The sequence below is a fragment of the Acinonyx jubatus genome, chromosome E2 (assembly GCF_027475565.1).
Source record: "Acinonyx jubatus isolate Ajub_Pintada_27869175 chromosome E2, VMU_Ajub_asm_v1.0, whole genome shotgun sequence".
In the NCBI taxonomy this organism is placed as follows: domain Eukaryota; kingdom Metazoa; phylum Chordata; class Mammalia; order Carnivora; family Felidae; genus Acinonyx; species Acinonyx jubatus.
Genome location: NC_069396.1, coordinates 26,583,526 through 26,723,754, shown reverse-complemented (window position 1 = coordinate 26,723,754; position 140,229 = coordinate 26,583,526). Strand labels below are relative to the sequence as shown.

General features: G+C 48.4%; 3 protein-coding genes and 3 long non-coding RNA genes across 12 annotated transcripts; 3 read left to right on the top strand and 3 right to left on the bottom strand.

The window, feature by feature from the left end:
- Window positions 1-2,379: 2,379 nt before the first annotated feature.
- On the top strand, window positions 2,380-23,600 carry MMP15 (matrix metallopeptidase 15). The gene is made up of 10 exons (XM_027075873.2): window positions 2,380-3,076; window positions 14,162-14,310; window positions 14,986-15,114; window positions 16,419-16,726; window positions 17,084-17,245; window positions 18,196-18,449; window positions 18,829-18,967; window positions 19,879-20,029; window positions 20,113-20,228; window positions 21,583-23,600. The coding sequence occupies exons 1-10, from the start codon at window positions 2,915-2,917 to the stop codon at window positions 22,047-22,049; spliced, it is 2,037 nt and encodes a 678-aa protein (XP_026931674.1). The 5' UTR covers window positions 2,380-2,914; the 3' UTR covers window positions 22,050-23,600.
- A 10,153-nt stretch (window positions 23,601-33,753) lies between these two features.
- LOC128313205 (uncharacterized) lies at window positions 33,754-44,043 on the top strand. Its single transcript, XR_008293570.1, has 3 exons — window positions 33,754-34,050; window positions 36,335-36,448; window positions 39,521-44,043. It is a non-coding gene; the product is annotated as an uncharacterized LOC128313205 (long non-coding RNA).
- Window positions 44,044-52,189: 8,146 nt separating this feature from the next.
- On the bottom strand, window positions 52,190-62,381 carry LOC128313204 (uncharacterized). Of its 3 annotated transcripts, none has more exons than XR_008293568.1 (3): window positions 59,811-62,381; window positions 55,730-58,935; window positions 52,190-53,579 (listed from the first exon to the last, which is right to left on the bottom strand). It is a non-coding gene; the product is annotated as an uncharacterized LOC128313204 (long non-coding RNA). The 3 variants fall into 3 exon arrangements; XR_008293569.1 differs by lacking the exon at window positions 52,190-53,579 and having other exon boundaries at window positions 55,226-56,128; window positions 58,674-58,935; XR_008293567.1 differs by lacking the exon at window positions 52,190-53,579 and having other exon boundaries at window positions 58,650-58,935; window positions 59,811-60,146; window positions 61,777-62,381.
- An 862-nt stretch (window positions 62,382-63,243) lies between these two features.
- On the bottom strand, window positions 63,244-75,971 carry CFAP20 (cilia and flagella associated protein 20). 2 transcript variants are annotated; one of them, XM_015074530.3, is made up of 7 exons: window positions 75,830-75,971; window positions 75,596-75,715; window positions 66,677-66,756; window positions 65,857-65,968; window positions 64,630-64,818; window positions 64,171-64,281; window positions 63,356-63,689 (listed from the first exon to the last, which is right to left on the bottom strand). In XM_015074530.3, the coding sequence occupies exons 2-7, from the start codon at window positions 75,677-75,679 to the stop codon at window positions 63,684-63,686; spliced, it is 582 nt and encodes a 193-aa protein (XP_014930016.1). In that variant the 5' UTR covers window positions 75,680-75,715; window positions 75,830-75,971; the 3' UTR covers window positions 63,356-63,683. The 2 variants fall into 2 exon arrangements, with proteins under 2 accessions (XP_014930015.1, XP_014930016.1); XM_015074529.3 differs by having other exon boundaries at window positions 63,244-63,689; window positions 75,596-75,940.
- A 79-nt stretch (window positions 75,972-76,050) lies between these two features.
- Window positions 76,051-86,489, top strand: LOC128313315 (uncharacterized). The gene is made up of 4 exons (XR_008293837.1): window positions 76,051-76,343; window positions 78,465-78,526; window positions 80,969-81,083; window positions 81,999-86,489. It is a non-coding gene; the product is annotated as an uncharacterized LOC128313315 (long non-coding RNA).
- On the bottom strand, window positions 80,489-122,537 carry CSNK2A2 (casein kinase 2 alpha 2). Of its 4 annotated transcripts, XR_008293836.1 has the most exons (13): window positions 122,378-122,537; window positions 121,455-121,566; window positions 112,576-112,677; window positions 109,736-109,786; window positions 100,323-100,382; window positions 95,162-95,245; window positions 94,255-94,365; window positions 93,890-93,991; window positions 93,273-93,373; window positions 92,321-92,469; window positions 90,583-90,676; window positions 84,635-84,885; window positions 80,489-83,562 (listed from the first exon to the last, which is right to left on the bottom strand). XR_008293836.1 is itself a non-coding variant. In XM_053211178.1 (12 exons), the coding sequence occupies exons 1-11, from the start codon at window positions 122,479-122,481 to the stop codon at window positions 90,600-90,602; spliced, it is 1,053 nt and encodes a 350-aa protein (XP_053067153.1). In that variant the 5' UTR covers window positions 122,482-122,537; the 3' UTR covers window positions 84,433-84,885; window positions 90,583-90,599. The 4 variants fall into 4 exon arrangements, 3 of the variants coding, with proteins under 3 accessions (XP_053067153.1, XP_053067155.1, XP_053067154.1); XM_053211178.1 differs by lacking the exon at window positions 80,489-83,562 and having other exon boundaries at window positions 84,433-84,885; XM_053211179.1 differs by lacking the exons at window positions 80,489-83,562; window positions 84,635-84,885 and adding an exon at window positions 86,187-86,317.
- Window positions 122,538-140,229: the final 17,692 nt, after the last annotated feature.

The window sequence follows — 140,229 nt, the reverse complement described above, 5'->3', positions numbered from 1 at the left end:
TTACCAATCTCATCTTACTCTATTTCCTACAATCTCCTTGCATTCTTAAATTATCTCTAAAACAATCACCCCCTCCCTCAGGGTCACCTCACTCTTACTGTAAGAACAAGAGGTATTCACAAAATTGCAGATCCCCCCCATAGGTGAGCTCAGTTCCAGGGAAGGTGAGGTCACAAAAACAACTACAGAACTGGGCCTATGTTCCATCCAGGACCTCACGACTTTTTGGGGAGACGTTTGCCACTTTTGGGGTACCATCCCCAGAAATCTATCACCTGGCTCAAGAGGTTAGATTCAACAACAGAATCACCTATTCGTTGCTACTGAAGCCATTCACCTCGTCCCTGGATAATCTCAGCATGGGCTTCCGGATCAGTGACTAGCCAACTACAAGAAACCCAAGTGGGCTGTTCTCAACTTCAGTGCCCTCGATGTGACCCTGGCTACAGAAGGCGACACTTGTACAGTGGTCAGACACAACTACTATGCCTTCATCCCCAGCAATCTGCTTGACACCTTTGCCACAAGCAGGAAGGGCCGAGAGGTGAATGAAGAAATGTTTCACTGTCATTGCACTCACACTGCCAAGGACAACAGGCACTGGGGCTTCTGGTAGATCTCTGAAGGTCTGTGAAGTTGGGTACACATACTGGTCCCGTCTCTAATCTTCATCTATTTGTCTTCAAGGTATCCCTCTCATTAAATGTCTTGTGGGTCATACAGGACAGCAGTTATCTATTGTCAGCAAGGCTCTAAACAAATAAAGGTGACCACATGAGGAAAGAAGAATTTCTAAGATTCTTTCCTTGACCAAACTTTTGTCAGGATCCCATGAACCCTCTTTCCAGCCAGGCCCTTCTGTGTACTTCCTTCTAAAATCCAGTTTTAGCAAGAATTCCGCTAAGTTAGTTTATCTAGAACTTTCCACCCTTGAGATCTTATCACACTCCCATCCCTACTACTCCCCAGGTAATATCTGATCACCCTGGCTGCCTTCAGCCAAACCCCCCAGACTCCATGTCTCCTTTTAGTCATCTCCCATCCACCAATCCCCACCCCTTCCCATTCCACTTGCTCCTGGGCTATAAACTACCCCCTTGTTCTGGTTGTATTTGGAACTGAGTCCAGCTCTATACTGGAATCTCTCTTCTCCTATTGCAATAATTTTTTGAATAAAATCTATCTTTGCTAGTTTAACTTCTGTTTTCCTTCCCAGTGGTCTTTTTCTTCACCCGCAAGGTCTCTGAACAGGCCATTTGTAAGCTCAGACAGATCTCTGTCTGATCTGGGATCTGATCTGATCTGTCTGGTTCCTGGAGGTGAGGCCTGCTGGACCACCCTGGGGCTTACTCTAGAGAAACCTGCCCTCAGGTAAGGAAGGTTCCCATTTCCAGGGTGAGGAAGTGGCAGAGAGGGAAGGTCTCAGTCCCTGGGGCCAGTTTTAGGACCAAGACTGCCCTTGGTCTGGATTCGCAGCCTCTGGGGACTTTAGACCTCCAAGGCCCCCGCACCACCTCAGGCCTTCTGCAACCAAGCAGATCTCAAGCTGCTCCTCAAATAGAATGAAATGTAGCACTTTCAGCTCTGTGCTGTAGAAGTTTTGCCCACTGGCCCATCACCTTGAGAAACCACACTGTTACATTTCACTTGCACAAAACAGTGTCCTGTACTTGGACAGTTAATGTGTGGAAACAGCCCAAACATACCAACCCTCAGCCGCCCTTTGCCCCACATTCCAGATAAGGACATGGAGGCAGCAGGTAAATGGCAATGGTGAAAAGGGCAACTGCCTCCCTCTGAAACCTGTGTTCTGTTGACCACACTGCCCAGGCTGCCCACCTGGTAACTTGAGGAGAGTCACTCAAGGGCCAAAGACATCTTGAGGATTTGAAGAGAACTGGGGCCAACAAACCATTAGATTTTTATCTCCCCCCTCCACTTCCACCCCAAGACAGCACTCTTGGGTCCCTCTTGCCTCCTTCCTGACCACCACAGCCTTATAGCCCCACACACCCGCCAGGTGGAAGAAAGAAGAGTCGTCCTTCCTCTTAGCTCCCTCTCTCTCTCTATGGGGTCGCTGGGGAGGAGGGGAGTGTCAAACCTGCTCTGCTCTCCAAAAGCAAGGGTGGGAGTGACAGGGGCGGGCAGGCAAGGATCCCTTCCTTCCTGGAAGAGTAAAAGGGCCGCTGGTCGGACTCCACCTTCGGCACCTGCTGCAGAGAAGCCCCGGGCTGAGGTACCGCCCCCGGCCCCCGCCCGGGTCCGCGCGCAGAGAGAGCACTGGCCCTTTAAGAGCGGCGGCGGCCGCGGCGCGCGGGGAGGAGGGCTGGGAGCGCCCGGAGCTGCGCCGAACTCGCCGGGGACGTCGGGCGCCGGCTCCCTGGCTCGCTCACTCGCTCCGACCGGCTCCCTGCGCCTCCTCCCGGGACTGAGCGGGGACCCCGGCCCGGGCGGGCGCGGGGCGAGCAGAGTCCCCGGGCGGGAGGCGCGCGCTCCGGGCAGCACCCGGCCCCGGGCATGGACAGAGGGAGCTGGGCGCGCAGGGGGCGCCGCGGGACCGGGCGGCCGGAGCGCTGAGCCAGACAAAGGCTCAGGAGTTGCGCTTGCTTTCGGGAGCCGGGCCCCCGGCGCCGAGGCAGCGGGACTCCGCGGCGGGCGGCTCCGGCCGGCCACCTCCCCCGCGGGCCGGCTCCGCGCGCCCGGACCTGCCCTGCTCGCCTCTCCTCGGGCGTGGGAATTTGCCGAGGGGACCTAAGCGGCTCCGGCGGGGACCCGGACCAGGAGGTCTGCCGCGCGCCCGCCGGGCGGGGAGCCAGGGAGCGTCGCAAGTTTCCGAGCCGCGTGCGGGGCCCCGGCGCCGGCCAGCGGGCGAGCCCTGCGTGCAGCGCTCCCGGCCGGGCTAGGCACCGAGAGCATGAGCAGCGACCGGAGCGCGCCCGGACGGCCGGGCTGGGCGGGCAGTCTCCTTGGCGGCCGGGAGGCGGCGGCGCGGCCGCGACTGCTGCCGCTGCTCCTGGTGCTTCTGGGCTGCCTGGGCCGCGGCGCAGCGGCGGAGGACGCAGAAGTCAATGCCGAGGTAAGGACCCCCGCCCGGCCCCTCTGCGGCGGGCTGGGGGCTCGGGGGCTGGGAGGGAGGGAGCCACGCCCGCAGCCTGGGGAGAGGGGTGGAGGGCGCGCAGACAGAGCCCCCGTCCGGGAGATGGGGGGCGGGGAAGAATGGGGCCCGGCAAACTGCCTCTCCCCAGCTCGCCCTCTGCGGCGCACCTCATCCCAAATCCTGGAGGGCGTAGGGCTCGTGCCCACTCTCTACCCCTACCCCGGACACTGATCCGCCCCAGCCCGCGTCCCAGGAGTCGCTTCTGCTGCCCCCAGCCCTCGCTCTCCTCCTCTCCTCTCTCCGGGCGGCCGATTCCTCGAGAGCCTGGCGGGCGCGCTGTGACGTCCTCTGCGAGTGGGGAGGGGGCTGCCCTGGGGGGACCACGGCGGAGCAGGCAGCGCTCCCGCCTCGGTAGCCCTTGGTCTGGGTGACAGCGAGCCGTGCGCGCAGCGGGCCCGGAGGGGGCGAAGGGGTGAGAACCTCCGAGACAGCAGTCTCCGCTTGCGGGGGCGCTTTGGCGACTCACTTGGGCTCTTAACGCGGAAACCGCTCCATGACCAGGTGGGTCCAAGAGAGACCCTGTCTCCCCCGGGGCTTCCTCCCACTAGTGCCCCTACGTCGGAGAGGGCAGACTCCGCACGTGTTTTTACCAGGAGCCCGCCTGATAAAACCGTCTCCGGATCGGTCCGGCAGGTGACCAGGCACGGCCTCCTGGCGTAGAGCGAGGTCCAACCTGCATCCCCCCGCAATACCCCACGCGGGCTCTGTGGGTCGCCCAGCGCCGTCCTCCTGAGCATAGACAGTGAAGGCACCAGCTCCGTTGCCCCGGCAAAAGCGGGGTCTGTTCTGTCCCGACCTGTAAGACCCACTCCCAGTCCGGGACTAGGAGAGGGTAGATAGGACAGGAATGAGACGGTAGGAGGAGAGACCCGCCTCGGTGCTGGCTCCGGTAGGCTGGGGCCTCGGTGCCCTTGGGCTGGCCTGGAGCCTCGCAGCCAGAGCTGCTGCGTGCCTTCTATTTGCAGCCGGGCCGGTGCTCCCTCCCAGCCTCCCGGCGGCTTCCCCACCTCCCCCCCGGCAGCCTGGGAGATTTTTCCGATGGAAGCCTGCCCTTCCCCGCCCTACTTTAATAAAAGCATGGAGGAAGGGCAGGGAATTCCTCCCGGCTCAAGTTACACCTCCAGCCAGTTCCCCACCTGCTCTGCCCTCCCTCCCTGGCCTGGCCTGGCCAAGCCACAGGGAGCCAGGCCTTTGGCAGGAGGTGGAGTGGGAGCCCAGACCCGGCTGGTCCAGCTGCCCCTCATTTTACACAGGCGGGCAGGCAGGGGCTTATATGCAGCTTCTGCTGGTGAGGACCCCCATCCAGGTACTGGGTGGAGAGTGCTTATTGGACCCACCTACTACTCTGTGGAGCTGAGGACCAGAGGATTGCAAGTCATAGACCCACCCTTGAGGAGTTTACAGTCTATTTAAGAATGGCATCTCTGCAGGGCACCTGGGTGGCTCAGTTCATTAAACTTCCGACTTTGGCTCAGGTCATGATCTGAAGGTTCCTGAGTTTGAGCCCTGTGTAGGGCTCTATGCTGACAGCTCAGAGCCTGGAGCCTGCTTTGGATTCTGTGTCTCCCACTCTCTGCCCCTCCCCTGCTCTCATTCTCTCTCTCTCTCAAATAAATAAAACATTTTTAAAAATTAAAAGAATGGCTTCTCTGCACAGGAAGCAGTTATGGATCAAGCTGGAATTTGGTGGCCATGTCTGTGAATTGGCATCCTGGTTGGCCAGGAGCTGGGGCGCTGGGACCTGTGGTTTGAAGGGCCTTTCTTTGCTTCTACTCCTCCATCACACCCTCCTGTCCCAGCTGAGGGAGTCCCCATACCCCAGGACCTGCACTGTCAGGCCTGAGTGCCCACAGACCATGGCCCTAAGCCTGTGGTGGCACTGGCTAGAGATTTGTGACTGGCCTGCAGCCCCTCCCCTGGGGGAAAAACTTGGGTCAGGTCATTGCTGGAAGAGACTCTGGAGAGTGGAAGGACCCTCGATGTTGGAAGCCAAAGTAGACGGAGGACTGGAGACAGGTGGGCTGTCCCAACAACTAGAGGTGGCTTTGGGGTACAAGGTTGTTCTCTGGAGTCTGTGAAGTCTGTCCAGATCTGGGCCCAAAAAGTCAAATGACTTAAGCAATCAGCCCATTTGCCAGGAAGCCGTGGGAGAACTGTCCCCAGGCCCATGCTATCAGAACACCAGCATGGGGGAGACTCCTGGGCCTGGCCCACACCCTGCGTACAGAGAGCCTCCTTCCCTTGAAGAAGGGCTCTTGGTCCTCACCCCAGAACCCCCATAGCTCCAGACTTCAGGTCGGGTCATGGCTGGACCTTTCTTTGAGCAGCCTGGCAACTGAGTCAAGGCCAGCCTCTCTCCCCTCCCCTCCCTCTCCCAGGACAGAAACCACAGGAGTTTCACCAGACTAAGGAATCAGGGAGCCTGGCATGTGCTAGGAGCTGGCAGCCACCGGCCACCTGCCACCTGCCAGGCCTCAGCCTGGAGAAGGCTGTCTTTCTTGGAGAAGCCACCACTGATTTACTCTGCCCTGTCCCACTCACTCCCTTGGATGTCAAGTCCCAGGCTCCAGCCCAGAATGGCTGTATAGACCCAGGCCCTGCATAGACCCCGGCCCTGCCTGAGTGGGGTGCCCGCTGCGCTCCTGGACTCCCTCCCCGAGAGTCTAGCCCCCACCTATGGATTTCAGTCCCACCGTTTCTGGCTGTGGCACCTAGCCTGCTTAAGTGCCTTTGGTTTTCACCAGAGAATCTCTGGTTCCCCCCATCCCCCGACTGCTTCCTTTTAGGCACAACTTCAGGCTCTCAGCCCCGCCCCATGGGAGTGACTCAGCTGCCAGAGTTCACAGGTGTGCTGCCACTGCCACTAAAACCTGGACACACCCAGGTAAACAGAGGTGGACTCCCGCAGATTTTCCTTGCCCCTGAATGGGGGCTGAGCAGATGAGCAAAAGGAGGGGTGCAGGTCACCTCGAATTCTGTTTTTGACCTTCAGGTCTGACTGGCAAGCCAAAGCCCCAGGCTCCTTGTGTTCCAATCTCTGCCTGCACTTCCATGCTGGCCCCTGGGGGCCCTACTGGTGCTCTCTTTTTAGTACCCTCTCTTAAATGTGGAACAGAAACTGCAGAGGGTCCCTGTGCCCACCCTCAAGCAAAGGGGTTCACGTGAGGGCCTTGTCATCGGGAACCTGCAGAAGCTGAATCTTTTCTCCTCCCTCCCATCTCTGCTTTTCAGTCTCTTCTCTGACTACTAACAGACCACTCCTCTCCCATACTCTGTTCCAAAACCCAGAGAGAACTGGGCTGATTGGTGCAGCCAGGGACCTGGCATCCAATTGGGCCATGCCCTTCACCTCCAGCCCTTTTGTCAGGTCCCCCGTGTTTGGGCCGCCCCAGGGTCCAGTCAGTCAGCTGCCTCCATGCAGAGAACAGCCTGGCATGTGCTTGTCTGAGCAGTGTATCTGCCTGGCCTGGCCTCTCTGAGCCCTGGACAAGAAGGCCTTCCTTTGCCCCACCCCAAGGAGCAGAAGAAACAGCATAGAAACACAGCCAGATCCCCCAAAGAATTGCAGCCCTCACGGCTTATACTCTCTGATGCCAACTCAGGATGGCTACACTGCCAGGCATGGAAAAGCCCCTCCCTTCCAAGCTTTTGGTTCTGGCCCCTTTTGTTCCTGGACCACACGTTCCCTGCCATCATCACCTCTGCCCAGCTGGGATTTTGACTTCTGCCCGAGGCCAGCTGTAGTGGCTGCTGTGGGTCACCACTGATTACAGTTGGTGCTCTAGACTGAACGTTTGCATACTTTCCACCACCCCCCCCCCCATTCATTATGTTGAAACCCGACTCCTAAGGTGATGGTATTAGGAGGTGGGACTCTGGTGATTAGGTCATGAGGATGGGGCCCTCATGAGTGAGATTGCTGCCCAGGAAAGTTCCTTTGCCCCTTCTGCCATGTGAGGACACAGCAAGCCGTCGGCAGTCTGCAACCCAGAAGAGAGCCCTCACCGGAACCCATCGGGGCTGCCCCCCTGATCTTAGACTGCCAGCCTCCAGGACTGTGCGAGATAAATGTTGTAGGCTTTCCAGTTTATGGTATTTTTGTTACAGCAGTCTGGGTAGACTAAGACGTTTGGCATCTTCCGTATCCTCTCAAGATTTATGTGACTCGCATAGCTGGCCACGGAGGCGGGGGCCAAGCTCCATGGCCAGCTTATGCTTTTGGACATGGAGATGTGTTCTCTGAGTCAGCAGAAGCAGAGAGGGGTCAGGGGCTCTCTGCTTGGGTCCTCTGCACTACAAAGGGTCCTGGGAGGACTCCACAGGTGAACGTGGGGCCCTGGGGTCCTGAAGGTGGCGTCATGAACACTTATCTAAGCCTGCAGCACACCATACACACCTTCTAGCTGGATGAGCCTCCCTGAGTCAGGGTGCAAATGAGGCCGGCCGCTCCTCAGAAGGACACTGGTTCCGGGGATGCCTGGAGACCAGTGGCTGTGGGCTGGGCCCTTTGGGGGAGGCAGCACAGATTTTGCACCCCCAGGCAAGAACAGCATAGGTATGCAAGCTGGGCTTGGATCAGAGAGACAGAAAATGATGCCTTTTACCAGATCCCATTTCCTTTGTGGGAACAGCAAGAAGTGAGCAAAAGACCCAACCCAATCTCTGATATCTGGACAGACAGATAAGGACCTGGGTAGCAGCCATTAGCCAGCCTTCAAAGATGCTTCTCATCCTACTGCCATCTCATGCTCCAGCTTCCAGAGCCTGGAAACCAGGGTGTGGGTCAGCTTTCCAAGGCTGGCTCTTAGCCCCGAGAACTACCTTGTCCTCCCAGGAGTGACTGCCACCATGAGCAGTGAGAGCCCAGCTTCACGTTGAGCATTTATGAGCATGGCACTGGGCATAAAAGAAGCACTTGCAAAGTGGTAGCCAAACACAGCAACGATGAGAAACAAGTGGCATTTGCTGTTGTGCGAGTCACAAAACCTCTCTGAGCCTCAGTTTGTCTACAGAATGAGAATATTAATAGCATCTACTGGATGGAGTTCCTGGGGAGATTCGGTGCATTTGTGTGTAAAATGCTGAACGCTGTGCCCACTGGTCCTCACATGAGGCCCGGTGAGGATCAGGTGTTATTTTTGAGCACCTTCAACCTACTTGGTTACATCCTAGGCATGGCCTATGAATGTTCTGTAAGCATTTTCACATTTAATCCTGCTGTTACTCTGCAAATGTGGGACTATCATTACCCCACTGTATAGAAGAGGAAACTGAGACTAGGGGGTAAGAGAAGTTGCCCCAGATTCCCCATCCAGGGGGTGGCAGAGCTGGGCTTTGAACCTAGTTGGTCTGACTTGGAGCTGAGCTCCCAGCACGCATGCTGGGTTAAAGGCTGCAAGGTGCCATGCCATGGGGAGCCCGCTGGGCTGGAGCCAGGTGGGAAGGACAGGGTGGAGATGGGGCCACACATGCCTTTACCCCTCCCCACCCCTGCCAATCCAGCCACCCAGGCTTTACCCCATGAACAGCCCTATCTACATGGACGACATCTACAGGAGAGTTTCCAGGTGAGGCCCTAAGAACTGGCTCACAGCCAGCCCCGAAACCACTAGCAAACAGGGATTTTTCACCCCGCCCACTGGTCAAAGGACCATCTGGTTTTTCCTCCAGGTTAAGGATTGCAGGAGCAGGCTGGGAAGGAGCAGGGTGAGGGAGCACAGGAACTCAGGTGGCCACCTCCTTCCTGCTTGCCTCGCTGGACAATCCCCAGCCCTCCTACTCTCCCAGCCACCCAGAGCCCCTTCCCCAACTGCAACTTTCACATAGTGGTGGAGGGGGTCAGCTTGAGCCCCAAATAAGCAAGTATGTTCTTCTGGAACTGCTTAGGTATGAATCGTGCTACCTTGAAGGGTAAAGGACACACCAAGGACAGGGGGGCTGGCGGAGTGCCCCCTCTCTTCACCGGCCTTGGGTCTGCGTCATCTGTGCTGTCATCCCTGTGTGGCAGTGAGGAGTGATGATATCGACCCCATTTTGCAAAGAAGGAGCAGAACGGGAGCTTAGAGAAGCTTAATAAGCCCCCCTCCATCATTCAAAGGCCTGTTATGTGGACAAGCAGTCAGGACCAAGGAACAGGTGTCCCTGGGAGGCAGATTTCTGCTCAGCCTGAGGAGGAGCTTTCCAACAGTCACTGATGCCCAAAGACAGAATGGGCTACCTCAGTGGTGGTGGGCACCCCATCTCTGCCGGGGTGCAGGCTGGATGAGTCATGGGCCCAGCTATAGGCCTTAGAGGCTTCAGGGAGGTAGCTGGACTTGATGGCCTGAGGTCCCCTCCAGCCTAAGGCTGGATGAGTCTCGGGTTTGTTTGGGTCACCTTGCCGGTGAATGGGTTCCCAGCTCGGATCCCCTAGAGGGTGGGCCCGATGGGCCCAGGGTGCATGCTCTGCGTCTGCAGGGTCTGTGGCTCCCCAGGACCACAAGTCTCTTTCAGCACCGGCTCCGTGCCCAAGACTGGGAGTGCAGAGCCAAGCAAGGCCTTGGCCTGCTCCCAAGAGCCCACAGCCTGGGATACGGGGTAAGGGAGACGGGCACGATGAGGACCTCACACCGTGGAAGGTCTGGGTCTGTCCTTGGCAGCCCTGACAAGACGCCTTTTGTGCCTGGCTGGCGACCCTGCCAGGGTCAGCCTGGACTACAGAGAGAGCTGTGGCTGACAGAAACGGAGCGGAGCCCAGCGGAGACTGGCTTTTATCGCACAGAGGCCGATAAGGCTGAGTGGGAGGGGCCCCAGCCGTCTGAGCCCGGGGAGGTGGCTGTGGGGGTAACAGAGCAGGGGAGCTCACCCCACCCCTATGGCGGCTTAATGCACAGTATTGATCCGCGGCTCCTTCGCAGATGTACCCTCCCTGAAGGCCTGGCTTGGCATTGTCTCAGCAATCCTGGTGGGCAGCCCTGCTGACATGGCCCAGCGCCCAGCCCCAGCCAGAGATGTGGGGTGTGGGGAGGATTAGATGCCCTCCCCCAGTGCTATCCTGGGCACTGCTCCTCGGCCGAGAGGAGCTGGTGCTACTTCACAGGCAGTGGGCCAGTTGCACTGCTTATGGACTCCAGTTCTAGCCAGGCCAGCTGTGTGACCCTGGGTGGGCCACTCACCGTCTCCGAACCTCACTGTCTGTATAATGGGATGGGGGACTTGTGAGCTTTGAATGGGCTGATAAGAGCAGGCTGCCTGGCCCACAGAAGGGTCTCAACCTTCTGCTACTGTGTTTACGGCCTCACCTGGGAGCCAGGGGCCTAAGAATCTCCCCCTTCCGACTCCTGATGGCCCCACGTTTCCGCACCTGGGGCTAGACATGCACCTGAAGCATCTATACGTATTCATGGGGTGGGGTCTGGAGCTTAAGAAAGAAATGGCTGTGAAAGAACTGGAGTAGGTGGGGTCTCTCTGTGTGGACCCTAGAGCTCTCTTCAGAACCTTCCCGGCCTCCCACTGGACAGTGGCTCTCATGGAGGAGTTCCCCCTACTTTGCCGCTCCCTGACCCATCTGAGCCTCGGTTTCCCCACCTGAGAAACAAAGTTTCACCTGCTTGGCTAACCCCACCTATGAGAATCTAGGTAACAAGGAAAGAAAGGCGGCAACTTGTGTAAAGGACAGTCTTTACGGTTGCCAGTCGGGGCGGCAGGGGCTTGAACACAGCCTCTCCCCAGCTTTGAGACTGGGAGGCCAGTCACGACCCTGGGAATTGCTACCCACTTTTGGCCCGTGGCAGCAGAGCCTGTCAGCAAGCTGGGACTTCAGGGCACAAGCAGCCCCTGCCACCCACCTGTGCACCCCTGCCCCATGCCCCCTTCCCTCTGCATCTGCATCTTCCCCTCCTGGACTTGTCACACTGAGTCCAGCAGTAGGAGTAGGGTGGAGAGAAACATCCTCCCAGACGCAGGGGAGAGGAGAAGCCTACAGCCCTACGGGGGGTGTAGACTGATTGGCACTTGGCAGTCAGCCCCGAACACAAGTTTGCCACAGTCAGGCAGCCTCCGTCAGCTTCTTCGCCTTGTCATCTGGGGCTCAGCTGCTCTGGGCCCAGGCCACGTATCTGCTCACCCTCCCTCACAGGCCGCTGGTTCTCAGCCTGGCTTCTCATCCTGGCAGGGGCCGAGGGCATTGAGGGTTCAAGGCTTGGCCCATATTGAAATGGGAGCTCTTGGCTTCCTTAAGACCCAGAGGGTGCTTGTCTGTGCGGAGGAGGGTCCGCAGGCACCCGTGGGACCTTCCCATCACCCCCTGAGCTGCCTCCAGGATTGAAGGGCCCCTCAGCCCCATCGGCTGTGCTGGGCCCTGGAGCTGTTCACTGCAGACAGGCCCAGCTCCCCTCCCGTTCCCTCCCCAGGGCCCCAGCCTGAGCCTCCCCTGCCTGCCCTCCCTCTGTCACTCTGCAGACACCACTAATCAGCCCCTTGGTGGCCTGTGATTGCGCTCCAGTGAGATATTTTTACCTTATGCAAATAGGTGATGTAGAGGCGACCTCATCTGTCAGCGGGCAGCTCCACCTCTCCCCCCACCTCCTCTGGCTGCTGGAGCTGGGCTAGCGGCCTGGCCTTGCCTTCCAGGTCTCCCCATGCCTCTTCAGGGAAACTGTCCATTACGGGTGGGGACCTCCCGCCCTGCCCCTCACACACACAGCTTCAGGAAAGGCTTCCCGTGCTTGGGAAGAACAGGGAGGGTGCCCACGGCACCACCAGTGTCCGGTGGAGCTGAGGGAAGGAGCCCTGGGCCAGAGGGGTGAGTGAGGAGGGCTGGTGGGGGAGGCCGCTGCTGTGCCCTCACCTGAGGCTGCCCGGCACTTAGGCCCCCCTTGGAGCCTGGACCCTCCAGCTCTGTTGGTGGAGGCAAAAGGCTGCAGCTCCATGGACAACCAGACAGGCCTCTGTCATTAATATTACATTTATTGAGCACTTTCCCCAACCCAGCACATTGCCAGGCAGTAGTGTGGACTCCCAGCTTAACCCTCACAGAAACCCAGGAGATGAGGCAGGTCCTAGCCCAGCACCCCGCTTTCACTGACCACGGACTGAAGCCCGGGAGGCACGTGGCCACACCTCAGAAGTGGCAGGGCCACGATTTGTCCCCAGATCTGTTCCCAGAGCGGACGGTTGTTTCCCACCTCCATGTCTCTGCCTTATTCTGTGGCAGTTCCCCAGGGCCCGGGAGGCCTGGAAGCTGGGGCCAGGCGTCTGTCTGCCACCCTCGTTGACTCAGCAGCCATTCCCTCCAGCTGTAACCTGGGCACTGCTGAGCTGACTATGTGGGCAGCCCAGCCGTGCCAGGGTCCGGTGGGGGGCACTGAGGGAGCAAGTGCTTGAGGAGTTGGATGTGATACTGGTGGCAGACAGATAAGGGCGTGGCCCTGGCCAGCTGACACATGGCTGTTGGTCCACAGCAACCACCATATCGGGCCATCATCCTGCCTTATGGGACTTTGATATGGGGTCTTAACCTTCCAGAGCCTCCCAGAGAGCAGGCCTCAGGTGCCCTCACTCAGGGGAGGGGGAGGCCCCAGAGGCCCCAGGGTGGGCCAGGAAAGGTGTAAAGGACACTTCCGTGTGGCCAAGGCCCACAGAAGTCCCTGGCCTCTGTGCCCACCAGCCTCCCATGGTGGTCACTATGCTCTCATGGCCAAGGTGAATTCTTACCCCAGTTCAGCTTGGCTCATCGGGGATCCCATCCTCCGGCTGCGACTGTGACGGTCCTATCTGCTCACAGGCCTGCAGGTGTGAAACCCTCCCTCTCTGGGTACAGTGGGTCTCCCCAGGGAGCTTGTGAACCCCTGGAGGTCAGCACCCCTCTGCCGTGGTCCTCCACAGCCCCCAGCTGGCATGGTACCTGGCACAGAGAGGGTACTCAGAAAGACTTGGCAGGAGGGGTGCGGTGGGTGAATGGATGGACAGATGGATAGATGGAGGAGAAGACAAGGCCTGCCCAGCAGACTCTGGAAGGGGACGGGTACCCCCATTGCGTGCCAGCCGCACTTCCCAGGGCTGTCTCTCTCAAATCTCCCAACCCCAATAACCCCATTGTCCCCTGAGAAAACTCAGGCCCAGAAAGAGCAAAGCGTTTGTGGCAAAGCAGGGACTGGACTTCAGGCCTCCTGGCCCACCCTGTTGGCCCCGGGTGGGCTGCCCCAATCCATCTGCTCTGCTTCCAGGAGGCCTAGGATTTGTCAGGGAGTAGCCCAAGGGGCTGGTTTTCCTGCTTGGTGAGGCCTCAAGAGGTTCTGAACCTCTGAAACCCCAGCGGTCTGTCAGGAGTGGTAGGGGGCCCACCCTGGTGTGCCCAGTCCGACAATAAGGACAGCAACTGTGGACTGCCCTCCCGGACAAACAGTGGGGGAAGACAAACAATAAATACCTAAGGGAAATATATAATGTGTCATATGGTCACAAGTACAGGGAAGGAGAAGGGATGCAGGGTGTAGTGGATGGCGGCCTTCTTTTAACATTATGTTGTCAGGAAACACCCCTCCAGTAAGGCGAGGTTGAAGCACAGACTGAAGAAAATGGGGGTGTGAGCCTTACAGAGCACTTGGGCAGCAGGAACAGCAAGTGCAAAGGCCCTGAGACAGGAGCATGACTGCCTGTGGGGGGTGGGAGGAGTGAGGTCTAAGAGCTGAGGCAGGGGCAGGTAGTGAGGGGCCTGGCAGCTCCTGTAAGAACTGGCTTTGACTCTGAGCTGGGAAGTTTCGGGAGGATTCTGAGCAGAACCAGAAGGTTGACCAGACCTGACTTGTAAAGGCCTTTTGATTGTGTCTCTTGTGTGAGGACAGACCATAGGAGGTGGAAGCAGGCAGAGCAGCACAGAAGCTCATGTGGTCACTTTAGCAGGAGGCGGCGGTGGCTCCAACAGAGCGATGGCGGAGGTGGTGGGCGGTGGGCGGCTGCAGGCTGTGCATGTTTGGGACTAGCAGTGCCAGACGTGCCGACCGAGTTGTGGCCTGTCCTTTGCAGAACTGGCTGAGGCTCTACGGCTACCTGCCCCAGCCTAGCCGCCACATGTCCACCATGCGCTCTGCCCAGATCCTGGCCTCAGCCCTCGCCGAGATGCAGCGCTTCTATGGGATTCCGGTCACAGGCGTGCTTGACGAAGAAACCAAGGCGTGAGTCCCTCCATGGGGCCCTTCCCAGACCCCACTGGCACCTGCCCTCCCAGCTTGCCCTGAAAAGGGGTTGGCAGGTGGAGTTTCCGGGATAGAGTGACCTAGACAAGAGATGGCAAGTGGTTTGATCTTAGTTCGGACTGCTTGGGATTGGCTACCTGAAAACTCGTGTTGAGAAAGCTCCTGAGGTGAATCTGGCTGGGCAGCAAGGAGGATGGGATTGATTAGTGATGTCTGCCACAGGCACAGGAATGGGGAGGACCAGCAGCATGTGCCTTGGATGGGACATCCTCACTAGGCCACAGCTCTGCTCTGAATCTGACAGGGGTGATGGGACCCAAAGCCACATCCCTGGGCATACGTGAGCGTAACGTAGCAAGGACAGAGGGCCTCAGGGGTAACTCTCCCACTCCTGGGTGATACTGGTGATACTCCACAAAGGTGAGCCTCTGTCGGGCACTCAGTCTTCCAGGCTGAGGTCAGTGTGCCTGTTTTTCTGATGAGGAAATCGAAACGCAGAGAGTCTCCCACTGCCACCACACCCATGCAAAGGGTGGCTGGGGGCCCAAGGCAAAAGGGTGGAAGAAGGGTGGACTGCCTGGAAGAGGCAGAGCCGAAGCAGGAAGGCGTGTGGAGGAGAGGCTCTGGGCTTACCCCTCCGTGCCCATGACCCAGGTGGATGAAGCGACCCCGCTGCGGGGTGCCAGACCAGTTCGGGGTGCGCGTGAAAGCCAATCTGCGGCGACGACGGAAACGTTATGCCCTCACTGGGAGGAAGTGGAATAACCACCACCTGACCTTCAGGTAGGGACCATGGCTGTCCGTGGTAGCGTCCCTCCCACGGCATTGCCCAGAGACCGCTCTTTCCTCTCCTCTCCCAGGCTGAGGCCTCAGGCTTCCCAGTGGGCTTGTCTGGAAAGCTTCCTTTCCCAGAAGCCCACCCCAGAGTGTCCAACATAGACAAGCTGACCCTGCTCCCACGCTGACAAGATCGGCCGCACACCCTGGCCGGTCTTCCCCCAGTGAAGGTCAGGACCCTTGGAGCTGTTTCCGCTCTATCCTCCTTCCCTCCCTGCTCCCCACCCGCCAGCAGCCCGGGGCTGGCCTCACAGCTCAGCTCCTGTACCAGTACAAACTGGGGGCCTCCACAGTGTAGGGCACAGGGCTTTAGGTATCTGAGGGGTTGGGGGGGAGGGTGGAAAGGGCTGGAATCCGGGCATCTGTCAGGTGTGCAGGCAGCAAGTCCCCTGCAAAAACCCTGGTTCAGGCACCTTCCTCCTTTCTGCTGAGTCCTTTGGCAAGAAAGCCTCCTGAGCCTTGAGCCATGTGGCAGTCCCTGAGGGCTCCCCTTCTTGTTTTAGTCCCTCCACAGTCCTACCCGCAGCTCTATCTCCTGAGGAAGAGCGGCTCCCGCGGCCACTTAGACCCTAGGCCCCCAGAGTGACTTCATGGCTCCAACAGCTTTTAAGGGAGGAGATCTGTCCAGCACACAGAAGCTTAATCTGATTTATGTGGGTAATAACAGGCCTCATCATGCTTTTATCACGTGCAGACTCCAGACCCATGTTCTACATGAGCTAATTCATTTAATCCTCCCAGGGCCCCCAAGATGAGAGCGCTACTCTCCTTTTCCCCATTTTACAGATGAAGAAACTCAAATTCAGAAACACTTAAGTCACTTGCCCAAGGTCACATAGATTATGTTAGAGCCCGGCCTTGAACTTAGGACAGCCTGACCCTGCAATCATCAGAGCCATTTGGCCTGTGTTTCCTAAACCTCAGCCATTTGTATCAAACTGTCTAGTTCTTTCTCTTAGCTTCATAGCACTTTTATTAGTGGTTTTCTTATTTAAGCTAACTGAATACAATGCAACCTTATTTAGCCATATCCTAATGAACTCCTGGGTTTGACATGTTAGTTGTCTTTTTCAAATTCACATCAGAATAAACTAGTAGTTGATATTGATGGGCACCGTCCACGAACCAGCTCAGATCTTACACATGTTCCTTGTGACCATGTGTCTTCGCCCCCACCCAGTGGGTGCTAGCAGTGGACAGTGGACCCAGTAGGCCCTGGGTTCACTCCCCGGTCTCCCTGCCCACTGCAGCATCCAGAACTACACAGAGAAGCTGGGATGGTACCACTCACTGGAGGCAGTGCGAAGGGCCTTCCGTGTGTGGGAGCAGGCCACGCCCCTGGTCTTCCAGGAGGTGCCCTATGAAGACATCCGGCTGCGGAGGCAGAAGGAGGCTGACATCATGGTACTCTTTGCCTCTGGCTTCCACGGCGACAGCTCACCATTTGATGGCACAGGGGGCTTTCTGGCCCACGCCTATTTCCCTGGCCCTGGTCTGGGCGGGGATACCCATTTCGATGCAGATGAGCCCTGGACCTTCTCCAGCACCGACCTGCATGGTGAGAACCTGGCCGGGGCAGGGGAGGGGAGGCAGAGCCAGAGCTGGGCATTGCCCTCTGACCCAGTTGAGCAGAGACAGGGTTGGGAGGGGAGAGCTTCATCCAGTGCAGTTTTCCAGAGCACTGACCCTCAGTATCTCAGTCTGTCCCATGACCTCCAAGGGGTGGTAGGGAAAGGGAGGGATCATTTTACCCACCTCTCAGATGGGGAAGTTTGAGGCCTAGCAGTCAGAGCAGCTCAGCCTCTTCTGAGAATGGCAGAAGGGCCAGCTCTCTGATGGCCTCAGCCCGCAGGGCCTGGGCCAGAGCAAAGCTGACTGTGCCACCCCCCCACCCCCCGGCCGATCCCCACTGCAGGGAACAGCCTCTTCCTAGTGGCCGTGCATGAGCTGGGCCACGCGCTGGGGCTGGAGCACTCCAGCAACCCCAGTGCCATCATGGCGCCCTTCTACCAGTGGATGGACACCGACACCTTCCAGCTGCCCGAGGACGACCTCCGGGGCATCCAGCAGCTCTACGGTGAGCGGGCAGCGTGGGCACGGCCAGCGGGCTCTGCACGTCAGCTCTCAACTCCCAGCCCTACGAGGCATAGGTGCCACTGCTCTCCCTGTTGTGTCGATGAGGAAACAGGCCCAGAGAGGATTAGTGATTTGTCCACATTGCTCAGGGAGTGAGTGATGGTGCTGGAAGTCACACGCAGGACTGGCCGACTCTAGGGCCCTCATGGTGGCTCCAGACTGGGGTCTCCAAGGCCCCTCACAGACCGCTCCTCTCCTCCTCAGTGTCATTGATACTCTTATTAGACAGAAGATGCCCTGGCCCCAGATCTCGTTCCTCCTACTCTCGCTCCCAACCCAAGCCTGTCCCAAGCTCGCCAGCGAGTGTTGTTGGCTTATCACTTCCCGGTGGCTTTGAGGCAGGTGGCACCCCCCTCAGTCCAGGCCCCACCCAAGAAGGCCTCCAGTGGTAAGGGCTCCTGAGGACTGATTCTGTGGGCCCGGCTTGCACTCGGCACCACCCCGAGCCCCTTGTTAGGGCTGGCGGTACCTGCCTTGCTGGGCACGTGACAGATACTTCCTCACTCTGTCCCCGGCAACCTGGTAAGAAGATGGGCCCCTGGCAGAGGTCACAGAACCATGTTCTTTCCTCTGCATGTGTCCACCAAAGCAGGCTGGTGTCCTGAGGGCAATGTCCCCAAGGGGAAGTGGAGGAAAGGGCAGCCTCAGGGGCACAGTGACCCACGTCCAGTGTGGGGAGGTGAATGAGAGAGCTGTATGGAGGACAGAGGTCCTCCTGAGCGTGATGGCAGGTGTGGGGGAGGGGTCGGCTGTGGACAGACAGGGGGGCGCGTCACCTAGGTTGACCCCACCGCCGAAGCACATGTCTCTCCGGGCTGGGTGCCCCAGGGTCCCCTGGTTCTGAGTAGGGGCTACCTTCTGACTTCCCACTCACCCCACCCCACTTTGCAGGCACCCCGGATGGTCAGCCACAGCCCACCCGGCCTCTCCCCACTGTGACTCCCCGGCGACCGGGCCGGCCAGACCATCGGCCTCCCAGACCCCCTCAGCCACCACCCCCAGGCGGGAAGCCGGAGCGGCCCCCAAAGCCAGGCCCCCCAGCCCAGCCCCGAGCCACGGAACGGCCTGACCAGTATGGCCCTAACATCTGCGACGGGGACTTTGACACAGTAGCCATGCTGCGTGGGGAGATGTTCGTGTTCAAGGTCTGGCCCCTGCCTGTGTCTCCCCTGATCCCTTGGCTCGGTCTCAGAGCAGGAGAGCAGCCCCCACATCCCACCCCTGCATCTTTGCCCCACCTGACTGCCCGAGCACACCCACCCCTCCCTCACTGAGCAGCCCCTGGGGAGCCCTCAGACCCTAGACCAAGAAGAAACCAGCCTGAGGGACACGGGACTTGCTCAGGGTCACACAGCGAGTGCAGGGGTCCACACCCCGCCCAGGGCTCACTTATGGGTGCTGCCCTGGCTTTCCAAGCCACCCCTCCGGATCTCCCTGACCTAGGAAGGGGCAGCTGGACGAGGGGCCTCTCCCGGTATGAGGGAGCGAGCTTGCCCTGCCCACTCACACCCACGCCCTCCCCAGGGCCGCTGGTTCTGGCGGGTCCGGCACAACCGCGTCCTGGACAACTATCCCATGCCCATTGGGCACTTCTGGCGTGGCCTGCCCAGTGACATCAGTGCTGCCTACGAGCGCCAAGATGGACGCTTTGTCTTTTTTAAAGGTAAGCTGGGGTAGGTGGGAGGGCAGGGCGGCCTCCCTTCCCTGACCTCTGGCCTGGCCTCTGACCCAGCGGGCCTGAAGGAGGGGGAGAGCGAAGGGCTACATGGCATGTCCACAGTGTGGGGAGCCGAGTCAAGGCAGGGGTGGGGCAGGAGGAGACAGAAACCTGGGGACAGGGGGACAGGGGGACCTGGGCCCCTGGGGGCCAGCGGCTGCTCTGACTGGAGGTGAGCGTCCATCTGTAGCACAGGGGCTCCGCATGTGACTCCTCCTTCCTTGCGTCTTGTGCCTCCTGCAGCCCCTCCTCATAAGGCAAGAGCCCCCCCCCCCCCCACCATCCCCTCCTTCCCGGGCAGGATTTCTGTGGTCTGTCTGCAGGGACAGTGGAGCTCCCTGCCACCGGCCCTCCCTGTGCGGCCTGCCTCTCAGGGGAGGGCCTCAAGGGCGGCACCCCCGGTGGATCAGCTGTGTCCCCAGCCCAGCTGGCCTGAGCCCACGCTTAAAGCCCCTGGGCCCAGAGTCCAGGCAGGGCTCCCCCTCTTTCCTCCCTCTGTACAAGAACTGTGTATGGGGGGGGGGGGCACAGATGTTCACATGGGAGTGCAGGCCATTTATAGTGTGACCGTGTGCTGTGGGTACAGGTGTGAGTGAGTGACTTGTACGTGTGTAAATGAGTATGTCACAGGTGCCCGTGAGTGCTGAGTGTGTGTGACGTGCAAGTGAGTTGTCTTGTGTGTGTGTAGGGGTCAGTGCCTACACTGTCCTGTGTACAAGGTCGTGGGGGGGGGGGCGGTAAGTGCGGCAGCGGATGTGTGTGGATGTGTAAGCCCAGGACAGCATTCCCCGTGTCCCCTCCATCCCACGCCCCTCTGCCCCAGGCCTGTCCTCACCCACCCGCCCCTCCTCCTGCAGGTGACCGCTACTGGCTCTTCCGAGAAGCCAACCTAGAGCCCGGCTACCCGCAACCACTGACCAGCTACGGCCTGGGCATCCCCTACGACCGCATCGACACGGCCATCTGGTGGGAACCCACAGGTCACACCTTCTTCTTCCAAGAGGACAGGTGAGCACCGCCTTCCTCAAAGGCAGAAGGCCCCAGCCGAACGCCCCTACCCAGAGAACCACAGCCGGTGCTTCTGCTCACAGGTACTGGCGCTTTAATGAGGATACACAGCGTGGAGACCCTGGCTACCCTAAGCCCATCAGCGTGTGGCAGGGGATCCCTACCTCCCCCAAAGGGGCCTTCCTGAGCAACGATGCAGGTACTGGGCCAACCCCCTGCAGCCCGCCCAGCACTCACCATCCCCTCCTCCACACACAGGTTTCGCCCAGCCTTTCGATGGCAGGTGTGAGGGACGCAGCCATGGCAGGCCCTGGGCCGGGGGCTTCCAGAGCATGACTGTCCTGGTCCCTCCTGCACTGTCTCCATCCCCTCTTTACAGACAGTCACACTAAACCAGAGAGCTTGAGTAAATGGGCCCCAAACCCCACAGAAAGAAAGTTGCAGGGAACCAAGAGTCCAACCCAGGTCCGCCTGTGTCCAGAGCAGGAACTCAGAACTACCCTGTTCCCTTCGGGGCAACCCACAGGGAGCCTGAAGCCTGAGGGGGGTTAGCTTGGCTCAAAGCAATGGCGGGCAAGAGTCCTACCAAGGTGCCCGCTTACCTGCCTGGAAAGGAAGCTTGACCTTTGTCATTATAACTAAGCACCAGGGAGCCCTGGCTTTTATTTCTCCAGCAGGGTCTCTGGCAAACTTACGAAAAACCATTAGTCTTGGTTCTCAGGTTCCAGGTTCTTAGGCTCAGGGGAGACCCCACTGACTTTGCCAGTGCTTAGGCAGGTCACGTGGCATCTGTGTGTGACGGCATCGCCATGCAACTACTCTCATCTCATTGTGATCAGCAGAGTATAGACTCACTCATAGTTCAGACTTGGCCCTTCGTGGGGCTGATGGGACATGGGCAGAGCACCCAAAGCCACAGAGCCCATCCAAGGCAATGTTAGGCTCTGCTGCAGGTCTGCTGCAGGCTGGCCGTGTGCAAGGCTGGCCTTGAGCAAGACATTGACCTCTCTGGTGTGGGGTGAGCCAGTCCTGGGACAAGGTAGCAGGGCCCCCTGACCGTAGCCCTTATGCGGCAGGCTGCAAGACCCTTCTGCGTGCTGCCCCAGCCAGGAAGCACAGGCAGCACCGTCAGGTCCTTTCCCCAAACCCTGCCCCTCTCCGAGCCAGGTCTGGCTCCCATAAGTTGAGAGGGGCCAGATCTGAAAATGCTCAGGCAAGCGAGTGAGAAGGTGGGTGTTTTATTTTAAGTTTTTATCCTGAGAGAGACAGAGAGAGTGTGCAAGCAGGGCAGAGGGGGCGAGGGGCGGGGGGGCCAGGATCCCAAGGAGGCTCTGTGCTGACAGCAGAGAACCCGATGCGGGGCTCAAACTCACCAACCGTGAGATCATGACCTGAGTGGAAGTCAGACGCTTAACTGACTGAGCCACCCAGGCGCCCCCGGGGTGGGTGTTTTCAAGCTGGGGCTCCTTCAGCATGTCCTGGTCTTCTTTGAGGGTCACCGGCCGGTGGCTGGGGCACAGCCTGACACCACTCATCCCCGCTTGCCCCTGCAGCCTACACGTACTTCTACAAGGGCACCAAGTACTGGAAGTTTGACAACGAGCGCCTGCGAATGGAGCCGGGCTACCCCAAATCCATCCTGCGGGACTTCATGGGCTGCCAAGAGCACGTGGACACGGGACCCCGATGGCCCGATGTGGCCCGTCCGCCCTTCAACCCCGATGGGGGTGCAGAGCCCGGGGCGGGCGGTGACAGTGAAGAGGGCGATGAGGGCCGCGAGGCCGGCGCGGGTGGCGGAGAGGGGGACTTCGGGGAGGGGACAGGTGAGGACGGGGGCAGCCGAGTGGTGGTGCAGATGGAGGAGGTCACGCGGACAGTGAACATGGTGATGGTGCTGGTGCCACCGCTGCTGCTGCTCCTCTGCATCCTGGGCCTCACCTACGCCCTGGTGCAGATGCAGCGCAAGGGCGCCCCGCGCATGCTCCTCTACTGCAAGCGCTCGCTGCAGGAGTGGGTCTGACCCCGCCCCGCGCCCGGCCCTCCCGCTCCTCACGGTGCTAAGGGGCCGGGGCTGGCGGTGCCCGTGGTTTTGAGACGGCTCCTGGGGGCACCCAGCAAGGGCCTTCCATGGCTCCCTCAGCCCCTGGGTGGGGGCTCCTCCAGGCCCCTCCAACATCCCTGCCAGCCCTGCCCCATTGTTTATTTATGCCCAGGGTTTTCTTTTCTTTTCTTTTCTTTCTTTTTTCTTTTTCTTTCTTTTTTTTTTTTTTTTTTTTTTGCACACTAATTGAGTATTTGTTTCTACTTTCCTGACTAGGAGCAGCAGTCCATCAGGGCAGGGGTTAGAGTTTTCTAAATGTAGTTCTGCTCTGGACAGGGGGTTACCTCCCCGACCCCACCCCTTCCCACCCCGTACTGCCTCTGGCTCGGGCACAGCCAGAGGACCAGAGGGTCAGAAGGCCCAGTTGGAAAGTAGCTGAAGGGTTTTGGAGGGGCCCTCCTCAACCTGAGCGAGCTCTGGAGACTGGGGGGACCTGACTAGTCTCCACCCACCTGAATCTCTGACTTAGGAAGAGCTTACTCCCCGGGGGCAGGCCAGGCCACAGGGGACAGACGGAAGGGTGAAGTAGCCTACTGGCCATGAGTCATGTTGAGTTTTGGTTGCTTCCCAGCCCACCTCCCTCAACCCCAGTAACTGAGGCTTCTCGTGTCTTAAGACGCCCACCCCACCCCCGACCAGCCAAGGGGCCCACAGCCCCAGCTCCCACATACCGCTTGAGCCCACACCTCCTGGCCTGCCTTACCAAGGACCAAAGGGGGTCTGCCACGGCCCCTCCACCCAGGAGCCTCATCGCCCCCCCCAGCCCAAGGCTGGGCTTCTAGCCCCCGTCCACTCCTCTCTGAGCTATGACCCACTTGGGCTCCTTCCTTGGGCCTCTTCCCACCCACCCTCATCCACACCACTGTCCTCAGGGGTCTCAGAACCCCACCGGTCTCAGGAGCCAGCTGCCAAGGTCCCAGTGGCCCCAGGGAGACAGGGGGCTGATGGGTGCCCACAGCCCACCATGCACCAGGCTTGGGGTTTCCTCCCCTCCACTCCCTGTCCCCCAGGGCACTGCGGGGGGGGGGGGGGACACTGTGGAGAGGGGCCAGCAGCTCATCCCCTCACGCAGACTGGGATGTGGCTGTGGAGCCCCCAGAGGAGCCCATTGTGGCCTCGGAGACTCCCCTTCTCCTTGGCTCAGCCCTAAGGGCAGAGACACTTCCTCCTTCTTTTCCTTCCCGAAGTAAGCAGGCGGCAAGGCTGCTGTGGAAATGGTACTGTACAGCCGGCTCCGTCCCCTCTGCTTCCCCTCAGCCCGGGGCAAGCGCGCCTGCCACCCAGATCCCCGAGGCCCCTGGAGGGTGGGGTTCTCATGGGCTGACCTGGATCACAGGTCCAACGGCTTGCTCCCCCCTCCATCCTCAGAACCGGAGAGCCAGCCAAGGGATGGGGGGTGGAGGTCAGTGTCCACCCTCATACGTTTCTTTCTGTAAATAATCTGCACTGATTAAATTGTACAGCCGGCAAGTGTGGCCTCCTTTGTAAGAGGCCCAGGGCAGGACCGTACAGCTGGAGGGGCTGCGGGTGACAGGAGTGAGTCCGGGCTGGGATTAGGGAACTTGCCCTCATGCTGAAGGGACCTTGTTCCCAGGTCTATGGTGGCTCCTTCCCAGTGGCCCTGGGAGGGGCAGCGCTCAGAGGAAGGGGTGGTTGCCTTGCATAGACCCGAGAAAGGTGAGGCAGGGGACCGGGATTGGCCCTGCCGGGGTGGGAAAGAGAAGGAGTACAGCATTTACTTGACATTCATTCATGGTGAGAAAGGGCACCCCAGCTTCCCACAGGCTCTGGGTGTCCAGGAGGGGTGGGAAAACCAGGCCAGGCCACCCAGTCCTTCCACCCATCCAGACTGGGTTCTGGGCCACCTGAAGACTCAGCTCGGAGGCAAGAGACGGGACGCGGTACCATTTTGCACTTGAAAAGCTCCCCTCATCACCTGCTCTGCTCAGAGGGTGAGGGGGCACCTGAGATCTGCCCCTGTCATAGTTGAAGAAGCAGAAAATCTCACGCTGGGCAGGCTGCAGACAATGCCCAGGACAGCAGGAGACTGAGTGTCACTGCCCCTCACGTCTGGGTGTGGCTGGCAAGCCTTGCACCCAAGTCCATCCTCTGGGCCAAGCTATCAGGTACCGGCCTGCACCCCCAGAAAGGCAATGGTCAGCTCTAGTGGGGTTCCACCCCGACCAGGGAGCGGGCCGGCCTCCACTACAGCGGGACAGGGTCTTTCAACCTGCTGCAGGCCCCACCCTCCCCCCAGCCCCCTTGATCCCACCCTTTCCTCCCTTTGTGTTGAAAACTGGCTGAGGAGAGTAGGAAATTCTGGCCCTCAGAAGCCCCAAAGGCCTCTTGGGCTTAGCTAGGAAATGGCCTGTGAGCTCCCCCACCACAGGGGCCTTGGCAGTCAGCATGGAGGGCCAAGGCAGAAGCCATCCCGTCAGCTTTTCTGTGGCAGAAGCCACAGGGCCCCACCCAGGTCTGCCCGAAGCCTGCAGCCTTAGGGTCACCCAGAAGCCCAGAGGTCACCAGGCGGGTGGAGGGCGGTGTGGAGGCACAGGGGCAAAAAAGGAGAGGATGTGAGACCTCTCACCGAGCTCTTCCTCAGGGCGCAGGCCAGGGAAGACTTGGCAGACGAGGCCTCAGCTCCTCAGGAAATTGCCTGAGGAGACTTGCACCCCTGAGCTCTCTGGTAAAATCTCAGAGAAACCCAATGGCTGAAGGAACAGCTCATCTGGGGAGCCCCGTTTATTGTCCCGCGGGCTGAGGAGTGTGAAGGTCTCCGAGGTGACTTCAGAGAGACCAGCGGTGCAATTTGACACCCCTCCAGGTGTCAGGAACGTGCATCTTTACATTGGTTTTGTTTAATGTGGCTCTACCTAAACTCACCATGGGCCCCACGGTCCCCGTTTTACTAATTCCCAAGTAAGATAATTACGATGTAACAGATACACAAAAAGAAGCAAAATATAAGCCACCCAATTCCCCAGGCCAGTGTTGACAGTGTGGCATGTTCCTTCCAGGCTTCTTGCCTCTGCATTTGCACAGCTTGGAGTTTGAGAGTCTCCAAACATCCTGGGCTTCAGCCTGAGGCTGAGGGTACTTACACCTCAATGGAGGGGGTGACATGACCTGCCGGGGGTCGCTGGGAGAGTGAAAGGAGGATGGATGGCTGCACAGGGCTGGTGATGGTCCCCGGCACTCAGCAACTGCTCAGTGTGCAATCGCGACCCCAGTGGCCGTGCATACTCCTCCACTTACAGTTTACTCATGAGAAAAGCAGGGCTCAGAGAAGTTGAGTGACTTGGCTAAAGTCACACAGCTAGGAAATGGCCATGCTGGGAGAAGAACCCAGACAGATTGTCTTGCACAGCAGCTCAGGCCCAGCTCACCCTGGTGCTGCTGGAGAACAGAGATAAGGATGAGGAGGCCTCTGCCCACCCTGGCCTTCCCTCCCCATACATTCTAGGCATCGAAGACCCCAGGGCCACCAACAGAGCCCCCTTTCAGGCTGGGGCAGGGGCCAACTGGCCTCTTCCTCCCCCTCCAACTTGGCAGAAAAGCCTTTTTGTTGTGGCTCACACAGAGGCCATTCTCTGGCTCACGGAAGGAATGGCCGGCTTCCTGTCCATCCACAGCCTCCCAGACTGCAGCGGACTCCTCCACGTAGGCCCAAGGGGAGCAAGGCTTTCTGTGCCTCCGCATCCTCCAGTCCTGGCTCTGGGACCCAAGGCTTTCCCCCCTTGCCCCCTTGTGTGGTTTCACGGGTTGAAACTACCCGCGGTTTGGGGAGAGCCATCCCGCAGCCGTCCCCCCAAATGCTGGCAATTCCAGGCCTCAAGGCCCTTTCAGGGTGCAGTAGTACCACCCTCATCCCACTGCTCAAGTGGCTTTGTGACCCAAAAGCACTGGGGGAGACCCTGCCAGGCTGCTTGTCCTGTCCCAAATGTCCCCTGCACCTGCTTGCCTCTATGCCTTTGTTTATGCTGTTCCCTCCCACTGGAAAACTCTTCCTTGCACATTTCAGCCTGTCTAAATTGTATAGCTCCTTCAAGGCCCAGATTAAGGGTTGCCTTTTCCAGATTCCCACCCTCCTTCCTCAAGTTAGTTGAGTTTCCTGCCTTCCTCCGCTGGCTCACCCAGCAGTCGTGTCCTGACCATCGCTTGCCTCCAAGCCTAGCCTGCCCATCCTTACAGGCACCCAGTTGTTGATCGTGGCTCCATTGCTCACCAGCTGAGTGTCCTTGAGCAAGGCGCTTCATGTCTCTGAGCTCAGATTCCCCACTTGTAGGACGCGGCTAATAGCCATGCCTGTTTCATACACTTGTGAGGCTTGACTGAGGGAAGCCCTGTACACACTTAGAACAGCCCCCAGCCCATGTCAGACTCTCAGTAGTTTGCTACTAACATCTCTATTTTAGACGCAGGTACCTGATGGCACTGAGGAGGCTTCCCTCCTCGCCTTTCTCTCCAGGAGTGTTTGTGGGATGGGGTCAAAGGTCTCCAAGCCTGGGGACAGGTGCCGGGAGGAGTGACATTCCTGTCCCACCAGCTCCCCTCCCAGCTGCCCAGCCCCTCCTTGCTCTCCGCACCAGCCCTTCTTCCCAGACCCTGACTCAGGTTTCTCCCCAAGGGCTCCTGACATTTCCCAACCCCACATTGTTCACCCACCTCAGTCTTTGCCAGAAATAGCCTCCAAACTCCCCTTCATTTACAACCAAGCTAAAAGGCCCCTCCTGGAAAAAAATGGTATCATTCCCTGCCAGCATGGATCACAGCAATAAACTAGATTTCCATTAAGAAATCATTCCGAGTCACTGGAAAGGGAAAGGCAGCTATTCCCCGATAATTTCATCCAAGGATACACAGCACCATGCTAAAACCTGTCAGCTTCAGTCAGATCAACCTCTCTGTACCCATGGGGATACTGAGATCTGGAAGGGGGGCTGATGTAGCCACAGCCCCTTGCTGACTCTGAACTGCCCTGCCTTCTGGTCTTCAGGCAGGACAGGACTCCCCTCCACCACTGTCACCCCCCACACACACCCTTTACTCCTCTCCCTGCCCCCATCCCACCCCCATGTCGGCCTCCCTTGTCCGCTCTTTGGGAGAGCTGAGGGCAGGGTGCTTTGATTAATCCTGCCTTCCTGATAAAAGGCATTTCTGCACTTCATGGAGCACAGCTCCTGGAGAGGAGTTGTGCCCTCTGCAAACAGCCGCCCCCCCCCCCCCCCATTGTCCTGTGAGCACAACCCCTCCCTCCCTCTCAGGCCTCAGATTCTGGTAGAGCTGACCCCATCCCCTTGGTGGCCAGATGATCTCGTGACCCAGGACCAGCCAATCAGCACCCTAGCTCATGGTTCAGGGGTGGGCAGAAAAGCCATGCCGGGCCAATCAGGGCCTCCCTGTGACTTTTTCTAGAGGCCCAGTGAGAGAGAAGCCCTGTGTCTGTTAGGATTGCTAAGCTACTAGAACTGGAGCCTGGAGCTGCCAATGGGTTATCTTGCCACCGCATGTAGACAGCCCGACTCAGAGCAGAGACAGCACAGAGGAAAATAGAGCCTTGAAGATTCTGGAAGGCAACATTTGAGCACCTAGATCCAGCCATGCCTGAAGCTCTAGGGCCCTAGGCTTTTGGTTACATGTATCAATAAACTCCCTTTATTTTTTAAGACATGGTGAGCTGTTACTGATTTGGGTTTTAGTTTTTTCAATTTTTGCCCCGACTGATGGCCAGGGTTCCAAACTTGAATTTCAAACTTGTGCTTAGCTTAACGCATTCTTTTTGTCCATCTAGGAGTCTTAGGATAGCACCAAACCCCATGACCACAAGACACCCATCTCTTCAACCCTTAACTATTTATGAGAACCAGGGCTCTCTCTCTCTGACACAACCCCTCCCTACTGCCACCCCCACCCCCACCCTGCCCAAGCCTCAGTAATGCTGCCTAAGACAACGTGGAACACCTGAATCTTCATGAGTCCCTGGGAATCAAGTAGCCAGATGGTGGCAGGCGAGGGGAGTGGGGAGGCTCAGTTAACTGTTACGTGGGCTTTTCCGGATTGCAAAAGGTAATACATAGTCAGCCATCAAGGACAATAAGGAAACCACAGAAATAGCAAAGATGACTACGAAAAATGCCAGCAATTTCTACTCTCCTGCCAAACAACCCTAACGTTTGAATGTAAACCCTATAGGCTTCCCTTTATGAGTATATATTAACATATTTTATTTTTAAAACATGAGTTCATACCAGGCATGTTGTTTTTTCACCTGCCTTTTCCATTGAATATAGCATGAGCTTTGGATGAGAAACATAAGATACAGAAAACTTTCACTTTATTTGTTGCTTGAATTTTTATGAGCATGCATTATATGCCCATAATGATGAAATAAGCAAGTAAACAGTCTATCTTGAACCCCTTTTTGTGTCCACAGATGGTTTTCTTTTGGTGGATGCATTCTATGGATGCCCCAGAGGAGTTTTCTCAACCCGTGGCAAAACAGTTACAGATAATATTTTAGAAACATCCAGAATTATCGCAAATAGTTCTCAAGGGCTCACACTGCACCAGCCATTATATACTTTACTGTAGTTAATCCTGGTAAGAACCCCACGGGGTAGTTCTTCTGTTTGCACTTCATACCAGAGGAGCACAAGGCTCAGAGAGGTGAAGGAATTTGCTCAAGGTCACACAGCTAGTCAGTGGTGAACTCAAGCCCCACTTGCTTCTGAATCCAAAGCTCTTGACCCTTCATTTATTCAGTAATGTCTGCTGATGTCAGGAGGCAGGCCAAGGATCCAGTAGTGAATAACACAGAGAGCCTCCCTCATGGGGTTCACATTTGAGGAAGATGAGCATCCTAGGCAGAGGGGATAGGCTGTGCAAAGATCCTGAGGCTGGACCAGGTCTAGTGTGTTTAAGGAACAGAAAGGAGACAAGCAGCCTGACAAAGAGGAGGTGGCCTTCTGTTAAGCAATGAGTTTTAGAGCTACAGAGTTCTCAGCCTAAGCCCCTCTTGTACAGATAGGTAAACTGAGGCCTGGACCATAACAGGTATTGGCCCAAGTCAGTGTTCTCAGTTCTGTAGAACTGAAGACCCATGCTGGTTCTAGGAGGATGCCCATGCCAGCTGTGTTCACTGCCCAAAGAGAATCCCCCTCCAGCCTCTCCTGATGTGTATGAAGTTCTTTGTCCCCACCCCCAACTCCCCACCAGAGCCTCTTACTCAGCTCCTAATGGAGAGGAAGACATTCAGCAGACAAGGGATTCTGTGTGCAGATGATATCACCCATGGAGGAACGGGTCCCAGAGAACAGAACTTAGTTTCCTGGGTGGGGTGGGGGTGTCGGGAGTGAGGGGGCTGTGCTCCTGTCCCCCTGCTGTCCCCAGATACCAGAAGGGGACCCATAATTTTATTGGGAGGCTAGCCGCACGGACACCCTGCACCAGCAGTCTGCTCTAGGCTGTGGGGACAGCAGGAGCTGTCCTGAGAACATTTTAAAAGGGCACCAGAGAAGGGGTAGTGCAGTGAATCAGAAAAAGTCCTACATCAGGGCCCCGAGCCCAGCTCTGTCCAGCAACTTCCATGAGCTCTCAACCCTTGCTGTAAGATGGGAAATCAGCTCAATGGTGGACCTAAATACGGGCCAACAGGAGGCCCTGCTTACTGCTGCGGCATCAGTGCTGTTGCCCCGCAGTGCCCACCGCCTATTTCTTGGCTGCACGCCTTGATCTTCATCTGAAGAGCCAGCCCTCTCCCACTCTCAGTTTACAACTTGCAGAAAGGCTGCCCTTCCCCCCAGCTGTAAGTGTGGGTGGGAAGCAGGAAGAGTGAATCCCCTATCCCCACCTGCATTCCTACTAGGGACGGGCAGGGGTCCAAGGCATCTCTGGCCTTTGTCGGTATGTGGGAACAGCCTGCATGGAAAGGAGCAGCATGCAAGGAAACAGAGACACAAGATAGAAAGACGGCATTGTTCGAGCCCCTGGATGTAGCCAGACCTGATGTCAATACCCTTACTTTTTTTGTGAGAGCCAGTAAATACTTTCGTCAGTCATTTAAGCTGGAATTTCTGTGATTTGTAACTGAGAAAAATACAACAAAGCACAACTGTCACTTAACCAAGTTCTTTGTCACCAAAGTCTGGGGCTCAGTGAGGACAGACTTGCCTCAGGTCACATACAACTTAGAAGTAGAGTGAAAGCTCTAGAAGCCCAGACAACCCATCCCCAGTCACAATGCCCTGCTCACCAAGGTCTGCCAGGTCACCTGATGTGCAGCCCTCTCCACCCCACCCCCAACATCTGTATGAACTTGAAAGTTAACAAAAGGCTTTGCAAACACATGATCTTGTTTAGTTTCATAAATACAGTGAGCAGTTTGGGAATCAATACTAAGGAAGTCTATTTTCTTTCTTTCTTCTTCTTTTTTTGAGTTTATTTATTTTGAGAGGGGTGGGGTAGTGGCAGAGAGAGAGACAAAGGGAGAGAGAATGCCAAGCAGGCTCTGCACTGTCAGCACAGAGCCTGATGCGGGGCTTGAACTCACCCAGATGCCCCAGGAAATCCATTTTCAAAACATGAGAAAACTTTCGTGCACAAAAACGTTCATTCACCTGTATTTGGAATGAGAGTAACTGGAAGCACCCAAAGGACCCAATAACAGCACGTTGATTAAATAAGAAGTGGCATATTCTCTGATGGAATAGCATACAACCATGTCTAGGTGGTGATTCTGGAAATCATCCATGCAGCAGCACCAGGGAGGGAGGGCGGGGGAAGGGCTCTTCTGCAGACTACAGAAGACAGAGGGGAAAGGAGAAGGGAAATTAGCCCTATAGCGGATCTGAAAGGGGCCTTCAAGAGCGTGTGGTCTATTTTCTAGTGGGGAAACTGAGGCCCAAAAAGTCACCATGGTTTTTCCCAGGATCCCCGAGCAAATTAGTGGCAGAGCTGATCTCAGACCTGGTCCTGTGGTCCCTGGAGGAAGGGAGAGGTCCCAGCCCTCACTCAATTACTCGTGTGCACTATATGCATTCTTTCTCTGTGCATAAAGTGAAAACATTGCAGATCAGGCAAGAATCCAGATCCTTCTCACTGCTCAGAGATAACTGCTCCTTCAGGGTGGTGTTCATCATCCCGGACCACTTCTGTGCATTTATACTCTATATTTATCTTTTCATAATTGAGGTCGTATTTGTTTCATGACTGATTTGTTTGCTTAACAGAAAGGTTATATTGTGTGCAAGGTCCTACACCTTATTTTTTCATCCAATATCATGTCCTGGACACCTTTCCACGTCAGCACGTACAGATCAAGCTCATTCTTCTTCATTGCTATCCATTTTGCACAGAGACTACTAGGGGCAAGGATGCCAAGTTTCCCTGTCCTCCCTGAGTGGACAGGAAGGCAGCCCACCTCCTTCATACTTAGGGCTGTTAGAAGTGGCAAGTGTGACTGTTGGGGAGAGGCAGCTCACACAGAAGGGCCTCAACCCCCTCCCCCTCCTCCTGGAGGGCTGATCCCGGATCCTCTTGTTGAGAAGGGGGTGCCCTCTGAGATGGAAGAGTCTGCCTCAGCCTGAGTGGCTGTGTGGAGCAGAGGACTGGCCTTCCCCCCAAGCCCCAAACCTGCACTGGACACACAGGCCGAGCAAACACGACTGTGTGTGTTAAATCATGAAGATTTAAGGGTGAAGTTAGTTCTGCAGCTTAGCAGTACTCGCCCTGACTGACACCGTCTGGGCGCAATCGATTTCCAGAACAATTCCCTCCGCAGATAAGTTGCTCCTAATGTGTTTATATTACAGACAACGGTGCGGTTACCGTTCCTGTCCATTCCTCCCTGTGCATCCTTGGGAGCGTTTCTCTAGGCTTTTCTCCATCTGCCCCTCGACCTGCATCTCTGCTTGGCTCCACCTGCCCTGGGAGCCTGGCCCCTGGGATTGCATTCCCAGCAGGCTCACCTGCCCTCTGGCCTCGGGTTATGATGCACCAACAGAAGGTGCTTGCTGTTGTCTGAAGGGTGGAAGAGAGGGGGGTCAGGGTACTTTCACCCCCTCAGCTTGTGTCCGCTCCACTTACCAGAGTCTCTGGCAGGAGCACACATCTTCCAGCAGGCAGACCCTCACGATGGCCTCTGGTAATGTTCTCCCTCCCCTTGCTCTCTAGGCCTAGGGTGGCAATGTCAACCCACTGGGCTCGTCTGGTACCTCAACTTTCCTCGTAGGGTCCAGTGACCCTGGCCACACCTCTGTAAGTCATGAAAACTCGACATGTTACTTGTCCTGTCTGGAGTGAATTCTGTATCCTGCCAGGGCTCTGTTTGATACACTGGAGAGAAGGTCAAATTCCCAGATCACTGGAAATGTATGTTGTCTTTTATTTTTTTAATGTTTCATTTCTTTTTGAGAGAGAGAAAGCATGAGCAGGGAGGAACAGAGAGAGAGGGCAACAGAAGATCCGAAGTGGGCTCTGCAGTGACAACAGAGAGCCTGATGCTGGACTCGAACTCACAAACCTCAGGATCATGACCTGAGCCGAAGTTGGATGTGCAACCAACTGAGTCACCCAGGCATCCCTATTTTATTTTATTTTTTTAAGTTTATTTATTTGTCATTTGAGAGAGAGGGAGAGAGAGAATCACAAGCAGGTTCTGCACTGTCTGCAGAGCCCGAAGCAGGGCTTGATCTCACAAACTGTGAGATCATGACCTGAGCCAAAGACGGACACTCAACCGACTGAGCCACCCAGGCACCCCTGTGTTGTCTATTTTAATACATGCTTACAAATTTCCCTTCCGGGTCATGTTAGAGCTTGCCTGACCAGGCCATTGGGCAGCCCTGCAGAGACATGGGAATGCGGAGCTCCCTCCCTGGGGCTGGGCACCTGGCCGCTGAGGTGCAGGCTCCAGTTCTGAAGCCAGAGTCCTGGTTGATCACCAACTGCACGCAGGTGCACCTGGAGAACCTCTGGCTGGACACACATCCAGGTCCCTGCCAGCCACTACTGGCCACTGCCAATGGAGACCAGCCTGGGGCACCTCCCTCTCCTCCCCCCCCCCTTCCGCCCCCCCCCCCCCCCCCCCCCCCCCCCCCCCCGCCACCTCATCTTGCTCAGAGGCCGGACAAAAACTTGACAAGCGTGTTTTCACCAACCTAAGAGTTTCGGCCTCTCTTTGGGGACTGTTTGTGTTTCGGGTCACGCTGTTGGCTGCCCCCACCTCCTTCTTTTCTCTGCCAAAGTACGTTCCCTAGGCTGCCAGGCTTCCAGGAAGCTGGCAGTTCCTGCCCTGAGCTGCCCAGTGGGAATCTCCTTTTCCTATTCCAGGCCCTTCCATGTCCTCTGTCCCATTTCATTGTCTCCTCATAGTCCAGCAAATGGGAGACACTGCCTCCATCTTATAGACAGGGGCTGGGCAAGGGACAGCAGTTTGCTCAAGGTCACTATACAGGGTAGGAGCAGGGGGGATGTGAAAACTGACCCCAGGCCAGTATGCAACCCCATCACCCACCCAAAGTCAACCATCAGACGGGCATCAGGCCTCATAGCAATCCCCCTCTTCAGCCTGTTTACTCATTAACAGATGAGAAGCAGTACTGGGCACTCACAGCCGAGAGTTGGCCCTCGACCAAACCCTGCCCCCCCACCTGTTTTTGTAAATAAAGTTTTGTTGGAACACAGCCACTCCTTGCCGGCTGTCCCCCCTTATCTGTGGTTTCACTTTCTGCAGCCTCAGTTACCCGGGGTCAACCGCGGTCCGGAAGTAAATGATCCTCCCTCTGGAATTATTAGAAGGTCAACAGCAGCCTACCCCTGCTACATCTCAGTGCCTGGGTCATTCACCTCACTCCATCTCATCACATAGGCATTTCATCATCTCGCCTCATCACGAGAAGAAGGGTGCGTACAGTACAAGAAGGTATGAGAGAGAGACTGCATTCACAGAACTTTCATTAATACTTGCTATAATAGTTCTATCATCAGTATTATTGTTGTTAATCTCTTACTATGCTGAATGTATAAATTAAACTTTATCGTAGGCATGTACGTATAGGAAAACACATAGTATATGCAGATTCAGTTCTATCAGCGATTTCAGGCATCTCCTGGGGGTCTTAATATATATCCTCCCGCGTGGGGGTACTTACTGTATTGTCTATGGTTGTTTTCTGCTGCACGGGCTGGGTTCGGTCACAACAGACTATCTGTTCCCCAAACCTAAAGTATTTACTATGTAGCTAGGACCACATTATGACTTTCTAGGCACTTTTATGCCATCATGAGCCCCTTCCTTGTCAAAAAATAAAAATTATATACACATAATTGTACAAAATTATATTTTATGACTGTATGGGTATAAAGACAAATATAATCCAGGATGGATTATATTCTCTTTTTTCCTAGTGATTTTAAATAATTAAAACATTTCCATAGGCCTCTAGAATAACTGTGGACCTCAGGCACTGCATCCATTGTGCCTCATGGAGAAGTCGGTCCTGAGTTTGCCACACATGTGGTCCCTCATTGCTGAGAGTAGAACCCAAAGGGAGACACCCCTATATTTAGCCCTCTCCTTGGTCTTCCCTCCAGTAGCAAAGGGGTAGAGGGAAGTTTGACGGGTTGGAAGGGAACCATTCGGGGCTCAGACAAAAACAGCTGCATGTATTTCCTAGGATGGAAGTATTTATTTCTTTTCAAGTTTCTCTATTTTGTATTTTTCAAATTTTTAAATAGTTTTTTTTTTGGAATAAATAATAGATAGCCATGAGTTAAAAGAAAAATATTTTGAATGTCCCAAATAATTTGACCCTCCCCCCCACCTCTGCACCCCTCAACTCCCTTCCTACCACCAGTGTGATTCCTTCCCAGCAGACTGTGTGTGCACAAGGGACGCTTGCAGATGGTTTATCACACACATTGTTCTGCTCCCTGCCTTTTTCCTTCTTAGGTCTATATTCTTATGCATAAATTCATCTTGCCTTTGTTGAATGGCTCTTCAGTACTCCATTGAATGAAGGTACCATAATTAGGACATTTGGGTATTTTCAATGTTTTTCTTTTGCAGCAGTGGAACTGCGAATACTTCTGTGAAGACCAGCCATGCCTGAATACGTTTTTTCCTTCCAAACAAATCTCTCAGAAAAGGAGTCTTTTTATATACAGGTTTTGATTAAGGCTCTCCCATTACCTGAAGCTTTCTGATTCCTTTATTTTAAACAAGGAAGTACTATTTGCAGAAGACACAATAGCCTGAAATGACCTCAGCGCATTCTAATTTTGGATGTTTATGGTGGACATCCAACAGAATTAGTTTGGAGGGGGAGAAAAGGAGGCAAAGACATTTAACACAGATTTAGTATTTTTCCTGGGGATATGACTTCACAGTTGTAAGTGTTAAATAACACTGTAAACAAACCTTTTCAAAATTTACTTTAGAAAGCAAAGCTTTAAAACTAAGAGCACCCATTCACCAGACACATTGAAAGAATAAACAGGAAGCTTCAGAGTGGAAGATACTTGAAATCCACATGTCCCACAAAAGACTTGTATCCAAAATAGATAAAGAACTCCTACAAAACAATAAGGGGAAAAAAAGCATTGGATCCAAAGAAAAATGGATAAATGACTTGGTCAGCACTTCATTAAAAAAGAATACCCCAGGGGTGCCTGGGTGGCTCAGATTAAGCATTTGACTCTTGATTTTGGCTCAGGTTATGATCTCATGGTCGTGAGATTGAGCCCCGAGTTAGGCTTTGGTGCTGGCAGTGCGGTGCCTGCTTGGGATTCAATCTCTCCCCCTCTCTCTGCCCCTCCCCTGCTCACATGCACTCGCTCTCCCGTTCTCTCTCTCAAAATAAATAAAATGAAATAAAGTAACACAAGGATGCAATACCACTATTTACCCACCAGAAGGGTTGAAATGAAAAAAAAAAAAGACACTATCTAGCATTGACAGGTTGTGGAGCAACCAGAAGTCTCATACCCTGTTGATGGGGACACAAAGAGCACAACTTTGGAAAACTGTCTGGCATCATCTGTGAAAGCTGAATATACGCATACTCCCTGAGCCAGCAGCTTCACTTCTAGATGTATGCTCAACACAAATGCCTACACCTGTTTATGAAAAGGCATGTGTACAAATATTCATAGCAGCACTGTGTTATTGTGATTTATAATAAGAAATATGTTTGATTTTCTTTAAGGTTCCTGGCACACAACTTCTAAGACCCTTGGAATTTCCTAAGTGGCAGGAGCTATAAAGTGCTTTTTGTTATGTTCATGAGGTGACTTTTGGAACGCCCCCAGGTTACCTATGGGTGAGTGCTTGTTGCCAGGGGACCCATCAGGGTTTAGAGGGTTGGAAAATTTAGTTCCGTCACCCTCCCCAACCCCCAACCTCCAGCAAAGGAAGAAGGGCTAGAGATTGGGCTCAGTCACCAATTGCCAATGATTTAATGTACCATGCTTACATAACGAAGCCTCCATAAAAACCCCAGGCCGGGGTTCTGAGCACTTCTGTGTGAAGGTTCGTCCCCTCCACAAGCCTTGCCCTATGCATCTCTTCCCGAGTTAGATCCTTTTATAATAAACTGGCAATCTGGGAAGTAAAGCGTTTCTCTGAGGTCTGTAAGTGGCTCTAGCAAATTAATCTAACCCGATTAGGTTGTCAGAACCTCTGATCTATAGCCTATGGATCAGAAGCACAGGTAAGTATCTGAGGAGGTGGGGGAGGGCAGTCTTGCAGGACTGAGCCCTTAATTCTTGGGGTCTGCTGCTATCTCCAGGTAGATGGGATCAGAATTAAGTTGGCTGTTTAGTGGTGTTGAAAAACACACGTAACAGTATTAAGTACTCTTTTAGGTACTATTTGTGATAGCCAGACAAACCAAGCGTCCATCCACAGTACAATGGATACTTGTGTTATAAACATACAAATACTATAGACTATTGAAAATGCACGAACTACAGGTAAAGGCATAGAAGAATCTCACAAAGTTGAGTCCAGGAAGGTAGACATAAAGAAGTAAAGGCTGCATCATTCCATTTATATACAATTCAAATGCAGGCCAAGCTAGCCAACAGGTGGGAACAATAGATGAACAGATAAAATGTGGTACGTCCATATATATATTCCTTTATGGAACATTATTCTCCATAAAAGGAATGGAGTTCTGACCCCTGCTACAACACAGATAAACTTTGAAACCATTATGCTCAGTGAAATAAGCCAGTCACAAAAGGACAAATACTGGACAATTCCACTTACATGAGATATTTACAGACAAAAGAGATTAGAGGTTAGCAGGGGCTGGAGGTGATGGGGAAATAAGGAGTTATTGCTTTATGAAAGGGTCTGTTTGGGGTGATGGAAAAGCTCTGGAAACAGTGGTGATGGTCGCACAGTGTCATGAATATAATTAATATCACTGAATGTACACCTCAAAATGGTTTCAATGGCAACTTTTTCAAAATATATGTGTTACCACAATAAATAAGATTTAAAAAAATGATTCCTATATTGCAAATAAAGAAATGAAGTCAAGAGGAGTGATAAACAAAACAAAACAAAACAAAACAGTCAAGGGGCACATGGGTGGCTCAGTCAGTTGAGCGTTGGACTCTTGATTTCCCCTAAGGTCATGATCCCAGGGTTGTGGGATCGAGCCCTGCATCCCCGTGTCCAGCTCTGCTGGGCATAAGATTCTCTCCCTCTCTCTCTCTCCCTCTCTCTTCCCCACCCCTGTCTGCCACTCTCCCCTACTCGCTCTCTCTTTCTAAAAATAATAAATAATAAATAATAAATAGAATCTTTAAAACAAATGAACAAAAAAATCCCCAGGCCAAACCAACCTCTGGTGTTAGAAATCAGGCCAGTGGGTGGGGGACAGTGGCCAGGAGGGGAGTCAGGAGGATTCTGGTGGGTTGGGCATGTTCTGTTTCTTGGCCTAGATGCTGGTTACATGGATGGGTTTGTTTTTTTTTTGTGAAAAATCACTGAAATATTTGTGTTTTTTCTATATGTAAATGAAGCAATGAAATATACCTGCAGGATCTAATATTTTGTAAATGGCTAGCTGGGACCTGGGTTAAATTTCAGGGACAGGGTCTTACGTGCCTGTGGCAAACACTTTTAGATGGCAGTCACACTGGAAAGTGGAGGGGGACACACAGATTGCGATCACAGGACAGTGATAAAGAAATGACCGAGATGCATGGGTGGAAGGTGTAATGCAGAAAGTAGAACCCAATTATTTAATGAAATAAGACAGACAAAGCTACATTTCTAAAGTGACATATTAGCTAATATGTGATTTAAAAATATGTGTATAGCTAAGTCAAAACATTATTCAATACATAAGTATTTGAATATTTAACCTACATACCTAAAAGTTATAGATCTAAGCTGGCCCACAAACGTGTGGTTGGTTTGTTTTCATTTCTTTTTATTATTTTAAATTGTGGTAAAAATACGCATAGCACAAAATGTACCATCGTAACCATTTTTAAGAGTGTTTAGTGGTATTAAGTTCATTTGCTTTGTTGTAAAACTGTCACCGTCATCCATCTTCAGACCCTTGTTCGTCTTGTAAAACTGAAACCCTATGCTCATTGCCCAATAATTCCCCCTCCCCCCTCCCCCAGCCCCTGGCCGTCACCACTCTTCCTTTGTCTCTGTGTATTTGATACTTTCTGTACCTCACATGAGTGCAACCATACAGTAATCGTCTTTTTGTGACTGACTTATTTCACTTGCATTCTCAACTTCCAACTATATTGTAGCATGTGTCCAAATCCCCCCCCCCTTTTTTAATGTTTATTTATTTTTGAGAGAGAGCGTGAGAGGGGAAGGGGCAGAGAGAGAAGGAGACAGAGAATCAGAAGCAGGCTCTGTGCTGTCAGTGCAAAGCCCCACATGGGGCTCGAACTCAGGCACGAGCCCTGAGATCATGACCTGAACTGAAGTAGGATGCTAACTGATTGAGCCACCCAGGTGCCCCAACTCTATTTTTTTTAAGTTTATTTATTTTGAGAGAGTGGTGGGGAGGAGCAGAGAGAGAGTGAGAGAGAATCTCAAGCAGGCTCCACACTGCCAATGCAGAGCCCTACATTGGACTTGAACTCACAAACCTCGAGATCATGACCTGAGCCGAAATCAAGAGTCGGCCACTTAACCCACTGAGCCACCCAGGAGTCCCTGGTAACTATTTTTAACTTTTTGAGGAACCCCGCACTTTTTTCACATTAACAACACCATTTTACCTGCCCACCAACAGTGCACAGGGTTCCGATTTCTCCATGTCCTCACCAACACTTGTCATTTTCTGAGTTTGGACTATAGCCATCCTAATAGATGTGTTGTTTTTGTTTTTGTTCTCTTTGGGAAATAGAAGGCTGTCCTCTGTTCCGTGTGCTATTTCCTAACAACATGTGCAAGCATGTCTACCTTGGGGATAACTTCCTAGAAGTGACATTTCTGGACCAAAGGATGTGTGCATTTTTAAGGTCACCAAATTGCTCTTCTAGAGGTTGCCCCAGTTCATCCTCCTTTCCCCACTCCTGCACCATCCCAGCGTGTGATCAAGGACATATCTACTGACTTCCCCGCTAGTGCCCCTGGTCCCCCCTTCTTTCAGGGTCACGAGCCACCACCCCACTGAGCCTTGTTTCAGGCCCTTTTGAGATTCCCCTCCCGAGGATCCTCCTCTCCTCCATACCGGCCTCCACAGAGTCAGCAGGAAAGATTTTTCTCAAACAGCCGCTCCTCAGGCTTGGAACTCTCCGGGGACTCCACGTCACCCATCATTGTGCTGTGTCTCAACAGGAGTTCGCCAGTGATTTGCTTTTGAAAACTGATGAAAGCAGCTGCAAGGGTACTCCAGTGCGTCAGTTTGGGCTCCCCCGGAAGTGGGCCGGAGACTGGGATTTCAGGGAAAGTACAGTGGTCTATCGCTGGCCATCCAGGAACACAAGTCCGAGAGCAAGAAAGGATAAGGGAAAGGAAGACCGAATAAAGGGCACGTTATCAAGCTAGTTTACCACTGTGGGTTAACCAGAGCTTATCCTCCTGGAGGACTCCGGGGGGCTGGCGTAGCACCTGGGAGGTGGAGAGCTGGGCGCTATGCACCAGCACCCATGGACAACTGGTTGAGAGCCGCTCTGACTTTCTACGTGAGTGGGCAGCGCCACGGAAAGTTCTCAGGTAAAGAGACGCAAGAACCGGCATCCGGCAGCTGGCCCTGTTTGCTAGACCAGTAAAGGCCAGGAGACTGACAGCCTCTGCTTCACCCTGTCATTGTGTCTCCCCATTGTGTCCTCTTGAGTGAATAAGAGAAAGGAAGAGTTGCAACTGGTGCAGGGAAATTTGCACCCCAGCTGCTCATCTCGTTGTAGCCACAGGCCTTGCGCCTTTCCACAGCTCATTCTGCCTTCTCCTTACACCCGCTTCCGGATTTTCCTTGGAGGAATCGCAGCCAATGCCCGCCCCATCCTCATTCCCTGCGGTTGGGGTGGAGTTGGCCCCGCCCCTCAGATAAAGGCTGGTCACATGATTCGGGCCTGGCCAATCAGCAGATACCATTCTGCTGGCCATTGAAATTGGTTCAAAGATAATAAGATAGTAACAAGGATCCCCACTGAAGGTCTTCTGTAGACTTTGGCTGCTGCTTCTGGGAAGGTGGGGCTCTTTTCCTCCAGGGTTTGTGAGTGTGGAGCTGCTGGCCACTCTCCTGTTGTTAGAGGTGTGTGTGTGTGTGTGTGTGTGTGTGTACGTGTGTGTGTGTACGTGTGTGCGTGCGTGTGTGTGTCCATGGTTGTTGCCTGAGAGCCACTCAGGGAAAACCCAGAAAAGAAGGGGAGACTGATTATTGGTGACACCTTGAGCCCTGGATGCAGTCAAGCCTAAAATGAGATCCACCTGGGACCGTTCAGATACCAGGGCAAATTAAGTGCCGTTTGTAGCTTCAGCCAGTTTGAGATGGGCTTCTGTTGCTTACAGCCAATGGAGTGCCAACCAGGGCACCAAGGCACCTTGACAGATGTCATTGAGAATAATTGTGGGGCTTCTCTTGCCTGAATGTTTTGGAGAGGACCGTCAATCTGGGTCTCCAGTGGGGGTATTTTCCTCAAGGGAGCCAGGACAGCAAAGATGGGAGATACAGGCTAAAGGGGCTCCTGCCTGGCTCCTGCCTCAAGTGCACCATGTTTCTCCGTTCTGTCCTTCCTTCTCCACACCCTGGCCACACCAGGCTCCTCACCCTTTCCCACTCATGTTCTGGGTCTTGATCCTGCCCTTCCTGGGGATCCCCATACCTCCCCCTTCCCACCTGCCCCAGCTCAAATATACCCTTTTTTGCAAGGCCTGCCTGGACAAGACTCCAAACAGAATGCTTTTTCCCCTCCTCCTGTGCTCCTGCTGTCTCTATCCTTCTATTTAATGCAGAGTTTGGGGTTCCTAGGTGGCTCAGTCAGTTAAGTGATGGACTTCTGCTCAGGTCATGACCTCACACTTCGTGTGTTCAAGGCCCGCATCTGGCTCTGTGCTGGCAGCTCAGAGCCTGGAGCCTGCTTTGGATTTTGTGTCTGTCTCTCTCTCTCAGCCCCTCCTCTGCTCATGCTCTGTCTCTCTCTCTCTCTCTTTCTCTCTCTCTCTCAAAAATAAATAAACATTAAGAAAATAATAACTTTTAAAGCAGAGCCTGGTGCTCACTATGATCATTCATTCACTCATTCTTATAGCAGTTACCTACTGAGCATCTTCTGTGCTTACAGAATGGTTTTGTGCATTAGGAGTACAGCAAAGGACAATACAGACCAAAATCGATCATCCTGGAGCTTAAATTCTATTAGGGGATCGGACAATAAAAATCAGTAAATAAGTAAACTACAAATGGTATACCTGAGAGTAAGTACTAGAAAGAAAAATCAAACAGGGAAGGAGGATAGAGAGAGCTGGAATGTGGCCAGAGAAAGTCCTTCTGCGAACATAGCATCAGAGCAAAGGCCTGAAGGGGATTGGGAAGTATAGTAGATTGAATGGTGGCCCCCAAAATATATGTCCACGTCCTAGTCCCCAGAACTTGTACATGTAATCTTATTTGGAAAAAGGTTTTTCCAGAACTGTTAGAGAAGGCATCTCTGTTGTTAGGGCACCAAATTTGTGGCAATTTGCTATAGCAGACTTAGGAAACATAAAGGAAATAAACCGTGTGGGAATCTGGGGAAGAATGTTCCAGAAAGAGAGACTCTCAAGGACAAGGACTCTGAGGCAGGGACCAGGGTTGGTGGGTTTATGAAAGAGCAAGGGGCCAGAACAGCTGGAGCGTACTGAACAGGGCAGCATGGTGGGAGGTGAGGTCAGAGGTTTAGGGGACTAGATCGTGAGAATATGAAGGGCTTTGTTGGCTTTTACCTTGAGCGAGGCAGAGCCAAGAGACGGTTTCAGCAGAGGAGTGACGTGACTGGACTTACAGCTTAAATAAATGAAGGAATAAATGAATGCATAGCAGCCACCATATCACATCCTGGTTATGTCTATGCCTGTCTATGCTGCTAAGCTATGAGCGACATGAGAGTAGGGACTCTGTCTTAAATTTTTTTGTATCCCTAGGGTTCAACACTAATCATGCCTGTCCTGGCTTTTCCTGGCCTACCAATCAATAAGAAAAGACCAAAAAAATAGGCAAAAGAAATATTCAAGGTTAGGAAACATAGGAAGAGACTGGTTCAGTTGCTTTCTTAGGTATTCACCCAGGAGAATGAAAGCAATGGGTCACAAAAAGACTTGCATATGAATGTTTATAGCAGCTTTATTCATAAACAAAAATGTCAGCAGCCCAGGTATTCATCAATAAGAGAATATATATTTGGATAGTCATACAATGGATATTGAATATGCTATTCAATAATAAAGCAATATATGCTGAATTTATTCAACACCACTCAACAATTAACTATTGCAATGACCTAGATAAATCTCACAGAAATAATATGAGATGAAAGAAGTCAGACACAAGCAAGTACAAACTTTAGGGTCCCATTGATAGGAAGTTCCAGAATAGACAAAACTAATCTGTGGTGGAAATGTAAATACTGTGGTTGCCTCTGGAGGATGGGGGCAGAGATTGACTAGTTAGGCACGAAAGGGAATTTTCTGGGGGTTGCAATCTATATCATGATAGAGATCTGGGTTACACAAATGTATGCATTGTCACAACTAATCAAATGATACACTTATGATTTTTGCATTACCCTATGAGCATTTTACAGAAAGCAGAAAAAAAAAAAGAATCCTAAGCAAATATTGAACTCTAGGTAATGATATGCATGCTCCAGTGTTTAGGGAGGAAGTGTACTGATACCTGTAACTTACTCTGAAATGTGCCCCCCAAAATAAGAATTGATGGATGAATAGATCAATATGTGCTAAACCAAGCCTGGTAAAATGTTAATTGTAGGACTACATGGTGGGTAAGTGGGTGTTCGCTGTACAATTCCTCCTACTTTTCTGTATGCTGAAATTTTCTTAATAAAATGTTTTAGGGGTCAAAAAGAGGCTCAGTGATCAGAGATGTGCAGATTATGACACTCAGTCCTCCACCTATCGGATCAAATTACAATGAGACTGTCTTCCAAGCACTGGATTGCAAAAATGTTCAAGACTAGTGATACCCAGTGTATGCGAGGGTGTGGGGATTCTCATATACTGTAGATGGACGGGACTATGACAGTGCCCCTGCCAAAGCCCTTGGCCTGGATGCCCTGTGAGCTTCCTTCCTGTCCCCGAGTGGCTCGTCCTTTACATACAATGTATACAATGTTGTATCCTGTTTTCTACTCAGCATTAGATTATCAACATTCCCCAACTTCTTTAAACAGTCTTTGTAAACATTGTACTTAAAAGAAAAGAGGCATTGTCGGATTTGGGTGTTGTGTTTTTTGTTTTTTGTTTTTCTTTATGATTACAAAGTTCATTGTAGAAAAATTAGGATATACAGAAAAAGAACAGAGAAGAAAATAAAATCCTCTGAAAACCTACCACTTAGACATGTTGTTGGCCCTTCCCCGTCTCTTCTGTGCACACACACACACATTCACAGAGATTTTTATGTTTGTGTGCTTTTTAACAAAATAGAGATCATATAGGGCATTGTGTTTTATGACTTGATTTTCTTAAAATTCTTCTGGGACTTGGTTTTACAGGTTGCCTGTTTCTTTAATGAGGGCCCACATTATTTCTCCATCGTTGGGGTCCAGGTAGGGTCAGCCTGGTATTGCTACACCCTTGGGGAACCCAGGGCATGGACAGGTCCACCAACACAGATGTTAGAGGTGTGCAGGCTCCTAGGGATCAGAGGGCCTGGCACGGGCACCCATTGATTCTGGGGCCACCCCATTCCCCTGGCCCCTGGCCTAGCTGCCTCACAGCCCCCCACCGCCCACTGCTGGGCTCAGCCCAGAGCCGAGCCCATTATGGCTCTCCCTCCGGGTTCTGCTGCCTGTCCTGGCTTGTCCTGTCTGTCCTCAGCTGCCCTGTCTAGGCCGGGTTGGGTGAGGCTGGGCCCTGAGTCCCCCTGAGGACTGTGGGAAGAGCCAGGCATCTGGAACCAACAGTCAAGGAGTCCTGCTTCAGCAAGGCTTTTGGCCCAAGAAGCAGCCTCCGTCCAGCCCTCAGCCTGGAGGAAACCCCTGTGCCCCAGGCCTCATTGTGTTGTCAGGATTTCCCGTTTCCTGACCGCCTAACCTATTTATGGGCCACAATGGCTGCTTCCCTGGGGAGGCCTCTACTGTACTTGAGCCCATCCTCTCCGGGCCTCTGGACTTGGCCCATTTGTCACATCACAGACTCAGCCTGGGCTTGCTCTGGGGCAAGGACAGAAAATGGGTGTCACCTCAAATGCTAATTCAGTAGATTGATAGAGCCTGCCAGGTGCAGGGTGAGGATTGTGAGGCTGTATCTGGATTCAGCAAGAGAGAGTATGACAGTCCATTCACCGTGTGGTGCTGAATGACTTGGGCTTACCGCCTGGTGACAGCAACCCTCTGCTGTGGCCCAACTTTCCTTCTAGTCTCATCTCCTACCTCCCTTCCATGCTCCTCCCCTCCAGCCACAGGTCCTCTCTCCTAGGAACACGTCCCGCCTTTTTCTGTCTCAGGGCCTTTGCTCGTATTGTTCCTCTGGCCTCTCACACCCTCCCTCACCCTGAGCAAGATATATCAAATGGAGCATTCAGCCCCAGTTAGCTGTTCAGTTCAACAGTTCTTACTCAACCTTTCAGGCTCCATTTCAAAGGTCACATCTTCTGGAAGGCTCTCCTATGGCCCAAGACTGGGCCACACACCCCCACGAAACCTTGATACCCCATTCTGAAGGAGAGGCCACCAGATCAGTTTTGTGGGTATCTTAAGTCAAGCTCTCTAGAAGCAGAGCCTGAGGGAGGATTTCTTGTGCAAGTGGCTTACTGAGAGCCTCCATCCACAGGAAAGGGAGGGAAGCAGAATAGGGCAGAAGAGGAAGCTGAGTGAGACGTGGTTTCGGGAGAAAGCTTGCCTCAACCCGATCCCCTGAGGAACTCTAGAGCATGAATGGCACCAAAGATGTTGTGGACTTCAGAGACACGGGGCCTGGGCTGCTATACGCCCATGTCAGTCATTGCTTATAACCTCCTGGGCATCTCCAGGTAATGTGGCACCCATCAGCCAAGGGCAGCCTCTGGATGGGGGTGAGCAGAGAGCAGCCAACAGCATAGCAGCTGAGGGAAGGGGCACCAGCCTTGGGACCTGGGTGGACACGAGCAGCACCTGCCTCAGGGTGCCATGTGTGAGTGCTCCAGGGCAGGTGTGGCATTTGAGGTACCGCAGAGCTCAGAACTGGGCTCCAGAGAGAACTTAGCATCTGACAGACTAAGCTGAGCCCAGGGAGGGCAGCAGCTTCAGGACTGATACTGGTTGAGTCCACGGCCTGAGCCCGGTTGGTGGGGGCCACCCCCAGCCCCGAGGCCTTCCCAGCAGGCCCGGTGACTATGCCCCTGGGCCCCATCTCCTGGTTGCGTCCCACATCCCTCCCCGTGGTTGTGTTTCTCAGCCTGGCTGTATGTCAAGCAGGCTCTGGGAAGGCCATAGGCCTCCGTGTAGAGGATGCTCTGGACTTGTCCCCAGCTCTGTCCACCTTCTGCTCCTCTCTCTGGCTTGGACATCATCCCTATACAAGTCCCCTCTAGACTGGCAAGCAGGATCCTAAATGCCTCCTTCTCCTGGAAGCCTCGTCAGACTTGCCCACAGCCCAGCCAAGGGGCCTCTCAGCTCTACTCCCTACCCTAAAGACAACTTTGAGATTTACATGATAGAAGATAGTTTGTGCAAGAGCCTAAATATTGGAAGCTTCAAAATAGCCTTTCAAAAACGAGTTTTTTTAGGTCACCCCATTTTACAACCATACCTCCACAAAGACAGATGTGCCGCGGTGGTATAAGGTTGTGAGGCTGGCCTGCCTGGGTTGTAGGGGCCGTGTTGATGGTCCTGATGGTCTTCATGGCCTGTGTCGGGTGGTGGCAGCAATGTCCCAACAGCCAGTCCTCTGATATCCTCAGTGTGGTGCTGGTGGGTTATCATGGGCTTGGGTGGGTGGCCACCACTGACAGTCTGCATGATGCTAAGTGAGTATATGTATTGGCCTAAGCTTTGCCTTTCTATGCTTACTGTGCTCATTGGAAATCAAGGTCTCTGATGTTCAGAAATATGGTTAATTATGGAAAAAGGGGCTAAATGATAACAAATCTATACTTCATGCAGTCATTTCGTACTCCACAACCTGTACCAGGACCTGGCATTCCATACATATCAATGGATGGATGAATGGATGGATGGATGGGTAGTTGGGTAGATGGGTGGGTGAGCGGGTGGATGGATGGATGAATGGGTGGATGTGAATGAACGGATAAGTACCTGTCTCACAAATAGAGAAAATGGGGTTCCTAAGAGGTAGTATCACTTGCTCGAGGTGACAAATAAAAGCAAAACCATGATTCCATACTTATTCCTAGGGTACCCCAACCCCACAATTTGGGCAGCATATCAGTATGGAGGGAGGAGGAGATAAGGATGAACAGGTGTCTGGAGAAGGGGAGTTGTGAACTGATCAGGGAAAAGGTGATTCTGGGGAGTGGTCACCATTCTTGCTGCTTCCTGCCCCCTGGTGGTGGTGGTTGGGTCTCCAGCCTGACCAACCCAGGGGCTGATCTCCGGGACTGAGGTCATCCAGCCACAAGGCAATGGTGTTTACACTGAGGAGAGGGAGTCAGGGTGCAGAGAGAGGGTCTGAGGAAGGACTGGGTCCCTTTGAGCAGCCTATAGGAGGAGGGGTCCATGCCCAGAAACGGGGTGAGGGCTGGAGGGGTGTCCAGAAGCCTCACTCAGCATCCCTAGCTCACTGAGTGACCTATCTGGGGAAGGCAGGGAAATTGTGGTAGGGTTTGGGCCAGGCAGAAGACAGAGAGGAAGGGGAGTATGCCTGTGCTGATAGCCCCTCCAGGAACTGGTTCAGTTCATGCTTGGAGGAAGGAAGAGAGAAAAGCCACTGCCTAGACCACCAGGCAGGAAGCTGCAATCCCGGCTCTGCCTCAGATGTGCTTTGCAACCTTAGGCACTAGACCCCCCCAGGGCCTCAGGACCCTCACTGGCAAATGGGGACAGTAATAGCACCTGCCTCAAGGGTTGGTGTGAGGACGACCGGTGTCCAGGGAGCTCAGGGACATGTTCCTGCTCTTCCCACCTTGGCTTCTGTGATCCTCACGCCAGCCCCTATTAGGGAAGCAGGGCAAGTGTCACACTCACATCTCAGATGACAAAACTGAAGCTCCGGGGAATGAGCTCAGGCTCTGTTCTCTCCCCTACTGATGCACCCTGCCTCTCCCACCCTGTGGTTGCAGGTGATGACGGCCAGGCTCCTCCATTTCCCACCTGTACTTGGGCTGCACCATAAGTTCACACACACACACACACACACACACACACACACCCTCTGCAGGACTGCCTGGGCTCAGCCAAGCTAAGGGTGGGAGCCCGGAGCAGAGCATGGTTTTTCCAGCTGCTGGGCTCCTTCTGCCAGAAAGGGAGGGAGTGGAGGGGGGAAGGGGGGAGGGGAGGTGGCGTGGCCGCCTGTTCTCTGGAAGGATCAGTTTTTCCCTGGAAACACTCAGTGGAGTCCTGCCCGCCACCCCTCTCCCTTTTCCTGGAATGAAGGCTTGGGGTGGAGAGGAGAAGGTCCCAAGGCCACCTGGATGCACACACAGTCATGTCACCAGCCCAGCTTTGGCTCCAGAGCCCCTGCCCCTACCCCATCATCGAACCCAGGCTCCTAAGTACATCTCTGCCTCATTGAGGGAAACCGAGGCAGACAATCTGAAAACCATCGTCCTCCACAACTGGGTCCTGTCAACCCAGAGGAACACGATTCAGTCCATGTCTTTTGAGGGGTCATGGTGACCAATCCCCTGCCTCGGGGAGGCCAGGGGCCCAATGAGGGGACCACTTCCCTTGTGGGCCTGCTCTGTTGTGTAATCAAGAAGTTCCTGCTTATTCGGGTGCCTGCGGTTAAGCAACAGACTCTTGATTTTGGCTCAGGTCATGACCTCACAGTTCGTGATATGGAGCCCCACGTAGGGCTCTGTGCCGAGAGCGCAGAGCCTGCTTGGGATTCTCTCTCCCTCTCTCTGCCCCTCCCCTGCTCTCTCTATCTCAAAATAAGTAAATAAACATTTAAAAAATTAAAAAAAAAAAGTTGTTGCTTATATCCAACCAGATCATCCCCATTTCCTCCTCTGTGAGCTGGAGAACAGACTAGCCCCCACCCCCCTCCACAGCCAGCGAGGCCTGGGCTTGGGGTGCAGGGCATGGGGGGCACCGGCAGGGGAAGGTCTAGGCCAGTAAGGACTGGGGGAAGTCCTCTGGCCTCTCACTCCTTTGCTTGGCTATGGCCTAGATCTTTCTCCCTCCCCCTCACTCGCTCTCTGCCTCCTGCTTTCTCTGCTACTACCTATGTTCCTCCTCCTTCCTCTCCCCTGTCCCTCTGTCCATTCTCTGGCTCTCTCCTCACTCAGCATCTCCCTCTCTCTGGGTGCCTCTCTTCTTGCCTCACTTTCCCTTTCCCTGCTTTCTCCTTTGCTTTCTTGCCCCCTTCTCCCTCTTGTTTCTGTTGGGTCAGTGGCTCAGCCACCTCCTCGCCACCACTCCATTGGTCCCCACTGGCTCCTTTCCAGCCTCCCTTACTCCTTGACCCATCTCCCAGCTTCTCTCTTCCCCTGTGGTCCCCTCCTGCAGGCTCACATCAGACCCCTGGAGAGGGCCCATGGCTTTCTGGATAAAGTCCCTTCTGTGGTACCAGACTTGCTGGTCCTGCCCCCACTGAGTGCCTTCACCCACTCCTGGCACATCTCAGCTGAGGGCCTGTCCTTCCTCTGGGCCTCTGCACCTGTCCCCTCCATCTGCAAAGCCATATGCCCCACCCCAACTCATTTCCAAGTCACTTCCAGACTGGGACCCCTCTCCACCCCCTGGGCTTTCATGGTCACCGTGTGGTCGCTCATGTGCTCCCCATTTCCTGCCCAGCTCCCTCTGAAGGCAGGTGTCTGTCCAGCACAGAATGTCAAAGCTGTGAGACACCTGACATGGCTTAGTGGTGGGAAATCCAGGGATATGCTAGCCAGGAGGACTCCCTAACAGGCCAGTTGAGGCAGAGTTGGTGGGGGGAGGGTGTGGGCTCTGAAACTACAAGCCCAGACCTTTCACTTTATGCTGGTGAGTCAGGGCCCCCTCTATGGGGTCCCAGGCAGGCACCCCTAGATCCTGCAGTGCGCAACTCTGCTCCCAGCGTTGCTGGCTGATCAGTGCCACCCCGGCAGGCAGCCCTGGGGCCCAGCAGACTGTAAATCACCACCATTGTCTGCCTGGCCCCAGTCTCGCCCATACTTTAAAAGGGAAGGACAAGAATCTCCCCGCACTGGCCCCTCCGCCCGCCAGTCGAGAGGCTGGTGCAGCAGAAGAGAAAGAGGGTCTTTATGCCCACGGGCAGGAGGGCACCACATCCCCGCCCAGTCCCCCGACGATGCCCTCTGGTGAAAGGAGCCTTTGTGAAGCCCCCGAGACCGGCCAGAGCAGACACACGGCCCGCCCCAAGTAGGAGGCGGTGGCAGGCAGCTGGGGGGTGCTGTGCCCCCGGTGGGGGGTCACAGGCCACCGTGGGGGAGGCCTCGGGGCCCAAGGACCTGAGGCAGAGGTTGAATAGTGGCAGGAAAGGAGAAAGGCCACGCTCAAACTGTGGCAGTTGAAAGTGGGCTCACAGTTGCTGCATCCTGTGTCCACACAGGCCCTGACCTTGCACGGCTGTGAGCGCCGACTTCCTGCAGACCTGTCACAGGGGAGGACAGCCTCCCCACCTTGCTGAGCGAACCCCCCCCCCCCCCCATGGCTGACCGCTTTCTCACCTGCTCTGCCCCATTCCCGGCTCTTGAATGGCTGGGCAGCCCACCTGGGGACTCTGTGATGCCATTCCTTCCCCCTCGAATGCTCTTCCCAGCCTCATTCTCTGAGAGCCTGCTCTGCCGGCTCTACCTGCCCTTCCCCACCTTCCCCACCTCCAGCCTGCCTCATCCTTTATCACATCTGCATTTTTCTGTCAGTCTCCCCAGCTAGATGGGAAGTTCAGTGAAGGAACTTCTGTTCATTTCTTTCCTTTATCTTGCCCCTGGTGCACTGTAGGTAGACGCTGAATATTTCTGTGAGTGCATGAACAGATCATTTCATCTCACTTACCCTTCCTCCTACCCTGCGAGGGAGGAACAGTGATTCTCTGTCCTGGGACCAAGGCATCTTCCTCAAGTTATACATTGAGAAAGAGGTAGAATTGGGGATTTAGAGTCAAGGCTGGTGGACCCCAAAAGCCATGCATTTAACCTATGTGCTCCCTACTTCCCCACTCCTGCCTGGCAGGATCCCAAGGAGAGAAAGGCTTAGCCCTTAGGGAACATTCTTGACTATGCCCTTGGGAAGCAGCTCTGGAGTTCAGGTGGCCCAAACCCTCCCTTGCAGGTTGCATGGGATCCAATGTGGGGTCCTCAGGCACAGTGCCCTCTCTGTGACAACGGGGGTGGGGGGTGGGGTGGGCGGCAGCTTAACTGCTCTCTACACCTCACAGCTGCAAGTCTGACACTGCCCAGCTATGTATCATTAGGCAGGGTTCCTGCTCCTTCTGGAACCTCAGTGCCCCACCTCCCACACCAAAGTGGGGCAGCAGCCCTGTCTAGAAGGTGCATCTGTGAGGAACACAGGTGAAATTGTGCAGGAAAGGGCTCCTGGGACCCCGACAGCAAAGCCCCAGATAAAGATGTGACCCTCGCCCCATCTGCAAAGGCCTGAACCTGGCAGGCAGCTAGGGGTGGGAAAGATGCCAGAGAAAGGCTCAATCCCCCTGGGCCCTCAGCTGGGGGAAAAGGCTGAGCCAGGGCTGCCAAAGCCGTGACTCAGCCGTCCTTGAAAAGCCAGGCAGCCCAGGGCCCGGCACCATGGAACCCAGACCTCCTCTGTGGTTGGGGAAGTAGACAGGGTCTCCCCAGGGAAGAGCAAAGCCACCCAGCCAGGAGCCATTGGGACGTGTCTCTTCTGAGCCTGATCCCTGGACCTGGAGTGAATGCTGGCAGCACCCGCTGGACGGCACTGGCCCCTGGGATGGCACTTCCTGACAAAGGCCACCCTCCCTGCATCCTGCTGCTGTCCAGGTCCAGAAGCCCACAGTGCCCTCCCCCAACCCAGGGACCCTCTGAGCCAGGGACAGGGCCTTAGAGAACACCAAGGCAGCCCCTTCACTGTGCAGATGGGGGAGTCATCCCAGCTGCTGGGTCTCACAACCAGCTGGTGGCAGAGCTGAACCCTGAAGCCTGGGCTCTGCTCCGAGGACAGGTCACTCGAGTGCAGCTGCCCCTCTCAGTGCTGGGTTGGATACTCCAGCACAGGCAGACTCTGACTCGGGAGGGGAGATTCCACCCAGTGCCCCCTCTTGCCCCATCCCTCACCGCCCCCCACCCCCACTCGTGGTCTGGCCACATGGAATGTCCTGCTGTTCCCCAAACTGGCCAGGCCCTCTCCAATCTCTGGGCCTTTGCCCACGTTGTTCCTTCTGCCTCGAAAGTCATTGCCTGTTCTTTTCCCTGGCCAACTTGTTCCACCCTTCAGCAACCACTGCAGACAGTAGACATGGACTCCTCCAAGAAGTGCTCCCTCTCCTCTTGCCCTGTCTGGATTCCTACCTACCACAGAGGCCACTCTGAAGGGCTGTGGTTCTGCCCTGGCCCCAAGTGCCAAGGCCAGTGCATAGCAGGGCTCAGTGAGGGGCCTGCAGATGAAGGGGAATGAGCTCCCTGTGGTGGAGGGTCTCTCGGATGGGGGGGAGCACCCTGCTCCTCCCTCTCACTTTCCTCCTCTGACCACTTAAGTAGCTGGGAAGATGGAGGGGCGCCTGGGAACTGGAGAGCCGCTCTCCCCCAGGGTGCCCGGGTTGCCTCGCCCTTGGAAGGACCAACTCCACCCCATTTCTCACTTCTGCTTCCTGAGCCCTTACTGCTAACTGCCCTGCTCTCTGTATTTCCATGATCAAATTCCAGGCACAGGAATTTGAAGGCTGAGTCCTGTATCACCAACCAGTCAACAATTCAGCACCCAATTATCTCCAGCCAGAAGCCCAGGGCAGGTTCACATTCCAGGGACACAGTGATCCGCTCAAAAGTCCATGCATTCATTGAAAAAAATGTGCTCTGAGCACCAAACCTGTGCCAGGCACTGTCCTCAGTGCTGGGGACACAGCAGGGAAGAAATGGATGCAGGCCTTGCCCTCTCGGGGCTTACAATCCAGTGGGCTCCTCCCTCCTCCTTGCACTTCTGGGAACCTCCACCTCCCTCCCTGGTGAGGATTTCTTCCTTTCTCCTCTTCGTGAAGCCCCTTCTGGAGCCCTCTGTGAAGGCAGGCACACAGATCCCCTAGAGGGTGGCCAACCCGGATGATGTCCGTGAGGATGATGAAACAGGGCAAGAACAGTCACCATGACAACACCCGTGGGTGCCGGGTCCTGCCCTAAGACAGTCCATCCAGTTTCTGGGGATCCCCACCAAAGCCCTAGGAGGGGCTTATCACTATCGTAATTCCTGTTTCTGTAAATGGGAAGGCTCAGGGAGGCCCACTTTATGGCCTGAGTTCACAGGGCTGGTAAGTGGTAGAGCCAGGGTTCAAGCCCACCATGGTAAGCCCTAGAGGGAAGGGGATAACCTCTGGCCGCTTGGCTTCTTCTGCCCCAAAGTGCTCTCACCTGCTTGTGATCCCACGGAGAAGAAGGGTAGATGCCACCAGAGGGTATGGTCTCCACCAAACGTGGTTTCTGCTGGGAAGGAGGTGCTGGGAAGGTCTGCCTGGAAGGGGGTGAACAGTGACCACAGGCTGCCCACCAGCCTAGCCCCTCACAGGCAGGCCTCCCCACAGCCCCAGTCTCTGTCACAGGGACCTCCTTTTCCTATCCACTGTTGCCAGTGGCACAGGGGCCAATATGGGAGGCTGTGTCCACCTTCCCCACCCCTCCAGCTAACCCAGACTACACTTAGGACGCTAGCTCCGTATTGGGCATCCCCGATCTCGAGCCTGTTTCCTCGCTGGTCTCTACAGCCCCAGCCTCAGGGAGGATCACGTCCCGCTCCCCAGCACCCCCCGTAATTAATCATGTGGGCTGCCCTCCCAGCCAAGCCCAGCTCTGGCCCCTCCAGCCCACCCTGTTGCCAGGCCCCAACACAGCCATCCGTTGTCCCCTGGTCAGAAGCCAGTGACCAACTCAAAATAACTATTTCCCTTCCCTCCAACACAACTGTCCTTCCTGGGGAGGACAACAGCTGTAAGGGATTAGGGGTGGGGAACAGAACCAGAGAGCCCCCGACCCTCAGCCCTACACTCAGGCCCAAACCCACAGAGCTGGAGGCCAGAGCTACAGGCATGGGGGTGAGGAGCCCACCTGCCCCAGTGTCCGGGGCTGCCTTCTCCCCCCGGAACGAAGTCCTCCTCCCCATGAACAAGGAGCACCAGGGGAGCTGAAGGGCGGCAACCTCCCCCAGCCCGACCTCAGCCAGGCCCACCTGTGGCCAGTGCTGGGCCTACCCCCAAGCCTGGGGAGGAACTGCATGCTCTTGCTACATAGGAAGCCGGAACGCCCACTTCTGGCCTTTGCATCTGCTGTTCCCTCTGCCCGGATCGCCCTTCCCTTTACAGCCCGGTGTCCCCACCTCCTAGCCCCTCAAAGCCCTCCTCCGTAGAGCCTTTCTTGAGCTCCCAACCCCCTAACAAAATTCAGAGGCTGGAAGTTACAGCTCCTACCTGACCACACACCATCTGTGATGGTACTTCTCACGGGAACAGATGCCCGGCAAGGATGACACCACGAAATGGCAGAACCACCCTCGGCTCGAGGAGATGCAGGGCTCTTTTGGACACCGTAGTTGAACTGGACTGGCCAGGCCTCACTTTGAGCAGTGACCTCTCACCCAGAGCCAGTTCACGCGGAAGGACAAGGGGAGGCATGACTGGGCCGGAGAGGGCCCCGGGATGCTCGGGGCTGAGTCCCCAAGGCCGGGCTGTCACTGCAGTGCTCACCTCAGGAGCATCTGTTCAGGAATAGGGCACTTGCTACTTTCCGAGTGGCCGCTGTTCTCTCAGGGGGGCTCCTCAGTGCTGAGCTGGAGCTGGAGTCTGGCCTCGACTTACCATCCATCCCTGGAGCCACCCTCACCACCCACTACCCCCTACTGGCTCCTCGCACCCACCGCGCGGTCCCTGGCTCATTCCTGGCTCCTTCCATGTCGTCCCTTTCCTGGGGCAGGCCTGATCATTGCTTTCTTTCTCCGGGTCTTGGTCACAAGGGCTCACGAGGCCACATTCACAGCCCCCGCCCCACACAAACACGAGAGCGGGCATGTCCTCACGGACCTTCACCTGGCAAGTGGCATTTTCCTCCTGCTCTTGGCCTTTTCCCTTCCACCTCACCCTGCGAACTTTGAAGACAATCTTCCATTACGTATATTTTTGATAAGCCACCTCATATACGTTTCGGGACTGAGATGAGATATATGTTAGCCAGTAAATAAATATTACCTGCTCTTCCTGTGAATTCATTTAATCCTTTGCTACCCTTGCCTGAAGGCACTTGTGGTCTGAGGATAAGGGGGCAGCACCCAGAAGGGGCAGGTCCTACAGGGGATGGGCTGGCTACGCTTCCATTACCTATGTCCTGTATCACTTAGGTTCTGGTAAACTGTGGCCACCTAGGAACCACCCCAAAACCTCCTGGTTTAAAACAACGAAGGTATTTTTAATTTTAATTTTATTTTAGAGACAGCATGAGCGGGGGAGAGGGCAGAGACAGAGAGACAGAGAGACAGAGAGAGAGAGAGAAAATCCTAAGTTCAGCATGGAGCCTGACGCAGGGCTTGATTCCACAACCCTGGGATCATGACCTGAGCCCAAATCAAGAGTCAGATGCTCAGCCGAATGAACCACCCCCGTGCCCCCAAACCAGTACCGTTTTATTTGCTCCTGGTTCTTCCACCTTGGCTGAGCTCTCTGGGGCAGTCCCTTGGCTGGTCTTGCTGGGAGCCACCTGGGTAGCCTCACTCAGCTGCAAGCCGAGGCCTTGTGTCTCCGCGTAGGCTGGGCCTCCTGGTCAGTCCTCGTCCGGCTGTCTCTCCACGCAGTCGCCAATGTGATCACTCCAGCAGAGTGGCTGGGCACAAAGAGCTTCCATCAGTGAAAACCCAGAAACTGTCAGGCTTCCTCAAGTCTTTGCCTCAGGGCTGGCACAGCATCACCTCCGCCACATCCCGTAGTTAGGTAAGTCACAGGGCCAGCACCACACCAGGTGTGAACACTCGGCGGCTATGTTCATCTCAGGCCACTGAATCAACAACATACGTGGGACGCACTGGAAGGAATATGTGACAAATTGTAACGGTGGTAATTTGGGGCGGTGGGAATATGGGGGCTTTGAACTTCTCTATTTTTACATTTGAAAAAAAGACAAGAAATAAAGGAGAGGCTGAGACAAGGCATCCAGTTCACTGTTCTGAGACGAGCTGTCCCCGGCAGCTGTCATGGCAAGTCGCCTTGATTCCCGGGGGAGCCGGGGCCTTTTGGCCTGATGGGGCCCTAAGAGGGAAGCTGTTCCTGACGCCAGGACCTATCACTCTGGGAAACGGGCCTTTGGGCGGGGCCTAACAACAGGCCTGAAATTTAGGCTTGAGACATACTGTCTGAATGAAGTCGACAGCGGCCAAGGTATCTGGCCAGGAGTGAAAGATGACGCTCATCACTCATGATGCAATTTCGAACTTGCTTCCCATTCCCAAGGTTCATCACTAAAATGTACCCTGGGTGTTTTTTAATTAATCCAGTGATCCCTCACTGCCCAAAAGGATGGTCCAAAGACCAGCAGCATTAGCATGACCTGTGGGCTTACTAGAAATGCAGAATCTAGGGCCTCACCCCAGACCTGCAGAATCAGAACGTGAATTTTTACAAGATTCCCTAGATGATTCTTATGCACAATTACATTTGGGAAGCCTGTTCAAATCTGTTCTTAAAAACACGATTATACTACATTGAAACTATTTTTTCTTTGATGGTGATAAAGTCTTATTGTTTTAGTGAAGGCATTTAAAACAGCATTGTCCAATTAAAATTTTCTTTATCTGCACTGACCAATATGGTGGTCATTAGCCAGCTACAGAGCGCTTGAAAAGTGGCTAGTACAACAAAAGAATTGAATTTTCCTTTAAATTTAAATTAAATGAAATGTAATTTAAATAGCCACAGACTGCTAGAAGCTTCCTGCTACTGTATTAGCATGGATTTTAAATCGACTTCATTTTTTAAAGGTCTGTGCACCTAGAAAATTGCAGCCGGGCTCCCCAGGGGATTTTGCACAGCCATGAACTCCTTGTTACAATGTGATGTTATGATGGCAGAAGAACTATATATTTTGGTGTTTGAACCCAGCTCCTGGCCAGAACTCCCAAAACCTTTGGAATTTCCTACTCCGTTAAGGTGCTAGGAGCATCTCTTGTTTGCCTTTGCTTCCTGACACAGAGCTCCCAAATCCCTTGGAGTTTCCTGGGTGATGGGAATATCTTTTGCTCTAATGAAGTGACTCTTGGCAGGCTCCTTCCTGGCTACCTTCAGCACAGGGGTTGGTGACCTGAAAGACCAAGCATGGTCAGAAGCCTGGGATGTTCAGCACTTCCCCCCACCCATCCCCTGGGTTCATCCCCATAGTAAGGCCTCCATAAAAATCCCTGAAGTATGGGGTTTGGAGAGCTTCTGGATGCTGGTGCCTCTGAGGCTCACGGAGCCCCCAGTGGGAGGGGAAGGTGGCAGCCACCCTGGGTTCCCCACACCATGTAAACTCAGCCTTCTGGGGAACGTGAGGTGACCTGAAGCTCCCTTCAGGCCTCAACAGCTTCCCCGAGCAAGTGGGACTCAAGGGGACAGCTAATGCCCTCTTCCCACAGCAAAGGCTGGTGGCCCCTGTGGGGTTTGCTGCCTAAAGCAGCTTGAGGTTCTTCATTTCCCTTATTTGGGGTTGCTGGGATTCCCTGGGGCCGGGGCCGGCCCGGGGCTGGTAAGGAACTTGTGTTGAGTATCTCCGCTCCCCTTCCCCTGTGCCAGCACACGGACCAAAGTGAGCACAACCTCCGGGAATGAATCTCTACTCCCTGTCATTATAACTTCGTCGTTGGTGAAATGAATCCAGTCCAAATATGTGAGTGGCCAGAAATGTTATCTAGGTACCTCTGTCCCCAGTAGACTTGGGGCATGAGAACTTGGCAGGCCCAACCACCTAAGATCTGCAGAAGGTTTGAGTCTGGAACTCCTGTAGGGAGTTCACTGCCCCCGTCCCCACCCGCAGACCCTTAGCAGCAGATTCCCGGGGGATTCTGCTCTCCCCTGCCACCCATCCTCCTGTTCCCCATGGACGTGCATCTGCAGAGAGCGAACAGACGCTTTGCCAAGCTTTCGGTGGCAGGAGTCTTTTTCACGTGCTCCCTAGTCGCTGTCGCACGTGGGGTCTGAGATTTGCTTTCCCAGCAGCACACCTCCCGGTAGCCAGCTCGGAGGGGGAGAACTGTGGCTTCCCACTACCTCTCCTAGGCGGGGGCTCCCGACAGTCACCAAGAACCTGACATGTTGGCATAGGTAGGTTTCCAATACCAAAAAAAGAGGCTTGGAAGGCTTCTGTTCTTCAGACTTCAAGTGAACATGAGGGCAGCCTTGGGGTGGGGGCAGCTTTGGAGGGGGCCTTGGAACCCAGGGGCTACTGTGTGCACAGGCCTATTCTACTATATCGACTGAATTTACTGTATTTCCCTCCCAACTGCCAGGAGGATTCACAACTTAAGACTTGATGGAGACAGCTGGGGGAGACCCAAGTGATGAGAGAACTCGTGAGAGTCCCTGTTAATATTTATTACCTTCATGCAGTAGAAGGGCAGCGGCTGTCAGTGACATTCGACACCCCTTAATAAGGGGCTCCAGCCACCGTGTTTCCATATCCCACCCTTCACATACTGTTTTGCTTTGCTTCAGACACCATGGATACCAAGAGGCACAATTTTTCCAAGGCTCGTGCTCCATCCAGATGTGCAATGCCTTGCGGATTTGCGATTTGGAGTGCGCCTACCACAGCTCAGAGGCACTCGTGGTTTGCATTACAGGACTCCGTATTTGCAGGCTCTGGAAAAGGTGCAGAGATGGAAGTTCCGGACTAGAATTTTGTATCAAAGGAACTTAAAGTCTGAGAGGGGCTTTGCTTTACGCTTTCCTTTCTTCCCAGCATCTGGCCTCTCTGCAGGTATGGCATCGATTCTTGCTCTTGGAACAGCTTCTCAGTGCCAGAAACACCACAAATCACCAGGGGAAGGTGTTAACATGCAGATTTCTCAGCCAGATTTAGATCTCCTGAAAGAAAATCTGCATTTTAACGAGCTGGGCCTCAAGCATATGCATTTTAATAGGCCAGGGCTAAGTAATCGAAATTTGACTTTTTTTTTTTTTTTGAGAAATACAATCAGAAGAATATATCCCACAGTGTGATTCAAATTGTAATGAAGCAAACATCGGTGTGCAAACACTCCCCAGGTTGGGAAATAAAGCACTGGTGGTCCTTGGAAGTTCCATGAAGCCCCTCTCCTGTCACTCATGCCCCCGTCCTCCCACCCGCATCCCCCACCCCTGGGTGAAACATGTCCTGAGTTCTGAGATACCCAGTCCCCTTGCTGTCACTATGGCTTGTCATTTATAAATGCATCCTGGAATATATTGTTTTGCTTATCTAAAAGTCATATAGAAATGGAGGGGCACCTGGGTGGCTCAGTCGGTTGAGCATCCAACTTCGGCTCAGGTCATGATCTCACAGTTCGTGAGTTTGAGCCCCATGTTGGGCTGTGTGCTGACAACTCAGAGCCTGGAGCCTGCTTTGGATTCTGGGTCTCCCTCTCTCTCTGCTCCTCCCCTGCTCATACTCTATCTCTCTCTCTCAAAAATAAGTAATCGTTAAAGAAGTTTTTTTTAAGTCATACAGAAAAGGAATCATCCTTGATATACTGTACCTTGCTGTCTTCACCATGCACGGGAGTCATATGCTTCCTCTGCTGCTGCACCTGTAGCTGCAATTTGTCCCTTTTCGTTGCTGTATAGCTTTTTGTTGTGTGAAAACAACACATCTCGCTCATAGGCATCTCTTCCAGCCCAGCTCTGAGGCACACTTCATGTGTTTTCCCCATCAGGCTGATTTTGCTGAGGAGGAAACAGCAGGTCAAAGAAGTCAAGTGATTTAAGAGCCCAGCGCGGGGGTTGAACAGCCTGAGTCTGAAATCTGCTTCCGCCAAGGGGGGCATCACTGTGTGAGCTCAGGAACACTCATCTCTGTGCCTTGGTCTTCTCATCTGTAAAACGAGAATGGTTCCTGTTCCAGTGCTGCGATAATTCAGTAAAACAAATACCCGTAAAGCAGGTAAAACTTGGCCTAGCCCCTTCAAATGCCTTCAGATCAGAAATGGGAACTGGGGCTTCTGTCTGACTTTATATTATTTTTGTGGTTTATATTTCCCATGAACACAGGCTACTTTTATGATCCATTAGTGAAATAGAAACCTTTGCCCTACAAGCTTTTCACTCTTCACCTCAGCGCTGAAGGTAAGCTAACATGCAGCCATGAGGGGACAACCAGGCAAGGCCTCACTGTGGAGACAGAGCCGAGTCTGGCCTTGAGATCTCTCCGGCAGTGGGGTCTGGCCTGGCCCAGCCACCCAGGGGGACATTCTCTCACATCTCACTGCTCTCTACAAAAAGGGCACACCCAGACACACAGGATGCCGGTGGACAGGGGGAGTGCCCACACAAGCAGGACAGGGATGGCATGTGACTGGTCAGGTGATCCAGGTCCTTGTCCCAGCCCATGTCTCCCTGGGCTGTGGCATCCTCATCAGTAAAATGGAGGAAGAGGAAGAGAGGGCTTAGACAAGGAGAGCGCCAAAATCTTTCTCAGTGAATTCTCAGTGAGGCTTTTGGCTAAATCTGCTGAGGTGCTGGGGAAATCAGCTTGGAGGTCTGTCCCTTGGCATGCCTGACTTTCCTGAGAGACACCCCAGGAGGGGGCCAGTCTGGCTACAGGAAAATCATTCAGTGGGCCAGTGGCAAATAAGGGCCACAGTGGATCTGCTCTCACCCAAGATGAATCCTGTTGGGAATGGTTGCACACCTGTCCCTTCAAGTTCACGACAATTAACTAACACTCTCACTTGGAAGGCAATTCCTTCTAAAACACACCATGACCTCCAAGGCGCCTGATAACGCGACCCTGCCCACTTCAATTTCTCCACTGTAAGGTCACTCTGGCCCCAGCTCCAAGGAGGCCACTAACCCTCACAGCCTGTCCTTTCCTTCCTCCTGTGCTCAGCCTCCTAATGGTTTGTCGCCATCTTCCTGGTGAGCTGGAAAGCCGAGGGCAAGGGGCCGTGCACTCGTTGGTTCCACAATTCACACTGGCCTGGGTCCAGCTTAGATAATACACCCCATCACCCCCAACGCCCCCTCACTTCCTCTCAAATGGATATGCAAAGCATCTGGGAAGTGGACAGCTGTCGCCTTCCACCCCAAAGAGGGAGGTGAGGTAATCCCCATACATAGTCTGACAAGTGCCTTGGGGTGAAAGGGGCTCTGTGTGGAGGAGAGTGTGTTGCTGTGTTTCTCTGGACTTCCAGGAGCACTTCCCTGATGGCCTGGCACTGAAGACAGATGAAAAGTTAACCAGATTTCCTCGCCTCCACAAAAGCATCTTTCTTTCAGGCCACAATAGACACCATGTTGGAAGGAAGATTTCAGCGTCCAGTGACCAGAGATAGGGAGCTCTATTGAAGTCCCTGGCCACCCCACCGCCACCCATCTCTGAGGATTCCAACTATAACCCTGAAGGCTCAGGGGACAGGCCCACGGGATCTAACAACAACAACACTACTATGTTTAAGGATGGACAAGGGGACAACATTCAGACGTGACTGGGGCTGGCCCTGTTACCTGGGCTGACGGCCCTCTGTGTGTTGACCCCATCAGAGGGGCAGCACCCATGAAAGAGGCGGCTCCATCGAGTCGTTAGCAGGAAGAGAAAGGGCAGAGCTGTCCTGGGCCCACCCGAGTGTCAGGCGCTCGACAACTGTGGGGAGAAACGCAAACTCGGCAAGTCACACGAGGTGGCAGCGGAACACCTTTCCCTCCAGACCCCTGGCCCTGCTGCGGCAGAGGTCTGCTGCTTACCCGCAGCGCACTCTGGAGGGTACGGGTTGTGGGAGAGGAGCGCTTCTTGCCATTTACTTTCACAGAAGGCCGTGACGGCAACAGCAAATTCAGCACGGTTTTTACGTCTCACCGAAGTCTAAGTGGCTGGTGCCCACGCTTCCAGCATCATCCTTGTGGGACGAAACCAGACCCAGGGGGGATTCCCCGGGAGGGCCCAGTATCTAGAATGGCCTTTTGTTCTTGACTTTGAAATTCTTACATTACTTTTCAAAAACATTTTTTTATAGTACACAAAGTCTACAAATGACACAATAACTATTGTCTCCAGATGTAGTCACTGTACCAGTTTAACTGTATCCTTCAAGATCTGGCATATCCGCCCATGCTCTTCTCTGCCCCTACACTGCTTCCTCCCTGCCCACCCCTCTCCGCCCCCCAGCGAATTTACACAGGGTAGTCGCATCATGGAAGTGTTTAACTTCTGTGAATATAACTATTTGTGCCGGGGTTGGCCATCCCACTGAGGGACCATATGCCCAAGAAGCAGTATAAGGGAGGGTGTGGGGTAAGCTTTCAGCTCCCTTATGTGATTCGAGTGTTTAGAGAAACACTTTTCCTGGAAGTCCCTAAATTCAAGGCAAGGAAGTCCCTAAATTCAAGCCCATTGGTGATGGGCTCCAATGCTGAGGGACAGTAGGTGTGGTTACAAAAGAGCATGTGGGGCTCCAATGTGACAACTTGCTAAGGGAATTAAGAGCAATCTGGACTAGATGCCATTTTGTCTTAAGCTTGACTCGGGCCCCAATGCCTAGTAAGATGATTCTACTGATCATATGCTGTTCACATTTTTCCCCATTTAGTGTAGCTTGGAGTTGTTATAAATCAGTATCTGTACAGATGTCTTGTCCTGTAAGTGCTTACCACAAGATATTTCACAGCATGAGCGTATGGGATGTGCTTTGGAAAGAGCTCTATGTTCACATCACAAAGGAAAGAAAAATATCATTAAAAAAATAAACTAAGAACAAATTTACTGGGGTGCCTGGGTGGCTCAGTCGGTGGAGCGTCCAACCCTTGATTTCGGCCTCAGGTCATGATCTGAGGGTCGTGGGATCACATCCCACGTTGGGTGCAGAGCTTGCTGAAGAGTCTCTCCCCCTCCCCCCTCCCCCTCGACTCACCCCTCCTCCGCCCCACTCATGTTCTCTCTCCTTCTAAAATAACAAACAAAAAACCCAAATTTACAAACCAAGAATATAGCATTTTATTCATTTCCAGATTATGAGTATTACACAGCATATACATATATTTAGATAATATATAAAACAATGAATTTGGCTCTGGTCAGGCTCTGGTAGGAAGAAATATTGGTCTGAAATTGCTTTAGGGAACATCTTTAATTCTATAGTTCCTGGTAAATGTGTCTCCACACACTGGGGCAGGCAGCTGGGTAAAGTCCAGCATTCGTGCACCAGAGCCCGGCCTACCCCCCACGGCACTTGCAACGCGAGGATGGCATTCTGGCATGGTCACTGGTGTCCACAACAAAGGACACCAAGTAGTAGATAAAAGAACCACAGCACAGTAAACTAATAGAAATATTTGTTTTTTGTATTGTCCTCCAGTTAGTTTCCTTTTCAAACTAAGAGCCATGTCCAGGGTCTGACATCCCTTGAGTTGCATTCTGGTTATTGCTGGAGAAAAAGAAACAAAGAGAAGAGGCAATCAGAAAAATAGACGGTCAGTGCCACCGACCCGCCTTCCCCTTTCTGGTGACACTGGAGGGGACACTGGACTGTGCAGAAATGCGCAATGTCAGCAGCAGGCAGGCATGGAAGAAGCACCCAGCATTGTGTCAGAGGAGACCGATGGGCTGACAGGAATTTGTTCGGATGGAAGATATTCTCCAAGGAAGGCCCGTGAGCAGGAAGCAGCAGGACGCCGCCCAGGGAGAGGCAGGACCACCTTGTGGAGGTGGAGACAACAGTCACAGAACATTTCCCAGGACGGATCCTAATTCAGTGCTGATGTTGGAAGAAGACCCAAGATCTTACAATGAAAGGTACTCCAGACCCCACGTCAGCACTGAGAGGCTCTGCAACCCAACTCAGAATAGAGCACTTTCTAGCTCCCCCAACTCACCGTCTGGCCTTCCTCCAAGGAAGGCTGGCTTACCTTTGCTTTGTTTTGAACTGGGAGATATAATTTGAACTCTGCCGGCAGTTCATCTTCTGAGTAGAGTCTGTCTGAGAAGTAAACACGTCGGATGCGACAGTTTGCGTGGATCTGTGGGTGCAAGACTTATTTTAAGAGACAAAATAGGATTGCCCTTCCTCTTTTCCTGATTCTCCTAGAGTTCCTCCCACGAGGCTGTCAAAGCTTCATCTCTTTGGCCTCTCCTCAGCATGGCTTAGGGATGGAGTCTGGCAAGGGGGATATTTTGCTTGCTGTGTTCTCCCACTATATCTGAGCAGACACCTGAATATGGCCTGGACCTCTCTGAGCCCTCTGGAGAGTGACTTGGGCACCTTAGCCAAAAACCCACACTGTTCTGTCACCAGGGCCACAAGCCAGGAACAGGCAGAGCACACTCTCCTCTCCCGTTTGGCACTCCACAAGAAAAGGAGCCAGCACCTGCACTCTCAGGGTCTCGATGTAATTTGTGCCATATGCCCGCCGTGTGAAGTCTGACAGATTGAACTGAATCTGGTTCCAGCCATCATCCAGCCGCATGGGCATGGTACAGATGAAGGGTTTGACTCGGGTGGTGCTCTGGTAGTTACTTGCCCGAAACCGCCGACGCACATTCTTGTCATCTAGTACCTATGACATATAGAAAAAGAGTCACATGAACTCTACCTTGGAAGAAGCAAACAACCTGGGTATAAGACAAGGGCCTGAACTCCCACAGCCCAGTTTCCCAAGGCTGAGACCCAAGGGAGAATAAACAGACCAGATACAGGTCACACTGGATGCAGATGGCCCGGAAGTAGCAAGTTTATCTTGTCCGTTGCCAAGACAACACCAGCTGCTTATGACACATGACACACCCGAGGGCCCACAGACCATAGAAGATTTCATAAACATTCTTCCACTTCAAAAATCAAAAATACTAGAACAGAGACCAACAATAGCCAGTATTAAATGGACACTACTCTAACCTTTAAGCTTTGAAACTTACAGCTGTTGTTCAGACTTCCTAGGTGCCTACTGCTTCTTTAAAAACGTGCCATTAAAGTTTGACTACCAAATTGATACCAAATTTATGCTGTATAATAACAGCTGCATCAAGTGTGTAGTAGAAGCAGAAAAGAATACATACAGGGGCTCCTGGGTGGCTCAGTCAGTTAAGTGTCAGACTTTGGCTGTGGTCAGGATCTCACGGTTCTTGGGTTCGAGCCCTGCGTCAGGCTCTGTGCTGACAGAGCAGGGCCTACTTGGGATTCTCTCTCTCTTCCCCTCCCTGACTCATGCTTTCTCTCTCTCTCAAGATAAACAAATAAACTTTAAAAAAAAAATACGGGATGCGTGGGTGGCTCAGTCGGTTAAGCCTCCTACTTCGGCTCAGGTCATGATCTCACAGTTCGTGGGTTCGAGCCCCGTGTCGGGCTCTGTGCTGACAGCTCGGAGCCTGGAGCCTGCTTCAGATTCTGTGTCTCCCCCTCTCTCTGTTCCTCCCTTGCTCTCTCTGTCTCTCTGTCTCTCTCTCAAAAATAAATAAAGATTAAAAAAAATTTTTGTTTTTAAAAATACATACAAAAGACTAAAGATACTTTCCCAGAGCTATTTTTTTTCTTGCAAGTTGATGAGCTATCCCTATGGTATAGCTGAGAGTGTACACATTCATGTGCATATACTAACCTGTACTTCAAAGGTAAAGTATTTCTTCAAATTTTTGATAATCATGACAAGGAAGGGCAGTTTAATCCCCAATGTCTTTTTTGGGTCTGCGGGACAGGTGATATACGTGGTGCTGCAGAGAGAGGGGACACTGGTAAGCACTTCCCTTGTGGTACACACAGCAAAAACACTCGGTCCAAGAGGTAAGTTGGAAAGCAGATCTAAAAGAGCCAGATACCTCACCCAATCCTCAATCCTTGAATCAGCTGATGCTTAAGAAAACACAACGCTGGACTCTGAAACAAAAGCTGAACACAGAGCTAGACATCAACAAAAAAATAACCTGAAAAACAAAGCCAGGCCAGCGATGTGAGGAATTTCCTCCAGTGAGAGAAGACTAAGTTCTGGTCTAAGAGAAGCATCAAGTGATAGAAAACGTAAACTAGGACCACTGTGGCACAGAGAGCCACACAGTGGCACACACCATCTACTATGACCAGTGCCATCCCTCCGCCCACACCCACAGCCTTGGTTACTTATTAATAATAATATAACTAACATACAGCACTTACTATGTGCTGAGCAGGCTTTAAGTGCTTTATACACAATTTGCTTACTTAATCTTCACAACAACCCTCTAAGGAAGGTGTCCTGTTACTATCCCTATTTTACAGATGAGGAAACTAAGGCCTGTGGGTTAAGTAACTTGTCCAAGGTAAGCTGTAAGCAGTGAGCTGGATCCACACCAGGCGCTCGGTGCCACAGTCTGTGCTTATTAACTTCTGTGACATACTGCCTCCCTGGTGTACCGGGTCTCTGGGTGAGCAGAGGGGCCACCTACCTGACATTCGTCCCTTCAATCTCTAGCACCAGGGACTGGATGTCATTATCAGTGATTCTTTTGATGTGGCCATTCCGCACCTACAACGAAGAAAATTAAACCAATTAGGACTGAAATATTTGGCAACAACTTTGTTAAGATTTTGAAGGCTGAATGGGACCATTTAAAGAAAACCACAGTAGCTCTTGGGGCATAACATAGAACTTTGGGACACGGTATACTGAGCTTATCTGTAAGTAGGCCATGATATTACCTCTATATAAGGTCCCATCAGCCACCACAGGAATTGCAGGTGACTTGGCAATCTATAAATTAGGATAAATTTCTTCCCAAAGAAATCAACTCGAGGGGCGCTTGGGTGGCTCAGTCAGTTAAGTGTCTGACTCTTGGTTTTGGCTCAGGTCATGATCTCAGTTTGCGAGTTCGAGCCCCCTGTTGGGTTCTGTGCTGGCAGAATGGAGTGTACTTGTGAATCTTTCTCTCCTTCTCTCTCAAAAAATAAACATAAAAAAGAAAAAGAAATCAACTCGATTCAGCTAACATTTACTCAGTGCCTACTATGCACTAGGAACATTCATATACACTCTCTGACTTAATCCTAACAACAAAAATCATAAGGTAGGTGGTATTTTACACATGTGGACACTGACATCCGGGCAATGCAAATGAGGACCCTAAGTGACAGAGTCAGGATTAATGACCAGGCTTTCCACACTGTCTTATATACTTCTTTGGTCAAAAAGGCCCAATCCTGGGTGCCACTGGAAGGGCACCTCCATTGGGAGGGCAGCAACCAGAAAATGAGAGCACTACTCCCCAGTATCAAGCATCATTTTTATCTTCTACACTGCTTATTACAATGCTCCTACTTCCTGCTTCCTTATTTTTTCCCTAAATTTCAAATTTTTAAAGAATTCAAGTCTCATCGGTGCTGCACACAAAACCCTTCTTCAGCGTTTCAGCCCACACCAACCTCTCCTCTTTCTGATTTGTCTGTCTGGCTCATGTAGCCTAGACCATATAATTTAGCACTTCATCCTACATGGTTCTGTGTCGTCTGCTGCATATGTAGGAGGTACAATATGAAGAGAGATCAATATTCAATATGGATTTCCCCTCTTAAAATATTCAGGAAAGCACAATTACCTTCAAGCAATGAGCGCTTAAGCACCTAATATGGACACAGCAGAGGAACGCAAAGGCATTTTTGACACAGGGCTGGACTATTAGGGCTGAATGTATTAACACATGAAAAACATCAATAAGATTTGGTACAGGATGCACCTAAAGCATGTGACCTTTTTCCAGGCAGAGTGAAAATGGCTGTATTGACATGTCGTATTGACTCAATCCTTTGGCTTTCCAGTAGACTTGCATATAAAGAGAGAACACGGTGTCAAGTCTGACTGAGAGTTGTATTTTCAAAATGGATTATTAATAATACGGCATTTTGTTTTTAGGCATCAGTCTCTGACCTCTGGTACTGTGAATTTGATCCACTTGAGGTGTGCTTGGTGTTCCCATGGGACATTTGATATCACTGCCTATCTTTTTCTGCGAGATGTAACTGAGTCTTGTCTCCTTACAAAAGTATAAGCTCAAGGGTAGGGATCAAGTCGTAAGCATCATTTGCATCTTCTACAAAGCTTAGTACTATGTGAGGCATAAACTAAGCATTCAAATATTTGCTGACTTCTGGAATTTGTCACCCTGAGAGTTGGCAAGGGTGAATAGATTCAAGGAGGATTTAAAAAAAACTCCTGGATAACATATCCACCATGGACTATTATAGGAAGCCAGAGAGACTGGGGTCTATCACAAAGCCAGGGAGGCTGCCAGCATGAGGAATGCTTTCCCACAAATCAGCCTTTGGTGCCCATTATCAGAGACAGAACGCAGGGTGGATGGGCCCCAGATCTCTGCCAATGCAGCATTTCTTGGGTTCTTAAGACACAAATGTCACATTGAAGTGCTCCTCAAACAAAGCTGGCGACACCGCTGCCCTCCTGCTTCGAGTTCTGGGCCTCTTTCCCAGGGAGATTAAGAGCACAAAGGCTTGGGTCTGTGTAGCACATGCCAACGCGGCCCACCTCATTCCCCACATAAACACTCGGGACCAAATGGCAATATTCCTCCTCGATCTGCTAGCCCACAGCTGCTGTGGAAAACAGACGGACTTGCTGGTGAAGGAGGAATCAAATGCGAAATTATTTCCAAATAACGTGATGTAGTCATGTTGCTAAGAGGGGCTGGTATTCCAACAAGATGCAAACACTAATTTGATAACATACAACTAATTATTCTTTATAACTTCATTCTTTCTTTAAAGGATACACAATGCAACAATCGACATGGTTAACCTGGAAGTATCAATTAATTATTGCTAAAAGGCAACTTGTTGCAATTTATCCAATATTGCTTAAAAGCATGGCTTCGAACCTTACATCCCCAAAGGTCTCTCAGAGCACAGGGAGAATGTTCTCTCCGCTCCAGAAAGCTCGGCCAGATTCCACAGGGAGGAAATGTTAGGAAATTTGCTTCTGCCCATCTCAAAGTTTCTAGCAGATGACTTCACTCCAGCAAATGCTACTATTCAAGTCTTTATACAGAAGAAAACAATGCCTTACAAAGCACGCAGAAGCCAACAGACTGGAAGCCAAAACAGACTTTGTGTATTCTTCTGCCTCTGCCCCAGAGGCAAGCTCATTTTTAGCTGGACTTTCAAAAACTTCCTACAGAGAAATTTCTCTCAGCAACACATCAACCACCACACTCCAGGACTTCGGTCTTACAAAAATTAAGTAACGTAGTCCATAAACCAGGAGAACCAGGAAAAAAGGCAGCTTTTTCAAAGGAATGCCCACCGGTCTCTCTGGAGTTTTAAGTATTCTCCTATCACCAACTGCCAGAGTTCTGAAATCAAATTAAGTTGATTGGTTAGTGAATTATGATTCTTCTCCTTTATTTAAGGGCTGCAAATCGAAACTCACTGGGAAAGAGGGGTGGGGTGGGGGGTGCAATTAATCAGAGAGATGAGCACTTAAAGGACACCTCCCCAAACCTCTTTAGGCTCTAAAACTAGGATCAAGGGAAAAGCGGGGTGGACAATTTGGGACAAGGCCTCTCAACCACCTTGGCAGTCTGGCCGTCACTGTTTTAAATTGTAAAGGTCTTGCAGGAAGCAACCCCCTCCTCAGTCCTGCTTCTGACAAACACATACAACAAGATACACGACCTCAGAAAGCACTGACTTCCTTTCCTTAGCTCCTTCCAGTTCAGAGGTCACTAAGCAGGCCTGGCTTTGAAATGAAGATAAAGTGAACTGGTCAGTATTTATTGCTTACGGTGGAAATAGGTTTTATCTTCCTTCCCTCTCTAAATGAGACAGTGCCAATTGTTTTTGACTTTTTCATTCTTTTTTACTTCATGACACAGTCCCGCTATCAAGGTGTAGGTTACAAGTGTTTTATTCCTCCAAAAAATAAACAAAGCTAATCTTACATTTTTTTTCACGAACTCCCTATCCCCACCCTCCCTCCACCCCCAAAGCTATGAGATGGAGGTACTTTGGGAGCTGCAGAACCCAGGTTACTGGCTACAACAAATCAAAAAGGTTCTCAGCCTCTGTGGACACCAGGAAAGGAACCTTCAAGCCCTTCTTGCAATCACTCTTCCAGGCTTTCCATGGTCACTGGGGCAACTAATAAAGAACACTGATTTTCTTTTCTTTTTCTTTTCTTTCAATGTAAGCTCCAGGGAGGAAGGTCAAGCTGAGGGGAAAAAAGTACTACTGGGATAGGGAGAAAGCTAGCCAACTCTCCATATTTCTTCAAGTGTTTTAAAAATAACACATGAGTTGTATCCATTCTCTACCCCCACCTTTCATTTTTCTGGCTCCACCCACTTATCCTGGCAGACAGCTGAGCCCTCAGCCATCTGGCATCCTAGTCTTAATAATGACACATGTTCCAATTTACATTAAGCCATTAGAGCTGTACATGTCGGCAGGAAAGTTTCGCCTTTAGCTAGGGGCCGGGATGTAAGTCGGAAAACAGGCAGAGGGAGACCTCTGTGGGGAGAGCTGGGCATAGCTCTGTCTCAAGGCCTGGGCCTTGCAGGCTCCGATGGGTCAAAGCTCCTTTCCCTTTGCTGCACTTAACAGGGACTCTCCAGATAGCACACGGGAAACTCTGGGCATATACAAACAACCCTTTAGTTACAGTAAAGGCAATTAAGTGCAGTGCTAACCAGTCTCTTCCTAGCAATGCCTTGCAAGGGCAAGTGTAACTCAAACCCATGCCTTCGCCCAATTATAGTAAAAGCTATTACTCAGAATAATAAACATCATCAGGCTGATCCAGTAAAAGTCTGGAAAAAAACCCAGCTATACTACCTTCATGTCCAATGCCCTCGATCCTACTACCGGGAACGCAGCAGTTTAACATGTACCAAGAAAGTTTGCTAATTAAAAATGAGGGTGTGGAAACTCCTTTTCTGGAGAGAGATTATTCATTTTTAAAATTAGGAACAGGGAAGGAATCTAATACTATCCAGCAACAACCACAAAAAGTCTGCTTCTAATATTTAGTTTTAGAATAGGCGAGGATCAGCGGCAGCTGAAAGACAAGGTGAGAGGTGAGAAAGACAGAGAAACTTGTATGAACTAACATTCTCATCTAGTAGACTTTTAGGATATTAAACATATTTTGAAATATGAAAATTTTATGTTTTACACAGGCATAAGTGGAAACAGAACCTTCTGGTATTTTCTTTACAAACCAGAAGTGATATCGACATTAAACATAAAAGTCCTTTAATAAATGAAATATTTGCTGGTTCCAGAAGTTAAGGAAACATTAAGAAACCCCTAATTTCTCCTAAGCTGTTGGTTTGATAAAGACAGAGGTCTTTATCAGGAGGCTTGCAGTCTAGCAAGGAATACAAATTTTAAGAAGCTAATTTCAAGAATGAATTTCAAGAACGATGGGTATGATAAAAAGGAAGTAGAGGCTCTATAAGGGGGTATAAATGAACTTAACCTGGAGGGGCAAGTGGATATAGACTCACTTAATCTGACGAAGTGCCTTTGTGCTACAACCTGGAGACTAACAGAGGTGGTGGGGTGGGTCCCAGCAGAGGGACAGGTACAAAGGCCTGAAGGTGAGAGAACACAACCTCCTTCAGTTCAGTAGGAGGTCTAAGAGGGGAACCCGGTGGGGGGTAGCGGGGGGCAAGCCTGGAGAATTGGTTAAGCAGGCACCCGACCATGTGCTGTGTGCCCTTAGAGTCACGTTAAGGGTTTTGGACTGGGAAAGCCATGCTACAATGACTAAATTATTCTAATTTCAGAAGTCTGGCTTTACTGTATTTCCTATTCCTAGGCATCAATTATAAACTTATTTACTCTTGAGCAAATTCCTGGGTTTCCTGCCCTATTTAATACTGTATGCCATAACTCTGTTGCCAAGCATTTTATATAAACCTTCATTTAATCTCCATAATCATGGAAGGAGGTGGCATCATTACAAAATAAGAAAACTCGGCAGGTAAGTGCTTGCCCAAGGTTACACAAGACAGGACATAGGACAGAGCCAGGGCGCACATCCACACTGTCCCAACTCCAGCCCTGGGGTTTCAAGGTAAAAAAGTTTTCTTCCCCTAAAGGAACTTGTAGTCTAGTGGGAAATACACAATAAATAGGCAACTGCCATACAGTGTGAAGTAGAGGGCCACAGGAATACACAGGAGACCTAACTTAAGCTCCCAATGTAACAATGTTTAAGTTGAGATTTGAAGGAAGAGATGGGCGGCAGGAGCTATGAACTTCAAAGAGGGTCTGATAAATGCAGATGTTACAGATGTTAGTAAGCACACCCACAAAAATGGAGCCTGTCAATTCACTAGTATGAATATGGCATTCACTCTTCACGCTCATAAGGAGACACAGAGCCCAAACAGAAGCCAAACTTAATTTTTCCAAGATTACTCTTTACAAAAAACAAATTATAGAAATTCTTCTCCATAAACTCAGGAAGGAGAATAGTAAAGTTTGTGAAATCACAATAGTAACAAAAATAGCCATATACTACTGGCAGAGTTCAGGGTCATTTCTAGATAAATGTGGATGGTCTATCCCTCCCTCCATCGAACTTTACCTTTACTACAACTTTGCCTTACTCCCTAAGAGCAGGGAAAATGTCTTCTAGCTTTTTATCTCCCCAGATCTACACAATGCCTGTGATTTAACTGTTGCTCAATATTTTGATAAGTATATCAATTCCCAGTGTTTCCCCAACTGAATTGGATTCCCAACACTTCCTGAGGACTTTAATATAGCTAAGAAAAGGCACACATGCAACAAAGCCTATGGATCTGACCCCAAACTTATCCTTTCCCTTTCCTTCCCCTGCCCCAGGGGAAAAGATTCACCCCTAAACCCATTTCAGTCTAAATACAAAAAGTATTTGACTTTGGCTCAGCTCATGATCTTGCGGTTTGTGAGTTTGAGCCCCACGTCGGGCTCTGTACTGACAGCTTAGAGCCTGGAACCTGCTTCGGATTGTGTCTCCCTCTCTCTGCCCCTCCCCAGCTCACACTCTCTCTCTCTCTCTCTCTCAAAAATAAACATTATACACAAACAAACACAGAAAGTAGAAGGACACCTGGGTGGCTCACTCGGTTAAGCATCTGACTTTCAATTTTGGCTCAGGTCATGATGTCAAAGTTTGTGGGTTCAAGCCCCATGTAGGGAGCCATGCTGACAGTGCAGAGTCTGCTTGGGATTCTCTCTCTTTCTCCTCCTCTCTCTGCCACTCCCACACGCTCTCTCGCTCTCTCGCTCTTAAAATAAATAAACTTAAAAAAATACAAAAAGTAGAAATATAATCAACTTTTACTATTATAAGAATTTTGCTTAAAATGAGTGTTATTCTAAATGTTTTCTTTGCCAGAAGGTCTGTTTAATTTACTCCAAGTAACCCTGCCAGGTGTTCTAATGTTTTCACACGTGTTTATGTCATTAGGGTGCCATCCGACCTCTAGCGGCGTTGTTAAGGGACACAGTGCACCATGGTTACTCTGCTTTTATATTCCATGTGTAAACATATTGACTGGCCAAAAAGCTTCATTTGAACAATAAAACACACACAAAAAGATCAAGCCCAGAAAGGTCAAAATGGACAACTCTGGTACGTTTCACCTAATCCAAACGCTGGAGCGTTCCTACCACTGCAAGTCTTTCAGTGTTACTGAGTTCTCTGGCCTGCTCTAGAAACCTCTCCTAGATCAGGTCCCGTTCTCTATTTCAAGAGCCTTACGTTGACCTTTTTGTTGTAACTGCACGTTCAGCTAGCACACAAGGTTACTGCCTCCATGCCTCCTGACAGCCCATAACTAAGCCCAGCCACGTCCTTACAAAGTTCCCAGGTACATTCACACCACGTTCTCTTTGTAGAGATGCAGTTTCAGAGGTTTCAGTGTTTATTCCAATGTGAACAGAACATGGAACTGAAAACCTCAATAACGTAGGGAACAAAACTAAGGAAATGCTTTCCTGTGTAATACTCCTGGTGTGAGACTAGGCTTGTGGACAGAAGCATAGTGAAAAGAGGAGACTTCGATGTTTCACATGCGCATAGGGCCCAAGCAACTCATTATATTCAGATCTGCCAACTATTATAAAAATGACATGAAGAACACAGCACTCTCAAAGCTGCTCTCAAAATGCAGAATTCCCTAGTCCTGACCGGCAGAAGCCTCTCGGTGTTCTCTATCAATCGCTGTGTGGCCCCAAACGCTCATTTGCGGATAAGGAAGACAAAGAGCTGTTCTGAGATGAAATCCAAGATTCTTGGCTTCGTTACCCATAACCTGCTTACTTAGATTATTCCACATTTATCTCTATAAAATACCATTCAACATACCACTTCTCTCCATTCTCCCCTGAGAAAATCACCTGTCTTCCACAAGAGACTGCCTACCTGAACTTATCCTAAAAAAGGGTACAGCGGACTAGGAATTCACGTGAGCAATGAAATAACCAAGTAATAAAACGCAGACCAACGCACAGCCTGCTAGACATACATGTCCCCCTACCCCACATCTCCAAAAAGTGGACAAGGTCATCATCTCCTGGGGTCAGTGAAAGTATTATCCAGGGGAGACCTGAATAAAAATAACGAGGCTTGTACTTGGCTCTGAACTTATTAACCCAAACAAAACTTTACCACCATTTTGCAATTTTCCTGATGTAGAAATCAAGCACAGAAGGCACAGTTCAGACCCCAAGTAGCACTGAATGTGGAGCAGGTGCCAAAGGCCACCCGAATTCTCCCTTGTTTGAGATCACTGGAAGGAAAGGAGCAAATGAATGAAATCCAAACATAACTGCCTTCTGGCTGTGCCTCTATAAGGATGCCTGGAACAAAAGCTCTGTGTCTTGTGCCCAGCACAGTGCCCGGCACAAAACAGGGTATCAGTAAATATTTGTGAAATCAGTGAACAGCAGCTTCCTTCATCTGCATGCTCCCAAAGCAACCTCAAGTAAGTTTATGCATTTCACGCTATGACACAGGTACTATCTATCCCACTGTATAAACTGGGAAACCGAGGCTTCTGAGGAACCGACTGAGCAAATCAAGACTGCGGAGAGGGACCACTGTCATAAGCACACCATGGCCTCTGGACACTTAAACCCCAGCCACGCCCACCCCACACGCACCCCCAACTGCTTACACGACGCCCCTACCTTGCACCTCAGTCACGCCAGCCTGGGAACAGGTCACAGCAGCGCCCGCCCGGCCTCCCCTACCCCTAGGCCCCAACTCTACACAACTACCCACCACCCCGTCCCCAGCCTCCGGACGAGGAGGGGACGCGCGGCCCCTGCACCCCGCCCAGCGGCTGTCCCCAACTCCTGACCTTTTTGTCCCAGATCTGCAGGGGTTTGCTGCCAATGCTGTAGAGGATGGAGAGGAAGCCGCTCTGGAACGTGTTTTTGAACATCTCGCCCGCGGCCTTCTCAGTCGCGCCGGAGCCGACCTAGATATGGGCACCAAGTGGTGAAGGGAAAGTAAGGGCTGGGCCTGGTCGGGCTGCGCTCCTGATCGCCTGATCTGTAGTCCCTCGCGGGTAAAATCGGTCGCAAGACACTACCTCCACGAGTTTCTGCTCCCAAAAGAAACAAGCAACCTCAACTGGGAAACCACAGCAACTGCCGCCCGCGCTCCTCTCCCCGCCTTAAATGGAGGCGGCGGGCAGTCCGCTGTGTAAAATGGATACCTCCGCCCACTTGACCCGCCCCCTGAGCATGCGGGACCCAATCCTGCCACAAGGATCACGGACTTCCTGTCTCTTCCGGTCTTAAGCCCCGCCCCAGTCCCGCCTTCTTGTGGAAAGAACTCTGTTGTCAAGGGACTATTTTTCTCATCCTAATTCCAGAGCTGCTTTTAGAAAACGGAAGGAGACAGGATTATAGAATGTGTGGAGCACGCAAAGAGTGTCAAGGGAACGTGGCGGGGTGGGGTCAGGGGCGTGAAGACCTGGCCCCGCCCCCTGAAGGACTGGGAGGAGTTACAAGGGCAGAAGTAAAGTGGAGAAAGACGCAGAAGGTGGCTTTGCTAAGCAACTGCTTACCAGAGTGTCAAATAGACTGGCCACCGTGTGCAGGGTAAGGTTAAAGCAACCAAACATTACTGAGCACTGTGCTAAGCGCCTTATGTACAGCATTGCTTTAATCATTAACAGGGTCACTATGAGTATACTGCATATCTTGTGGGATGCAAAGCTGTACTCTCAGGAAAATTACCTTGAATGCACTAGCGAACAAAAAAGCCTGAACATTACAGGAATTAATAAAATTAAACAAAATAGAGTTGGTGGAGCTGTTTTTCTAAATCAATTAATACTTAGAACATTTTTAAAAAAGACACAAAATAAGCTATGATATTTCAAGTGTGGAAGAAATCCCAAGTGTTGGAGACCAGTCACTCACTGAGCATCTTCCTAAATATTATATTCTGTGCTCAGGCCTGTGCTGGGTATTGTGACTGACAGAAAAGGAGTTTGCAGTTAACATCATCAACAAGGCTACAAATGGCTAGCGTCAGTTGAGCATTTATCAGGTGTCAGGTACCATCCTAAGAGCTTAGCCTTTCCTAAATCATTTAATCCTCACATCAACCCTGTGAACAATCTAGCCAGAATTTCCAGACATGGCAGGGGGGTGGGGGGTGGGAGGATATGTGGATCATACTAGAGTAGAAAGTAAAAAACAGTTTTTTCTATGAAATTGTTATTTTTGGACGACTGCTGGGGACTGTGCTTTAGGCCAGTAAACAATTTATCCCTTGATTGTTACTAAAATGTCCAGGGATCTTCCTTGCCTCTTCCAGCTCCTGATGGCCCTAGGTGCTCCTAGGCTTGTGGAGCTTCACTGCAATCTCTGCCACCATCTTGGCATACCTTTCTTCCGTGTCCTCTCCTCTCATGAGCACACCGGTCATTGGATTTAGTGCCCACCTTGAATCCAGCATGATATCATCTTGAGACCTTAAACTAATTGCATCCATGAAGGCACTCTTTCCAAATAAGTGCCCATTTCTCAGGTTCTGGGTGGACATGAATTTTGAGGGGACACTATTCAACTCACTACACTACCTCCTCAGAGAGGACCTCTTTGACAACCAGCGTGAAATGGCACCTCTAACCCCAACTTCTTGTCCTCCTACCCCACTTTATTATTTCTTTCCATAGTACTTATCACCACTTCATAGTCTATATAGTTACTTATTGCTGTCTCCTTTCCCCTGTTTTGAGCTTCTGGGAGAAAGAATTTGGTCTGTCTTGTATTCCTAGTACCTAAAGTGCTGGCATAAAGTGGGAATGCAGTAAGCATGTGTTGAATCAGTGAATCAGTCATGGACCTGGGGTCCTGGTCACTGCAGGCCCAGCACAGGTTCTGTGTCTCCTGGTCTCAGCAGCTCCAGACCCAACCCACCAATAAAGATCTTCTCCTCTGCATTGGGGCTCACCTAATGCATCTGCCTATTCACATGTCCCTCATTAACCATGCACTCTCCTCGGTTAAAACGGAACACCTTGGGGTGCTTGGGTGGCTCAGTTGCTTAACCAAGCGTCTGACTTCAGCTCAGGTCATGATCTCAAGGTTCATGAGTTGGAGTCCCACATCAGGCTCTGCACTAATGGTGTGGAGCCTGCTTGGGATTCTCTCTCTCACTCACTCTCTCTCTCTCTCTCTCTCTCTGTCTCTGTCTCTAAAAAATAAATAAATAAACTTAAAAAAAATGGAACACCTTGAGCAAGTATGGGCTTAAGCGCCTTGAACAGATAGACAATCAATGAGCAAGCTGATGAATAAAACGAAAGTGCTTGTTTCTCCCAACTACCCATTCTCAGTAAGTGTCTACCTGAACTGTGTTTAGTTCTTTCTTATGTTGGGGTTCAAAGTTTATTGCGATCATGGCCTTGGCTACAGTAAGAATGATTTTTTTTTATTTATTCTGAGAGTGCACATGTGTGCAAGTGGGGGTGGGGCAGAGAGACAGAAGGAGAGAGAGAATCTCAAGTAGGTTCCACACTGTCAGCACAGAGCCCAGTGTGGGGCTTGAACCCAGCAACTATGAGATCATGACCTGAGCTGAACTCAGACGCTTAACTGACTGAGTCACCCAGACACCCCTATAATATAGATGATTTGATCAAAGGTTTGGAGAACATGAATTCGTGAGTTGACTCCATGGTAGACTTAATTTTGGCATGCTTTTTTCAGGTCCAGACTGTCTTCTTCTGTGCATGTATCCCAGCACCTACACAGGACCACCATCATGGCAGGTATACGATGAATGAATGAGTTGATTAGAGTCAAATGATCACCTCTGACATATACTTTCATTTCAAAGGTGATGTGGACCAACTTAACCCAAAACCACAGATGTCTCTCACAGAAAAATGCATTACACTATCATTCTTTAAGATTGTTTTCCCTTCATCAACATGAATTTATGTAAGGACAAAATACAGGAAAAATCTTGCTTATCAGTAGCTTCCTTCAGTGATTTCTGTAATTATAATGAGGTGGATGAGTCAGTTAAAAAAAAGAAGAAAGAAGGAAGCAGAATTTACAGAGGCAGTGAAGTGATTCCAATCTGGGTAGTGGGTGCAGAAGCTTAGTTGATGCATGAGGCCATTAAGAGTTTCAGAAAAGGTAACAAAATCCTGACCCTCGTTGTGTGAGGTGGGATCTGGGGGTGGTCTTGAAAATCCCATTACTATTGCAAGGGGCTTAGTTTGTTAACCAGAAATTTGCATATAACTATTGCAGAAGTAGCAACCTGTACTTGGCCAACCCCAGAATCTCTGACTATGAATGTATCATAGTCCTGAGTTCAGATAGAATGTTACCTTGGTAGAATGTCACACACAGATTATGGCAAGTAAATCAAAACCATGATACCAGTAATCCTTGTCAAATAGAGGAATAAGTTTCCGATTATTGTGATATTTTGTTATTTAAGATACCTTAATGTATTGGAGAACCCGATGCTTTGAATTTAATTTGCAATGCTTGAAGGAATGTGAAATTACCTGTGATTTTAATTTTAAAATGCTTATAAAATTTTAAGTGTGTAAACATTAAATGTTTAAAAGATTTTGATTTATTAAACTTTAAAATGTATTAAGTATTAAAAGATTTTATTTATTAAATCTGTGAATTTAGACTTAAATATGTTAGTATTTGAATGCTTAGGAAGATTTCATCTCATTTTAGGTCTTTCATATTGGAAGTGCTTGTACAAATCAAACAGATTAAATATGTGATTAAATATGTGGTCTAAGGAAACTAGATTAAGCATACAAGCAATATTTACAGTTTAACCCATTAAGTTTTGAATCGATCGAGCATCAATCAAGGATTTAGCAAAAGTATTTATACATAAAACCAACTACTTTGTAGTTATAACAAGACTTGTAAATTGATGTTAAGAACACAAGAGAAATTAGATTTTAAATGTACAGCTTTAATAACTAAGATATTATTGGGGCACCTGGGAGGCTCATTCATTTGAGCTGCGATTTTGGCTCACGTCATGATCTCACAGCTTGCTCGTGGGTTCGATCCTCGCGTCAGGCCCTGTGCTGACAGTTCAGAGCCTGGAGCCTGCTTCCGATTCTTTGTCTCCCTCTCTCTCTGCCCCTCCCTGCTCGCGTTCTGGCTCTCTCTCTCAAAAATAAACAAACATTAAAAAGAAAAACAACTAAGATATTATTTGAAACACCAGTAACCATAAGCATCCCTTTCAGTGTGCAAAGGCACTGAAAAATACCAAAACCCAGTGGACGGTGTTTGCTCAGGTCAGTCAGAGCCCAGAAACTCAGCACACCTGGCCTCCGAGAGACACAAGGGACTCGCCACACACTGCAAGGAAGCATTTACACCCCACCCCTCTTTGCTGATCGAGATGGGAAGGAATAGCAATGAGGTGGGCAAAGTTGTGCCTGGAGAATCACCCCTTAGCTGGGAGCAAAGATGAAGAGTGCCTTGAAATTGAGTGTCCAGCTGGTAGATGGAGGACCACTGCGTCCCAGCCCGGGTGGTTACACCCAGAGACGACCCTCAGCCTGGAAGATAGCAGTGAAAGAGCCAGTGGTGGGCGGACGAGGCCGCTGCTCATCTGAGAGTGAAGTTCAAATGGGACTCTGTTGGGCCCTTGCACATTATTGTTATTTTTTTAATTTATTTTTTAACTCACATACATATGTGTATGTGTGTGTGTGTGTGTATATGGTGTACAGTTTTTTTTAAATTTTTTTAAGTGTCTATTTATTTTTGAGGAAGGGAGAGACAGAGCATGAGCAGGGGAAGAGCCGAGAGAAAGGGAGACACAGAATCCGAAGCAGGCTCCAGGCTCCGAGCTGTCAGCACAGAGCCTGACGTGGGGCTCAAACTCACGAACTGCGAGATCATGACCTGAGCTGAAGTCAGATGCTTAACTGACTGAGCCACCCAGGTGCCCCGGTGTACAGTTTTGACAAAGGCACCAAGTCATATAACCATCACCACATTTAAGATACAGAAGAGTTTCATCAACCCCCAAATTTCCTCATGTTATCACCTATGCTTAAACCCTGGCAACCACAGACTTATCTGTTCTCCATTTCCTACATTTTGCCTTTTCCAGAATGTCACATAAATGGAATAAGTATCCTTTTGAGTCTGACTTCTTCACAATGCGTTTGAGATGCACATTTTAACAGCTTTTCTTTATTCCTCAGTGTTGCTCATCCATTCTACACCCACCCCTCTGCCAGCCCCTGCGTGCTTTCTTTCGAAGGCTTCCCTACAGCACTTCAAACATAGCAGCCATAGTAGCCATTTTTCATACTTAAGGTAAGTTTTTCCCTGTAATTTTTGAAAAGATCTTTTAAAACTGCTTTTGAAATTGTTTGATTTTGTAATTGTGACTCCACTAATTATCATGAGAAAAAATACATATATGCATATTTTTCCAAAGCTACGTTTTTTTCTCTAAGTTTATTTATTTTGAGAGAGACAGAGACAGTGCGAGTTGGGGAGGGGCGGAGAGAGGGAGAGAGAAAGAGAATCCCAAGCAGGCTCTGCACTGCTAGCACGGAGCCCAATGTGGGGCTTGAACCCACGGAACTATGAGATCATGACCTGAGCCAAAACCAAGAAGCAGACACTCAACCAACTGAGCCACCCAGGTTCCCCAAGAAAAAAGTATATACATTAAAAAAAATTTTTTTCCCCATGTTTATTCAGTTTTGAGAGACAGAGCATGAGCAGGGGAGGGGCAGAGAGACAGGGAGACACAGAACCCGAAGCAGGCTCTAGGCTGTCAGCACTGAGCTGATGCGAGGCTCGAACTCATGAACCGTGAGATCATGTCCCGAGCTGGTCGGCCACTTAACCGGCGGAGCCACCCACGCATCAAGAAAAAAATATTAAAAAAATTTTTTGTATTAAAAAGCATGAGAGAACACCAGTGGGGAAGAAGGGCAGAGGGAGAGAGAGAGACAGAGAGACAGAGAGACATTGAGAATCCATGCTGAGTGTGGAGCCTGATGTGTTGGGCTTGATTCCACAACCCTGGGATCATGACTTGAGCCGAAACCAAGAGTAGGATGCTCAACCGACTGAGCCACCCAGGCACCCCAAGAAAAATATTTTTTTAAAGCAAATGACAATGAAGCTCATAGGATTGGAAAGACATGTAATTACATTTATTAGTTTTTTATTTCATAACTTTCTTATGTTAGCGCCAACACCTTTTCTTTTTTTCAGGTCTCAAACATTCCTGTTTCCCTGGAAAGTGCAAAGACTCTGGGCATCATGTCCCAGTGCCTAACAGAGCCTCACAAGAATTCCATGACTAAAGGCATCCCAGTTCCAACCTAAACCAGTGAGAGAAGGGAAGAGAAGACTGCTTTCTCTGAATCATAGCAGTGCCCTTTCTGAAACAAAACATACAGCACAGTTTTTCCTTTTTAAGATCTTATCTCACAAACATACCGTGTAAAAATGTATGTGCAGATTTGTTCATTGCAGCAATACTGGTAACAGTACTGGTAAAAGTCTCTCATCAGGAAGGGATTGCTTCAACTGTGGTACGTCACACAATGGAACCCCATGCGGCCACAAAAAGGGGTGAGGTAGGTCTATACGTGCTAACAGTAAAACTGTCACAACTAAGCGAAAGCACAAGTTGCAAAAAAGAGAGAATGTGTGGTTTGATTACATTTCTGTAAAAATAAAAATCGTTGATTTTTAAATGTTAGTAAATTATAAGATATACGCCAAAATTAACTATGGTTACCTCCAAGGGAGGAAAGAGTAGTGTGTGTGTGTGTGTGTGTGTGTGTGTGTGTGTGTGTGTGTGTGGGCGCGTGGCATGTGGTAAGGGAAGGCTTTCAGAATTTCTTACCATGAGCATATATTACTTTGGTAATCAGAATAAATAAATGTTACTTTAAACAATCCAAATATAAGCAGGGCCATTGAAAGATGTGAACTGATGTTCTGAATTGCCAAGCACTTTGTGGATGAGTTTTATAGACTGTTTTTGGGTAAGCAGGTCCCTTGTCCCCTTCTCTCAAGGTCAAAAAAGCCTAAGCAAAAATTCCTCCTTTCCCTTCATTCTACAACCTCTCTTCCGCCCAACAGTAATCATCCACAAAAAAGAAACATCTGATATGCTTGAGGGGTTTCCAGAAAACAAGACTTTCCCACTGGGAAGTTAGAGAGCACCCTGGGAAGAAAAATGGGGAGCTAACATTTGAGTTCTGCATGGCATCTAAGAATTCCCAAGTCAATCAACTGTATCTACTCCGAAGAGCCCCTTCTGGTCTGGGAAGGCCCTCAAATGCCAATGGGTCACCACGGAGGTAACGTGCTCTGTAGATAAACATGTGCACACAAAGCACCGTGTCCTCAGGAGCTTTGGGGACGTGCTCGTTATAATGAGGTATTGAGATGCTGTCCCAGAGACCTGGGAGACCAAGAGAAATCTGCAGAGCCTGGAGTCAAAAGGGCCGCGGCATGAGAGTGCCTGCTTGAGAAGACCAGGCCAGTGATGGTGCTGGAAAAGTCCCAAGTCCATCCACTCGATGTCCTGTCGGCCTTACAAAGTCTGCTGGCGGTGGGCCTGCGGGCCCTCCTCGCTGGTGTCCGGGGGCCGGGGGGGGGCAGGCACTGTCTCGGGCTCCCACACCTGTGGAACTGCTTGGATACGACAGAAGCTGCTCCAGGGGCCACTGTGACGCCGTGGTGACCCTGAGGGGCCTCTTTGCTTTCCCCCCACAATTGCTTCAGAAACTGTGAGTGTCCACACCTGCGTTCCCACAGTCACCTGTGCAGGACAAGCAGCAAAGACAGAAGAAGGAATGTTGTGGGAACAAGTGGCTTGTGTGAATAGTGGGCACCCCTGAGCCGCCTGGGTATCGGGGTCTGCCTGTTGCTCCTGCTCTCTACAGGCTGTGGGAGGACGCAGGCCACAGCCAGAGGCCAAGCTGGCTGGCCACCCGGTTATGGCTGCCTTCACCTCCCCACGGCACAGCTATCCTCAGAGGGCAGGCCTGAGGGAGCCAGGGAAGGCTCATTTGTAAAGCAGGTTTCCTTTGTTTTCACTCAACAAATACAACTGGTGCTTCCACTGCACCCTCTCTCACAGCGGAGTGGGCCACTTTTCCTCCCAGCTCGAGGGAGCTTCCAAATGCCACCAGAAGCAGCCCTCGGATCTGGCCCTGAGACCCCTGACCCTTGCCTGCTGGAGGACAGCAGACTCCACCAGCCTCCAAGCTAAGATGCTTTTTCAGAAGGGGCCATGGGGAAGAGGGGCAAAATGGGGAAGTGGAATGAACTATGGAGACACCAGCAAAAGGAAAGCAAAGAAGGGGCTAAGGCATCTTCTGGAGGTCACTAGAGATGATGTTTACCGCCTAGTCATTGGATTAGAAGGAAGGGTCAAGGCAAAACATGGCTTTCCTGGCTCGCCCAGTCTATTAGAGTCACCTGCGGTTTGCCCCATTCCCAGGATTAGTTCACCGTACCTGTTCAACTTCTCATCCCTGGTCAAGAGCTTCCTTAAAAACGGCCCTCCTCACCTCTGGGACTCCCCTTGCTTTTCCTCTGGCTAGAACCTGCTCTTCTTTTTCACTCAGTCCTCTGTGGCCATGGGTCTTGGTTAACGGCCCCTTCCACACTGAAAACTCTCCATACGTTTCTTTTAAAACCTTTTATTCAATAATATATACTTTTAAAATTATAATATGTAACTGCCCGTCATGCCATATATTGCCCCCCGTTCCCCACTGTGGAGTCTGTGGTCGGCTAGTTAACGTGGTCTGCTGGAAAAACAGGTGGCCACAGGCCGAGTCAAGGGGCACGGGAGAGCAACAGTAACCAACAACCATTTTGCATACCCTTCACATTTCCCATGCTTTCTGGGTCAGGAGGAAGTCAACAGGAAGCCAAAGGCGTGTGAACCTTTTACATTCAGAAGTGAGGTTTGAAATACGGTGGCGGGCTGCCCTTCGGTTGGTCTGGTTCGTGCTCGCCAAACCTGCCACCATTTTGTGTCTGCTCACGGAACGTGATCGCGCTCTACACACGTTAAGACGTTTGATTTGGTTCTTGTTCTGCTTATGGAAAAGTGGGAGGAACCGCAACAGACCTGGGGAAAGAGATGGGAGGAGGGGAAAGACGACATTAATCAATCTGACCCGGAGTGAGGACAGGCCTCCACTTGCCTGTGGCTTCCTTCTCTCGAAGAGTGCTGGGAACAGTGTGCAAGCTTGACTTTCCCACGCCACTGTGTGGAAAACCTGGTAAGAACTAACTCTACAATCTCGGGTTTCGAGTAATACCCTCTTCCTTCCTCTCGTGATCACCACTAGCAGAGGCGGTTTCGGGTGCAGGCTCCTGGGAGGAAGAGGGGAAAGCTCCGGACACAGCATGTGTGCCCGAGTCTCCTCCCTGCCTCTTGGGTTCAGAGTGCAGATTTAGGAGCACCGAGGCCTCTCGACTGTTCTGAGCAAGCTGAGTGACAGGCTCAACAGTCCAACGCTGGGTCCCCATCAGCCTTGACCCCGTTTACTGAGGATGTCTTGGGACTAATAATCAGAGGACTGTATTTATACCAGGAAAGTGCCCAGTCCACTAATAAACAAAGAGCAAAAAGGGAGCTCAAATATTTTTAACTCTCCCCTGGGAGCAGCTGTGAGGCATGGCCTAAAAACCCCATTTTCCCTTCCATGTCCAGCACAGTGAAGTGGGTGGTGAGATGCCAGCAGCGGAATTCTAGAAGCAACGTCTCACAGATCGGCACTACATTGAGAGAAAAGGACTGTGCCCCTGGGAAGCTGTCACAGAAACATCGCTTCGTGAAAACTTCCTCTGGGTAAAGGAAGAAAGGCCTTTCTTGAGAAAGGCCGCATGGTGCGTGAGGTTCAAGAAAGAAAGGACTATTTGCCTTTAAGCACTTCAGCAACTGATTTCCAAGCGTCCAGCGCCACTGAGGGTTCCATCAGTGAGAAGCACACTAATTAAAGACACCATCATCTGCCAAATGCAGACACACAATAGCGTGTGCCCGCTCTTGATGCAAGGAATGGGAGTGGGGAGAGGTTTTCATAAACGCAGAACACTCAGCCACAAAGGTTAAAGTTGTGCACTAAAATGGGCCAATCCCAGAAGCAGGTGCCTAGGAGGGGGATTCTGGAGCAAGTACCAAGAAACAGCACAAGCCCCACATGACACCACTCTAGTCCCACCTCTCTTGATAAAGGAAAGCTCCACACGAAGGTGGTGATGAACTGCAACCCCCATACACACATCTTTCCAGTTCAAGGTGCACCCCTCCTCTCCCCCAAGAGACAGGAAATACAAGTTTAAGGGCCTCATAGCAGTGGCTTGTCTCCCGCTTGGGAATCTGGTGGTTATCAACATTTTTATTTTTGAAAACAAGGTTTCACATGACACTTGTCTTTCCTCTAAGGGCAGCAGCACATCAATCAGACATCAGTCATCCAGTGATACAAAGAGGTGGCCAAGTGTGTCTGAAGTGATCATTTGGAAGGGATCACAACCCAGGCAGTGTTGCTGTTCTGCAAACAGAAGGAAATAGTTGGCTCCACGGTTCTTGAAGATTTATCCAAGCTTTCCACAGGGTGTCCAGATTTCTGTCCCAACCTCTTAGTCGCCATTTACAGCAAGAAAAGCCAGCAAGTGCAAAACTGTTAATTTATTGATTCAACGAAAGTTTGTTTTTTTTTTTTTTTTTCAAACAATCCCCAATACATGCAGTTCAGGATTAAGTATCACATTTGTAGCACATTGTTGAGTCTCTACACAAAAGTACTCATGGCATCAGCTGTATAACCCATCACATCACTTTCCCCAGCCTCCACAACACCTGCTTGTCGTCGTTTCCATGAACACATCCATAGAGCTCAAAAGTGTTTGTTATTACTGGTTTTCTCTGCCAGATGTTTCACTGCCACCTCCCCTCCCCCATTCCCACCCTGGGGTTAATTTTTAGAAGCAGGATGTTATGCCACCTTAGACTTATTAAGCTCACTGAAAACCTCTGGCTCCTCGTGTGCTCCCGTGCACCCTGCTTTTGCTTTTAGAAGGGTTTCTATTTCAATGAACTTAACTCCAGCTTACCCCTATTATCTGCAGGAGGGAAGTTTGCTTTTTCCTGCGAGTGCCCATGCAGGAACACAGGTTTCCAAACAAATCGCTCAGTCTGAACTGGCATTAAGGGAAACTGCTAAGTGGGCTTAGAACCACTTCAATGCATATATAAAAATTCTTCCAATTGCTGCTTGTGTTCCCAAATAGTTTTGCTTCCATCCTCAACGCAGCACCTGGGAGAACCTAAGTCATTTCCCTGAGTAGGTGCGGACCGAGACCACGGCCGCCAGCTCTCTCGGGGACTCAGCAGCTGTCTGAGGGCGCCACCTTTCAGCGGCGCTGGAACCACTCCAGGGGGCAGTGCCCATCTCAGGGCGCATTCCACGTCATGAAGGTGGTACCCCTGACTCTCTGAAGAAGTCATGTTCCCTCCTCAAGACCTATCCCTTGACTGTTTTTCTTACTGGTTCCCTTTCCTTTAACCACCTCCTTGCTGAGCCCCTCAGGATTACAAGCTCTTCTGTCTCCTCCATCCAAGCAGTCTGAGTCCCTTCCTTCTCTGCAAGGGAACACACTAGCTTTGAGCGCTGTGAGCAGTGATGCGCTAGAGAACGTCTGTCAGGCCTGGTGCAGCAGCCGGTGTTTAGGCGCCTCCAAGAGCCACCACTGGCACTGCTCTAATTGGTGAGAAGACCCAAGAATGCTTGTCTGCACTGTCCACTTGGCTTCTCCCACTCAGTCACCTCCCACAGGGACAGGACAAGAGCAGGCAGCTGATATGATCCAGGGGAGAGTGAACAGCAAGCAAACTGCAGATGAAAATATCACTTGGCGTTCCATCAGTTCTGCTCTAGCCATGGGACCCGTCAGCTGAAGCAAAGCCTCGCGCTTAGGCTCACTTGCGGTCAATCAGACCAATCTGTATTTGGCATAGGAACTTTCTGTTCTCACCATACCAGGCCTATGTTGTCGAACACAGGCAGTACCTGAGATGATAGTGTAACACTACCCTGTTCCCCACATTTTTTGCTTTTCTTTAGGAAATAACTAAGTCCTTATCATAGGCACTTTTAACCTGTTATAAGGTAACAAAGCAAAAAAAATGCCTAATAAAAATTACTGAGATGAATTTAAGAAATAACATGCTGATCAAAAAGGATAGTGGGTGGGCAAATCTACCTTGGCTTAGTCTAAATAGAAGAACAGACTCACACACACACACTCTCTCTCTCTCCCCGCCCTCTCTCCCCTTCCCTGCCCCCCACACCCTGAACTCTCCATGACCATCTCCTAACCCAGGTAAGCATTCTGAAATCTTGAAGGAGCTAGGTACATCGGGACACAGAATGGCTACGGAGATGGGAAAGAAGAGAAAAGGTCTGGACTGGACTCACTTCAGTTTGGGAAAGAACCACCTACAGTCAGCCAGCCAGCTAAGTGTCAAGACCAGACTCAGAAAGGGGCAGGCTTTTGAAACTCAGCGATGCTAAGGCATGAAGAGAAGTGAAGAGCATAGGTGGTGGAAAAGTAAAGCATACATGAAAAGGAAGAACGATTCCTGTGTCAGAGCCACAAGACAGGCAAGTTATTGTGTTTGCATCTACTAAATCATCAACGGAGAGAGGCCGGAGCACATCACCTGACTGTACTCCTCCAGATGCTTTCAATGCCTCTGGGGAACCCAACAGAAAAAATGGAGTTGCTACTTCACCAAGACTCTCCAGTATGCTCTCCCTGCCTGGTCCAGACAGACAACTAAAAACAAAAAAAGTGGAAGGGGAGAGAATGGGTGACGAAAAGGGGAGAAGTAGGGGGGCAAAAAAGACACAGTGGCACATCTCCCTGATAATCACCAACAGTGCTGCCTAGAGGGGCACATCAGAAGGCTTCTGCTGCCTGATGTGCCAATACAGGTCCAGCTGAGAGCTCATGTCTTGGCTTTTCAGGCTGAACAAATGGACTCGTCAATATACAGAATGTGCAACACAGACAGGTAGTATCGGCATGAGAACCTTAACTGAATGCATTTCCTGGCTTTGGGGTCTTACTTTTAAGTTGTAATCCGTGAGCTCAACTCTAGTAAGAGTTTTATTTGCATTTCAAATCCCCACCGACCAAACAACAAAAACAGAATCTACATGTAGAAATAGGACCTGCTACCAATACCAATATGATTTTATTGGAATATGGAATGTAAACAGAGGTTTTCAAACAATCAATCTAACCTTATAAAAATGTATGGCATTATTAAATAGTTAACAAAGAAATCCTCAACTATGATGTAGGTAGACACCTCCAGCTCTGGCCTAGCTGTCAAGTTCCCACAGCTGTGGCATGGCTCTGCAGCTGGGGTGAGGGGGGACTGCCTGCAAAGCATACTGGTGACAAGTCCCCAAAATGACATCAGCTCTACATTTTTTACTTTTTAAAGCAGAATCTAGCTTCCTTTGCTAACATGAAGGCTAGTGCCATGGGTCCCAAGCGTTGATACTTGCTCTATGTGCTCCAAATCCTCACCAAGCCCCTCGCATGATGCTCTGCTCATCCCTGGGAGTGGGCTGGCCCTGCACACAACCTGTCCCTGCAAGTGAGAAAGACTCAGCTTTGCCATCACATTCACATGGTACCTCTCAGAGCTTAAAAACGCAGGTTACCCTGATTACAGAGGGAAACTGCTTCTCATGAGGATAAAACGAGGCAAAAAGGGGGGTTGGGGAGAATACATTTTTCTGACCCAACAGGTCTTTCCTAAATACATTCTAATAGGATGTTTCTCTCCCTCCCCAGCCTGCCTGAAGACTGACTTTGCAGCTTTCACTATGGTTGTGACCAAAAAGTCTCTTTCAGAGAGGTGTGTTAAAACAGGCACACGCACACACACACACACACACACACACACGGATGTATGTGCTGGGAAATGGTGAGGCTTTCCTTACAAGGCTGCAAAAGGAAAAAAAAGGCTACACAGAAAAAACAGCAACAAGGTTTTATGGTTAGGCAAATCAACAAAGGTTACAGTGAGCTCCAAGTTATGCACTTTGCATCGAACTTTTGAGGAGACAGACGGCCCTGGACACAGCGTCACAAGGTTTAAAGTGATGCCTTCTGACAGCAAAGGGGACCCTTGTGAGAGTGACTGCAGTTTGCTCCCAAATGAATACACTTAGAAGAAAACTGCAGGGATGAGGTACATTTCCTAGAGAGCTCATGTCATAAAAAAATACATAAAACATGAATTTGTAAAAGAGCTTAAAAAAAAAATACTGTCACTGTTTTAATATCTCCTTTTCGTAAATGAGGCTGGTGTGTCAGTATAGACTGCTGACATTTTGCTAAAACTTGAGCCTGAATCTCACCAAAGGAAACCCAGACCACAGTGGAATAGATAGGAAGTCAGATATTCAGAGCTTGTTGACGGAACAGGTTAATTCAACAGCGGTCTCCTGTTAAATAAACGCAAATGCACAACAACTCCGAGTCTCTCATCTCCCATGCATTCCAAAGGGAGTGTTCCCTCAGATCCTGAACTATGTGCATCGTCACACTGCCAGAATGGCGGCTCCCTGTAGTAACTAGTACTGGGGAATTTCTTTCTTTCTTTTTGACATTTAGGTCTTTACTCTTCTTTGCATTTAGAAGGAATGACTAGAACTTCTTTTTATCACATTGTAGTTTCCTTCAAGATTTGTGTTTGGTTGGTTGATTTTATTGGCAAGCATCAATGCCGCATTACCCATCGCCTTCCAGACTTCACCGGGCTGCCGTGAGGCCACTGGAAAGCACAGCGTTGTCTGCACAAGGTTGGGACTGCTCCTTCACCACAGGGTCTGCAAGGAAACAGGACAGAAGTCAGCTGAATCAGGGCTGGTAGGTGTGGGAGACACCATCATGACAAAACCCCTTCCACGGTGACATAGACAGACTGACAGGGAAGACAGAGTCAGAAGGGCAACGGAAATCACAGAACTAGGGGCGCCTGGGTGGCTCAGATGGTTAAGCGTCTGACTCTTGGTTTCGGCTCAGGTCATGAGCTCAGTTTCTGAGTCTGAGCCCCATATTGGGCTCTGCACTGACAGTGTTGAGCCTGCTTAGGATTCTCTCTCTCCCTCTCCCCGCACTAATAAACTTTTTTAAAAATTAAAAAATAAAAACAAATTACAGATCTAAGGTTATAGAAAAATCAGACATTGAAAAATGATCAGGGGAATTTGCTCTTAGAGTCAACTCCTAACACTTCCCTCAGAAGGCAAGTTGAATCTCTGAGGCCTATGGAAAACAGAGGCCCAGACTCACTAACTTCCCACTGTTCAAAATTACTACTTATATTCTTATGTGTTCTTTTCCTTGAATACTGTCATATCCAACCCCCAATTTCTTCAAATCATGTGTGCTAATGAGTACTTTGGAGCAAAGGGAGAATGAAAAGAGCCATTAGAAGGCCTATCAATTTTAAGCAACAGTCATTTGAAACATTTTTTCTTACAAAAGATGTGTATTCAGAAAAGCAAATAAATCACGAATTACTTACTATAAAACACTGGAATTCTTAGTTCAATTTAACTCAAAGGGTAAAAACGGCTTCCTGTGCCAGAAATTGGAAAGAGGACATCTGAGTTGCACTTGTCTGAGGTCTAGAAGACCAAAGGGTAAAACCTTTCCAATTTGCTGTCTACTAATGCTTACAGGCCAAGAGGTTCAAGATTTATTTTCTTCAGGTAAGATTTGTTTAATCTTAGGGGGAGGAGGGGGGGAGGGAAGACAGCATACTGGCCAAGCAACAGACAGGCTGAAGGTTTTCTTCTCAATTCAGAGAGTGAACAGAGACGGGTCCTGTAACCTTCATCCCCAGTCTCCCCTGTGCCTGGACTAAATCATCTCACATCGCCAACAATTAAGGGGAAAGTTTGTTGGAGACATCTTTATCGGTGGGGGGTGAGGAGGCCTGTATGCATGCAGACAATAAGCAACCACATGCACTGAACACATACACACACTTTGAAGTGAGACCTAAAAATTCTTTAACGCAGGTGAGATTTTAGTGCAGTCCTTCCATACCTGCTTTCCTTTCCTCAAATTCCTTTTGTTTATTTAACTCATTTCCTTCTTTGAAGATACACTACAGTCACCTTTCACTTTTAACTAACTATTTGGTTTTTGAAGGGAAGAATACCTTTGGTTAGGTTTCCATACAAATATATACACTTGAAAACAAATTTTAGATACTTGTGATCTATAAGCTCAGGGCCACAGGGAATAGTCCCTCCCGGACTCGAGGGAGCTAAGGCAGTGAACAAGCAAACCCCTCTGCAGAGCAACTGCAAAGTTGTCTCAATGGTCTAGAACTAATGAGGCCAAATTCTAAGGACGATTCAATACAAATACCTAGAATTCTCTTGACTGATCTCAAAGATGAAGAGAAGTATTTTTCCTTTAGTAAGTTATGCCCCTGAAAACAGTCCCTGGAGACTCACAGAAGTATGGGTGCTCCATGGCCTCTTTGGCAGTCAGTCTCTGCTGATGGTCATATCGCAGAAGTTTGTCCAGAAGATCTAGGGCCTCGGGGCTGACGAGATGTCTGTTCTCACTATGGATAAAGTTTTCCCAGCGTTTCCGTGAATGTCTGAGAAAAAAGGGAAGCAACAGTATTCTGAGATTAAATTCAACAAGGATCCTGACGCATTAGGGCTAAAGCCAACAAAATCTTAGAATAATGCACTGATTCCAAGCTTGTGAAACCTCATTCTCGCTGGTACCTGTCCCACCCCCGCACAGATACACTCGCAGCATCCTAAAATAAAAACTGTGCTCTATGACTGATAAATAAAATTAGCTCTAACTTCTACATCTGATTTAGTTTGTGGCACCTTTCTAGATCACTTTTTATGCCTCAGGCTTTTAATCAATTTTGGTGAGGCACAGAGGTGATGGGAGTTATTTTTGTTGTTCAGCAGAAATATTTAGAGAGCTAGCCTCAGAAACATAGAGGTTCCATAAACCACTGTTTGAATATTGTCAACACATTTACTTTTCAACACTACTGCACTGTACCTGAAAATATGCTTTCAAATTTGCTATCTTGTGGAAAATCCATTACACCGAACAAGAAAAACTGTAACAGTCTTACTCCTAGAAGAATCACAGCTTTCGAAAATAAGCACATGCTGTACCAGAAAGCTGGTTTCTGTAACAGGATTTTGTCTTCAATTTTTTACTGATTGACAGCCTATCTCTTGGAGAAGTACAATAATCGAAAGACACATGTAAACACTGCCCAAATACTCTCAAAAAACAAGTTAAAAAAAATACACACGGGAATAAAGAAGTGTATTTCAATTCTGCTAGGATTAGCCAGCGATTTCAGCCAACACTCCCACTTTTGAAATGGGGTAAAACCCTCTTTCTCTCTCCCTCTCTCTTACTTACTGTCCCAGGATATCGTTGAAGTGTGGATCTAGGTCTATGTGATACTTCTTCAGATAGCCATACAGCTCATCTGTACCCAGAACCTTGGCAATGCGAACAAGCTGAAACACAAAACAAACTGACCAAATCACTGAGCACAGGGCTCACTGCAAGCCTGTGAGGTGCTATCCCAAGGAATTAGGGGGACTTCCACATCACTCTACCTCCAGACACCAGATACAGACTGGAGCCGGGGGCTGACAGCGGCAGACACAAGGACACGATGTTCACAGAAAGCAAATTTCCAAACTGCCTTTAAAATGGTAACAACTTATGACAATAATCTAGAAGCTGACGATTACAAGAGGCATCACCTAAGGACTAGAATCTAGTTTTATTTAGACAAGGAGTGCGTGACTTCACAGACTCACTCTGGAAGTTGGGCATAATATCGCTTTATCTGTTATGTTTGGGGACCTGGTAACCACAGACAAAATTTCATGAAATTCTTTACCCTGAAGGAAAACTTATGTGCACTCAACGATATTTAGTGGCTCAAGGGTATCACCCCTGTCAAAGTACTCCATTTTCTCGGCTTCTGCCCCTACACAGGGAGGGGCTAGTTAGTGTTTGCTCACCTGGTCGTAGTTGTCCTGTCCATGGAAGAAGGGCTCCTTTCGAAAGATCATGCTTGCTAACATACAGCCCAAACTCCACATGTCCAAGCTGTAATCATACATCTGAGGAAAATAAGGTTGGCCTGTCAGGGAAGGGTGTTACAAACGCATTTTTCAGATCTGAATTTCTAGTCTTCAGGGTGACCTTTGCACATATTTTACAATTCGAAGCAAAAAAAAAAAAAAAAAAAGTCATTGAGAAAAATTTGAAATTATCACTTTGGGTGGGGTTTTCAATATATCCAAACTGCTAAATAAACAGCAAACGGGGAGAAGCACTAAGGCAATACACCCCAAATGCACAGATGCTTGGCTAACAGTTTTACCTGATAGTCCACGAGGAGCTCCGGGCCCTTGAAGTACCTCGAGGCTACACGGACGTTGTACTCCTGAGCAGGGTGGTAGAACTCTGCCAGGCCCCAGTCTATCAGTCGCAGCTACAAACATGACAGAAATCAAACATGTAAAGCATGTAGTTCTAGACTCCTGCGCCTTGGAACCAGGCCCCATCACACTGGCTAACAATTACATGGGCCACACAAAAAATGTCAGCAAGCGCACTGGCAAAAATTACACTTTCAGCAACTGTGGAAGAGGTCATTTCTAGAGCAGAGCACTCAAAATCCTATTTGCTTTTTCTTTTTGAAAATTTAAATTATCCTGGGCTTCTCATTCTCTTTAGATCAATAAAACTTAAGCTTTTCTTTCTGTCTCCATAGCACTTCCATGTATAACACATTCCCCCATCATTAATAGCTTCCATTATAAGTTCTAGCCACAACGGAAAGGGTTGGGGACATACAACCCCAGTCCAGGATCAAAGCGCTGCTCCAGCTTCTCATTAATCTAAGTAACTGATTCATTTACTCATCTATCAGGGACAACCAGAACTGAATATCAAAATAAGGAGGGACCTAAGTGTACTTTTGAGGCCAGGCAGATTGGTCTGAGGGTCATTAAATGAAGTAGAAACCATCAGCTGTAGTTTCTTTGCAGGGTCCTCCAGAAAACCATGACCAAAATAAACAAGGGACTATAGTTAGGTTCAGCTGTCTACTTTCCTTGTGTACTATACTTATGCAAAGTAGAAAGCAACCCTGGAGACTAAGAAGTAACAGAAGCCCGCCAAAGAAAACAGCATGGGTCTCCAGTACCACCTCAGTACTGGCCAGCATTCTGGTCGGCCGTAAGCCTTCCGAGGAAAGACTTGTTGCTGCCTGGCTGCAACGGTACCTTTTTCTGTTGATGATCTATCATGACGTTGTGAGGTTTCACATCCCTGTGCATGATTCCCTTGCTGTGGCAGTAATCCAGAGCCTATTAGATAAGAAAGCACAGAGAAAAATAAGCAAACCGTCTACCAATTCCCAATGCAAGCATATTCTTATTTGTGATAGCCTGACTTGAGTAACTCCTAAAGTGCAGCTTACTGTCTGTAACAGATGAGAATAAACACGCTCAGAAGATATCCCTTGCTCTCTGCCCACTATGCTGGCAGCTGGTGGAAAGGGGGCTATGTTAAAAAGGAGACAGAGACACTTTTTGGACACTCCTCCTACTTGTAGTTGGTAACACTTTACCAGCCACCTAGACTCAGAAATCATACATCAGCCTGTTAGTCTAATTCAATGGGTTTAAAAACAGATCTGGGAAACCCACTAGAGTCACTTCTCATAGGGGGTTCAAATGCCACGCCAAGAGTCCCTGTGGACACGAAGAATGGTATCTAAACGTATTGTTCAACATGGCTTATGTTTTAGACAAGTGCCCCATGTGGATTTTTGAGATTAACAAGTATTCTAGTATTAGTATTTTCCTTCAAAAATAATCCCCGAGGGGTGCCTGGGTGGCTCAGTCGGTTAAGCATTGACTTCTGCTCAGGTCATGATCTTAAGGTTTGTGGGTTTAAGCCCCGTGTCAGGCTCTGTGCTAACAGCTCAGAGCCTGGAGCCTGTTTCAAATTGTGTCTCCTTCTCTCTCTGCCCCTCCCCCACTTGTTCGCTAGCGCACGCTCTCTCTCTCTCTCTCTCTCTCTCAAAAATAAACATTAAAAAAATAATTTAAAAACAATCCCTGAGCCAGTTGGCCTTTAAGAATTATATTCTGGGGGCGCCTGGGTGGCTCAGTCGGCTAAGTGTCCGACTTCGACTCAGATGATGATCTCATAGTTCATGAGTTCGAGCCCTGCATTGGGCTCTGTGCTGACTGCTCGGAGCCTGGAGCCTGCTTTGGATTCTGTCTGCTCTCCCCCACTCATGCTCTGTCTCATTCTCTCTCTCAAAAATAAATAATAAGCATTTTAAAAATTTTTTAAAAAAATTACATTTTTACTCTAAGGAAGGATATTACTACGTCATATTTCTACTCTAAGGGAGGATATTGCTTCCTAAATGATGAATGATATGCAGGTAAGATTTTTAACTGTACAATACTTTTTTTTTTTTTTAGCACATTTATAGAGTTGTACAACTATCACCATAATCCAGTCTTTACCATCTTCCCAAGAATTTCCCTTTAGCTTGCCTGTGATCAATCTCATTTCCCATTTGCCCCCTACCTCAGCCTTAACCACAAATCTGTTACTATGGATTTGTCTTTTCTGGATGTTCATTAAGTGAAAAATACAATATACAGCACTTTATCTTCTTTCGCTCAGCAGGTTGCTGAGATTCATCCGTTACTTTCTTCTTGCTGAGTAGTACTCCACTGTGCGGACGCACTAGTCGATGGACATCAGAGCTATTTCCAGTTGTTAGCTATTATGAACATTCATGCACAGGTCTTTGAGAGGGCATAGGCTTTCATTTCTTTTATGCAGATTCCTACGGGTGGATGTGCTGTGCTGTATGTTAGTTTACATCAGACTTTTCAAGAATGTCCTAAATGTCTTCCAAAATGCCTGCTCTATTCTACATTCCCATCAATAACGTATGAAGGCTTCTTTCTCCACATCCTCGCCAATGCTGGTCATTGGTTCATCTTTGTAATTACGACCATTCTGACAGGTTTGAAGTGGAATCTCATTGTGGATTTGAATTGTATTTTCTTAATGAGTCATCAAAGTTGAACATTTCAGGTGTTACTGGTCATCCTCTATTTTCTTCGGACAAATGTTGATTCAAATCTTTTGCCCGTTTTTTCTTCAGGCAGTTTGTCTTTGGTGTTCAAGAATGCAAAAATTTGCTCTAAATATTCTTTTCTAACATAGTATCTATTTTCATAAATTTCAAATTGGGCACTTTGGCTGGTCTCAAAAAGCACTGCAGCCCACTCAAATGTTATTCCCTGGGTAACAATACTTGCGGCCATCCATCATCTTGTGGTACCTACTATGTGCTCGGCACTGAGTGCTCTTGGTAGAGTTTTCCTCGGGACAAAATTAGGGTTTCTCAACCTCAGCACCACTGACGTGTTGGACCGGGGAATTCCCGGTTGTGGGGAGCAGTCCTGTGCAGGGCAGGATGTTTACGAGGCTCCCTGGCCTCTTCCGACCAGATGCCAGTAGCACTCCTCCAAACTGTGACAACCAAAAGTGGTTCCACATATCGCCAAATTGACTTGGTTGAGAACCACTGGACTAGGCATTTTTACATAGGAGAGAATGCGTAAGTCCGAAAATGATCCCTAGGATTGGTATTCTGGGAACAAGCAAATCTTGCTTTCCCCAGACACAGGGTATGATGTTTCTTACATGTAGGTTTAAAACAGGCAAAACTAAACTTGGTGGCAGAGGAGGGGATCCTGAAGAGAAGGGACACATGAGACCTTTTGGTGTACTCACAAAATTCTTGACCAGCCCTGTTCAACAGAACTTTCTGCAATGACAGAAATATTCTAAATATCTGCACTGTCCAATATGGCAGCTACTAGCCACATGAGGCTACTGAATAAACCAACTGTGGCTACTGTGATTAAGCAAAGGAACTTTAAATTGAAATTAAAATTTAAGTAGCTACCTGTGGGCAACAGCTACTATAATGGACAGCATAGTACCACATATATCTGGGTGAAGGTTTTACTTATGTGAAATCCAAAAACCTGCACACTTAAGAATTGTTCATTTATGGAGCTTCTACTTCAATTTAATTTTTTTCTTTGTTTTGTTTCACAAAAACAGTTGTAGCAAGATTCCACAGTGGCTTTGTGGCAATGTTTTCTGAAACCAGGGCTCCTGAGGACAGACCTCCCTGGATCCGAATCAGGAGACCAGACAGTGTACCCAGCAACGACTCAATAGCCCTCAGCCTCAGTTTCGTCTACATTTTTGTGAGAAGCTACATATTTCCCCTACCCTATCCCCATTTTTTTTTTTTTACCCGAAGAGAAAATTTAGCAAGTGTTGATTCTGTTATTTTGCCTGGTCTTCACCCAAAGGAATGAACTAATTAGGATCATAATACCTGGGATGTGAGAAACATCTGAGGAAAGCAAAAGTTGAACAAGTACAATAAGAGAATTAATTCTTTTGCCAACTTCACTGGTCAGACTCCCTGTGGAGTTACTGACATGCTTTTAGATTCCTTGGGGAAGTTATTTCAGTTTAGAATCTGATATTATCTGACCATTAAGCATGAAAGACATTTTTCAAGCTTCATCTGGGGTTGTGTGCCACATTAACAGAAAGCAAGCCTTTACTGCCTAGCTGCTAGGGACATCAGACACAGAGAACCACCTGAATGACCAGCCTGTGAAGACCTGTGCCACTGGGATGTCTTCACCCGATCTAAGGACAACTGTGCTGGGTTATAAATCTTCACCTTTGGTGTGCACTAAGTGAAAACCACAAAAATCTTAACCCCTTACTTAAAAAAAATAACCAAGTGACAGATTTGGATTATAGCTCTCATAGGGTGAATGCATGGGGTTCTCTAGAAAGGGCCTCCAGGAAAGGAGCTAAGCCTGAGAGCTCACAAGACCACAACACTGCAAACCTCTTCCCACCAAGGCCTTCATTCTGGTCTGGAGAGGACATGGAGAAAGGTGTGATAAACCCAGCTCTACCCTCACATGTTTCTGATCTTACTGATAAAAGAAAGACCCATCAGTTGTAAGAGTGATCCACCTAAATCCACCACCTTGGTACCAATGACAAGTGGTTTCTGCAAGTGCTTATAAGAAAACACATTCACTTCCCACAGCCAGTTCTTCAAAGTCCCACTTCCTAAAGCCTCGCCTTAATTTGGGATTTTGTTCAAGCAACTGTTCGCAATCCCATCAAAACTCAATCTTGGCAATTTTCTTCAATAATGCCAGTAACTCAGTCATCTCTACTCTTTCAGAGGTCTTGAATTGAGACCCACAACCCCCATAAGACTTTAGGTAATACTGTATATGTATACAGGCATTTTGGAGAGGTTTTATATGTTTTCCTAGTGATCCATGACCCCAAACAACTTAGGAACCATTCGTCTATCCCATTTTACAAAGCTTTTTAGAATTCTTTACCTAAGTGTTTACCTAGACTAAAAAAACTAAAACAAACAAGCAAACCAAAAAAACATTCCTCCATCAACCATTAGTGTTTCAGAATTTCCATCTTGGGATTACTAAGTCTCCTAGAAAGACGGACCATCCATCACCTCTTCTTGCGCGTCAAGGTTAGTCAGGGCCAAAGAGTAGGTTGGGAAGGGGATTATGAGAGATGGCAAGATAAAGAAGGCCGAAAATGCCTACCATCCCAGTACGCATTCCCTCCACACTGTGACTTCAATGCTCTTCCCATCAAATAGTCTACCTCTCCACCCTTTGAATCCGGGCCTGGCCCATGACTTGCTTTGGCCAACAGGGCATTTAGTAGACATTTATACAAGCAGAAGCCTGAGAAGTGCTTACACATCAAACTTTGCCCTCTCATGCTATTAAGAAGCCAGAGACCACTATGGGAAGAAGCAGCCTAGACTAAACCCCTGGAGGACAAGCCTTGAGGTATTCCAGCTGCCATCCCAGATATGTGAACGAGGCCATCCTGGACCAATGTGCTCTAGTCAAGGTGACCCAGACCAAAAGACTCATCCAGCTAACCCACAGATTTTTTTAAAAAAATCATTAAGTTTGGGGTGATTTGTTATACAGTGAAAACCAATAGTATTAATTAAGCAGCAAAAAGAAAACCCAAGGGCCAATAAAAGCTATGAAGGAGGTTCTGATTTCTGGTATAATGTCCCTAGTATCTCTTGACTTGGCCATCTTTCTCAGTTCCACTGAGAAAGTTTCTATGTAAAGATCCTGCAACAGAGATCTCAGTGTAAGTTAAAAAACAACAACAAGAAAACTCCCACTTCACTAAATTCTCTAAGTATCAAGAAAGAGTCTGAGATCTCTTTGTCCCCCCAAAAACTTCTCTTTTAACGAATACACCTGAAAAAATCCACTGCTTATTATGAATGTCACTTACCTTAAGCAGCTCATACATATAAAACCGGATATCAAAGTCTGTCAGGATCTGGTATAGTTGCTGAAACAGATTTCAGAAAACAGAAAGTTAATTTAGTCTCATCATATCTTGTCATCCCAAACATTGGTCACCATTCTCTATAAACTTAGTACTTAAGTCCCTAAAGAATCCCAGGAATTTTTACCATCTGATCTGGAACAAATGGGGACAAAGACCAAAGATGAGGGTCTAATACTTCAGTCTCTTGTTAAGGGGAAGAAAAAAAAGGAATTCCAAGGGAAACATTCAAGCCAACATGGATCTTTTAAAAACTTGTTTAATGCTCCAGGATTTCAACACCCACAATTACATTATTACAGAAACGAAGTCCAAGTTGTCCAACTGTCCTCATATTCTTACTACAAGCATAGCATAGCAGTACAGTGTGCTGTAGAGAACTAAGTGGAGAGCAGGACTTGAAGAATTTCATCAGCCCATGTGGCAAGTGGCCACATCTCATGAGTGTATCTGCTCACAGAAACAGGAGGAAAGTGACTGCGATAGCCCTTGGAGATGGTAAGAGGCTTAGGAGAGGAGCAGGGGAGTGAGATGCTGGAGGAAAAAAAAGAAGAGTGACAGGAAGTGAAAATGACTCCAGGCAAAAAGGACACATGAAAGAGTTCTCATTACCAATAATCCAAAGGAACACCCACTCTGAGTTTTTTTCAAAATTTCAATTTCTAGGAGACAGAGTAGCATTTATACATCCAGGTTCATTAGAGTCATCACAGAACCTCATCAGAAACTATACTATTATTTTTGGTAATCAATTCCAAGCAGAGCTCTTTCCCCATCAGTCCAAAGCAGCACTGTCTATAAAACTAGTTAGTGCACCTTTATTAAACTTATTTTGTTTCTTTATTGGAAGACTCAGGCAATGGAGGGAAACTCTCTAACGAGCAGTGACCAGCCTATATAATGTGTCTGTGGAAGAGGGGAAAGCCAAACTACACATCCTTATTTGTTTGCATTCATACGAATGATATGAAGACCTTAATAAAACATGGTTTCACATGTATGCATGTGGGGGATGGACTGCTGGGGCTCAGGGAAATAAGACTTTTAATCACATACCATTTTATAATTTTAGATCCACGTAAATATAACCCCTGTTCAAAAAGATTAAGAAAAACAATCTGCCAAGAATCAAATTCAACATCTAAGAACACCAGGACTTGTTTTTCCCTGTTAATAAGTGAGAGTAATTCTCCCCCCTCAGCTTGGCAAGAATATCTGACTTCATCAGTCTCCGGGAGCAGCTGGCTCAGCGCAGCACAGGGAATGAGGACACACGGACCGGGACACCCGCGGCGCTGGGAGCTGCTCCGCTACTGGAAACAAACCTGGGGTGGGAAGGAAAGCATCTGGGCACGTGGCACCAACACGCCACCACTTCTGCTCAGGAGCTAAACACCCAAGTGTTCTGTTGTCCCCCAGCTCCACACGGCAGGGAAGACTTTGCAGACAGCATCCCAGCACCAGTATGGATGGACACAGGCTAAAGATACTATCTCTTTGGGTGTCAAATCAGCTTCTCCTTGGGAAGAGCTCTCCCAGCTCTCCTCTGGGAGATCCCTCCCAGAGACGCACCAAATTGAACCTCATGTCAATAAATAGACTGTGACAGTGAAGCGAGCATTTTCTAACCCTCAGAGGGGGCTGGAATATTTTATTTCCAGAAAACAAATACGGGCTATTTTATCATTTGGATTTTTGTCTGTGGAAGGCATTCCTCTTGTATCACGTGGTATCTATACCAAGCATCTGTGCAAATGGTATAAGGCATAATAATAATAAATGTCCTTGGACCGCCAACATAGTACTTCTAGCTACTCCAACCAATATCAATTTTATGTAATACAAAAAACACTAGATGAATGAATGTATTAGGCCTAATACATTACAGAGTCCTGAATGACAGGCCGACATTTACTCTCATTTCTCAGGAGCTTAGGATAGGAGGAGACCCAACTACATGTTACATTTTACCACCTGGGCCTAAAATATAGGACTCAGTAGGGTCCACAGTCTGGCTCTGACCAACTTTCACAGCTCTGTCTCCATTTCAGACCAAATAAACCTGGTTGCTTCCTCCATTCTTCCTTCTCCAGTGTCCCCACCTCCTCCCAAATCTCTAACCTCCCGCCCCTCTCCTGTAAGTAAGCCCATCCCATCTACTCTCTACAAAGCTAACAGTGGTCCCTTCCTTCTCTGAACCCGTGCTACTTAATGTCCACTGGGGTGTTCAGAGGACAGTGACAGCAGCAGCGTCCCCGGAGTTGATGCTCCCTACTCAGATACTAGCAGTAACGTAAGGTTCTCTAACCTGGCTGTGAGCACCAAGAGGCTGCTCCCCTCTGCCCACCCCTCAAGTCTCATGCCAGCGCCCTCACATATCAGGTGCATACATTGGTAGGGAAAAACGGGTTCTGGGGCCGGTGGTAGTCACCAACTTGGTGACTCAACTTCTTTGCTCTCCCTCCTGCAAATATGCAAGAAGCCACTGTACAACCTGGTCCACAGTCTAAGTGCTAAGATAACCGAACAGTGGAATAGCATACCCTGTATACACCCCACCCCATGAATGGTGGTTCTCAGCTTGTACCCAGAAGGCAGTTGATGAACATTTGTCTTCGATGATGTTCACCGGTGGAACAAAATTAAAATGGTTTCCCAGGAAATACAAGTCCGAAGAGTCTATGACAAGTTATAAAGGGAAAGTTCACCTGAGCCACACTTTTCCTCCTTCTTACCCAGCTGTGTCCAATGGCAAATTGTCAGCAGGAAGTTAGCTTTGCTTATATTTTTATAAAATAAGTGACTTATCAAAAACAAAGCAGGCCTATGCTTCTCAGAAGATTACAAAGATGCTGAGGAAGACTATTCACCAATCCTACATTGGTTCCAAAGCTTCAAACACAGGTATTTTCTTAGAAATCAGGGCTATCTGAGGACTACCCAAAGGGCTAAAGGTGGAAATTTCCTAGGACTTTTCATTAACCTGCGAAGGTCTGAGGAGGACAATGGAAAAAAAAAAAAAAGTCAATTTGATTAACAGACTCCAAATCTCCTTGGGTTTAGAACAACCGCCCAGAAAGGAATGGCCACGTGGGCCTCACTTTTGCTATATACCCACAGGTCCTTGGACTGCGGGTATAGCTCAGGTGCATCATGACCAGGTTCCCCATCCCCAGTGACTGTCATTTAGGATGACTACCCACTTTAGGAAGGTTCCTAGTCACAGGTGGGAATCAGCAACACAGCAAACTCACGCTGCACACACAGCTGGCAGATTCCCTCACATACACACCTCACTTGGTCTGTATCCAGAAATCCCAGGGGTCCCCATGTAGGGAGAAGAAAAAGCAGGGGGAGTGGGATATAAAGTGAAAGGTGCTTAATGCAGTTGTCACCTGTTTTGGCATCAATGTGTAACCCCAAGATCCAGAATAAAAACCAAGGTTAATATTTTCAGAAATTTAAGGAAGCAGGACAAATCATTGATCAAGCAAATCAAAGTTATGACTAATGACCTGAAAATGTCTTATAAAGAAGATCTCTGTATCAAACTCTAACAGCATTAACAAGGCCTCAAGATATCAGCTAGTGAAGGCCCATCTCTATGGGAGTGACTTAGAAATTCTCTACAGAGCAAAATGGGTCTGCTTCCTTTTCAAATGCAGTCTATTAACCAAAAAGAATGAAATCTTGCCATTTGCAACTACGTGGATGGAACTAGAGGGTATTATGGTAAGCGAAATTAGTCAGAGAAAGACAAATATGACTTCACTCATATGAGGACTTTAAGAGGGAGGGGGCCAAAACATAAGAGACTCTTAAATATGGAGAACAAACAGAGGGTTACTGGAGGGATTGTGGGAGGGGGGATGGGCTAAATGGGTAAGGGGCATTAAGGAATCTACCCCTGAAATCATTGTTGCAATGCTAATTAACTTGGATGTAAATTAAAAAAAAAAAAAAAGGCAGCCTATTCAGGGGGCCTTATCAATCTTTAAAATGTCCAAATGATAGATTTTGCTTAAAATGCATACTCGTTTTTTTAAAGTTTATTTTTATTCTATTTTGAGAGAGCGCCAATAGGGGAAGGGCAGAGAGAGAGAAAGAGACAGATTTCCAAGGAGGCTCTGTGCTGAGTGCAGAGCCTGATGTGGGGCTCGAAATCATGAACCATGAGATCATGACCTGGGCTGAAATCAAGAATCAGATGCTTAATCAACTGATTAAGAGCCACCCAGGTGCCCTTTTATTCGTTTTTATTTATACTCTTCCAAAGGCATAGAAAGCTGAGAAGCAGGTCTCAACAGAAACTTTTTCTTATACAAATGGTACTTTAACTTTCTGGAGAAAATGGTGAGTTTGGGAGTGTTCTGTAACTGTTCATTCCACTTTTAGAAACTGGCCTTTCCTATTCCTTTGTTTGGAAATTCTTTTTTCTTAAGTGTCACTATGTATCTTTTATTATCACTTTGACACATATGAAGCATAACTGAGGATTTCAAGGAGAAATCAACCAAACCAGCTCTTTCATAAAACGAAGTATCAAGGGGAAAATGAGTAAGACGATAGAAGATCTGAACTAAATTAACAAACTTGATATAAAAAAATGGCCATGTACTAGTGTCACAAAGCAATCATCAACAAATTCCAAAAACCAACATTATGTAGGTCATGTTCCTCTGGACCTAAAGATAGCCAAATTATAAATCAACAATAAAAGAATAATTTTTTTGAAAAAAACAAGTGGTTCCTCCATCATATTATTCACAAACATACAGCTATGAAGGACATTCTTAGGATAATTAATTACTGGGAAACTTCTCAATAGGGACTCTGTACTGTGTGTTAGGTGGCATTATTGCATAGATATTAAATTTCTTAACTGTACTAACAGTACTGTCATGTAGGAAAAAGGTCCTGCCTAGTTCCAGTGCTAGCATATCTAGAAGTGAAGTATCATGATGCCTGCAATTTACTTTAAGAGGATTTCAGTAAAAAGAGATAAAGGGCCCGGGGGGGGGGGGGGGGGGGAGAAAACATCAAATGTGGCAAATAGTTTTAGTTTTTTTAAGTGTCCCCCCCCCCCCAGGTGGTTTTTGTTTGTTTAGAGAAAGGAGCACTCCAGCAGTGGAAAGAGGCAGAGGGAGAAAGAGAATCTTAAGCAGGCTCCATGTTCAGCACAGGGCTGAACACTGGGCTCGATCCCACGAACCTGGGATCAAGACCTAAGCCATAATCAGAGTCCGAAGCTCAACTGACAGGCGCTCAGACGCCCACAAATGTGGCAAATATTAACAACCAGTGAATCTAGAGGAATAACATGAGGGTATTAATTGACCACTCCTTCCGATTTTTAGTAGGTTTAAAATTTTTCCAAGTACAAAGTTTGGGGAGAAAAACCCAAATCCACAAGTACTTTGTACTTCTAATCTGAAAACTACATGGAAATGAGCTCCATGATCACGGCTAAGGTGGTGCCTGGGGCGGCACACACGTAAAGCCCAGTCACCACAAATCAAGAAAGAAACAAATGAAATGAGCGGACTTCAACTCAAGAAGTTAGGGGGAAAACCGTAAAAACCCAAGAAAGAAAAGCAACAAAGAAGGGAAGAAGAAAGAACGAACTGAGGAGCAGAAACAATGAAATAGAAAAAACAAAAACATTTGAGCAAAACCAAAAGCCAGTTCCATGAAAATATTAATAAGACCTCTGTAGCAACACTGATACTTTTTTAAAAAAAGAGAAAAAGCAAAAATAATGTCTAAAATGTAAAGGAAAACATAATTACAAACACATTACAGTCTTTAAGCCCTAGGAAAATTCTATTAACTTTATGTAAATAAAATTGAAAGTGGTCAACTTTTATAATAAATATTATTGGGGTGCCTGGGTAGCTCAGTCATTTGAGAGTCCAACTCTTCTCTCTCTCTGCCCCTCCCCAACTTGTGCTCTTAAAATAAATAAACTTTAAAAATAAATAAGTAAAAAGGCAAAGTGTAGTTCAAAGTCTTCCCTTCCCTCCCAAAAAAGACATCTACTTAGATAACCCTTATTTCATATAAACTTTCAGAGACTAGAAAGGAAACACTACCCAACTTATTTTATGAAGTCAATATAATCCTGAAGCCAAAATCAGAGTTTGCAATAAAAGGAAATTATAGATAAAAGTTTATTATCAATTGTGTTAACAAAAAATACTGAAAAGAACAGGCTGCAGGTTGTATCCCTGTTGATTCACCTGGGATGCTAAACCAGGGACCAACTCCCCTGGGTGATACCTTAAGTCCAGTTATTAATACACTTAACAGTAAAATGAAAAAAATAAAAACAAGCTTTTATAATTAAGACAGATACATGACAAAATAAAAAGGACATTAAACTAACTGATTTCTCTATCTGTGGTCTGTCCTACCACCCGGAAAAGACAATGACTGTCCCATCATGATCTGTTCTTCCGAAATACACCTCTGCTACCTGCTGCTTGGTGATCTTCTAAGTAGACTAAAACGGCAGGGCTTGAACATTCACTGGACCTCCAGTTTAACATGGCAGACCAAATACATCCTCCCTATACTTCTTCCTGAAGCTCCTCTAAATTAACAGTAAAAGGAATGGGGCTTTTGGTGGGGGAGGGGGGATTCACTCACAACTAAGAGAATGGAAGAGATGACAACATTTCGAAGCTAGAAAAAAAATGTCCAACTGACTCAGCAGACCAAAGAAGCTGAACTTCTGCCCAAAGTGGAGGGGATCCGGAAACAAACCACCTCACATGAAAGAAATTACAGAAAGGCTCAGGAATCAGTGACCCCAGGTACCAAGGAAAGAGAGTAAACAGATTCAGCTGAAAACAGGAAAACAAGTTTAAAACACCACACCAAAAATGAGGGAATTACGTGAAAGTCCACAGAACTTTCCCAGAGCTCTCCTCCATTGGAGGCTGAGATGCCTGTGGCCAGGTTCGCCACCTCAAGACAGGAGTTGACAAGCCGTCATCAGTAATTTCAGTCCTCTAAAACAGGAGTAGACAAAGTCCGTGCCATTTCAGACAACTATAACAGACAAAAAACAAGAATGCACAAAAAAAGGAATCTGAAAGAAAAACTGAGAAAGAGTATGAAGAAGAAAACATCATGCGGAGGGGGGGGGGAGAAAGCCCACATATTCTCAGTGAGAAAATAGAAGATATTACATAAAAGAACAGGATACTACTTTTAAAAGTTCAGAGAATAGAACAGAGCTAAGAAATAAAGTCTAACGTTCGAATGAGTTCTAGAAAGTGAGAACAAAGAAAAGAAAATCAAAGAATGTTAAAAATATTGTTCTAAAATGAAAGGACATGAGTTTCTAGATTGAAAAAGCCCAGCAAGTGCACAGAACAAAAGATAAAAGTGACCCATTCGAAGGAACATCTTTGTGAAATTTCACAGACTGCGGCTGAAGAGAAAACCCTAAAAGCTTTCCAAAGGAAAAACCAAAACCAAAACCAGATCACATAAGGTGAAACCAGAATGGCTTCAGGGCTGATAAGGGAAAAAGCTCTTCAAAACTCAGAAAATTATTAATTACAACCCAGAATTCTATGCCATGGCAAGTACATTAATTGGAAACATAAAACAGAAATGTTTTCAGATATGCAAGCCTCAAATAACATTAATCTTCCACGATCTCTTTAAAGGAAGCTCCTAGAGAATGTGTGCCATTAAAACATCTCTTTGAGAGTTGAGATGTAAACAAAATAAGATTTCTCCAGGGAGTTAAAAATTTCTGCTGTTAAATCAACAGAGCAGGCATCAATTCAAGAAACACAAAATGATGAAGTGAAATTTTTATATGTATGGCTAGACAATTGGTAAAAACTTATTAAGGAAGCGGAAGCATTTAACTTAGGCATTTTGCTATGAAGTTTCATTAAGACCAGTTTTCAAACTTTTGTATTTAGGAAAATGTTTGGTTTCATTAAGAAATGCATACACATTCCCACTCATATACGTACACCTTGATAAACTTGGGTCATTCAATGGCAAAAGTGTGATTGGCTTTATGGATCAGCAGAGTACTACTTTAGCAGCTAAGCACTGCTATGCTAATGGAAAATGTAGCCCTCCTTTTTTTAAAAAAGTAGTCTTCCCACCCAGTAAGAGCCCAATGTGGGGCTTGAACTCATGACCCTGAGATCCAGACCTGAGCTGAGATCAAGAGTTGGATGCTTAACTGACTGAGCCACCCAGGTGCCCCATACATCCTATTTTTATGAGTTCACTATTGATTTCACCCTTAGGGAGTCACATTAGAGGCTCTTTCTAAATTAAAGAATTAAAAAAAAAAAAAATTGAAGAGTCACATTAACAAGGGAACTTGTTACATATGGAAAAGCTACACTGTATATAAAACTTGCTTATTGTTTTATCAGTTGTAATAGCCACTTTTACTTATTTTCCACAAATTAACCCTGAAAGTTGTTTTAGAGTGATTACCTAAGAAAAATTAAATGTGAGATGAAGCTCTTTTATTTTCACCCACAAGCTTCACTCCTAATACCAGCATCTTTCAACTGCTGATTTGGTTTTGCCCCTAACTTCCATCACAATAAAACCACAACCCTTTCATTCACTGACAGTGAATTATAAATCACCTAAAAGTTCTCCAAACACCTCTCAAAATCAATGCCACTATTTTGTTTTTATATTGGTTTTCATATTATGTTCTACCGTGACCAGAATGTTTGGCCCCAAAAACCTTGGCAGAAGTTAAGGCTTCAGTGTTTGAATAATAACAAAAACAAACTCATGAAAAACCAGCTTAAAACCATGCTTTTGGAATTACACTTCAAGTCTAAATTAATTTGCATTATAAATACAAGAAATGTAAATAACCCAAGATAAGGTTTCTCTAAAGCACAGTGTCTCTTAACTAGCTTTTTTGTGTCATTTGCTTTGTATACAGTGTACATGAACACACACACTCTGACAGCTTGAATCCCATGTGTTGCTTCTTTTTATGTAAGCCCTATATCTGTTTATGACTTATCAGCAACGGAAGATTCCTATGCAAATCAAGTATCTACCCAAAACTAAGTTGTCTAAAACAGGAGTATTATAGATGAGGCATTAGCTTAGACTAGCAGCTACTCTCAGAGTAAGCAAGGCAAAGGGTGATGAGTAATTTCACCAAATGCAAGAACCCCACCCACTTTCTGCATCCTGTACTCCTGCTATAAGGAATCCAATTTGTTAATTCCCAATCTCACCATGACTTTTCCTGAACCCCTCGTGTTCTGAAGTATCAACAGTATTTATCGCCACCTCCCCACCCCCCCTCACCCCCATGCCAGAAAGAAAAAGCATATACGCACCTTAAAATCTGTATTATTGATATATTCAAATACCAAAGCCGGCGTCTTTGACTGCAAGAGAGAATAGTAATGCCTTATAAGTATTCAAACAATAAACGTACTTTGCTTCTGTCATACCCATCCATCCCCAAATCCCACTTAAATGAAAGAGGGATTTACTCATCAGGGAGAGCCTTTTAAGAAAGTATCCTCTTGAGACTGTGTGTCTGGAATTTGCTTCAAAATAAGTGGGGACGGTGGGTGGTGGGAAAGTGGGTGGCAGGCAGATGAAGCAAAGTTGGCCACAAGCTAAGGCACTGCTAAAGTTGAGTGATGTGCGCAGGGCGGTCCATTATATTATTCATTCTACTTTTGTAAATGGTTGACATTTTTCGTAAGTTGCTTTTTTTTTTTTTTTAAATCCTCTGACCAACGTGTCAGTGGGCCTGGCACATCATGTGAAGATTTACACTCTGCAGTGTTCCAGTCTGCCAACCACAAAAGGAGTGACATGTTTTCATCTTGGTTTAGCAACCCAGATGCATTTTACAGAATTATCATACATCTTGGGAATCTATCATAGGCCTTTTCAGGATCCAAAAGGGAACTATCTATGATTATCAGCAAGCCATAATGTGAAATTACTGCCTTGGCTAGAGACCACTGGAGAATGTCTGACTGTACAAAGTAGATATGTTCCCCCCAAAATTCATGCATAACCAAGTATTTCTAAAGCACTATAATCGTTAATGCAATGAGTACATAATATCCAATATTTCCTTGTGTAAATAGATTTCTCAAACGTCAGGTTTACTTACGGTAAAATAATGCTAACTAGCAGTAATAAGCTTTCAAACTGGGAGAAAAGCAGAGGCTTAAAGGGTTACAGGAAGAAAGTCACCTTGGAAATCTCTATGGCCAGGAAGTTTTGCTCAAGGAAGCAGGTGGAAGTTACCTAGGAGACAGGCCACAGTACATGCACACAAGTCTTTGTCAGAACAAGCAGCCCCGCAGCCGTAGGCAAAGGTTTCCTCAATAGCCCAAGGATGACAGGGTTTCATCAAGACCACCAGATCTCTTTACTGCCTGGGAGCAAGTCCATTTCCCTACAGGTCTGGGGAGGAGGGCTCCCTGTTGATTTTCATCCACCTTGATTTGTGTTACATATTATATAAAACACACACATGCCTCAGACAACAAATTACAAAAACAGTAAGATAAATATCACTAACTTTAAAAAAAAAAAAAAAAAGAAGAAGCAAAATGAAGATGCTCCTGGTGTAACAGTAATACATACTGGCTCACACTGCAGGCCGTTTTCAAAGACTATGGATTTCAGAGTGAGTCATTATAAAATCAATCTGAGCTGATCAGGCTGGGATATACTTTTTTTTTAATTTATTTTTGATAGACAGAAAGAGACAGAGCACAAGTGGGGGAGGGTCAGAGAGAGAGGAAGACACAGAATCCGAAGCAGGCTCCAGGCTCCGAGCTGTCAGCACAGAGCCCGACGCGGGGCTCAAACCCACGAGCCGTGAGATCATGACCTGAGCCAAAGGCAGACACTCAACCGACTGAGCCACCCAGGCACCCCTGGGATATACTTTTAATGCCAATTAGATTCTAGCAGACAACCATTCTTCTCAGTCTTTTGAGGGTCCAAGAAGAAAAATTTTCCTTATTCTTCAGTTTAATAACACTGGGGAATCTTGAGCAAATCCCTGAACCCCTGTAGCCTTTGGTTTTCTTATCTGTGCAAGTAACACTGTGGCCCGTGATGGCATGTGCTTCAACTTGTGAGGATTGAATGGCTTTGTACAGAATGGTGTCTGCACACAGCAAGCACTCAACGCACGTTAGCACATCCTTCCTTCCTTCCTTCCTTCCTTTCTTTCTTAAGTTTACTTATTTATTTATTTTTGAGACAGAGAGCGAGAGAGCAGGGGAGGGGCACAGGATCTGAGGCAGGCTCTGCGCAGACAGCAGAGCGCCTGACATGGGGCTTGAACTCATGAACTATGAGACCATGACCTGACCTGAGCCGAAGGCAGCTGCTTAACCAACTGAGCCACCCAGGCGCCCCAGCACATTGTTTCTTTAGGTCTTCATCAGACGGAAGCAAAGACCTACCTCTCAAACAGAAGGCTATCCTGGGAGGACAGGAAAACAGGTGAGGCACAACAGGTGAAGAACAGAAATGGGGCGGGAAGTGGAACATAAAAACTCTAGCTAATCATAAACACTTAGGGTTAAGTTACTTCTCAAGAAGTGAAAACAAAATTAAACACCAGTACATCTAAAATGGCTACAAAGTAAGTATGTTTAACAGAAACAGTTTAGTTGTATCAGCATGTACAATATGAGCCCCAGTGGCGGATGCTGAATTAAAGATTAGTATGAGAAGCAGCAAGGTGCCTTCCTCAAAGGGGCTGCGGGGCTGTGTCCACATGGAGACATTCGGTATTTCCTTCTCCAAACCCAGATTTTCAAATGTCACGCTGACATTGTGAAGTACAACAATGCTAATTGGTGGTAATAAGCTTTCAAAATCAGAAGAAAAGTAGGCACTTAAAGAAGACATTCAGCGAACATCTGTGGGCTGAATCAGGAGGAGGTAATAAACCTGGGCCAGGGATTTTTCTATACACACTTTTAGGTTCCCTAAAAGTGGTGGTGGCTACTTTATCACTGGACCATCATGATTTTTTCTCGTTTTCAAAATTATTCAGTAGTAAAGAAAAACATGATCATTCCCACTATGTAATGACGTTTCTCATTATTTTGATGTTCTGTGTGACACACACACACACACACACACACACACACCCTTTCTCCTTCTCCCCCCACCATCAGGCACCTACCACAGGGTCCTTCACAGTGTCAATCAGCTTAATGATATTTGTTCCACCACGAAGATTCTCCAGAATCTTAACCTCTCGTTTTATCTTCTTTTTCTTCACTGGCTTAAATACACAAGAGTAATCGGAAGTGAGATTCCTTTTGAAGCTAATAAATAAAATTTTAAAGCAATGTCAGCTAATCAAGTGGATGCTGCACTATCTTGCACACCATGGTGTTATGTAAATGAGTGTCTAAATTAGAAAAGAAATAAATATCAAGATAAAATGGGGCCTGCCCTTAAGAACATTTAAGACTAAGTTAAATACAGACTCATATGGCATATGTGTCAGATCTTTAAGCAGCTACATTTAGGGTACTTACAAATTTTGAACACCCATGTCATACTTTAAAAATAAAATGCTTTCTAGATAACTGCCAAATGGAACACATTATAGTTCTGAACAGCTGTATATCATGCACTCACAAATGGAAAAACTGAAACAAAATGGTGAGACACCTGCTCTACCAATGAGTTCCGTGTAATTTTGTCTTCCACGAGTGAAGACCAGGTCACTGACATCAAGTTACAAACTTGTTTCCCAGCTGCTGGCTCCCATTTCCTGTTGCCACTCCCATTTCCTCAACATCTAAAATCTGAAATCAGCACAAAGCCAGTAAAACTACCCAACAGATCCCATTCCTAAAAAAAAGATGACGGATCAGCAAAGGAGAACACTGATCTCTGATATGGTACTGATTGGAAACTTCTACCTGCTAACCTTTCCATCTGCTGGACAGAAAAATTAAAGATCTCAATTAGAAACACTAGCATTACATGTGTTATTTCTTGTCTTAAAGAATTTGAAGAATCAAAGTAGTTCTGGAAAAACTGACACATCACAACCAATTATGTTTTATAAAGTACTTAGAACACTGACTGGCACGTAGTAAGTACTCAATAAATGGGAGACTTACTGTTTTCACGCTTTTAGTTAGTAATAAGTCACAAAATGCGTATGTTGTGGACTCAGCCTGGCTGAGCCATTTGTCCAAGGTCCCACAGCTAACAGGGAAGAGTAGGGGCGGGACTCAGATCTAGACAGTGACTCTGCAGGCCTCACTCCTGGCCACCACGCTCTCATTTCTCAAATGTGGCTATGAGTGAAAGGGAACTAAGGAAAAGGAGTATTCTATCACGGAGACACTACTATGAAAGCAAAGGCAGAGTCGAATGGGTTTGCGATGAAATAAGATTTTAAATGCCTGCGTGTATGGGGTGGTGGGGGCGGGGAGAGATAATACATATGCCAGAGAAGCTGTCATCTTTTGTCGGTCACTAAGCTACAGCTTTGAACACATAACAAAACAGCAGGAGATTATGAAACACAGAGCACCTGCATCACCTCTAACAGGGTGCTTGACGGAGAGACTGGAATCTAGCAGTATTCTTCCAAGCCAGCTGCCACAATCACGTCCGCTCCACTTTGTTAGGGTTCCCAGTGGAGTAGAACTGGCCACTGTGTCTCTCCTACTTCCACTAAGGGATCTTATTCATTCCCTTTTTCATTAGGGAGCTCAATACTTTGGGAAAATAAAGCACTCAAACATGAAGTACAACTTGATCAAAGAATAGCCAGAGAAGGACACACTACAAAATAAGTAAGTTGCAAAACTGTCAACGTCATGAAACAGACTGAACAACTGTTCCAGATTTAAAAGATATGACAACCGAATGTAACACATGACCTGGGATTTTCTTTTACTATAAAGAACATGATATGGACAACTGGCAAATAAGAACAGAGGCTGTAAGTTAGCTAACAGCACTGTATCAATGTGAATTTCTGATTTTTTGATCATAGCACTGTGGGTTATTTAAGAATTGTCCCTGTCTTTAGGAAATGCGTAATAAAATAAGCATCACTGCAATTTACTCTCAAGCACATAATCATGTGTGTATATACATACGTATACACATATATTTACATATGTAAAAAAAAAGCAAAAGCAAATATTAACATTTAAGAAATCTGAGTGAAAGATACATGGGAATTCTTGCAACTTTTAAGTCTAAAATTGTCAAAAAGTTAAAAGAAAAATAAAAGCTAGCAATTATATTTATAAATTCAGCCAATGCTACCATTACATTCAACGTAAGAAAATTCTAGAGTTGTCACCCACTCCTGGAAAGCAGTTACAGATCTGTGGCTGGTAACAGAGGAAAAAATACCCCACAGCCAGAAATCTGGATACACCAGAAACCTTCCTCTCTGCCTAACAGTGAATTTGTACAGGAGGAACCCATTAAATAAGTTGCCTCATGACAATGCCCCATATAAAGCCTTGCCTTGCTCTATTATTCAGCAACAGGTCAAGCAGGCACACTTCCTGGACAATGCAGCTGAGACCAAGGGATCTTTTCATTATGTCCTAAGGTAACTTACAGAGCAAGTGAAGCATTTTTTAAAAATTATTTTAATTTTATTTTGGGAGGGGGGAGGGCCAGAGGGAGGGAAAGAGAGACTCCTAAGCAGGGTCCATGCTCTCAGCACAGAGCTGGACGAGGGGCCCACAACCCTGGGATCATGACCTGAGCTGAAATCAAGAGTTGGACACTCAACTGACTGAGCCACCTAGGGGCCCTGAAGCATATTTTGCTGCCCAACTGTCACCTGTCCGACAACTTCCTCACCTAGAGACGGGACAGCAGGGCAATTCTGAAGTGGCACAATGGACTCACACAGCACCTAAAGTCCTCATATCCTGACAAAAGACGAAGAGATTATAAGAAAGGAAAGTGACCGACAGCTCAGGACACTCCCCTCCAAAGTGCAGACATCTATTCTCTACAGGAACCAGGCTCTAGGTAACTCTCTTTAGCCTCAAGCTTACTCTTCTGAACCTGGGAGATGCTCCAGAAGCTAAAAAAACCAACAAGCTCCCAGGGAATGAAAGTGATCATTTTAATTCTATAAACAGAATTAGGGAGAGAAAGTTAGAATTTATAAAGGAAGACCGTTGGCATCCTATGGAAAATAGATCATGGATTTTACAGAAATTAGAACGCTCTGACCATGCAGTCCAGTGTTTGTACTCATCCACCCACAGTTACATGAAGCGGAGAAAATACATACACTTCCATAACAGTCTCATCATTTCATCCTGCTAGACAAAGTGTCTCCCACCTAAGGTTCATTTATTCCAAGTCAGAGAATATCTGTTTCAAAGATTCAAAATGAATCAGATTATAGCTGTTTCCTGATCCCCACACCAATTTTTTTTACTTAAAGTCTAGTAGATAAAAATGGCAAAAAGGTAAAGGAAAAAAAAAAAAAGAAAAAGCAATTAAAGTATTAAATCAAGTTTCAACAATAAATGAATTTTGGCACACGCCTATAAAGAATGTGTAAAAGGAAAAAAACTGAATTTGAAATTTTTCTGTGCATGAGCTCAGGAAAGGAAGGAAAGGGAAGGAAAGAGGGAAAAAACAGAGAAAGAGAGGATAGAAGAAACTTTCCCCAAGATTTCTGACCATATGGTGGAGAGTGCCGGCTATTCATGAAAACCTTGTTCAATGTGATCCAAGAGTAAGATACTTCTCTCTATTGACCAACTTGAGAAACTTAAAAGACAAATTTAGTGATGAGCCGCTTGGAAAGTCAAAAGTTAATAAAGTCAGTAATCTATCCTATTTAGCAAAGCTGATTTTTAAAAAGTCAGATCTGAGCATGATTTCAACTACTAGCACCTGACAGTGATTCAATTTGCAAAATAACACATACAAAGGGCCTAAGAATTAGGACCTCGAAAAATCCCAGCAAATGTCAACAGGCAAAGTCCCATTTTAATTTCTTTCTAGGCACAACTGAATTAATAAATTCAAGACAGGTGAAAAGATAGCTCAGCACTTTCAAATCTGGAATTACTTTTATTCCAGTGCCACAGCCACAACTTAGCTATTAATTTCACCACCCTCAATAAACAATCACAATGAACAACGGTTGCCAGGGATGCAGGACAGGGTAAGGAAGAAAGTGCAGCCCAGATGACAGCATTTATTTTACTACCTTGGGAGCATCTCTCAAATCCACTGCAATTGACCCAAATATAAACAGCATCTGAGCAACGTTGTTTCTTCACAGCAATTCTTCCTTTCATCTTTCAAGTCCCACCTTTCCAATTACATTATCGATTCCCCAAGACTGTTTATTCTCAGGATTTTTGTTTTTGTCGATTTAAAAAAGCAAGGCATACAGCAGGCCTTTTGAATCTCACCAAGAGACTGGTATAGTCCTTCCTACTTCTGATTTTGCCCTTCGAAATCATTCATGCGGCCCACGTGAAATATTATTATTGGACCTATACTTTATTGCTAAGTGCCAGGCACTGTTTTAAGCACATTTAATCCACTTTTAGTAGTATTCTGAGATGAGAACTACTGGTGCAATTTTACATGAAGACACTGAGGCAGAGTCTGAATAACTGCTCAAGGTCACAGAGCATCTGAGTGTCGGGAACTATCTGAATGCAGGTAGTCTACTCCCAGGGCCACTTTCAGGAAAGAAGCACTTTGCAGATTACTAAACCACTGCTGTCTACCTACCCACCTATCCATACCTCATTTAATTCTCCCAAGAACACTGTGATTTATACAAGAAAGGTATATCCATCTTATAGATAAGAAAACAGAGTCAAGCGGGTATAAACGAAGAAGCTGGTTCTAGAATCCAAGTCTTCTGACCTTCATTTACGCAGCACTTAACACTATACCACCCTGATCATAAGGTGGCAGATCCTAAAATCAGGCTCTAGAAACTATCCAGAGCCACGCTCTACACATGCAAATGGGTACTCTATAACAAGATATTCTTTTTACACACGGCTCACCCTCCAATAAACCCCAATGTATTAGAGGGATAAAGCTGGTGGCCCCCTAACCTGGCAAGTCGTCATGATGAGACCTGGAACTGTAGGGGTTAAAAATGTGTAAAAACACTGATTATTGTGGCTTCCAACCAAGAGAGCAAAGTAACATTTCAGTTACGCATCAAACACCCAGCTGCAGTTACAAACCAGGGAACCCCTGTCCGGGTCCCAAAGCTCTCTGGGCTATTCCACACTCCATCCAGCAACCCATCAAAGTCTAGCATTTCCTTCCAGAGGAATAACTCCCCCAAATCATTAGAAACCACACCTGACTTTTAGTGAGTGTCCATCCATCCTTCCAGGACAGTTCAACACATCAAGAAGTAATTAGCCACTGTACTAACTGCTCCTCACATCTACAAGACTCCATGACAGGAACAGAGGACCCTAGTGCTCCACGCTGTGACCCTGAGCAAACTTCATGCTCTCTCCGGGTCTCAGTTTCTCTCTCAAAAGGGTTTGGGTTCTAAGGTTTCTCTGCTCCCACATTTCATGATTCTGTTTCACTGCAAATTCAATCCCTGACCCTACAACCTCGTTAGGAACAGTACAGATTAGTTCACATCATTTTTAAAATGTATATTATTTCTGGGGTTTAGTACCATTTTAATAATATTGTTTTAACTACTTTTACACCATGACATTGGTGGGACTCAAAATCACAGCAACCTTAGATAAACTAATACCAATGTCCTGCTTCAGGAAGATGATGTCTTGGTACATTTGCTTAACAAAGGACATGGAGGGTGAAACCTACCAGCAGAGAAAGCAGAAACAAAAGAGAAAGCCGGGCACCAGCATGGAGCAGACAGCACTTCCATGTAACCCACACAGTCACCCGCTCGTAATGAAGTAACCAACAAGATGTGTCAGGGACAGCCCTCCCATCCTTGCTTTAACACTACCTCCTCACAGCACACAAGTTTCACAACGTCTACAAATACGCTAAGAACACTTCAAAGATAAATTTGCGTTACCATCATTGTTTTAATCTTGAGGATTAACCTCTGGGGAAAAAATGGATTTGCCCCTCTTCGTAACTAAGACCATCAAGAAACTGCCAACTTACTCTCTTATACAAGAATTTCCAACCGAGTACAGCATGAGTTCAAAACGCCGCGTTTGTTTACAACTGGTATTGCTCTTAACTTCTATTTACGAAATAGTTTTATTTTGAAGGATCCCAAGAAGGGCTGAAATCCATACACAGGTGGTGCTCACAAAATGCTACAAGCTGTTCAAAAGGGCCAAATGCTTTTATTTCTGTGTATACCTTCCTAAGAGGTCCTACAAATGAACGGAGAAATGGGTTTCTCAGAATCAGAAGATGAAACTGTCAGCACTGAAGTGGCTTTCTTACCCTTCTATGTTAACTCTTCCATCCACCCTCCTCCCTTCCCCTCAAAACAATTTCTGTCAAAAAAGATTTACCCGCCTGTTGATTGGAGCGTTTTAAGATTTCAACCTCAGAATTTCACTTCAAGATAGACCGTAAAATTTTGCTCACCAACTTCTAAATTCCTAAAACCTCTTAAGAGCTCCAATATGTTTTGATCAAAAACTACGAAAGAACCTACCAATGCAAATTGAACGGTAGAATTCCTCTGTGGTCGTTCATCTGACCATTCTCATATGTTGGACAGAACTGAAGGAAAATGTTATCAACCAAAAAGGAAGACAGCCCCGTCCTCAGGGAAAGTACCCTGTATCTCAGTCACTGCGTGTACACTTATAAGTTCCTTCCTGCAGCTGAAATAGAGTAGGCCTTTCATGAAGCGCAAGCTTTTCTAGATTCCTCCAAATTATGAGCAGCTGGCACTCTGTCCAGAACCTAATTTCCGATGACCAAACACCGTAACAGCAGATTATCAGTCATAACTTATCTGAATAGGGGTGCACCACTTTGGATAAAGACCTTGTTCTTTTTAAAACACAATACTTTTAATCTACTTTAATTCGGCCTGTGAAAACAAGAAAACCACAGTACAATTAGTAGTTTCTTACCCCATCCTTCAGATAAAACAAAATCTGGATAGAAACGCCACAGGGCTTTGAAAAAAAAGAAAGAACTGGGTGTCGTAGGCACCAGTGGGAAAGAGGTAGTTCAGGCTGCACCCTGAAAAGAACTTGTATGGAAAAGATACAAGAAATACTTCATTAGCTAGAGCATCAAAGGAGACTCCCAAATCTTATTCCCAAACACTGGAACTTATTCTGTGCTCAACATTAAGATCTTACCAACCAACACTAAAATGAGGAGAAAAATAGGAAAGAGTTCTGGCTAAGGGTCATTTCAACATCGTGGTAGCAGGCAAGTTTTCTTGTCTGTAAAAATAACCTTCACCTTACATATTGGGTTCCCTAAACATATCCTGTGAATCTTTAGAGGAAAAACTCTCCAGCAACCGATGCTATGAAGTTCTGTAGAAGGACGACTCAAGAGTAATGTGATTCTCTCTCGCATGAACGCACTGCCACTTTTATATTTACCTAAAGGCCATTCCTTCGAAAAAGACACCACAGGAAGTTACACACTTATTCTAAAAATACTATCGCACAAAAGTTATTATTTTTCTGAAACTGTTCTGGAGTCAGTTCATTCTTCCAAAGGCACAGCAGAGGAATATTCCTAATTCCTTGCTTACTTCCCGGAAAGACTTTAAGCAGCTTATATTAAAAACATTTATGCTTATGCATAAAGGAAAAAAGTGTATGGCCTCCCAGGCAACTTCTTTGAAGGGAACATTTCTTTAAATATTTATGCTTGTAAAGGAAGGAAAAAAAAATAATAAGAAAGACCACGTGGCTTTTCAGGTCCAATTCATATTTGGGGAAGAGGGGAGTCAAACTCCACATCTTCAGTATCAATTCCTCACTTCTCACCCATAGCGTTTCTGATGGCACAGATAACTTTCCCTATTTCTCTCTACTACAACTCTGCCTCTTCATCATTAGGCTCAGATGGTACTGAGAAACAGAGCTGATCACTTTCCTGAAAAGGGATTTTCAGACCATGTAAGTCTGACCCCTCATGCTAAACAGGGACACAGCTGCCCTAACTCTGGCCTTAAGACACAAAAACAGCTTTTCAATCCCATGTCCTTATTCACAGCTGCAAAATGGCCACATTGGAAATCTTGTACATGCAAAAGTGCTTGTATTAATCATTCTTTTCAGTCTTTTGCTAAATGACGTGCAACACATTAAATGATCTGGCAATGATGAGGACCCTCTACAGAATCTAAGGCTTTTTTACTACACTCTATAAAACATTATTAAAACTATCTAACCAGTTATCTGAAAAAGAATCTAGCCACTCCTCATGCTCATTAAAATCATGTCTTCACCCAAGAGACGACAAAAGGTCTTTATCCAACTTAGGCTACTAAACCAGACACTAAGATTGTTTTGTTCCAACTATAATTTTAGCATGCACTCTTTTACTGCTCCCAATTTCACCTTTACTATTTGATAAGCAACAATGAACCTTCCAGGCACTACTGACTCACTGTATCCACCCCACCTGACAAATGTGCATTGCCAAAAGACATCAGCTTCAAACTCATCTTTGGAGCTGCTCTAATTTTTCCCAACTTTCTTTGTGGAGTAATCCGAGCATCAAGGGTAACAAACTCACTGCTCAAGGAACCCTTGGATCAATGGATTCTTTACGAAAAAGCTTTTCTTTCTTCTGAATACCTATTTCAAGTGGAGCCCCTTTGGAATTCTCACTTTGGGAGCCCAAAATGACATTTTGGAACAAAGATGTTCCTGAACTATCATCCTTGGGTTTGAAACAGGTCCACATACTTTCTTCAAAGTTCACAGGAAAATGGGTGGGAGAGTGAGTAGGGAAGGGACATCAGACAGAACAGATGTAAAACCAGAGTTTGCACTGCTCATTCTAGAATGTGGGGGAGTTTATATCCTAACCAGTGAGGAAAAATTTTAATGTCACTCAAAAGACACTCACCTTGAGAATTTTTACAACCACTCTCTCATTGTTGGTGATGTTAATGGCCTCAAATACTTCACTATACTTGCCCCGACCAAGTTTTCGAACCAGTTGGTAATCATCTTGATTACTGTGAAAGGCAAGAGTGACACATAAATGCCAAGACTTGGGATTAACCAAGCCTATGCCCACTCTACACCCCCATCCAGCCGTTTCCATTAATCAAGCATTGGAAGCATCCATACATCAGGACACAACTCATTCCCTAAATGAAAGTCACAACATAAACTTGGCTCCTCTCACTGTGCACTGCTCCTAACCTAATTGGTCCGTCACAACTTGGGGAGCCAAGGTAGGAAGGCACGGCTCTGGGCCAATCTAGAAGGGTGAGCAAAGGATCTATCCTGGAGGCTGAGGGTGCCCGTCTGCCTGGGGCTCCACAGCAACTGCATTATACTTCACATCCCAAAGGTAGCCAGCGCCTGGTTTGAGAATGTGGATGTCTTTAAAAGGTTTCCTCCCACCCAGCCTCATTTCAAAAAACTAAAAAGGCAGAGAATTTTAATAGCTCCAGAGGACAGCTGCTGACTGCCCACCCCAAATAGAAACCCAAAAGTGTAAGGAGGAAGGGCTGTTCCCTCATTACCACCAGGCTCCGGTCCCTGGACCCTACACTTCTCAGTAAGAAAGCATTTCTTGGGGTAAGGGGGAGAGTGGGGTGCGCAAGGGGGGGGGGGAGAAGGGGGGAGAGGGATCCGGGGATGTGTGCGGCTGGGGGGTTGGGGGGGGGGGGTCTGTCTACCACCCCAGGCCCCAAGAAAGCGCCGGCCAGCGGCTGGGCGGCGGGGGAGGCAGACCGCGGGGTGGGGGGCGAGTGCGGTTTGCGCCGGGGGGCGGGGGGGCGGACGGGCGAGGATGGGGGGCGGCGGCAGCGGCTTTACCCCCAGCTCGGGACGTGAGCCTCATAGTCCCAGTACTCGCGGCTCCTCAGGCTGTTCACCTCGGCGTAGACCCGGGCCCTGCTGCCCGCGGCCGGGCCGGGCATGGCGGGCGGGACCGGGGGGCGCCGCGGGGCGCAGAGGGCGGCGGCGGCGCGGCGGGGGGCGCGGGGCGGCGGGCGGAGGAGGCGGCTGGCCGCGGGGCGCCGGAGGAGGAGGAAGAGAGCGGCTGCCGGAGGCCACGCCAGGCCCGCGGGGGCGGGCGGGCTGGGGGCACGGGGGGCTCCGGCCGAGCCGGCCGGGCCCTGGAGCGGCCGGCGAGGCGGCGGGGCGGGCGGCGCTCGCGCTCCGCGGCGGCCTCCGCTCGGCTCGCGGCCCCGAAGCGGCGGCGGCGGCGGCAGCGGCGGCACCAGCAGCGGCGGCCGCCGGCCGGGAAAGGGGCAGCGGCGGCGGCGGCGGCGAAGAAGGAGGAGGAGGAGGAGGAGAAGGAGGAGGAGGAGGAGGAGGAAACCCGGAAAAGGGGCCGCGCTCACTAGGAGCGGCCGCCGCCCGGCCCGGGGCCGCCCAGCCTCACAGCGCCCCCTGCAGCGCGGGGGGACCGGCCGGGCGGTGCCGATCCCTCCCCCAGCCCCGCCCCTGCCCGCCCGCCGCCCCCGCCCTTGCCCGCCTGCCCGCCGCCCCGAACCCGCTCCCAAAGCTGCCAGTCCTAGGTGTGGTGTGGTACGCTGGCCGCCAGGTCTCCCCCACCCACCGACCGCTGCCTTCGGGCCTTGCCCCTCGTGTGCCCTTTCAGGACTGTCCTGGAGACCCCCTACCCCTAGCTCTCCCCCTTCTAGTCATCCAGAGTTTATCCGCCCCGTTCTGACCCTCCTGTTAACCAAACCGTCCCCATCAAATCACTCTTAACAAGGAGAACATCCCCCCACCTCAACGTTTCTCCCTCCCTCCCAGAGACATCCCCTGTTTCTCCAGTGGACCCTGCTCTATCACCCATGTATTCCTCAGCCTCAAGATTTCCCCTTCTCTGTTCAACCAGGGCCTTCCTGACAAAACCCTTCTTTTACACTTTCTCCCAAATTCCCTTCCAGAGTCTTCCCTAAAAACCCTCTGAATGCTCACTTCTGTCACTTGGTTAGGCTGGAGTGGGCCAGGTTCCTTGCTGCAAAGTTCCTGTTTTTCCCTTTATAATTAATAAGCAGTTTGTGGGGAAATACTTTGAGACAATGTAAATGTCCTGTTTTGGGGAGGACAGAGAGCAGAAGAATAGTGAGTCCTGCCTGAAGGGACAGGCCAGGGGCTGGGCATGGATTGAGGGTGAGGTGGCCAACCAAAGTGTGTCCTATTTTATTATGTTGCCTTTTAGTCCTTAACACACTTCTCTCTTTGATCTTCTGGGCCTTTCTTTTGTCTTGCTTTCCCATTTCCACACTCTGTATCAACAGCACTTCCCACGGGGCCCAGGTTGCTGGGACTCCAATCCTTTTCCATATTGCTCTCTAGGTAAGACCCTGCTTCTCCTTCTTGACTGTAGAGGCGGATCCATCCAGGTTGAATCCCGGCTGTGCTTCCTACACACTGGGCGACCTGGGGCCAATAACTTAATCTCTCTGTGCTGTATACAGATTTTACAGCATAAAACCAATAATGGCCTTCACAGGGCTATGGACAGACTTAGACAAGGTAAACCATATAAAGCCCTTAGAACAGTGTGTAGCAGTTACTAAGTGCTCAGTATCATTATTAGCAGACCTAGAGCCTTTCTCCTATCACTTTTCCCTCCCTGATACCACCACATACCCGGGTCTTGGTTCCTTTCGCTCTTGGGCCGGGGCTGCCTCTACCTCCTCCACCCCCACCTTCCCATGTCTGCCTTCTTTCTCCTCCTCCGGTCTCACCTTTAAGTTCACTTTATTTACTTGGATGTGGATTATATCGAGTTGTAAATGTGGGACAGGGTGAGCTCAAAGTTCTCTGTCATGTTTCCCAACCTCTCTTTAAGTTCAGGGTTTTTTTTTTAAATCTGTATTTTTTAATGGATTTTTAAATTTAAATCTGTACTCTTTTTTTTTTAAAAGTAAGTTCTATGCCCAATGGGGGCTTGAACTCACAACCCCTCGATGAAGAGTCACATGCTCTATGGATTGAGCCTGCCAGCCAGGTGCCCCTTTGAGTTCACTTTCACTTTAAATGGTAGAGTTGATACTTCTCTATCTTAGCACCCTATCCTTCAGAAAACTGCATATTTTGTAATTGTAATTCTGTCTCCTCCACTGTAAAAACAGCATGAGAGCAAAGGCTAAGTCTCTATGGTCACCACTGGCTCACCCAGCATTTGCCACATTTAGAGGCTTTCAGCAGATATAGCGGTACCCCACAGATCACTTACTAATTACAAAGTGGAGGTCACTGATTTAACTACCAGTCAAATTTAACATCATCAATAAGGGACCGACTGACCCTGTGATGTGAGGCACCAAGCAGGGACATGGCATCTGCCCCAAATGCTTGACTTGAATCTAATTATGAGGACACAATCAGACAAATCCAAACTGGGAACATTTTGCGAAACAGCTAAGCCTGGATCTCTTTAAAAATATGAGTGTCACAAGAGAAGACAATACAAAACAAAACTCTGGAGTAGTTCTTGATTACAGGAGCCTGAGAGATATAACTAAATGAAGTATGTAATTCTGGGTTTGATCCCAAATGAAAAAGGTAGGAAGGAAAGGAGGGAAGGCAGGGGAAGGGGAGGAGGGAAGGAGAAAGAATACAGCAAAAAGGACCCTAAGGAATGGGACTTCTGAGGCTATTTGAATATAGGATGTACGTTACATAATGGTACTGCATCAGTGTTAAATTTTATGAGTGTGAGGATTATATTGTGGTTATACAAGAGAGTCTCTTGATCTCAGGAGTTACATGCCAAATGTTTAAGGATGAAGTGTCATACCATCTGCAACTTATTCTCAGATGGTTCTCCAGAAAAACCTGGGTTCCCAAGAGCACAAGCATTCATGGGGAGAGGGGAGCAATTAAGCAGAAATGTTGACAGTTGTAGAATATGGTTGAAGACCACATGAGCTTGCAACTTTTCTGTGGATTTGAAAATTTTCAAAACAAAAACTGGAAGAAGATACATAAAGCATTTATGGAGTAAGTGGACTTTGGAGTTTGAGTCTAAAGCCTGCAAACCTCTCTAAATGTCTTTCACACAAGAAGACACAAACGTTCTCAAGCTCTTAACACGGCATTTTGATTTTTTTCCTGACAAGTCCCTGTGAATCAGTCTAGGCCAGAGGTTTTTAATCCTGAGCCCTTGGAGGGGCACCGGGATGGCTCAGTTGGTTAAGCATCCAACTTTGGCTCAGGTCATGATCTCACAGTTGGTGAGCTCAAGACTGGCGTCGGGCTCTGTGCTGACAGCTCAGAGCCTGGAGCCTGCTTTGGATTCTGGGTCTCTCTCTCTCTCTCTCTCCTATCTCTCCCCTGCTCTCTCTCTCTCTCTCTCTCAAAAAAATAATAATAATAATAATAAATAAATGGGGAAAAAAATCCTTAGCCCTTGGACGAGCTTCCTGGGTTCCAGGAACCCCTGACATGCTAGGCAAAATGTGTGGGTCACTGTGTGTTTGTGTGTATGTGTGTATGTTTGTGTATTCTTTCCTTAGCATCCACCAGATTCTCAAAGGAGGCTGTGACCCAAAAATGGTTCCAAACCACTGGTCTGACTACTAGGTCCAACCCCTGCAGGGGCCCCATTCCTTGCCTCCACCCCCTCCTACCTCTGACCCCACACACCCTCCCTGCACCTTCCTCTCATCCCTCATCACCTAACCCACACCCATCTCATGTAACCTGCTCTCACACCTGCCAGGATGCTGAGGGTTCACCCACACATCGCTCTGGTGCAACACACTCCTGGATTTGGCTGACGCTTCACTAACTCAGCCCTGAAACATGCAGCCTATACTTCCACGGCCACACAGAGTATGTTTTTATGATTTTTTGGTGGGTAGATTGGGCTCCCCATGGCATCAGTGGAGACTTCCTGCCAGCCCACCATACAGTGTCCTTGGTGTGAATTAAGATTGGCAATTGAGGTTGGTACAATGCAGTCCTCACTGGATTGAGTCTCCCTTAGATATTAAGAGGTACAGGTGGATGGCTCTGCAGGGTTAGGTTACAGTGAACCAGAATCGTCTTCTCCTAGTTACCCTGTGGGTGTGGGTTTGGGGTTGAGTACGATTCAGGGTTACACAAGGGGGAATGAAAGAGAGCATCTTGGGTCACATAGCCCAACAATTTCATACCAACTCTTATGCTTCCAAATTCTATACACACACACACACACACACACACACACACACACACACCCCACAAAAATTTAAAGACCTCAGAACACCTTCTATCTTCACAAAGTCTATTTCTAAAACATTTGAGAGATTAATAGGCTTATTTTTTAATGTTTATTTATTTTGAGAGACAGAGAATTTGAGCAGGGGAGGGGCAGAGAGAGAGAGAGGGAGAGAGAGAATCCCAAGCAGGCTCCATGCTTAGTGCCCGACGCAGGGCTTGATTCCACAAACCATGAGATCATGACCTGAGCTGAAATCAAGAGTTGGATGCTTAACTGAATGAGCCACCCAGGTGCCCCCATATAGGATTTTATCTTATATGGCTGATTCTAAGAACTTAGCTTAAGGAAATAATGTAAATTATGTGCAAAGAATTATTAAGAGTGGTGACAATTTGTGTGTTCAATATCACTGAATCCTGCAAAAACCCTGAGGCTAAAACCCATTGAATTTATACTTAAAAAAATTTTTTTAATGCTTACGTATTTTTGACAAAAAGAGGGAGACAGAGCGTGAGTGGGGTGGGGGCAGAGACAGAGGGAGACACAGAATCCGAAGCAGGCTCCAGGCCTGAGCTGACAGCACAGTTGGACACTTAACCAGCTGAGCCACCCAGGCGCCCCCAATTTATACTTTAAATGGGTGAATCATATGGTAAGTGAAATGTATCTCAAGAAAACTGTTAAAAAATCCTGAGACTGGAGTTGTAACGATCCTGTTTTTGCAGTTAAGGAAACTAAGACTCTAAAGACGTGGGTAATTGAGGCAGAGTCTGGATTTGAACTAAGGCCTTTCTGACCACCAACTCCATTTCTGCAATCCCTTTCTAATTCTATATACCCCCTCCCAAAAGACCCAAAGATGTTTGTCATGAAAATCACCTTTAATCGTGAAAAATAAAACAACCTAAATATCCCAAATTACAGGAACAGTTAAATAAATTGTAATGTATCCCTACAATTCAACATTAGGCATCACTAAAAATTATGATTATCCTGAACTTTTAGTGATGAGAAAATTTTTATTATATGAGATTTTTAGTATGTATTTTTTTAAGTTACACAAATAATTGCAGTACACAGTATAACACCACCTTCCCAACCTTGTTCCCCAAAGATATCTACTTCCTAATCTCTGTAGCCTGTAAATATGTGAATATGTTACCTTATTTGGGAAAAGAGACTTTGCAGATGTGACTAAATGCAGGATTTTGAGATGAGGAGATTATCCTGGATTACGTCCAGGTGTGCTTAATGTTGTAAGGGTCCTTATAAGAGGAAGACAGAGGGAGGAGAGTCTGGGAAGTCCATGTGGGGATGGAAGCGGAGAATAGTGTGATTGCCTGAAAGAAGGAAGGGGGCCACGGGCCAAGGATTGTGGGCAGCCTCTGGATGCTGGGAAAAGCCAAAGAAACAAAATCTCATCTAGAACCTCCAGGAGGAATTCAGCTAGCCCTGTCAACACTTTGATTTTAGTCCAAGGAGACCCGTGTTGGGCTTCTGAGCTCTTAACTACAAGAGCATAAATCTGTGTTGTTTTATGCCACTAAATTTGTGGTGATTTGTTGCAGCGGCAATAGGAAACTCATTCAGTAGTATAGAGTTACTAAACATTTCCCAAGAAACGCAGAGATCCGAGGGGCAAGGAGTGAAAGTTGCCCTTCTTTTCCTTCCACATTCCCACAGTTTGGTATGTATCCTGCCGGGCCCTTTGCCATCAGGACACATAATACAACCCACATTCTTGTGTATTGTTTTGCTTAGTTTCAAAGCAGGAAACCAGAATGTATATGTATTTAGCAGGTAAGTTCATAGGCACGTACTGAATGCATAGGAAAATAACTGGAAGGAAATACATTAAGTGCCTTAGAGTCTTTTTTTTTTTTTTAAGTTTATTTATTTATTTTGAAAGACAGAGTGTGCCTGTGCATGCAAGTCAAGGGAGTGGTAGAGCAGGAGAGAGAATCCTAAGTAGGCTCCATGCTCGGCACAGAGCTCAGCATGGGGCTTGATTTGACAATTGTGAGATCATGACCTTTGCAAAATCAAGAGTTGGTCGCTTAACCAACTGAGCCACCCAGGTGCCCCTCTTTTATATTCAGAAAAAAAACCCCAATGTTTACAGGCTGTTGACTATCCTAGCCCTTCCATTCAACAACTTGTGGGTTAATGGGGGTTTTTCACCAGTTGGGAAGGGGTAGAGAGTAGGGCAGTAGGGTCTTAAATTCTGTTTGTAACCAAGGAGTCCACAGGGAATGCTGGATTCTCAAGGCTGGGAGTCTTTAAGGCTCCAGACAGGTGAATAGAATATGTTAATTAGGCCCCCAATGACTGCACTTCACCTGAGTACATTTATATACCACTTGCTTAGGGCTATCACTTTTTGATTTTTTTCTTAATTATTCTTAAAGTGTGACCCACTCTGCCCTTCACCCAGAAAGTGCCTGTGAGGGGACAGGAAGGGCTGGGGAACAGCCTGCCCAGGCTAGAAGTGATAGAAACAGAAATATTTGGCTGGTGCGTCAATGAGGTCCCCTTTTATTCAGTGTTGCCTGACTGGGAAAGGAGGCACACTTTTAGCCCCCATCCCTCAATACCCACCTATTCCTGGAAGCTCAGTGAACTCCCAGTTCTCCTAATACTCTCAGGGAAGGATGGATAAACTCTTTGGGGCTAAAATGTGAATAACAGCTCTCCAGAAGGGATTTGCATTTTAAGGAAGGTCAGACTAAGAGGTCTTGCACAATGGGTCCTTAATCCTGGAGTTGTAGGTGATGGGGGAGGGGGCATTTTGGAGGGTACATGGTACTTCTCTGGGGACCACGCCCACTCTGCAAGGTTGCGGTAGGCATTTGGAGGGAAATGGGCTAAACTCTATAGTAGCAGGTACAACACCCATGGTGAGGCCATTGTACTTTGCAAACATTCATCTCTTCCTAACTGCTCTTCCAAATTGTCCAGAATCACCATCATCTTTCATGCCTCCTCCATCACCAAACCAGGTGGCTTTCCGTCTAGACGGCAGCTTACTTGTAGCCTCCCATCTGGGTGTCCATAGCCTTTGCCCTGATTTAAGCCTGTGTCATCCCCTCCTTGGGCTTTCTTCAGGTCCTTTGCTGGAGTAATTTCTGGGCCATCAGACTCCCTGTGTGAAAACTCAGGACCCTTGACCTAGGTGTGGCTCAGGACTGAATATGTTCATAAACTTGGATGGAAATAATTACATCTTTATTCACAAACCTCTAAATGAAATTTAGCATTTCCTTCCATTATGGATGTAGCAAACGCTCAAAAACAAAAATAACAAAGTACGTGAGCTGTACCTGAGAGTCTATCACCCCTAGAAATCACAGATATTTGCTTATCACTTTGCAGGTGGTGTTATTTTAAGGTAGGAAAGTTTGCTCTCCAGAAGGACCAGCTGCTCTAATTGTTGGAGGCAAAGAATATGAAGAAATCTCCGGATTTTGGGCTTTTCCCCTTATGTTCCAGCCCCCATCCTTCCTCAGCTTGGGATATCTGTTTAGAAGGTTCTGAGCCCAGGGTGCCTGGGTAGCTTACTTGGGTAAGTGTCCAACTCTTGATTTCGGCTCAGGTCATGATCTCACAGTTTGTGGGACTGCACCCCAAATCGGCCAGGTGCTGGGCATGGAGACTGCTCTCTCACTCTCCCTCCCTCTCCCTCTCTCTTCCTCTGCCCCTTTTCCTCACTTGTGTGCATGCCCTCTCTCTCAAAATAAATAAACTTTTTAAAAAATATAAAAAAATATTCTAAGCCTGAGTGCAGCCAGTGGGAGCCTAATTAACATATTTTATTCACCTGTCTGGAGCCTTAAAGAGTCCCAGACTTGAGAATCCAGCATTCCCTGTGGACTCTTGGTAACAAACAGAATTTAAGACCCTACTGCCCTACTCTCTACCCCTTCCCAACTGGTGAAAAACCCTCATTAACCCACAAGTTGTTGAATGGAAGGGCTAGGATAGTCAACAGCCTGTAAACATTGGTTTTTTTTTTTTTTCTGAATATAAAAGACTCAAAGGCACTTAATGTATTTCCTTCCAGTTCTTTTCCTATGCATTTGTCACAGGCCTGAGAACTTATCTGCTAAATATATACATACACTCTGGTATCCTGCATTTTATTTCCCCCAATAGATACTAGCTGCTATACCGAGGAATAAAAAAACACCAAACAACAACAACAATGAAACCAAAAGATGTTGCACCTGCAAGCTCTATGTTTTGTTTTAGGAAATGCATCATTTCTGGGTGCTTGCAGAAGTCTTCCTGTCTGACTGGAAGACAACCTGGGAAGCCCAGGTCCCTATGAATGTGTGAGCGTGGCAGCAAATTGACCCATGAGAGCACAGAGGACGACAGAAGTCCTGGTGGATGAACTGCCAGCCCCAGAAAGCACAATCCAAGCCCAAGAAAAACATCCAAACTCCACACCCCTAAGGTGGGGACCAATCACTTCACTGAGAACATGGAGGAGGGAATACAGGTGACAGTGGCAGAGATGGTTGGGATAAGGTGGTCTTGGCTGCAAGCACACTAGACATCTGTGGCAGTGGTGAAACCATTGTGGAGTCAAGCAGGGACTCATCCTAATTAGAGCAATAATTGTGTTATTCTGCCAACACCATAATTCGTAGGCCCCATTCTAATTTTTCCATTTGCCCCAGTAGTGTCCTTTAGAGCCAAAACATCCTCTCCAGAAACACAGAGCCATTTAGCTGTTATGTTTCTTTTAAATCTAGATATACTGAGTCTTAGTTTCAGGTATATGACACAGTGATTTGGTACATTTATACACCAGGGCACCTGGGTAGCTGAGTCAGTTAAGGGTCCGACTCTTGATTTCTGCTCAGGTCATGATCTCATGGTTTGTGAGATCGAGCCCCATGTCAGGTTTTGTGCTGACACCACGGAGAGGGTGAGTGCTCGCTCTCTCTCTCTCTCTCCTCTTAAAATAAATAAATAAACCTTAAATATATGTGTGTGTGTGTGTGTGTGTGTGTGTGTGTGTGTAATCACAGAAGTAATCTCTATCACAGAAAAATACATATATAATCACAGAAATAATGCCGTGTACTTCTCACTGCACCGTATCAGATGATGGACAATTTCTGTTTGTCCTATTACTTGAAGTATCAACCTCAATCACTTGACTACCAAGGTAGCATCTGCCAGATTTCTGCACCGTTAAGTGATTCTTTTTACCTTTTTAAAGAAATATGTACTTTATGGGGAGGTATTTTGAAAACTGTGTAATTATCCTGGTCCTCATCAAACTTTTGTATTATTTGTTGGTAGGGACTCGTGGATTCCTATTTTATTCAGTGAGTTATAATCAATTATTGTCATTAGTTATTTCAGCATTCAAACTGTCCTTTATTGGCAACTGGGAAACCCTTCAAGCTAGTTCCTGTATCCTTTTGATGTGTTACACTAGCCTTTGAGCACTTTCTTATTTTTTTGGCACAAAGAATGTTCCAGGCTTTTCATGTACTTTTCCTGCCCCAGGCCTGGAATCAACCATTTCTTCAAGGGGTCCTGATTCCTTTTAATGGAGAATAATATTTACAAGTCAAGATCTGGGCATAAGGTGTGCTCGCTGTTATTGGAGTGTTGCTCCCAGGCCTTCTCCAGTGGACTGAGCTAGAGAATATGTGTATGTTCACACACACACACACACACACACACACACACACACACACACCATTTCCATCTGTATTTATTTCTATATATATCTGTATCTATTGAAAACCATGAGTTCACTCTATCTCTCTGATTCCAATCTATCACCATAGAATTCATTCTAGCCTTCTCCCTTTCTATATTTGTAACCCTCTTTTCTGACAGTGAGCAATCTGGCACATGCAGGGTTCTTTTAGATGGAGGAGAGAGTGCTAAGAAAGGTCTGTTGAGGAGGTGACATTTAAGCTGAGACTCAAGGAAATGAGGGCACAAGCCAGGCAGGTTCTGGGAGAACAGTATTCTAGGCAGAACACTGAAGTCATTGCAGTGGCCCTGAGCAGATGTCTGAGGAGCAGCCGGATCCCTGTGGCTGAGCCGGCCGACAGGTGATGTCAGTCAGGTAAGAGAGGGTAGGCAGTTCAGGCAGCATCTTGTACACCATTGCAAGGACTTTGGTTTTTATAGTGACAAAGACAGGAAGCCACTGGAGCATTTCAAATTCAGGAGGGACGTTGTCTCGTAAAGGATTGCTCTGACTGCAAACGCGGAAGCAGGGAGACCCACGGGAGATTTGCAGTACGACACAGGAGGTGGGTGGCCGGGGAGGTGGTGAGAAATGGTCAGATTGGGGAATCATTTTCTAGGGGGAGCCAACAGGATCTGTGAGATGTGGCCTGTGAGAGATGGGTGACAGTACATGGGGCTCTGTGAGTGCTCATTAAATGAATAAAGCAAAAACTGTGTGCAATGCACTTAGCACGTGTGGCATGCAATGAACTAATCACAGTCTTTGTTTATCATTGATGAATGAAGGTGAACTCTTTTCCCAGCAGGCTCCTTCCCCCCCCCCCATCTATCCAATTCTGCACCGCCCCCCCCCCCCACACCGCCTGGAATGTCACTTCTCTTGCAGAGTCACCCATTTTCCACCACAGCTCCCTCCTACTCCTCCCCTCCCCTGTCTGGGGAGTCAAAACTCCCACTTCCTCCAAGCCCTGTCTCATCAGGGTGTGAGGCGGCATCTGATAAGCTAATTCACAACCAGCTACTGACTTCTTGCAAGATGCCTACCCCTCCCGGAGGTATTCACATTTTCAAAAGGCGGCAACATATTTACTTAGTTTGGGGATGTGCCAGTAACCCTGATAGTGTGACTGACAGTAGTGAAGGAGGTCATTTGATTCCCACCAGCACACAAATGACCCCTTGCAGAGTTGGGGATATTGTTGAAGGGGCCTGGCCCAGGCCTAGCCTGCATTTTTCCTTTCTTTCACCTCACACAACAATCCTGGGCATCTACCACCTCCCTTTTACCAGAAGGATACTGCGACCCATGTTTGGGCAGAAGATCATGCATTCTAGATGCTCTCTCCTGGGTGGGTAGGGTTTGGTATAGACGTCCTGCCCCTTTGGGAGCCAGCTCCATAGGATGGTTCAGCGGGACAGTCTTTACTCATCCATCAGACTCATCCCACTAGTAGAGGCTTAGAACCTTGAGGCCACTGTGCTTGGTTCCTTGATTGTGTGCGAATTTGTTTTCTGTGCAAGACTAGTTTAAAAAGCAAGACCACAGGGGCACCTGGGTGGTTCAGTTAAGTGTCTGACTCTTGATTTCTGCTCAGGTCATGATCTCATAGTTTGTGGGATCCAGCCCAGCGTCCAGCTCTGCACAGAGGCTGCTTGGGGTTCTCTGTCTTCCTTTCTCTCTCTTTCTCAAATTACATAAATAAACTTAAAAAAAAAAAAAGCAAGACCACAAAAGCACAATGATATTGCTTCACACCTACTAGGACGGCTATAATCAAAAAGGCAGATAATAACAAGTGTTGACAGGGACGTGGAGAAACTGGAACCCTCCTACGCTGAGGGTAGGAATGTAAAATGACAAAGTCACTTTGGAGAACAGCTTGGCGGCTTCTATAAAGGTGAGGTATAAGTTATCCTATGACTAAGAAATTCCATTCCTGGGTATATACGCAATAAAAAATGAAAACATATGTTCTCACAAAAACTTATAACTAAGGTTTACAGCAGTATTTTTCACAATAGACAAATATGGAAACAACTTGTATGTTCATTGACTGATTAAAATGTAGTGTATCTATCCAATGGCATATTATTTAGCAATAAAAAGGCATGAGGTACTGAGGCATGCTACGGCATGCATGGACCTTGAAAATATCGGGCTAAATGAAAGAAACTAGACACAAAAGACCCACATGTTGTATGATTCCATTTGTAGAAAATGTAGTCCAGGAAAGACTAATACATAGAGATAGAATGTAGATCACTGGTTGCTAGGGGCTGGTAAGAAATGGGGAGTGACGGCTAATGGCTATAGGATTTCTTTTCGGGGTGAATAAAATGTTCCAAAATTGATTGCACAACTCTTGAATATACCAGAAATCATGGGATTGTACACTTCAAATAAATGTGTGGTATGTGAGTTATATCTGGCCAGGTACAGTGACTAATTGGAAATACCCAGGTCCCTGGGGGACTGATCTCACCTGTTTAGAATGTAGGTTAAAAGGGAGGAAGATGAGGGATGCCCAGGGGACCGCAGAAACCATGGCCACTTTGCCTCAGGGAAATCTTGCATAGAATTTGCCTGGGGAACCAGAGAAAAGAAGGGATATTAGGAAAAATTATCCCAGGGTGCCTGCTGGCTCAGTCGGAAGAACATACAACTCTTGATCTTGGGGTTGGGAATTCAAGCCCCATGCTGGGTGTTGAGGTTGCTTAAAAATAAAATCTTAAAAAGAAAAGAAAAAAGAAAAGAAAAAGAAAAGAGATCCCAAACTTGGAAATGAGGCAAAAGGAGAAGCACATATCCTTTCATTGCAGACTGGAACGCTGCCTAACAGACCACCCCAGGATTATTTTGTTATCTAATCCCTCTGTTTGATTTGAACTTTCCTTTTTCCTGGGGCCCTGATTCTATAAGGTTGTGTAGAATTTTGTTTGGTAGAGATACAAATGATTTTTGTCTACAAAAATGATAACTAAAAGGTTACAGTTTTATTACCCTGTAGGATATGAGTCAGTTTTGCCTCTAACCTAGCATGCTGATTTTAGTTTGCTTTTCCTGATGGATTGTATAACCTCTTTTCCTCCACTTCTCCTTTGGACTGGTTTTTACCATCCTGCTGATTCCCTCATTAACAAGTTAAATGTATCTGGGGTGTGTGCTCGGTTGTAGGAATGCCATGTTTGTAATGTTCTTTAAGTTATACTTTGACAGGGAACAGAGGTCATTTGCTGTATTTCAACAATGGTACAGGCAAGTGACCTCTTTATCAGTGCGATCAGAACCTGAGCAGTAAGGCAGAGCCCTCTGGATGCACAAATAAGGAGACATTACAAAGGACTCTGGGTACTTAAAGCAAGAAGACATGTTACAATGTTAATCATATTTTCTTAACAGGGGGTTTTGCTTAAAAATTTATGCACACACATAGGTATGTAGACAGATATACAATCTATACAGAGGAAGAGAGAGAAAAAGACTAGAAGGCTGTCAAAATAATCACCAAAATTATGTTATCAGTGATTATGGAAGGGGTCCAGAGGGAAGATTTTAATTCTCTTCCTTGTGCTTTTCTGTATTTTTCAATTTTCAACAATAAATATGTATTACATTTGGAAATTTCTCAAAATTCTTTCTAAAGATAGCAACAAATAAACTTGAGGCAGGGTGGGGGGGGGGTGGGAAACCTGCCAGTAAGAAAAATTAACCCAGGGCTCCTGAGTGGCTCAGTCTGTTAAGCATCCAATTCTTGATTTCGGCTAAGGTCCTAATCTCATGGTTCATGAGACTGAGCCCCCAGTCAGGCTCTGTGCTGACAGAGTGGAGTCTGCTTGGGATTCTCTCTCTCTTCTCTCTCTCTCTGCCCTTCCCTGGTGTGCTTTCTCTCTTAAAATAAATAAATAAACAAAAAAAAAAAAAGGAAAGGAGTTAACCCTACCTGGACACTCAGGGAATGGCATGTTGGGACTATATATCCTCTCCTAGAAAAACCTAGGTAACTAGTTGTAAGAGAAGCAAAGGGAGACGAGCCAGCTAACCGGGTTACAGGCTGCCAAGAGGACTTTAGATCAGTGTATAGCAGTGGTTTTCAACTGGGAGTGATCTTGTCCTGGGGGACATTAGGCAAAGTCCGGAGACATTTTTGGTCGTCACAATGTGGGGAGGTGGTGCTAGGTATCTAGTGGGTAGAGGCCAGGGATGTCACTGAACATCCTGTAATGCACAGGACAGCCCCACAACAGAGAATTATCTAATCCAAATTTCTCAATTAGTGCCCAAATTGAGAATCCTGCTTTTTAGCAATAAAGCCAAGGGGAAAAAAACACTCTGAAGTGTGCATGCTGTAATGATAATTATGTACATGCATGTGGCGTCAAGGATATGGTTAAAGCTCTGTACACCTCATCCCCACCCACCACATCCTGCCTCTGACCTTGGGGCACTCCTTTGGGGAGTCATGCTGTCCCTCCGGCATAAAGAGTGAGGGAAAGGTATATTTCCCCCCTTTTCTCTCCTGTGGGATAGAATTCCTGTTCCTCCCATGGAACACTACACAGCTATTTTATAGAATGAAGCAGATCTATATATATTGACATTAAAAGATGTCCAGAATATATTAAGTGAGAAAAGCAAATTACCCAACAATTATAGCATGATCCACTTTTGTAAAAGTAAACTCTACAGAGAGGTATTAACACTTGCTTATGTGCATATTGAGGCATTATTGCAGTGATTTCTATTAGGGGAAAATATGGAAACATGGCATTTTTCGTTAAAATAATAGATTGAGGGGTACCTGGGTGGCTTAGTGGGTTGAGCATCCAATTCTTGATCTCAGCTCAGGGTTGTGGGTTCAGGGCCCATGTTGGACTCCATGCTGGGTGTGAAGCCTACTTTAAAAAATAATAGGGGTGCCTGGGTGGCTTAGTCGGTTAAGCATCCAACTCTTGAGCTTGGCTCAGGTCATGATCTCACGGTTTGTGAGTTGGAGCCCTGCATTGGGCTCTGTGCTGACAGTACAGAGCCCGAATGGGATTCTGTCTCTCCCTCTCTCCGCCCCTCCCCTGCTTGCTCTCTCTCTCAAAATCAATAAACTTAAAAAAAAATAATAGATTGAGGATATAGATTTTCCTTTGCCCCCTCCCCAAAGCCGTACCAAAACCAGAGCAAATGAACCAAAAAGTTATTAGCTCACAAAAGAGCCAAAAAGAACAGAAGAGAGGGCAATAGCAGATGAGAGGTGTTGACCAATTTGGGGAGGTGGACAGGAGATGAGTTAGTAGAGCTGAAAATGCCTGCAGAAGAGGGTGGCAGCAAGCCGTGGGGCCACCCGCTAGCCCTTAGGCTAGGCGCACTGCCCAGCTTGCACATCTGTGCATGGGGGCCTCCCAAGAAGCAGGAAGATTCATGGACCAAAACTGCCAGGAATTGAGTCAGAGTGACGTGTGGGAGGTAGAGAGGGGTTGCCAACAGAAGCATGGCTAGGACCCTGCGTGAGAAGCAGTGAGACCACTGTGGCAGGTTGTACTTTCCCGAGAGGGCCACAACAGTATCTCCCGTTGCACCTGTGTTCCACAGCATGACTGTGACACCCTGCCTGTTGAGAGGTGAGGTCTATGTCCCCTCCCCTTGACTGGGGCAGGCTTGTGACTTGCTTGTAACAACAGAGTGCGGGGGCACTGATACTGTAATGTCTGAAGATGGGACTCTGGGGCTGGAAACTTAAGCAATGTGACTGTGCTGAGACCACCATGCTGTGAGGAAGCCCATATGGAAGAACCCCATGGAGTGGCCCTGTGACAAGAGAGAGAGAGATTGAGAGAGACAGAGAGACGGAGAGAGACAGGGCAGTAGGTGCCTGGCCCCTGCTATTCCAGCTTCAGTCACCTTCTGGCTGTAACCGCATGAGAGATCCCAAGCCAGAAATACCCATTCTGAGCCTTTCCAAAATTCTTCAGCCAAAGAAACCATGAGAGATTAAAAAAAAAAGAATATTGTTGTTTTGATTAGTTTTGGGTGATTTCTTACCTATCAATTATAACTGGAAGAACCACCGAAGGCCCCTTTCAGATCTAGGACAGTCAATAAGTTACCCCCTCCCGACCCTGGCAGAAGTTTGTTCTACAGAAAAATGGAACGAGGGAGGCTCTGGACCTAAGGACACTAGGCACAGCGGAAGGCAGGAGAGACACTACATTAAAACCAGGGGTGTTATGTGAAAGTCTGTACTGACCAGGGAGAACCCTGCTCCTCCTGCCCCCTGGCTCTCAGGATGCTGCCAGTCAGGCACGTGTCCTCATCATAGTGGGAAATTGGAGAAACTCCAGAAAAGTAAACAGTAGATAATTATGGGCCAAGGCAGGAGTGAAGCTTTTTCTTTTCTTTTTTTCATTTTATTTTATTTTATATGTGTCTTTATTTAAATGTTGATTTAGTTTTGAGAGAGAGAGAGCACACACATGCAAGTGGGGGAGGGGCAAAGAGAGCTGGGAACAGAGGATCAAAAGTGGGCTCCTTGCCGACAGCAGACAGCCTGATGTGGGGCTCGAACTCATGATCCGTGAGATCATGACCTGGGCCGAAGTCGGATGCTCAAATGACTGAGCGACCCAGGTGCCCCAGGAATGAAACTTTTTAAACAGATGTTAGGACTCACTATAATTAATACCCACAGAGAGATAATGAGGTATCACATCCATGAAACACAAATAAGATTCTATTTAAAAAGAAAAAAAAAAGGAGTGTTTGGGTTTGGGTTTTCCCAAATGCCCATTTCTGAGATAATGATTCCAGCGCAATGGATTTTTGGCAGGTGATCCTAGGAAATGTGGGTCAAGGAGTTGGGAAGAGAGGCAGGGAAGGGAAGGAAGCCAACAAAAGGTGTGTTACCCTAGCCAGCTACTACTGTGGGCGCCTGGAGCTTGATATTTCTGGAGAACCCCAGGAGCCAGTATAGAACATGCCTCAGAGGTATCCCAGCCAGTGCACGAGGGCCCACTAACTGCCTCCAGTGGGGAGTAACCTCCAGCTTGTCCTGCACTCAGGCTGAGGATGCTGGTTGGAAGAAAATAGCTCTTGGGCAGAGCTGCATAGCTATGTGTAGTAAGCAGCTGTGGGCAGCACTCAAGGGAGAATGCCAAGGGCCTATGCCAACAGTGTTTGCTGCAAGAAGCAATCAGAAAACAAGAAAGAGTTATTGTAAATTAAAAATGTAAGAGCAGAAGTAAAACATTCAATGGAAAGCTGACAAGGAAAAAGTTGAAGATAACCTGACTTAATTGATCTGGGGTTCAGGCTGGGCTTCAGGGTTATTTAAAAGCTCCCTGGGTGATTTAAAAGCTCCCTGGGGGCAGTTAAAGTTAAGAACCACCGCTTGGCAGGAAAAAATAAAAGACCGCACTGATGTAAACAAAGAATACTGGTTAAAAAATTTTTTTTAATGTTTATTTATTTTTCAGAGAGACAGCATGAGCAAGGTGGGGTGGGGGTGGGGGCAGAAAGAGAGGGAGACACAGAATCTGAAGCAGGCTTCAGGCTCTGAGCTGTCAGCACAGAACCCGACATGAGGCTTAAACTCATGAACGGTGAGATCATGACCTGAGCCGAAGTTGGATGCTCAACCAACTGAGCCATCCAGGTGCCCCAAGAATACTGACTTAACCAGAAAATTGTCATGCAATTATATAGGAAGAATGGGGAGAGGGGAGGCAAGTGCATGGGAATGGTGTGTATAAAGCTACCTCAATAGGAAGGCAGTAGATCATGTCTTGG

Excerpts from the sequence above, each read along its gene's own strand:
- MMP15 (XM_027075873.2), top strand. The coding sequence starts at position 2,915 with ATGAGCAGCGACCGGAGCGCGCCCGGACGGCCGGGCTGGGCGGGCAGT. Across the intron at positions 3,077-14,161 it reads ACGCAGAAGTCAATGCCGAG|AACTGGCTGAGGCTCTACGG; the intron begins GTAAGGACCCCC and ends TGTCCTTTGCAG. Across the intron at positions 14,311-14,985 it reads CTTGACGAAGAAACCAAGGC|GTGGATGAAGCGACCCCGCT; the intron begins GTGAGTCCCTCC and ends CCCATGACCCAG.
- CFAP20 (XM_015074530.3), bottom strand. The coding sequence starts at position 75,679 with ATGTTCAAAAACACGTTCCAGAGCGGCTTCCTCTCCATCCTCTACAGC. Across the intron at positions 66,757-75,595 it reads TGCAGATCTGGGACAAAAAG|GTGCGGAATGGCCACATCAA; the intron begins GTCAGGAGTTGG and ends TCTTCGTTGTAG. Across the intron at positions 64,819-65,856 it reads ACTTTACCTTTGAAGTACAG|GTACTAGATGACAAGAATGT; the intron begins GTTAGTATATGC and ends TATATGTCATAG.
- CSNK2A2 (XM_053211178.1), bottom strand. The coding sequence starts at position 122,481 with ATGCCCGGCCCGGCCGCGGGCAGCAGGGCCCGGGTCTACGCCGAGGTG. Across the intron at positions 121,567-122,377 it reads GCTCACGTCCCGAGCTGGGG|TAATCAAGATGATTACCAAC; the intron begins GTAAAGCCGCTG and ends TGCCTTTCACAG. Across the intron at positions 100,383-109,735 it reads TCAATAATACAGATTTTAAG|CAACTATACCAGATCCTGAC; the intron begins GTGCGTATATGC and ends AATCTGTTTCAG.